We start from the raw sequence: 144,179 nt of genomic DNA, 5'->3' as shown, positions 1-144,179 counted from the left end.
CAAAGATACTGCCTGCCTTCAATCTGAAAATCGATCTTAGACCATAAAACACTAGCTAAAATCTCTAAGCAACTTGAGGCGATGTTGGTTTAACGCAATTTCAATTTTAATTAACTCTATTAATTAATTAATCACTATTAACACGTACCTCGTAATATTTTACTTGAAATCCTTATTTTTGACCTACGTCTCTTCTTTATACTTCCCTTGACTTTAAGATTTAAATATTTGAGAATAGCATCACGTAAATCATAGTACAGTATGGATGCAAGTTTTTTAACGCTACTTAGTGTAGTGAAAACAAAAATAAGTACTTTTTTTTGTGAGGCATCTGTGTAACATCTCTATATAGGTCCCACACACATGGGGTGTTAAGATCGTGCACGTACATTTTCTAGCACTCCCGGTTTTATGTAGGGCATTTATTCTTGGCTCAACCCCCCTCTACCCCATATCCGAAGGAAGGGGGGTGTCACTTGCCTCGCGGGTTTTGTTTACTACCCTATACTTATTGCATCGACGCTATTGAGCCTTAATCGGTCCGTCTGTATACTTCAACGTGATTACAGATTCAAAATTCGTGATTTAACAAATGAAGCCTATCTATTTAGTATATCTTATAAGAAGTCTCATAGTAAAACTTTTTTTCTGGGAAATTAATTCATAATAAATGATTTTAGGACAAATCAAACACGATCATCTGGCCCCGAACTACGATTTGCTGTAATTTGAAAATTTAAATTTACCCAACGTAAGAGTCGAACCAATGGACTTTGAATCAGTAGTCATGCATCATTAATAAAGAAGGTGTAGCCTAAGAACAGCTTAGAGGAATAAGCTTCAAGGTTATGTTATTCAAAGAAATACGTATTTTGCACCAATTCAAGTATAACACGTTTGAAAAATTACATCATAATATAGTAAAATCAAATGCAAAGATTTATCAGATAGCTTAAGTAGCGATATTAGGTCAAAAGGTTAGTTCGCACGGGTAGCCACTATTGTCATCCGCAAAAAACCATCTTGTGTTTCCATTCGAAAAGTAAACCAACTCTTATAAAATCCAATTGAAAATCAAACCTCAAGTCTGTAGGTTGATGGTGGTATTCACGTCATTATATCTACCTGATCCGTAATATGGGCGATCCGTGAACTCATTGACCCGTCTAGTGCAATAGAAACAAAACTAATATCATCCTTCATGTAAGATATAACGAATAACTTATCAAACGCTAGAACCCATATAAAATATGCGAATTCCTCAAAACATACATAAAGGCTCTGGAGATATGGTGTTGGAGAAGAATTCTTGGAGTATCGTGGACAAAGTTTCGTACAAATGTCTCGATACATCAAAAACTCGGCATCGAGCAGCGTATATTTGCTACACTACAGTCTCGAATGTTGGATTTCTTCGGACACGTTTCGCGACGAGATGGCCGGTCCATATAACGCCTCGTTGTACAGGGAAGAGTTGATGGTACAAAACCGCGCGGAGGTCACCAATGCGGTGGACTGACCAAATTAGAACTGCAGTGGGAGGCCCCCTAAATGGGTGCAGTAGAATGGTCTCGAGCAGGGAGAGATGGCGGGACATCGTGAGACGCATCAAGACTGCTCCTTCCAACACTACATGACGATCACGGCCACTCTGGCAAGAGTGACGCGATTGAGAAGAAGAATAAGAAGGTAAAAGACTTGGAAGAGATGTGAATGATTTCATGTTGCAGCTGGTTCTAATGCGTTATAAATGAGCTACAATTCCAGCATGAAGTCTCTTGTAATATAAAATCTGGAAGTCATTAGTCAAACTAAAAGATATTTTAACATAAACTATTCTTTTGTTACCCAGAGAAAAAAAAATACAAACACGACTGTTCTAATCGCCAAGTATGCTTCCACTTGTGGTCACAATTAGTTATGTGATAAGCTAAAAGTCTAATTTCACTTGTTGGTAAAGCATACAAATATATCTGTCCAATCAATGAGATTCAAAGTCGAAATATATCGCATCTCAAAAACCCAATCCTCAAACCTAAAGTGTACATAACACCTCTCATTTAAACTCGGTAAAGTATAAACACAGCACAGTTAATACACATCTAAATATTCAATAAACTTTCTAATATCTAAGACAATAACATTTACATATTTCTAACCCTTACGTTAGGGGTGGAAGGGGGTTGCCCCGTGGTGGCGAGGTGGCGATTTATCAATGTATTTTGCACCTTATAAATTATATTTTAAGGGGCCGCTTGGATTCTGTGGAGAGTACTTTATTGCACAAGAAAACCAGACGAAACATCGCAAATGAGGATACAATATTTGGAGTTTAATGGAAATTAAACAAGACGCTTTATGACAAAGCACTTTTTTGTAGCAAATGACGTACTTCATTCACACCGGTCAGTAGGAGACTATACTGAGACCTTACAACTTATATCTCAAGGGGGGTGGCGCATTTACGTTGTAATGTCTATGGGCTCCAGTAACCACTTAACACCAGGTGGGCTGTGAGCGCGTCCACACATCTAAGCAATAAAAAAAAAAAATTGAGATGCTCAGTTGTAACCGGAATCTATAGATCTCATGACTTGAACAACACCAGTCACCTTGGAATATTAATGCAAAGTGTAATTGTATAAGTAGGGAAGGATTTCAAATTAATGCCACCCCTGGGCACCGGAAAAAAATCCGCCCCAATACTGGAATTTTACCTAAGCTTATAGATTATATATTTTATTTTTCAAAATTAAAATAACAAATTTATTGCAGAAATGTTATCATATGTTATATATTCCAAAAACATACATAAATATTTGTTTTTTTCCTAACAATTATAAATTTTGCACTAAGGGTGACTCATAATTATATTAAATAACAAAAAAAAACAATAAAATTTCTTTAATTCCAGAAAATAGAAAAATAGATTATTATTTAAAATGTCCAAAGAAATAAATTGATTAAATCGTTTGATCATAAATTTTTACCAAAAGTACAAAAATTATAATTCACAAAATTAAATACCTAATGGATGAATTGTATTTGTTGAATTATCAATTAAACAAAAAATTGTTAGTTAATCGAATTAATTAATTATATTGAGCAATCTTGATAAGACTACAAAAAAAAAAATTTCACTTTCACAATTTTGCCGCCGCAAAAATTTTGCCCCCTGGGCACTTGCCTCGACTGCCCCTAGTGTAAATCCACCACTGTGTATAATCTTTAAACCTGAGCAAAGAAATGCTTCGCGACGGACATAAGTAGAATGGTAGTAGTTACTAATAAGAGATCACAATACGCCATCGTAACCACCTTATATCGACCTACCTCAACTTACGGAATTTTTATTGGAAAACCCGACTATGTCAGCATTCAAATAAATCCGAAAGCACTTCAGTTTATTAAGCCTTCGAAGATTTATATATAAAAAATATTTTGCTATTTTTCTGTCAACCCAAAAATATGCAATATTTTGCATATGTAAGGGGTTGATGTGTCTACTTAACTACGACCCATCGATACACAAAATTTACAGCACAAGAAAGGTCATTTAGTTATGGTCTATTGTATTATAACACGGGCAGATATAACCAATTTATAGCAAACTCTGTACTGCCGTTAAATGTTAGTAAGCAAAGACCATGTTATATTTGTGGGTCTTGCAACATCATAAATCTTCGTATTAAGATATTCCTAGGGTATTGCTTTTAAAATAATAATATTTGGTTATTGGAAGTTACTTTGACAAATGGTAGAGTATATTTCGAAGGTATTTTTTAATATTCTCCTAGATAAGTCTGAGGGGGCATGAAGTGAAAATCTATTGGAATCTCTGGATTTACGGAGCAAATTTTATTATTATATTATATATTTTTCTGTACTATAACAATATATGCGGTTTTAAAACGAAATTTGAAGAAAGACCTTAATTAGAGCTTGGTTGAATCACTATTCATCTGTAAGAATAATGTCGATTATTCTCCCATTGCCTTCTAAGGCAATAAAAAAATATACGCTTGTAGCATTCATTTTAAATTTATATTTTTATGAATTTATTGAACTCAAAATATTTAAGCTTAAGTTATGAATTCGTTCAGTAATAAACTGAATTATATGGTTCAGTTTGTTCTAGTCAAGTCATGTCTTGACTAATTTTTCTAACTAATTTTATCAATTAAGTACAAATAATTACATAATAATATGCAATTAAACAAACAAGATTCATCTTAGCTTACAAGTCATTACGCCGAACCGAGACTCCGTAACATGGATCCTTGTTAAAATACGGTAAATCTTTAAAATAGACCTCCTTTGGGAACAAACATGGGGTATTTCAGATCACACCCCAATTTCGGGGCCTTAAAATGACGCTTCACTTAAGATGAAGAAAAGTGAAGTGAAAAAAGTATATATTTGACTTCAGTTGTAAAAAATGTTTTTATGTTCATCATTACAAATTTTTTTTTTTTTAATTATTCTTATTCTTCGCTCCTAGAGGAGATGTTCACGAGAAAAAACGCAGTCTTTTTATTATTTTTTCTATTGCATTCCTATGTTGCTTATGACGTGTTAATTAAACTTGTACTGGTGTTTTGGTAGATTGTGGGGCTGTACGTACTTAAATCACCCTCCTGTTTATGTCTGCCGAAAAATAGTTATGCAATGTAGGAGAGCATTCGTTCTTCAAATAAAATCGAGATTCGAAATTTTAATCTTAACAAGAGCTAAACTAAGCTTGATGTACTTTAAGTCGCTTGCTTGCTTACATACAGGCTTGATTGCCGCGTGTTGGCACTGACTTCAGGACTCCCGATGGCCCGTCTGAGTCAATATCGCTGCCCCTTGCATTTGTTATTTTAATTCTAAGTCTATTTTATCTTTTATATGTTGATTTTATATCTTTTATACGTAATAGCACAGCAGGATTAATAAAATATATAAGACAAACCTTTTTGTAACATTTAACAAAAAAAAAGAAGATAAAAAAGCGTCATTTTATCGCCCCGATTTTCTTCGAGACGATATCTCCCCGCTATTGTTTTCATTGTCGGAAGCCGCCGTTCAATATTTGAACTAATTATACACTTGATTTCACACTTACACTCGATTCAGACGTTTGTCTTTCAAACAAACCGAATTCTTTGAAGCGATGCTAAAATAATTGTTCCCGTTTGCTGAACACGGATTTTGGTTTTGAGGAGTATTAAGTTGGTTCGTGTTTTGGATTTCATAGACGCGAGATTGTGAGTTTCTTTTGTTTACAAGAGCAGTGGTTTGTTAAAGCCATGTTCAAATGTAATTCTGGTCTGAATGGCTGTAATATTATGTTGGAAATTATTACTTCATGATCCCATAAACTTCTTACTGGAACAGTTCGTGGAACAAGACCTTCATAAAAGTTTTTAAGGGGCGGTACAAAATACTTTGATTGGCTTTGTAGAGTCTGATACCTTAAGCCTTACAACCATAGAAAAAAGGGTGTTAATATCCCGATAAGGCTGATATGTACGGATATTAAGAGAAAAAAACTTGGCGACTATCTTTTATTTATTAAAAAAAATATATAATTTTGTTCAAAAATAGATCTAGAATTTTTTTATTTAAAAAAAATTATATTTCAAACTACAGTTGTTTCACTAAAGTATTGTCTTTTCTTTTTCTTCAAAGTAGTGTTGTATCGAAAGCCAAAATCTAAGCATAGCCACTAATATTTTACGCATTTACGTATTAAATTCTCTCTTTTATTTCTATAGTTATTTTTTGCTATGGTTAAAAAAATCTATCACCAATTTTTACTAGAGTTACCACTAGTAGGTAGACAGAAGAAATCGGTAAGCGAACCGGGGAGAAAAGGGTATTGAAGTGTTTTGTTTTTACCAACATATTCAACATAAAAAAATTCCTACTTAAAAGTATTTTACGAGAGCTTGTTGTGTACAAGGTTTTTTTGTTGTTAAAATACCAAAAGATATACGATTGTCAACAGGAAGAATCCTTATAAATTAATTTCGCTTGTTTTTTTTATTGACAATTCATCATCATCATCATCATGTCTGCGGCAGCCCATTGCTGGACATAGGCCTCCCCCAAAGCTCGCCACTGAACCCGATCTTCGGTTCTACTCATCCAGTTACTGCCAGCTGCCTTGCGCAGGTCGTCGCTCCATCTAGCAGGAGGGCGTCCTACACTACGTTTGCCGGTTCGCGGTCTCCACTCCAGAACACGTCTACCCCAACGGTTATCGGTTCTGCGACATATGTGACCAGCCCACTGCCACTTCAGCTTACTGACTCTGCGAGCTATACTGACAATTAGGTATTAACAACTAAAATAAAATTGGCTATTTGCTACCGAGTGAATTTTACTTTAATGTGCCTGCGATATACACTTACCAACGATCTATAACTTATGCATAATACAAGACATTTGGCGGGTCGGAATACGAGAGAGTCCTGAATCACTGCGGGAAAGATTAAACATTTCGCGCGAACACTATTAATCAGATCGGCGATTGCACTGACTAAACATCAGTTTCGAGATGCGACGCAAACTATCGATGTCGATAGACGAATATTCGATTTTTATGTACAACGGACTTATTATTATTATTATTTTTTTATTACCTTTGTAGGCAGACGAGCATATGGCCTACCTGATGGGAAGTGGTCACTGTCGCTCATGGACATCAGCAATGCCAGGGGCAGAGCCAAGCCGCTGCCTACCATTAAGTACTCTCCGCAAGCCTCGTTTGGAGAAGGACATGTCATAGCGCTCGGAAAACACCGTGGAGGGGAGTATTATGACCACGTCCGACAAATGCCACAATTTGAAATGAGTTTAAGGAAAATATTTTGTAGTAGAATGAGGCGTGTTACCAATTCCTGTTAGGGGACTGCATGCTCATCTATTTAATTCTTAGGTACGATAGATAGTCACAGCCCTGATGACACTGCGATACTTTAAGACAAATACTTTTTTTGTATCGAAACTATCGATATCTTGTAGCGGATGCCCTTAAACTTATATGTTGTTAAAGTTAAGGCATTTAATTAGTGTATGACTAAACGCAGATTATAAAAATATAATAAATCATACAAGCCTTTATTTGATATAGACTAACAGATTAAATTTTATCAATTTGTGGTTTCTGAAAATTAACAAAATCTTTCATTAAAAATAAAATATAGGATAGTTAATATGTTACTGCCATCTACAGGAGCAATGAGGAACTAATCGAAGTGAAGCCATCTAGTGGCCGACGCCCGTAAACGTTTTTGTTGAGTGCTAGAGTTGTTTATCTATTACTAATTTATGTGTATTATCTATGATGATAGCTTAGCTGTACTGCTGGTATTGTGTACTGGAATACTCGAGATCTATCGGCCGTCTACACAGTTACATTAATATATCCAACATGATGTAGTTCAATAAAATTTGCAACAAACCGACAGAATTAGGATCCGTTATTCACTTGTGGCTTTACGTACTGTAAGCACGTATGAGGGATATTATCATACTAGCTACTACCACTGAAATGTGTTCGTGCATTCGGTAGGATAGGAGTGGTCAGTACAATATTTTAGAAGTTCAATTTCATGCCTCAAAGCGAGTGGTATCATTCACTTCGGATTTGTAGTCGTCGTGGCCTAACGGATAAGACGTCCGGTGCATTCGTGTTGAAGCGATGCAACCGTGTTCGAATCCCGCAGGCGGGTACCAATTTCTCTAATGAAATACGTACTCAACAAATGTTCACAATTGACTTCCACGATGAAGGAATTACATCGTGTAATAAAAATGAAACCCGCAAAATTATAATTTGCGTAATTACTGGTGGTAGGACCTCTTGTGAGTCCGCGCGGGTGGGTATCACCACCCTGCCTATTTCTGGCGTGAAGCAGTAATGCGTTTCGGTTTGAAGGGTGGGGAAGCCGTTGTAACTATACTTGAGACCTTAGAACTTGTATCTCAACGTGGGTGGCGCATTTACGTTGTGGATGTCTATGGGCTCCAGTAACCACTTAACACCAGGTGGGCTGTAAGCTTGTTCACCCATCTAAGCAATATAAAAAAAAAATCTATAGCCTCTTGGCTTAACAGGAGAGTAACAGTGAGCTCAAGTGCATAAGTTTTTAACGGTATTCACTCACCATCAGATGGGCCGTATGCTCGTCTGCCTACAAGGGCAATAATACAAATAAAAAACTTAACATAATTTGCTGCTTCGAGCTGGGTTAGAGTTGAAAATCTCTAACAAGTCAATTCTTTCGGAGCTCATAATCTATTTTTTTTTTAAATATACAAAAATACTATTTACTATTTACAATATTATGAAAATTAAAAAAATATCGATATAATTCACTGCACTCCAACACTAGCCGAAAACCCAAAGGGACCGAGAGAGGCGCCCGGTTAGTGTGAACTAAATGAATCATTAATAATTCAAAGTTAACACGACGAGAACCGAACATCGATGTCGACACAATGCCCGCACTAACGTCACTGTTCAAAGTAATCGAATTTTAATTATTCACGTAACAATTGATTTGTTTACATGATACTTACTGTGCGAAGAAAACTTTACGCTTTAGCTTCATTTAATGCGAACGAAAACCATTATGTGAATACACTTTTATTAAAGTAATTACGGACGACTAATAATAAGAAAAAAAATTTAGTAGCCAAGAAGGCCTGAGCAAATTCTCAGTGTTATTAGTAATTTCCATATTAGTAATTTTTCCATTTTGAGGGGTGGGACAGGCACTGTAAAATAATACGATTGAGACGTCTACCTCATGTCTCAATAAAGTTGATCCTCCGATGATTTGCAAGCGAAGTAGATTGTCTTTCTTAATAAGGTGACACTCTACAAAACTTGCACACGCCCCGTCATGACCTATGCAAGTGTAGTGTTCGCTCACGCGGCCCTCACTAACTTGAAACCCCTTAAAAATCATTCAATCCTGTTTTTGCAGGTTAACCGTCGAAGCACCGTGGTTCATGAGGAACATGAACCTCCACAACGATCTGGGGCTTGACTTCATCAGTAAGTATATTCAGTCGGCATCAATGCGTCACTTTGAGAAGGCGGCACGACACGAAAACCCTCTTGTCGTGACGCCGGTAACTACATACCCGATCCGGTGGACCAAATTGTAAACAGTCGGCGTCGCCCTCAACACGTCATTTCGGATCCTCCTGATCCACTAACGGTACTTTTAGGTACCTCAAGCCCCGGTCACCGACGTCATCGAACCCGTAGTTTCGGGGTTCGACGGATAAATTAACCCATAGACACATCCCACTGAGTTTCTTATCGGATCTTTTCAGTGGGTCGCATTTCTGCGAAGCACTGTTCTTGCTAGGGCTAGTGTTAGTCCTCAGGTTAGAACCCCGTGAGCTAACCTATTCGCTTAGTTACGCTAGCATAGCCTCTAAACGAAAGAATGATTTAAAGGACCGATACAGATTCATTTCAAGCCATGAACACAGTCAACCAGTTTCTCTTGGTTACAAAATCAACTATAGATGTTCATACGTATTAATATCTTTTCAGTTACAAGTTTGAATTTCCATAATAAAAGATAACCTACTTTTCGTGAAAATCTATACAAAACCACTTGACATTTCGAAAGACACAGCCTATTAGTTTCAAACATATAATTTCAAACAATGACACATGGGCAGTGACCGGTGACTTGACAGGCGGCCATTTTGAAAAGGGCTCGGACATGTCAAAACCTGTAGGGCTGTCACTTAGATCATTCATATTATTTATTGCACTTTTATATTGCGAGCAAAGGGGCCTGTTATTGATGGCTTTTTAAACGTCCACAGTGGTCGTTCTGTGGAGATCAATTTTTTGGTGGTTACATTTGATCAATGCTGGATAATTGAATGAAAATTATGGTAAGGTTTGTTTTTGCTTCATCTGCTATGTTTTTAATATCATTCAGCGCTTACGATAGGGGTAATGCTTTTAAACGATAATTTGCTTAAAAAAAGTTTCCTAAGGTATACTTAAGCCTGATTACATTACATAGCTTACTGTTGCTAGAAGTTTGATAGCGCCCCTAGCAATGAATTCGTCAAAAAGTGAATGAAATGAGTATACATAGAATTAATATCTATCATTCAAAAACAGTAGCTTTTTAAATGGCGGCGTGATTCTATCCTCAATATTAACAGTATTCAGAAACCACGTGACTACTTTTCATTAGATGAACCGCATCCTGGTCTGTAAATTTTTGTAATAAAAATAACAGCGTTTTGATGTGGTATGTACATTACCCACTACGTACTTTTAAAAAAAAAACCTGATATTTTTTTTATTTCCTGCCAACCCTGAAGCACGTTATTCGCAAATGACAATCATTGAAACACCGGACCGGACTGCGGACCGTGACGTCCAATATCCTTCGAGGAGACGTGACATCTTATCACATCACAAACGGATGCCAGATTGATCGTAACAAATTTTCTGTTGTTGTTGTTTTGATCAGAAATCTCCTTAGTTGGAGTCTAGAGCTGAGCAATGAGTAAGGAGCTTATGTGGATATATTTTACTGTTCATATAAATTCAATTAAAATGCTAATATTATGTAACCATTTTGTACTTATGATATTCTAAATAGTAAAAATCTTCTTCCTAAGTTCATACAAACAATCTTCAAAAGTATTTTTTTTATTTATTGCTGAGATGTGTGGACGAACTCACAGCCCACATGATGTCAAGTGGTCACTGGAGCCCATAGACATCTACAACGTAAATGCGCCACCCACCTTGTGATATAAGTTCTAAGGTCACAAGTATAGTTACAACGGCTGCCCCACCCTTCAAACCGAAACGCATTACGGCTTCACGGCAGTAATAGGCAGGGTTGCGCGGACTCACAAGAGATCCTACCACCAGTAAGTATAATGGAGCAACGAAATATGAAATCATCAATTATAAATTACTTTCCGCACTAACAGAAAACATCTAATATAGGTAGTAAGTAACCTATCCTCAAAATTTCCATACACAGCGGCAAAAATACAAAGCGTTATCAATCAAAGGAGCCGCCCGGATTACGCTGAGATGCGTAATACCGTACCCTTCTCGTGTCCATCGCGTGTCATTTGTTATAACGAAATCCGCGCCGTCTCGTTTCGAACGTACCTCTAATATTATGTATGTGTTATGAACGTGTTACCGGTATGCTTTGGAATTCGACCATTTAGCAATTATCTGCTTGGGAACTCTGCTTAAAATAACGCGTTTCTTAGAAGATATTGATTGAAGATAATCGGAAATGATAAGTAGTTGTCTTCTGTAAAACATAACGAAGCCCCGTCCGCGGGTACCTAAAAGCTTAGAGCTTAGAAGACTACCAGTGATTAGATACTGGTGGTAGGACCTCTTGGGAGTCTGCGCGGGTAGGTACCACCGTCCTGCCTATTTCTGCCGTGAAGCAGTAATGCGTTTCGGTTTGAAGGGTGGGGCAGCCGTTGTAACAATACTTGAGACCTTAGAACTTATATCTCAAGGTGGGTGGCGCATTTCGTCGTAGATATCTGTGGGCTCCAGTAACCACTTAACACCAGATGGGCTGTGAGCTCGTCCACCTATCTAGCAATAAAAAAAACAAAGGTAGATAAAAAATGGGAAAAAATAACTAAGAATACTAAAATGTTGCAGCAGCAAATTTATTCAGCAGAGTTGCTGAATAATTTTTGCAGACAAAAATGCCGAAGACGTTTCATCTATTGCCCAATTTAGCCAAGCGCCTGTAGCAACCAGCTTCCTTGGTATCGCCTCTTATTTATTGTCAAAATGCCAACAAGGATAGGGTGAACACTATTTATCATTGACAAAGCTCCGCGGACCCTAAGGGTATCGAAATGAATATGTCCGACGAATATGTAAATGTTTTTTGTTTAGTCTTGTAAGTGGATATATTTTTATTAATAACATTGACGAGTGGACTTGGGGTTAAAGACCGGGAAAATTTACTTGTGGCATTCTTATTGGTGTTATTGAATTGAAGAATCAGTGCTGCTCGTGAGCGGTAAATATTATGCATGTTTCTAACTATCCAAACTATGATGGATACAAGTAGATTTCAAAACTCCATCTATTTAACCCATATTTAAAAGAAATCAAACTGTTTAATTCCGGACAAAACTCAAATAGATCTTCATTTAAACTTGTGACATTTAAAGACTATAAATAGCATACAGGGTATAGTACAATCTTTTTTATTTCTTATTTGATCTTATGTTTGGTGTAGTATAGTTTACAATTTAGTACTTGTTAGTATGGACACTAGTTGCTACATAATTTGTATATAGTAACGGCCGTCTGGTGTAGTGGTAAGTGACATGGTCACTACACAAGGGGGTCGCGGGTTCGAATCCCGCCAAGGGAAGATATTTGTATGACAAATATAAATGTCTTTTCCAGGGTTATGGATGTATATTAAATATATGTACGTGTATAATATAAATCTTACATTTATTTCCGTTATCTGGTACCTGTAACACAAGTTCTTTACGAACTTAGCACGGGACCAGTTAACGTGGCGTGATTGTTATTAAATATTTATTATTTATATTTATATTAAAATTATTTATTTACTATAGTGCGTTGAATACTTTAAAGGTCATATTTACATATGTATATCTTGGCTTAATTATCAACTTTATCTAGATATCTAGCATTTTTTTTAAAAATCTGTTCTGATAAAAATTTTACAGTAAATACCACACCTGCTGAGTTCGAGACTTTTAATTTTTTAGACAGCGCAAAATTGAAAAATGTTACGAGGCAATATCGAGGAAAAAGGTGTAGATATTTGTTATTTACTTATTTGTTAATAATCAAGTTTGACTATTAAAGTATTGTGCAAAGCGTATATAAAAATGAATTGCTATTGGTTTGTCTCGCTAAAACTCGAGAACGGCTGGACCGATTTGGCTAATTTTGGCCTTGAATTATTTGTGGAAGTCCAGAAAAGGCTTAAAAGGTAGATAAGTATGAAAATGCTCGGAATTAACTAAATATTACAATATTGTTTTCCCTTTGATGTGTCCCCCGTCGGACGGATTCCTTTTGTTTGTTTAAGTTTATTTTATATAAAAGTTTAGGTTTTTTATTTATCGATTGAGGCACTACGAAGTCTACCGGGTCAGTTAGTTTAGTTATAGAATAAATTTACATCTTTCCATCAAAATCGAGATTTCGGGTTCTCTCTGTTCAGCATTAAGTAGACTATTTTTTATCCTTGTTCCTATTTGTTTATTCATCTATCTATTCATCCTAAATTGTGGTAAAACGGAATAGCAAGCATAATTTCATCTGCTAAGAGTATAGACATACAATAATCTTGACAACGATCTAAGCAATATATACAAATCACGAACCCCATCATTGTCCCGTCAACTTGTGTTACAACAGAATTGTCAATTTTCCTTAAAATATGGGAGTATTTCCTCTTTCTATTATTCATATGTGACCCATTACTATACAGTATAGGGCGCTAATACTCGGTGACTTATTGACTCGATCCTTCATCCCAACCTTTGGGTTCTTAGCCCTTTCATTTTAAGTGTTTTGCAGGGCACATGAAAATTCGGCCTTCAGTTTTTACATGTTAAGCTTATATAACTGCCATCGGTTGAAGCAGGATCATAGTACCATACCTATACGCGTTCACAATCTGTATAATAATATTCTTTTACCCAATGTTAGTACTTCATTAGTCTTTGTAAATAAGCTTTAGATAGGTACATATTACTTGTATGATTTCATTTTCTTCTAGTTTATATTCGAATAAATCTCATAAATCATCGTTACTCTGTCGACCTCAAGACATGCAAATCCGGCGTGGTATTCGGATATCTACATGCTTATTTATATTCTTTGAGTATATGTGACTTACTTGGTAATGTCAAATTTGATGCCGTCGTATTTCTTTAGTTAAGTAGATTTAACGTATTTTGGATGATATATTTTTATTGCTTATACTTTTTTGGCCAATTCCAATCAGTCTAATATAATTCCGAGTATGTATCGAATGGAATTCGCTAATGCTAAGGTTAGGTTAGCATACTTCTACATATCCAGATCATTTTTTTTCGTTTGTTGCTTAGATGGGTGGACGAGCTCACGGTCCTCCTGATGTTAAGTAGTTACCGCAGCCCATAGACACCTACAACGTAAATTCCGCCACCCACCTTGAAATATGAGTTCTAAGGTCTCAGTATAGTTACAACGGCTGCCTCACCTTTCAAACCGAAACGCATTACTGCTTCACAGCAGAAATAGGCAGAGTGGTGGTACCTACCCGTGCGGGCTCACAAGAGGTCCTACCACCAGTAAATCAAGAATCAAAGAATAAGTAGAAACAACTCTGAGTTTTTAATCAATAAAAATATGATGGATTTTCTCACATAATTCAAAAAGATGAAGTTCGCTCTACACTACCGTGCCCAATCCCCTATGAATGCGAATGGCTAATGGTGTAAATAGGCACACAAGAACACTACTAATACAATACGTCAATCCCTCGCTATCTGCAGCCTGACCCGGTTATCCGGTTTCGAGTCTGATGTCACCCGGTCATTTATCACCGGACAACCCTTGCCGGGTGTACGTCACTGGTCGGGGCTTTGCGAAGAAAAATGAATCACTATCGGCTACTAAGGCTATTTTAGAATTAAATTATAACAACGTCTACCTTTATGTTCGCGGTCGTGGGTTCGATTCCCATACGAGGCAAATGTTCATGTAACGAACAGATTTGTTTATTCTTTTTCTGTGTGTATTTAAATGTATTTATATCAATCTCTGATTCTCATAGTACAATTAATCCTAGTTTACTGTCAGATTTATTTAAATATTTCAGTCTGGTTACAAACTAACAGCTTAACCAAAATATCTGTAAGGTATTAACGGTAGCCACTTTGAGTAGGCGGACGATATGAGAACTCTCTTGGCGTGGCCGCTGAAAGCTACATACCCGATCCTGTAGACCGAATGGTAAACAGTCGACGTCGCCCAAAACACGTCATTACGGATCCTCCCGATTCATTAACGGTGCTTTTAGGTACCACAAGCACCGGTCATCGTCCTCGTCGAACCCGTCACTTGCGACGAAGGGCTCGACGAGCGAATTAACCCAAAGGCACAGCCCACTGAGTTTCTCGCCGGATTTTCTCAGTGGGTCGTGTTTCCGATCCGGTGGTAGACACTGCTCTTGCTAGGGTCAGTGCTAGCATCACTCCGGTTTCAGCCCCGTGAGCTCACCTACTAGGTAACGCTGAAATAGCCTCTGAATGCTATCAGCATAGGTAGGAAAATATATAAATAAAAGGCAGATGCTTTGAGAGAGAGCTTCTTCATCATTCTGTCTATTTATATGAGGTCCAATCGAGCATTTCAAATTGACGAGTAAGTCTGGCGCGCTGTATTAGAGCAGATCTATGGAACTACAGTTCTGCGGAGCTGTTGTGGACCAGCATACGTACTGAAAGCATAGTAAAGATGAGCTCAATCCAAATTTCGATTGAACTTTAAAAAAAATATCAACGTATGTAAAATTTTAGAAAAATACATTTAAACAAATCACATTGGACTGTAGATAGTGTCCGTTGGACGACATCTGCCCGGATCATTACGGATGACCGGTTCAAGTACCCGGCCGGTCCAACTGAGCAGCCGGTCAACCGAAAAGTACTGAATTTAGGCTGAGTACACACTATTCAATAGTTGGTCTATGTTAATAAATTTCGTTGTAAAATACGATAAGAAAACTTCTTACTATAATTTTTTACACAATTTAATTAGACAATTTGAAATATTCACAGTTTTTATGGGCATTGGCTTTTCAAAAAGAGCTATTAATGAACACGGCAGTAAAATTGAAAAACTATGTTGTTAAAATACCCACGAATACTACCACAACAAGCAAACACAATAAGCAGCAATATTCGTAAATTATTTTAATTAATCCCTATTACATATTACTAATCCTTATATGGAAACTGTACAAGACTTCATACTTATAAAAACATTAAGCAAGAACATGTTCCCATTTATCAATAATAATAAGTAAGTTGAGAACTCCATCTTCCCTGATAAGAGAGCTAAGCCACCTCTTCCCTGAAGGGAGTACAAGAAAACGTCAATAAATCTATGCAAATAAATTAAATTAGGGTGTTTGTAATCATAAAATAACCACCTTTTACTAAATGCGTAAGTATGTATACACAGTACATATACGAAGATAACATTTTTATTTTATTTTGTCTGTCTGTCTGTTTGTTCCAGCTAATCTCTGGAACGGCTGGACCTATTTTGACGGGACTTTCACTGATAGGTAGCTGATGATAAGGAGTAACTTTTTAAACTAGCTTCGCCTCGCGGCGTCAGCCACAGTACGACAATAACCGCGGGTAACACCGCGGGACTCAGCTAGTGTAATATAAATCTTGTAATATCTTAGTGGTTTTAATAACTCAATAATCTGGTCTTATTCACATGTTATCATGACAGGAATACACTACTGGAGTCTAATTGTAATCATTTGTATTGTTTATAATATTATAAGGGTTCTGCTCATTACGCTGACTTTTGTAGTGCATATGAGTTTTTATTCTCTAACCTCTTACCTTACTTGCCACAAGTAAACTCAAAGGCCGCGACAAAATGTAATAAAACTATCCCAGAGACCCTACACAAATTATTAGTCCTTCATCAAGTGCATTCGTGATGTGATGCTTTTTAATACGCTTTTATTAGCTTCAGACGTATGTATGTAACGGAATCTTTGAAAATGATTTTGACCCCCTTCAAAACGTCGGATTAACTCGAAATTTGGTATACTTATTAAGGACCGATGACAATTCAATATTTTAAAAAAAATTTAAAATTATTCATAAATAAATTGAAAAACAAATGAAAAATAAATAATAGTTTAAAAAACTAACAAAATACAAAAGAAAAAATAACTTTATTGTAAAAAAAAGCGTGGAGTGCATGGTATCAGTAGTTATAAATATTTTATGAACAGATATGAGTAGAAGGGCTATTTTGATAATATCCTGAAAAGCAACCCAAACTTTTTTACAAAAATTTTTTTTTTTCTTACACTATTTTTAATTCAAATTCATTAAAATTTATTTTCTATTTTTTAGTTGGATTTTCTATAAAAATGCATTTAGTTAATTTTTTTAAACATTTTTTTTTTCAGATATCTCACAAGTGGTGGTCTGAAACATGCCTTATAATACCGATGGTAGCTTCAATTCACAATACAAATAGGAATAATTCAAACAAAATCAAACTTTAAATCTCGGCCAGTTGAGTTTATTTGGTATATTCAATAAATTAACCGATCAAACGAGCCAAGGTATTCAACCGTGTGACGTAGCATATGTCACTTTTAATTTCACATCAAAATACAGAGAAAGCTCAGTATGTATGTGACTGAATCGCGCGATATCATATCACTGTTTTTTTTTTGTTTTCTATCATAAACGTAAAGAATTTGATATAAAACTCAATATTAACGCGACCGATCAATCGACATCCGACTCTATGGCACCGAGTTAACAGATAATACGAGAAGAAGCAAAGATATATCATAACAAGAATAAAGAAGAACAATTAAAGAAACGCGCTCGCTGCGCGGAGTACCCGATACAAAAGATATAAATAACGTTTTTATACTAAATAAGTACAAGGAATTTGGCATTCGCTGTGTCCGGCATCATAGATGTAGGAATAATGGATGTGACCGTACAAAGAAAGAGCCAGGCATCGTTAATATGGGTTTTCTGATGAAATTATTTGAAAAGCTTAATGAGAACTGAAGTATTTTATTGTCGTTCTGTTCTAAGATGTCCACATAATATTAAGACACAAGTGGAACAAAGTTCCTTATGGGACGATGCGGAGGGGTACTCTAACCGGGAAAAAACGTCCGTAACGTAAGATTTTTATTAGTAATGCATACAGTTTACGACTTAGCTTTGTAATAACATACAAAAAATAAAATATTTTTTTATCATTAATTGACCACGATCTCAGAGCGTTCGTTTGCGCAATACACTAACTCTTATGCAAACAACCGTGAATGAAGTGTACTAGACCACAATAAGTTCGCACGTTACCGAATGACCGTGGCTTGTTGCGAAACCTCCAGTTTTATTTTCTTTATACCTCGAATAGAACTTAAAATTAATATTTTTATAATAAGGAACTTCATTCCTGTCCGGTGTCCTAAGATAGGAAACATCTTCTTAGTAAAATTAAGTGACGACCATAGAAGACTAGTAAAGAAAAAGAAACTAATCATCACTTACATTTTATACATAGATCTTTTTTAATTATTTTAAATGTAATCTACAATTAAATACAATTGTTATTTATTAATATATTCAAAGGTATGCCTCGCCTACTTTAATAGATCTAGGCCATTAGATGGTCATACTAGACTGCAACAAACCTTTTTAATATTTTTCACTATATTTCTGTGTGAAAACCTTTGTCTAACATGAAAATACATCCAAATTCTTTACATCAATGTAAAATCCAGTGAGTTAGCACAAAACTAGCACAATAATCGCTAATGGACCGATGCAGTGGTCACAACTCATGTACCGCGTCCACTCGAACATTTATTGTCTACATGTAGCCGTAATGCAAGGCCTTAATGGTGTAATTGGCTGATAATATATGGGAAAAGTTGGCCGCTGGCTTTGTGATCGGGGGACAAATCGTTTTCAAACGCGTTAATAAACGTCATTAGCAAACATGCTTTTTATAAACCAAACTAAACTTCATGGTGGCTTTTTAAACGTATTTTACCTCTAATACAGCTCAATCTATACTATGATAATACAATAAAAGGCCAGTATTGTAATATCATTATATTTTATAAATTTGTTTTTGTTGTTGTAAACTTGCTGCTCTACCCTTGAAACAGAAACGCATTACTGCTTCACGGCAGAAATAGGCAGGGTGGTGGTGCCTACCGTTGCGGAATCACAAGAGGTCCTACCACCAGTAATTACGCAAATTACAATTTTGCGGGTTTGATTTTTATTACACGGTGTTATTCCTTCACCGTGGAAGTCAATCGTGAACATAAATGTGTGGACATTTGCTATGTACGTATTTCATTAGCAAAATTGGTACCTGCCTGCGATATTCGAACACCCTTGAAAGAAAGAAAGAAAGAAAAGAAAGAAAATCTTTATTCGCCAGAAATATAGTTTATAAGATATAGGACATAGCTTCATATATTTCGCCTGTTTAGGCATGCGAAAATTTAATTTATTTTTATATTAATTATAACACAAAATTTACTAAATCTATCTATTTTTACATTCTATCACTTCTTATTCTAATATTTTATTATGTACAACACTTATCATTTAAAAATTCTTGCACACTATAATAAGCCTTATCTATCAGCCATAAATATAATTTTCTTTTAAATTGAGTTAGTGGAAGATCTCTTATGCTGTTTGGTATCTTATTAAATATTCTGATAGTCATAGGATAACAGTTTGTATGGTAGTAACGAGTATTTATACTTGGTAACATTAGTTTAGTAGGGTATCTTGTATTAAATTGACAGTACTCGCCACACGATTTATATAATTGTGGGTGCTTTTTAACAAACAAACAACATTCTTGTATATATATGGATGGTACAGTTAAAATATTATGTTTTTGGAAGAATGGTTTACAAGAAGTCAGAGGATGAATATTGCACATGGCACGAACACATTGCTTTTGTGCAATGAACACTCTATTTATGTGACTAGAATTTCCCCAGAGGGGTATACAGTATCTGATATTTGAGGCGACATATCCATGATAGGCCTGTAATGCAGTTTTTAAATTACATATTTTTGTAAGTCGCCAAAGTGCATATGAGAATCGATTAATTTTACTACAAGTAATATCTATGTGAAGATTCCAGCTACATTGATTATCCACATTTAATCCTAAAAATGTTATGCTATTACATTCATTTAGTGTGTTATTATTATAAGTTATATTTAAGTTATTAATAAATTTGTGTCTATTATAGAATTGTATATATCTCGTTTTGTCTAAATTAGCTTTTAAGTTATTCTTATTCATCCAATCTATGACCTTACTAACAGTAGCATTTATCTCATCATTTAAATCTAGTGTGGCATCTTTGGTGATTACAACGGCTATATCATCAGCAAATAAGCTGCATGGGTAATGTATGTGTTCTGGGAGATCATTTATATAAATGATAAAGAGTAGCGGTCCTAAAATGCTCCCTTGTGGGACACCTACTTTATTATACGCTAATGAAGATTTAAAAGCCACTTCTTCATTGTTATTATCAATATCCCTAATTTCAACATATTGTTGTCTGTTGCTTAGATAACTACTAAGCCATTTTTCAGCTATCCCTCTAATGCCATAATTATTACACTTCCGTAGAAGAATGTTATGGTCAACAAAGTCAAAGGCTTTGGTCATGTCAAAGAAAACTCCAACCGTGGGTATTTTTCTGTCTACATTTTCAGTAATTTTACTAATGAGTTTAAAAGCTGCTAGTGTAGTAGATTTGCCTTTTTGAAAACCGTGTTGTTCAGATTTTATAACTTCAGATTTATTAAGAAAAGTTGTGAGTCTAGAATGCATGATTTTTTCGAATATTTTTGCAAGTATAGGTATTAAAGTAATCGGTCGGTAGTTATTGATGCATTCCTTATGTCCTTTTTTGTATATAGGTTTCACTATTGAGATTTTCAATTTATCAGGAAATGTACCTTCAGTTAATGAAAGATTGATAATATGACAGAGTACAGGTGTAATGGCTATTGCACATTGTTTTAGTATAAAGGTGGGCAGTTCATCATAACCTGTTGAGTTAGTATTATTGAGAGAATGAATTGTTTTATAAATTTCCTCACATGTAGCTGGCATTAAAAATATACTTGAGCTAGATATATTTATGTTTTGTGTATTTATTGCTTGTATATTATTATAGTTTTTGTTTTCATCATTTGTTATTTCAATGTAATAATTGTTAAATATGCTAGCTATCTCTGTAGTGTCAGTGATTACTCTGCCATTATGTAAAATTTGTTTAATATTGCTTTTGTTATTTGAATTAATTTTGTTGTCATTTTGCTTTATAATATTCCACGATGTCCGACATATATTACTAGATTTATTTATATGATGTTCGTTTCTAATTTTTTGAGCTGTAATTATGCATGATTTTAATATTTTATTGTATTTTTTATATTTAATTTTTGAACTAGTAGTTTTATTCTTTATATATGAATATCTGAGTTTCCTTTTACTTACGCATGATTTTTTTATACCTGTAGTAATCCATAGCGTTTTTTGGCTTTTATTGTTATCAATTTTAATTTTTCTGAAAGGAAAGCATAAGTTATAGAGTAGAACAATATGATCATGAAAAGAATTAAATGCTGCATTTAAATCAGTCATCTCACATTCCTCTGTCCAGGACAAGGAAGCTACGTATTCTATAAATTTATTAATATTATATTCATCAAAGTCCCGTTTTCTAATGTAATATATCTTTTGTGGTTTTTTTACATATTTCACAGGAATACAGACTGTTTGTCCAGTTTCATGGTCTGATAATCCCAGGGAATGTATTTTGCCTTCTGCTTCACTAACATTGCTTATTATTTGATCTAAGCACGCATTTTGTCGGGTAGGTTCGTTAATGTGAATATTAAATCTGTGATTTTGTGTTATTCTTTTATATTCATTTAATACATTGGAGCTTTTTAATAAATTTATATTAAAATCACCACAGACAATAATTTTCTTATTTGTTTTATTACGAATTGTGCTTAATACAATTTCGATTTTATCTAAAAATATTTGTACTCTTGAATTTGGTGTTCTATAGATGCATATAATTATACATTTGTATTCCGGAATCTCTATACCACAGCATTCAAAGGAAAACTCTAATGCTAAGTCTCTTAACCACAAGATAGGTTTAGAGCTTATGTAATCTTTACATAGTATTGCTACTCCACCCCTTCTTTGTTTACTCCTTGAATAAAAGTTAGCTATATTATATCCTCTTAATACCAGTTTAGATTCTTCCCCTACTTTGAGGAATGTTTCGCTGAAGCATAGTATATCTATATCAGTATTCTGACTATAAAGCTCATCTAAAGTAATTTTAAGTAAATCTATTTTTCCTAATATCCCAGCTATGTTTTGATGCAATAGTGTTAGTTTACAATCTATATTACGTTCTTTATTATTTACGAAAAAATAAATTATTATTTGTTGGTAATGCTTGTATACTCGTACAATTAGGGGTTTGTATATTTATTTTTTTAAAGTAGTCCAGTATAGTTCTTTGAGTATATCTTGAATTATTTTTAGTTAAATTACCTAAAGTATCATTTTTTATTTCAATTGTGTGTAACGTACTATTTTTATTGTTTTTCAATGACAAGTATTTCGTATCATAATCTATACTATCTATAATGTAGTTTATTTTTTGGCATATTATATACTTATTTTTATTATAACTAGAACCAAAGTAATCTATAAAATAACAATTTGGAAAGTTATTACATACTAATTTTACATTGTTATTAAGCATGCTCACATTTAAAGATTTATTATAATTTATTCTTAAAACTATCACAGCATCGCTAGATACGAGTGCACCTGACGTCTTATCCTTTAGGCCACGACGACTTAATTCGAAACAAAAAAGAAAATGGGTTGATAATAACAGACCAAAGAATGATGCTTAATTATATTTCTATATATATTTTTGTGTCTATTTATATACAGATAGTGTACCAATAAATAAAATTATAACACAATACCGCTATACGGAACAAGTCCAAGAACATTTACTCGAAAGTTGGCAGAGGCGCGCAATAATTTTCCGAGATTTTCCCGGAAATCTTTGGAACATCACCTCAACAAAAGCTATTAAGTTAAGAACAATAATCGTATGCATCTTGCTTAGTGTAATGCAGTTTAACTCATGCTCAGATTTATAAGTTTGGTGCTCGGGTAAAGCACCTTTGATACGATCGCGTACATAGTGCGCTACCTGTTACTTGGTTGCGTTGGCAGACCAGACTCCTGGATGAGCCTTCGAGCCCACTAGCCTTGACGAAGCCGAAAGGCTATTGGAGCACCTCCTATTCTTCCATACTGAACAAAAGGCAGAAGAGCTGACAGGTTCTTGGTGGTGAAGTCAGAGGATTAAATGGCTAACAAAAGCACTCCCGTCAACGATTCCAAATTAAGATTTTCTTCTATGGTATTGGTAACGAATGAACCCGAAAAAATATCAAATGCATACAGATCTATATTGATTTTTATCGTCCCAGGTGAATTAGGAAAACAGCCTTTATCTAGTCGTGAAGCGGTATTCAAGTCACAGTATCTTACATCGTTAAGTTTGTTTTGAAATAGCCAATAAGGAGCACTTGCTAGCTTTTAAATCCATCGAAATAATTATGATTTAACAGCGTATCCCTTTTTTATTTTTTTATTGGTGTAGAGCGAGTTGAGGAGTCAAGAAATCCAATAGTTAACTTCTAATGTTCAATTAATTTTTTTTGCCTAATTTTTTTATCGCTCTAATTTTTTCCAGAAAGACCAGTAATATGAACGCACATTGCTTTAAGGGTACGTGCATACAGGCGACGCAATCGCCGCGGTAACGCCACCTCAGACACCGTACTTTATCCGCACTCACAATTAGTTGCCTAGAGATGCCAGGTGAAACTAAAGGATAGGAAAATGTAAGGAGCATCCTATTTTCTGGATCGAAGGCTCTCGCCAATCATAAAATAAACAAAACACACTCTTTTTCAGATACACGTTAAGTAATTGTACTACAACTAACTTAGCGCTACAACTACAGAGAAAAACGCAATAAATACCTGAATAAAATTATTAACGCTTTTTTTTATTGCTCTTGTAGGCAGACGAGCGTACGGCCCACCTGGTGGTGAGTGGTTACCGTCGCCCATGGACTTCGGCAATTCCAGAGGCAGAGCCAAGCGGCTGCCTAACGTTAAGTACTCTCCACAAACCTCGTATGAAGAAGAATATGTCATAGCACTCGGGAAACACCGTGGAAGGGAGCTCATTCTAAAGCCGAATGGTATGTGGCAAAAAAGATCTCTGGAAACGCACTGTGGATGAACGCAGTGGCTCTAGGTAGTATGGATGAAGTCTACTCCGGTAGCAGGCGGTGCGATGGTAAAAACGACATGATGGTATCATCTCAACCATTCCTCAGAGCAGAACCCATTAGAAATTACAACAGAAATAAGGTGTGCGTAATGAAAATTATAATTTTCCATTATATTTTAAGTAGACGAGATAGCAATCACAGAAATATGTGGGAATAGATGCAGGGTCAGGGATATGTTGAAGTTTGTTGAATTAGCATTAGAAGTTTAGCAATGCTGAAGTCCATGGGCAACGGTAACCACTCACCATCAGTTGGGTCGTATGCTCGTCTGCCTACAGGGGGTATAAATTTTTTTACGGCAGAATTAACAATTACCTCTCAACAAAGATGAGTGGTACCATCTCTTTCGAGCTTTTACCACATCACATTTAAAAATATTTAATTATTATAAATAATGCGTGTACAATAAACAATTTTAACAAAACACCGTCTCCATCGTTTTCTGTCCAACATCACCGGCTTCTCGGCCAAGAAGTCGTTAGTAACAAACTCCACACATTTATGTCACCGGATACATAGCCATTATAATTTTAAATTTTCCTTTGCCTCCGTTTTCTTAAATTTTTGCGCGAAGCCCAACAACAAGCTTGGCCATCTTTGATGACTTTTAAATTTATCAAGTTTTTTTTTCCCTTAGAAATGTTGACGAATATTTTCGACAGGTGTAGCTGAGTTAATAATAATTCGTTCTATGTTTTGAAATCCGATGAAAGAGAGATTTATACTCATCATCGGACATGTCAGGACATCGAGTAGAAAGTGGTTCCGACATTTTATCAGTCATCATGACTTGATTTATCTATACGTGAAGGAAAAACTTTGTATCCCTTTTTACGAAAATTGCGCGGTCGGAGGAGTATGAAATTTCCCACACTTATAGAGATTAAAGAGAAGGAGTGCTGAGTGCTCATTTTTTTTTTTAGTATGCATCAAAAATGCATTAAATCAATAAAAAAAACATTATACACATTACCATGTATTTGACGCACACACGCATGCATACCTCCTATTTATTTATTGTCAAACTTTTGTTCTTGACGTCTGTGGTCAAATTGAGAATAGATTAAATATTGTTTGTCTTTATTAATATTTGTCTAAAGTGTAGTCTTGGCGAAATTTGTGATTAGAGAAGTATAATAAATAGTCTTTGAAAATACAATCAATAGTGTACAAACTTACAATTTGAATTAATTATAGTCGAATTTCGACTTCTGCGGGACCACTATTTCGAATAAAAATGTGGTTCAAACATAATTTTTTATTGTATTATTTATTTATTTACGGTGTCACGGTGTTGTGTTTCAAGATGAATTTCATGAATGCTTAGTAGAGCAGTAGATACTGCATGGTGAAACTTACTAGCAAGGTCAGCAAGTGAAATTATGTATAGGATTCGTGGAAATCCATATTCAGTTTTAAAGCTTTTAAGCTTCAAATAAGCCTCTTTTTAAGCATAATTTATGACTTTATAACGATCTCCTTTTTTGGCATTTCCCCAGTATTCCTATGATGTGTCATTCTTCGACCGATGTCTGAGGCGATAAGCTGGGAGCTCGTCTGCTCATAACAACTAATTAAAATACTCCGAAAAACTTTAAAAGCCACATTAACACAAGGAAAAGTGCGCGAACGTGCTTTTATATATAATAAGCACGAAAAAGAATATAAAAATGATTAGAGTTCCTCTTTCGTTAAATTATAAAATAATATACGGAGCGCAGGTGTGACCTGCGCGTTATTCCGTTTTGTTTTTCCTTACCCCTTTTTGCGCTGCTTTAAAAAAAACTTAGGGTTCTGAAATCTGAAAACTTTCAGTTAACCCTTGTCGCTCTTATGGTTTGTGACCCTGTCAACTCCACTGGCAGATACGGGTTCGAAATTAGGTATGCGTTAACTTCTGTATCTTTTGTAATTATTTTTTACTCCACCGCAATCTTCAAGTTTTGATATCTTAAATCCTTTTTAATACGCTTTTATTAGCTTCAGACATATGTATGTATGTACGTTTGTAACGGAATCTTTGAACATGATTTTGACCCCCTTCAAAACGTCGGATTAACTCGAAATTGAGGATACTTATTAAGGACCGATGACCAACAAATATTTAAAAAAAAATAGAATTTTTTTTTGAAGAAATTGAAATTCAACTAAAAAATTAAAAATAAATAATAGTAAAAAAAAAACTAACAAAATACACTTTTATTGAAAATCCAACTAAGAAACTTTTTTTTTTATTGCTTAGATGGACGGACGAGCTCACAGTCCACCTAGTGTTAGGCGGTTACTGGAGCCCATAGACATCTACAACGTAAATGCGCCACCCACCTTGAGATATAAGTTCTAAGGTATCAAGTATAGTTACAACGGCTGCTCCACCCTTCAAACCGAAACGCATTACTGCTTCACGGCAGAAATAGGCGGGCAGGCTTGATATCTTAAATCCTTTTTTTTTTATTAGAGTAAGTTCGATGTTTCCATGAGGTCAACCGACTTTGTCACTTCACTAATGTCAAAATTTGATTGGTTTATTATACTCCGTTGACCTCTTGTGAGTCCGCACGGGTAGGTACCACCACCCAGCCTATTTCTGAGGTGAAGCAGTAACGCATTTCGGTTTGAAGGGTGGGATAGCCGTTGTAACTATACTTGAAACCTTAGAACTTATATCTCAAGGTGGGTGGCGCATTTACGTGGTAGATGTCTATGGGCTCCAGACTTAACACCAGGTGGGCTGTGAGCTCGTCCACCCATTGAAGGGAATCAGTTATTATTAATTATCAGTTAGTATTTAGCTCACGATGTCTAGGGCCGCAGTAACAGCTACGATAAAACTGTCCCGTGAACTCATACGGTCACACACACCCAAAAATAAATTATACTGAACCACTTGGTGTGTAATGAAATCTCGCTTGCTACATTCGTGTTCATTTGCAAATTTGCTCACATTGTTCTACATTTTATATAAAGTCCGATTTCGTTGCTCCCCACTGGACGTATAACAAAATTTGCTTTTAAAATAATAAGTGAAATACGCGCCATTTTAGATTCCCTAAAAAACACCATTGTAGTTTTAATTTGAAAATATTTTGTTTACTAAATATTTTTCGAGAAAATAAAACCGACCCCTACTTATCTAGTAGCTTTTCGAATTTAACGATTCTAGTTTCATCGTGACTCATGGGTGAGCTTACGAAGCTCATCCTGAAAGAACTTGCTTTGCTGAATCTAACACCGGATCGGAATCGCGATGCACTGAAAAAACCCGGCGAGGAAATCAGTGGGCCAACCCTGGTTTTATATTTAAGCTAAGAGAGTCTATAGTGTTTTTTTATTGCCCTTTAAGCAACGAGCATACGACCCACCTGATGTTGAGTGGTCACAGTCGCCCATGAACTTCAGCAATGCCAGAGGCAGAGCCAAGCCGCTGCCTACAGCCTAATACTCTCCACAAGCCTCTTTTAAAGAAAGACATGTCTTAGCGCTCGGGAAACACCGTGGAGGGGAGCTCATTCCATAGCCGGATGGTACGAAACATATTATTGCGTCTTTCCGTTTCAAAACTGAACTAATTAAATTATATTGAAAACTTGCTGACCCGGCAGACTTCGTAGTGCCTCAATCGATAAATAAAAGACCTAAACTTTTGTATAAAATAAACTTAAAACAAACAAAAGAATTCCGTCCGACGGGGGACACATCAAAGGGAAAACAAAATTGTTATTTTTATTTAATTCCGAGCATTTTCACATTTATTTACCTTTTAAATATTCTCTGGACTTCCACGAATAATTTAAGACCAAAATTAGCCAAATCGATCCAGCCGTTCTCGAGTTTTAGCGAGACTAACGAACAGCAATTCATTTTTATATATATAGATACTTAACTATTTTTTTTTATGTCAAACAATGCACCGCTTTTAGTACATTTAGGACGAATGGCGTACGCCCCCTAATTAAATATATCTGGTAATATTTTAATGAGTTTACGAGCACAACTGGGTACCTAGGAGCCCGTCGACTCGACTGAACGTTGAATTTTAATTACATTAAGTTTTGTATGTTATTTTTTAATTTAATCAAAACAGATGTCTCCTTGTGTACACGGGCTTTATTGGCTTTGTTTTACTTAAACGGGAGGAGATTGAGTTTTTATTTTTACGAGAACGTGGCATAAACACAGAAGAACTAGTTGTTTAAATAATAATAGCGCTTATTTTATTAATTTTCCTGGTGGTAGGACCTCTTGTGAGTCCGCACGGGTAGGTACCACCACCCTGCCTCTTTCTGCCGTGAAGCAGTAATGCGTTTCGGTTTGAAGGGTGGGACGGGCAGCCGTTGTAACTATACTTGAGACCTTAGAACTTAAATCTCAACGCATTTACGTTGTGGATGTCTATGGGCTCTAATAATCACTTAATATCAGGTGGGCTGTGAGCTGGTCCACTCATCAATGCTACAAAAAAAAAATTGGATACCGCTACCCGTATCTATATAAAAGGCAATTGAGACTTTTTTTTTTCCCTGCCTAAGAGGCTGTTCTAGCTACGCTGTGACTGATAAGTGAGCTCATGGGGCTCAACCTGAGAGAATGTGCTTGCAACCAGTCCTAGCAAGAGCAGTGCTTCGCAGAATCTGCCACTGGATTGGAATCACGACCCACTGAAACGATCAGGCGAGAAACTCAGTGGGTTGTATCTATGGGTTAGTTCACTCTTCGAACTCTTGGCCGTAATTGACGTGCTCGACAAGTATGGTAAGCGGTGCCTAAAGAGCCTAAAAGCACCAAGAATGGACCCAGGGGATCCGACAAGAAATGTTTCAGGTGACGGTGGCTTTTCATTGCCCTGTCGTCTGGATTCAATATGGACTTCCACCTCTTGTCTGAAAGTGAGTGCGGAGATCAGCTCGTCCACCAATATAAAGCACCAAACACTGAAATTAAGTTTTCTTTTTAACAAATCCACAATAACTCGAATCGACAAGTTATAAAATTAGCAATTTTTCCCAATAACGTCGTAATTGCTTCAACCGTATAACCATTTCTCACTCAATCAACTCTTACAGACTACTTTATGACTTCCGTTTTTAGAGTGTGTGCACACTGAAAATTCTATCTCGTATTATCAATATATATAGATGCATACTATACTAATATGGTATTATATACTTATACATAGCATCTAATACGTTTTTTCTGTAATAGAAATATATTTAAAAATAGGGTACACCATATTAAAATAGGGCATGAAAAATGTTCTAATTCCTAATCTAAACGTAAAAGGCCGTGTACTGGTAATCATACGACGTCGTGGCTCGGTTCTGAGGCAGTACTATTTATCCGCATTCTAAGCTTCTAAAATAACTCATCTATTGATAGGCAATAGTTACTGAGCTAGCTAAATAAGCTGTGCAACCAGCAAAATGAGATCTCCGTACGCGAGACCTACCAATATTTCCATGTAGTATGATCGACAGATGAGCTGAATTAGTAAGTGATGGCGGGAACCCAAAAATGATCGAAGACACAATTCTCTGGTTACTGTCTTACGGGACGGGAAATATAAATTCTTCCACCAGTAATAAGCATAAGTAGGTATTGTTGACCGTGAGATCCCGCAACCAACCCTTTTTTTTTTTTTTTTTTTTCTCGGGCCGGGGGCCGAACCTCCTACGACGTCCCCGCGCCTAGGGGGCGCGCGGGGTATGTGAGACTCAACGATCTGCAGGTGTTGAGAGCAGATCGCGGGCCCAAGGATTTTAGGGCCCACCCACTAAACGACTCCCCTGCACTCTTACACCCGACGTCCGATCTCCGTCTGGGGTCAGAACCCGTTCAGAGTAGGGGGGTTCCTGCGGTCAACACTACAACCAGACACGCGGCGCCACCCCGAGGACGCCCGACCGACGGGTCGTCGAGGCGATAGCCGACGACCAACGACGTCAGTCTCCGCGGTACGGCGGCCCTACCAGGCCGCCCGGGCGGTGCCGCTGGTGTTCCGGGATACCCCGCTGGGCCAGAACCAGCCTGCCGGGTCGGAACGCGATACACCGCCGACCGGGTTGCTCTTCAACAGTATGTTCGGCAGCGACAGCGACGACGAAAATGCGGACCGCATCGCAGTCCGCAGCCGCCGACGCGCCGTCCCGTCCTCCTGGTGCCAGCGCGCTAGAGTGACGGTAGCGTGCGGCGCAGCCTCAACCCCCTTAGGTCGCCCCGTGACCATCACCGGGAGGAGACTGCCTCCTCATAGGGGCTGGAGCTGGACAAACGCCCTCCTCCGACCCCCGGCCCGACGGCGGCGGCACGGCGCCGAGAAGGAAGAAGAGCTCTCCCTCTCCCGTTCCGCCGCCTCCTTCTGCGAGATGGTGGACTCGCAGAAGTCGAGCATCGCCTGCCAGGACTCGTCGCTGCCGAGCATCGTAGCCACGACGGTCGGAAGCGACAAGTCCGGTCCTATTTTTGCAACGAGGACGCGGCGCTGCTCCGCGAAAGCGGGGCAGTATGCGAGCGTGTGCTCCGCCGTGTCCTCGTTGCAGCCACTGCAGTGGTGGCACTTCGGCGTCGGCTCCCTCCGGGCGACGAGGTGCAGGTAGCGACCGAAACAGCCGTGTCCCGTGAGCACCTGCGTCGCTCGGAAGGTGAGACGTCCTCGGTCGCGATTCACCCAGTCCGAGAGGACCGGGCGGATCGCCTCGACGGTCCGTCGCCCGTAGGCGGGGTCCGCCAGGCGGCGAGACCACGCCTCGAGCACGGCACGCCGAGATTGAAGCTTCCGCGCTCGAACTTCCACCGCGCCAGGACGCGGCTCCCCCCTGGAGCGGAGATCGCATCGTCACGCGTAATCCGCAGCGAGTGCCTCCGCTTCCAGGTCCCAGGGAGGCGTCCCAGCTAGCACGCACGCCGCCTCGAACGAGACGGTGCGGTATCCACGAACCGCCCTGACCGCAATCGCGCGCTGCGGACGTCGCAACGCCGCAATGTTGTCGCGGGTCAGGGCGTGGCACCACACGGGAGCCCCGTACAGTGCCATCGACCGCACCACCCCCGTGTAGAGGCGGCGCACCACCACGTCAGGCCCCCCGACGTTCGGCAACAGCCGACTCAGCGAGCCGGCGGCCGCCATCAATCGGGGACCTAATCTCTCAAAGTGAGTGCGGAAGCTCCAACGACCGTCCAGTACGAGACCGAGGTACCGTAATCCGGTCGCCTCGATCTCGACGCGAACGCCTCCGATCACAAGGTGGGCCCCCTGAAGCGGCGCTCTCCGGGCCCCGTGAAACAACAGGGCCTGGGATTTATCGAGCGCCACCTGCAGACCCAGCCTTCGGATCCTGCCGATGACGAAGGCCACCCCCGCGCAGGAAAGACGGGCAGACTCTCGCAAGTCCCTCCCCCGGGCCACGACCAAAGTGTCGTCCGCGTAACAAACTACGCTCAGACCCGGAAGAGGAGCACTTAGGGCGCTACGCAGGACCCAGTCGTAGCCGATGTTCCACAAGAGAGGGCCAAGGACCGACCCCTGTGGAACACCGCGCTGGACGGGGAAGCGGAGCACCGCCCCACCGTGCCCGGTGCACACGACCGACCTGTCCTCGAGGTAGGACCCAATCAGCCGACGGAGATACGTAGGGACGCCGTGATACTCCAGCGCCCCTGCCCGCAACCAACCCTGACCCAAGTCTCGTCTCGGGAGGGATCAGACTTCAGGAGAGAGGGATCAATCGGGTTTAGCCAGTATTCCTCTTAGAGTCCAACGTAACCTGGCCTGATTCACAAAGACTGGGTATCTGTAAACAAGAATCCTCCAACCTTAAAAAAAGGCTGATAGTAGATACTAACTTTTGCTGGCTCAAAATAGTTGGACTGATCAGGTGTGTGCGCCGGGCTTCGGTTCGCAAACTATGGAAAACATCTGTCTAGGCTTTATTATACAAGAATTCCACATGACCACGACTGCTCTGCCAAGAGCAACCGATTATGATGAATGCATTGCGATTAAGACCACTGCTAATATCCTAGTAACACTGCATAGATATCGGGCACTAATTTGTCAACAGTGTGCGCAAACCCAAAGGACCTTTCGTTAGAAACGAATTTATTCGTATGCCATCTAACTTTATTAAAAAGGGGGATATTGCTGCACTCAGTCACGGCGGCACCACTGAAGACGGGAATCAAAAATTTAAATAGCCCTCATTCTTCACTGGTCGGAGACTGCTTTATCGAAATGGAAATGTCATCGAAGCCGAGCCTCGTAACGTGACCTTTTAAGCGGAGAAGCATTTCGGTTTTAATAGACTTTAGACTAACGTTCTTTGATTTGTGATTTATCGAGTGAACGCCGCAATATTTTGAGAACGGAAGGATTTTTTTCTCGCTTCTGCTACTCCCACTTGTGAAAGTCTTGATAGTTTGAAAACTTGAACATTGTTCGTAAGTATTACGTACGTATAGTATTTTAATGATAGGCAGTGGTTTGGCTCTGCCACTGACATTGCTGACGTCCATGAACTAATTTTTTTTTATATTACCGTAGCTTTTACTGGTGGTAGGGCCTCTTGTGAGTCCGCGCGGGTGGGCGCCACCACCCTGCCTATTTCTGTCGTGAAGCAGTAATGCGTTTCGGTTTGAAAGGCGGGGCAGCCGTTGTAACTATACTTGAGACATTAGAACTTATATCTCAAGGTGGGTGGCGCATTTACGTCGTAGATGTCTATGGACTCCAGTAACCACTTAACACGAGGTGGGATGTGAGCTAGTTAACCAACCTAAGCAATAAAAAAAAAATCATGTCTCAATAGTAATGTACAGGCTTACCACTTAACAGCAAGTGTACCGTGAGCTCGTTCACCCTTCTAAGCAACAAGAAAATAAATAAAAAATACTTTCTTTAAGAAAAATCTTTAAGAACGTTGCACTATCTATCATATTTACGACGAGCCATTCTTTCTCCATTTTATTGTTGCGATTTTACAACAATCACAAGATCTCCAATAAAGATATTTGAACACTGCAGTGTGTACCCGAGCCTCAGGGCCTGAATCTGTTCTGAGCTATAGGGAAACGGACATTTAACCCACTCCACCCTATGACCCTACGAGCAGTAGATAAATGTATTTTAAGTCCGACACGAGAAAAAAATTCTTCGGACCATTTGGTGTTTATAAATTGAAAAGTTTTGTAAAGGGAGAAAAGAATTGTGTAAACTTTTAATGTTGTAATATAAGCATTTATCGTTCGTTTTATGGACAATTTATTAATAATTGCTTACTTGTCTACAATTGATTTATAATCATATTACATTGTGATATTTATTTTTGTATTTTATTAATATGTACTGCAAATCTAGATTAATGAAAACGCCTTAATTTTTTATTAACTCAAATTGTTACTTTAAGATAAATTTGTGATGGTATTTTAATAAACAGCTACACGGATTAAAGTCCTCAAGACTTACGGCCTGGCCACGGGGATCGGCGGTGCGAACAGCGAAGAGGTGGACGAGGCGACCATTCGCGCAGCACCGTTTGCAGGCCACGGGTACTCACGTTCGCCGCCGCGACTAGTAAGGAAGTCCGACAGCGAAATGTCTATATCGAAATTATCTCGATATTGCTTACAAATTAATAGTTTTTTGGTTCAGGACCTATTATTTGGAAAAGATTGTGAAGTACATGATTTGAATAAGAATCGGAGTATACCTAAAGATGGAGAATTCCACAAGAAGTACGAGAAATACTTTGGGTGGCTAGACTTCCAAATAGCTGGTCTAGCTAGTATTTCAGCTATTTTTTTTTATTGCTTAGATGGGTGGACGAGCTCACAGCCCACCTTGTGTTAAGTGGTTACTGGAGCCCATAGACATCCACAACGTAAATGCGCCACCCACCTTGAGATATAAGTTCTAAGGTCTCAAGTATAGTTATAATGGCTGCCTCACCCTTCAAACCGAAACGCATTACTACTTCACGGCAGAAATAGGCAGGGTGGTAGTACCCACCCGTGTGGACTCACAAGAGGTCCTACCACCAGTAATTACGCAAATTATAATTTTGAGGATTTCATTTTTATTACACGATGTTATTCCTTCACCGTGGAAATCAATCGTGAACATTTGTTGAGTACGTATTTCATTACAAAAATTGGTACCCGCCTGATATTCGAACACCGGTGCATCGCTCAACACGATTGCACCGGACGTCCGTTAGGCCACGACGACTTTAAAAATATAAAATAAAAAGTAAATAAAAAATATAAAAATTTCGGCGTTAATTTTTCGCGGCGAAAACAACTAAACTCATTTAATCACTGTACTATTCGCCGCGACTATCGCTCGACTCCGTGGCTCGCGCCGCACAGTGGGTCGATTCTATGATTTTAGTGACTTAGGGACCAACTTTGTTTTTTTATAAATTTTTTTAAGTAGATAGATAGAGCTCGTTAATCTCAATAATAATTGTTTTGGGCAAAAATTACAAAAACTTTATAGTTTGGTCAGAAAAATGTGTTTTGTGATTTTTTTGTATGGAGCGGGTCACATTAAATTAAATTCCTGCTAAGTACCGCGAGGTCCCGCTTTGAAACTTTATTTTCCTTATACCTTGTCTAGTCTACTATCATTTGATGCTATAAGCATGTGCATAAAGTTGCAACTCTGCCAAATAAATGAATCGAAAAAATCAATAAATACATAGAATAAAAACCTTTATATTTTTTTTCGTAAGTGCTTTTAAGTTAAATTTGATATGGATTAGTAAGTAAAAGCACGTAATGATACCCATAATTACATAATACCTAACAACAATACATTTAGTAGGTCTCTAATTATGCAATCTCTCTAAATATTATATATTTTGTTTCACCTTTCGATCTTTGGGTCAGAAGACGAAAGAAGATTGTGTAAAATATCCTCATTAGTCGACGTTCTACTTCTCATTCTTGAATAACAACTCTCGGTATATTTCCGAAAATCTTTATTGCGAGCTTCCACTGCCTCTTCGGACAGTTTACCTATACGAATGGCACCAAAGTTCTTCATTATTGTATATCACTGCCATATGCCAACAATTTATGGATACTGGAAAGCATATATTATAATACCAGGGATATAAATTAACATACAATTCTGCAGTATATTTAAAAAATTCCGAAAAATTGGAAACGCGCTCTCCAGATGCAACAAAGTGAAGAATCACGTGAAACCTCTCTATTAAATCTTTACGTATTCCTGTTATGCGGGCTGTTTCTTCTGCATCCCTGAAAAATCTTCTGGCAGTATTGCCATTATTGGTTGTTCCTACTCCTTGCTTGACAGCATCTATAAGTAAACCGCATTCCTTTTTAAGCGATTGCTGTATAGCACTTTTTCTGGTTGTTATTTTTTCTTTGTCATCGCCCCTTGCAACTCCATTTCTTGAAGTCCAAACGATAAGACGTAAACAAAAGTGTCATTTAAAAAATTATCTCACAGGAAACTACATACGATGAAAAAATTGTGAAGTAATAAAATTATATTTACCGATATGAAGTAAGCACTCCATGCATCTTATCCAGGCATGTAAAGATGGCATTCCATACTGGAATATTTCTTCATTATTTTCTCTTTGATAAGCAAGTCACTCCAAAAAGCTCTGACGGTTTTGCTTTGCAAATATCACAGACAGCAGAAAATGTTTCTGACAAATATGAGGTTATTTGTCCGTCTATCATCATCATGTGCAATTGATGCTTAACTTCAACTTGTTTGATTTTTGATGGCTGAAGTCTTTCTATTTCTTCTGTTATGCTAGCTTTTATAATTGTCACTGTTGACTGCGTTTCTTTTGTAAATTTAAACATTATTGGACGGCAATAAAAAGTTGATGAGGGTAGGTCGTTTTCCCAAACAATTGTTCCATCAAATTTCTGAAGCCTTATAGGAACTAGACTGACCATGAAAATAGATGAATCATCAAACTCTGTTTCAGTTTTTTGTTTATAATTACTTTGACCTGGGGCTCTATCAAAGCCTATTTGCTTATAAGCAGTAGCTCTCTTGCAGAGTCCAAATCCGAAGTAATCACATCTAAAAGCCTATATAGCGCCAAGTTTAGTAATGCTTGCATTTTAATAGCAGCTCCTTCTTCAGTAATAATTACCTCGTCTTTCCCTGGATAACATTTGGTCTTTTCTTGCTTAATTTTATATTAAGAAGGGTATAAATCAGACCCATTTTCACTTGCTGCTTCTCTTAGGTTTATATACTGCCACTTAATTTAAGTGAAACTAATATTGCCTTATCGGGAGAATATGTACTACTTTTCACTTTACTTGTAATTAAATACTCCTTAACTTTTTCTAGATCTTCGGGGTGATTTGACAAGTGGTTCATTATTTCTCCTACATCTTCATTTCTAGTGTTTCTCAAACTAGCAATTGTAGTAGCTTTCATTTCATCCGGGGATAACGAAAGCGATTGGTAAATTTGTTCAATGCGTCTTCGTTTTTGCCTGGATCCCAATTCTTCAAAAGGTTTTCGAGGTGCAAAAATAGATGTCGAGGCTTCTGTAGTACAATTTGAGGGTGGTACATTTTCAACATCTTCAGTATTAGAAATCTCGAGCCTTTCATGTGCAGTGTTGATAGCTTCAGGTATCATTCCTTCGGGCCAGTTTATTGCACATTCTAACCAATCACATTTTTTTCTTATAAACTGTGCTAACATGCGACTACTTCGTTTCCATATTGCACTTATATTTGAACAAAATTGCGTACAGAATTTTTGGAGCCCAACTTTTTTCTCTTCGGTCACGTTTATTTGATTTTGTAGGAATTGAAAGAGTTTTTTTATTATCAGACAGCGACAGTAGTTGCTCTCTTAAAATCATAAATAATTCTAAATTGTTAACAAAATTATCAATTATAACGGAAACAGTAAGATCACAACGACAATCACGAGATGTTAGTAGTAGTACGAATAAACGAACACTAGTTAGTATATAATAAACATGGTCACTTTATACTTCCAGAGACAAACAAATGTTTACTATATTTTCTACTACCCAGTCATGGCTGCTTAACTAATTATCCTCATTAAATAATGTTAACTATCCTAATAATTAGAGAGATTGCTTAATTAGAGACCTACTAAATGTATTGTTGTTAGGTATTATGTAATTATGGGTATCATTACGTGCTTTTACTTACTAATCCATACCAAATTTAACTTAAAAGCACTTACGAAAAAAAATATAAAGGTTTTTATTCTATGTATTTATTAATTTTTTTCGATCGATTTATTTGGCAGAGTTGCAACTTTATGCACATGTTCATAGCATCAAATGATAGTAGACTAGACAAGGTATAAGGAAAATAAAGTTTCAAAGCGGGACCTCGCGGTACTTAGCAGGAATTTAATTTAATGTGACCCGCTCCATACAAAAAAATCACAAAACACATTTTTCTGACCAAACTATAAAGTTTTTGTAATTTTTGCCCAAAACAATTATTATTGAGATTAACGAGCTCTATCTATCTACATAATTTTTTTTATAAAAAACTAAGTTGGTCCCTAAGTCACTAAAATCACAGTATCGACCCACTGTGCGCCGTCCATATTCATGCATTTGTTTTGCTCGCCCGCCGCATCGCGCGATTCGCTCGGTACATTTCGCCGGTCGCTTCGCCGGTCGCCGGTGCGCGTGGCTTGTTAGGTACATTTCTATGCGCTTATTTTAGTCGCTAGACGCTTCGCCGTTCGCACCGCGCGAATATTCGTATCGGCGAATGTCCCGTGGCCAGGCTGTTAGAGGATAAGACGACCGATGCACTAGTATCAAGCGATGCGACTGTCAGTGTTCGAATCCCGCAGGCATTTTTTTAATGATATCCCTAAAACTTACGCCGTAAAAAATATAATTTGTGTAACTATCTGCGTCTTATGAGCCCGCACGGGTGGGCACCAACAACCTGCCTATTTCGACCACGATGCATTAATGCATTTTGGCTTAGTGTATGGGCAACTTTTGTACTACAAAACTGAGACTAACAACTTATGTCTCAAGGTAGTTGACGGTGTTGTTGATGTCTAGGAGCTCTGGTGACTTAACGCCAGTTGGGACGTGAGCACGTCCACCGATCTAAGCAAAAAAATCTTCTCTTTGTATTTTGAAATCGTTATAAAATCATGAAAAGCTTTAGATCCTAAAAAGTGTTATTGATCTAAATAATCAATATACCTAATACTCTTGTTTCATTTATGTTTTGTAAATTTATAATGGAGTTATTATATTGTCCTTTGCAAAACCCGGGGTTAAAACGTATTACTATTATATTTTTATTTCAAATAAATAAAATATAATACCGATGTCAAACCCAATAAGACTCAATGTTGCCTAACAACGGATACAATGAAACACTAGAAGCATTTATCCTCAATATTTTAATTCCCCTCTGCTACGCTTTTATCATAAATTCAAACGCAAACTTCCTTATAGACAGTTAGACGCCCTCCATCGATACACTATATCCGAAAAAATAAAGTGGACGTCGAGGAAATATCCGAAAGTATCCGACCGCTAACAGACCGAGTTCCGAAGTCGGATATTTATGGTCAGAAGGGGTGTTTTATTGCTAGATGTTCCATTTTAACCCATTTGCCCCCGGCTATCCGCACTTCATAGTTTGAATTTACACCGTTGTGAAATGTTTTAAGTTTATTTCTGTGGAGAAATTATATTTTTTTATAATAGAAACATAATTATGGTACTTTACAATTAAATCTACATGTTATTTATATTTGTTAAGTCTTTGGTTTCACGATGGATATATCTATATCTAAATCATCACTTTGTATGCAATTGTTATAAATGAAAGTTGCAACAAACAACAAATCCCATAAAACCATTCGTTCACTGACAAACAGCACACTATGTAGAAACCCCTTTACACCCACCTAAGAATCCTTTATTACATGCTGCTAATTTTAACACTTTCCCCAATTATATAGATCACATTAGCAATCTGAAGCTTACTTTAAAGTTGTCTCTCTAGACCAGCGGTCGGGGAGCTTTTTTTATTATTACCCCAAAATATTTTTGTGTAAGTTGATATTACCCCATGGCGAAGAACAAAAAAAAAAACGAAATCGCTTTTTTTTAGCATCTTTCATATTATAGCCCCATGATAATTTTGAAAAAAAAAAAATTTTTTTCGCTTCGTTTCATTTCGTTTCATGGAGTTTGAAATCACAACGATCCTAAAGAAGTTTCACTTCAATATATACTTTTTACTCACAAAATTTTCATTTTTACCCCCCAAAATGTCATTTTAGCCCATTTGGGGTAATTTACCCCGGTTCCCCGACCGCTGCTCTAGACTTTCATTCCTCACTTCTTCGATTCTTGAATGCTATGTCTCAAAAATATTGTTAAATCGGATTAGTATAAGGGGCCGCATACGAAAACTATCCAACAGCAAGAACAGAAGAAGCAATGAGATCTATTATTGTACAGCATTTGTGCATGCATCACGCGGAAAACGTATCAAAATCTTACACTACCATGTGATATTCGGCCATTTTCGATGTTTGAGAAAAAAATAACTTTATTTTATCTGTATATTTATTCGACGCACTTTCCCTGCGCCCTGATAAGGTGATTTTCATACAAGAACCTTATTGTTTCTGCAGGAAGCTGCTTGTGGCAGGTCATTCGTTTTTATGACGCGTCCTCTGATTTGTAGTGTCAATATTTTATATAAATGTCCCTTATTTGCCTCTATTGTTTGGGATGTAAAATATTTGTTTGTAGTTTCTTTTTTTTTTTGGGGATTGAAGATCGGATTGATAAGGCTTCTTTTTGTTTTCATTTTTTTTTACTGGAAACAAGATAGTCGAAAGCAAAGAGAGGTGGTTTTTAGTAGAAGCGTAGTAATAACAAACCTTAAGTGGCGTATGGGAGCGTATGGGAAATGTTTGTATCGTGATTTTTCATTGACCATTTTCAATAAGTATATATCGAAATAACAAAATAAGTCATGGCAAAAACTAATTATTAAATTAATTTTTAAAGTATTTACTTACTGGAAAGAACAGATATTGAGTTTTTCTATTCAATTCAGTGGTAAAAATACATTGCAAAGTGGTAAGGTTATGGTAAAAGCACATTTAAGACCTAATGGAATCTAATTTTCAATTACCTACATTTTTTTTTCAATACCATATTTCAATATTCTTGGTGTTTTAAAGTAACTGGACATGTAAAGAAACACTACAATGTGATAACATTTTAAGTATAAGGTATGTTGTGTTGCGTGGTTATCTTGCGATAAGTGGTTACTGGAGATCATTGGCATCTCAAACCTACCACCCATTATGAGATTAGAGGTTAAAGTCTCAAGGGTATTGTATAAATAAAATTAATAACAAACCATTTTTAGCAACTATAGACAAAATGCCCTTAAAGTAACTCAACATGAGATCCAGGCATTGAAATATCGCACGGGAGAAAATCACTAAGGCAATTTATAGAAGAATTTCACCCTTGGGATACCCGTGGTCAGACTAACAATATTAGGAGAGCAGAAAAACTTACAAGTGATGGGTTGGGCTGTGTTTTGTTGAGAAAATTGATTGAGGGTCGACCTTAGTGATTTTTTCTCGGCCCATCGGAGATAGGGTATATTGATGGCTTTATTTTCGTGTAATGGTTTAAGGTGATCTCGTGAGAAACGATGTTTTGAAGGTCCGGACGAAATTGTTACTGGTTGTGGTAAGTGGATCTGTATTTTTAACAGACTTCAAAAAAGGAGGAGATTCTCAATTCGACAGTTTTTTTTTTTTTTTTTAAATTTATTGCTTAGATGGGTGGACGAGCTCACAGCCCACCTGGTATTAAGTGGTTACTGGAGCCCATAGACATCTACAACGTAGACGCGACACCCACCTTGAGATACAAGTTCTAAAGTCTCAGTATAGTTACAACGGCTGCCCCACCCTTCAAACCGAACCGCATTACTGCTTCACGGCAGAAATAGGCAGAGCGGTGGTACCTACCCGCGCGGACCCACAAGTGGTCCTGCCACCAGTAAAACAGTTTTTATGTTTGTTACCTCATAACTTTTGACTGAGTGATCGATTTTGATGATTCTTTTCTTATTAGAAAGCTGACGCTTCCCGTGTGCTCTCATTTTAGTCCAATTCTGATAATGGTATCCATGAGAAAACCATATAAGTCTTAAATTCGCATTAAGTACTTGCGCGACAAATAGATCATAGACTCAATAACTCAAAATCACGCCAACCGATTTCGATGATTATTATTTTTAGTGTATATTAATTTGTTTTGGAATATCTTTTTTTCTATTTGAAGTCGGTTTTTGTTTTAACTATTTACAATTACTTATTTTAGTCATGTGAGTGACCCGAGCTCATAGCCAACCAGAACTAATTGAGACAGAAGATTGTATCTTCCCTGACTGAAATGCCTGTTTCGCGACAAAAATGATCAGAATGAAATTATAATTATCAGTCTGTCGCTTCAATATGAACTACGGATTTATAAGCTTTTTAGGCTAAGAAAATTAAATATACTTTTTTATTCTTTAATTTTCTTGAATTAATATTTGAATGATAATACGCTTACAGTTTTATTTTTTAAATAGAATACAATTATCTCTAAAAGAGATGAGAGTTGAATCCGATGTCTTGGAGCTCATGAAACTTACGTTAAAAAATCCGTTACATATTAGTGAGGGAGCTGAAAGACTGGATGGCCCGACCCTGGGTAGGTTCATCAAGTTGCATGTTCTACATGCTACTTGATGGACGGAGTTGATAGATTTATTTAAATACTAACATAGTTCTTAAGTTATTTGTAATACCAACACAATATTATGAGACTTTGATGTCTTGAAATAAAAGTTTTTTTTATTTTATTTTATTTATTTATTATTTATTAGTTAGATCATCAGTGCTCTTACTGAAATCTGTTGACGATTTTGAATTCAATAAACCGACCAGGAAAAATCCAGTCACAAGTTGACCTAAATAGTAACGGGAAGAAACCCGATAGCTGTCACAACCTATTGTATACTTCAATGGGAGTTCGCGTGAATGGGGTCGCCGGTGTGTGACCGATTCGGAGGCTGACTTCTTCTTGTTTTATTGAATAGATGCTTAGATTGCTCTAATATTTTATATACGGCTGTTCCAGAATATTCTAAAATAATTTGTGATAGTTTTTGGCATAGATTTCGATCTGATCTAAACACTTACATACGAAACTTATACGCGATTGCCTAATGTCTATATCTAATGGTAGGCAGCGGCTTGGCTCTGCCCCTAGCATTGCTGAAGTCCATGGGCGACGTTAACGACTCACCATCAGGTGGGCCGTATGCTCATCTGCCTACAAGGGCAATAAAAAGAAGAAGAAAAAGCTTCTTGCTAAAATGAGCGGACAGACCCGTATAGTGTTTAATTGTTACCAGAGCCCGTATTATAACAACGTAAATACCGTCACTTTTTATTTATTAATTGCATAGATGGGTGGACGAGCTCACAGCCCACCTGGTGTTAAGTGGTTATCGGAGCCTATAGACATATACAACGTAAATGCCGCCTTGAGATATAAATTCTAAGGTCTCAATATAGTTACAACGGCTACCACACCCTTCAAACCGAAACGCATTACTGCTACACGGCAGAAATAGGCGGGGCGGTGGTACCTACCCGTGCGGACTCACAAGACGACCTACCACAAGTCCACAAGAGGTCCTTTACCACCACCTCACCTTGGGACATGAATTCTAAATAGTACGAGTTTTATATGACAACGGTTCCCGCTGCTCCAAACCGGAACGCATTACTGGTTCGCGGCAGAAATGGGAGGAGTGGTCTAACCTATTTGCACGGGCTCAATTGCATAACAATATGTTGTTACTTCGTAAAAGTCGACTCTGAATACTTGTTAAGCACTAAAATCTAGTTCTTTACTAGAATGGTCTGGTATCTGCGGGCTATAATGGTAAAATTACACAAGCATGTTAAGATAAAAATCAATATCAATAAAATTCAGATAACAATAACAGCAGCAGTTGGCGGCGGATTGGTTTTGCTCCTTATATTGCAATATTCACCAACGTTGTGACAACGTACCATCAAGCTTACCGTGTGTATGAAATCATCCACATACAATGTCAATAAAATAAAATAAAAATCGGTTTCATAAAATCCATTACCAGAAGATTGTTGTGAGTCGGCAGGGGTAGGTAGCACCACCCTTTCTATTCCTGCCGTGAAGCAGTAATGCGTTTCGGTTTGAAGGGTGGGGTAGCCGTAGTAACTATACTGAGACCTTAGAACTCATATCTCAAGGTAGGTGGCGGCATTTATTTAGTAAATGTCCATGAGCTCCTGTATTCAATTAACACCAGGAGGGCTGTGAGCTCGTCCACCCATCTAAGCAATAAAAAAATATATAAAAAATTTAGAGAAAAAATCTATGTTCTTTATTAAAGCACCCTGTGTTTGACATAGCTCACGACACGCGACACGTTGCTATTGTCCTCTGTCCCATTGTGACCGCAACGCATCGTCGCCCGGACACGGAGCTTTGTCTAAAAAACCACTTGTTCCGAACATCCGATATTTCTTACAATTTGAACTGGTATTGTTTAAAGCCTGCTGATGATCGTGATTCTAAGCGGACTGCTATATTTTCCAATGCTCACGATGGCAGGCTCCATCTAGTGCTCAAGAGACGACACTAGAGCTCAAAGACCGGAGTAGAGTTCATCCATACTACCTGGAGCCACTGCGGTCATCCACAGTGCGTTTCCAGAGGTCTTTTTTGCCACGTACCATCCGGCTATGGAATGAGCTCCCCTCCACGGTGTTTCCCGAGCGCTATGACATGTCCTTCTTCAAACGAGGCTTGTGGAGAGTATTAAACGGCAGGCAGCGGCTTGACTCTGCCCCTGGCATTGCTGAAGTCCATGGGCGACGGTAACCACTCACCATCAGGTGGGCCGTATGCTCGTCTGCCTACAAGGGAAATAAAAAAATTAAAAAAAAGATTGCTTGTATCATTAGGCCGGATAAAACAGCACCATCACATCTCTAACCATGAGTGTCGTGGAAGGTGACTAATTACTTCACCAGAGAACCAGTAGCATCCTCTAAGTATAAACTGATCAAATTGCAATCTCATTTACTGATGAAATTTACTGGTGATGTTTTAAGCACACACGGATAGATACCACCATCACGCCTATTTCTGCCACGAAGTAAGAATGCGCTCGAAGCGAATTTTAAGCTCAAATCTCAAGGTAAAGCCGTATTCATACTGTGATCGCTATTGGCTCCTGTGACCGGGTTTACCAATTAACCGAACTACCAAACCAACCCTTACAGGCGGATGGTAGTACCACGAGTATCATTGTTAGTTTCAATCAGTACACTGTAAATGAAGGCTTAGATTTAAAAAAAAATATATATATAAAACGACAAAGCCTAATTAAAAATATAACATCAAAGACAAACAGATCTTCCGAACGGCAAAGGATCATCAATAATTAAACAGCCATCTCGTCTACGAATTAGCCACCGTTTGAGGGTTAAACAGAATCTTGTGTAAAAATTAAAAAAAAAAAAAAAAAAACGTTCTTTCGTTTGAGTTCCTAAGGGAAATTTTATGTAGAAACTGAGTATTGACTGGGGAATGGATTTAAAAATACTAGAAATGCTTGTTTGGATTATACGGTGTTAGCAGATTAAAAAAATACAATGATCAATTATAAATCAAAAGAACCCTTGTAGGCAGCGGCTTGGCTCTGCCCCTGGAATTGCTGAAGTTCATGGGCGACGGTAACCACTGACCATCAGGTGGGCCGTATGCTCGTCTGCCTACAGGTGAATAAAAAAAAACATATCGACGGGCTATTTGTGTTAAGAGACATTTCTTCGCTAAGCGACATTCATCTTTGTAATTAAAGTTCCGTTTTATTTGGTATTAGTATCAACAATCCGATGTTTTTATTTGAACATTAATTAAATTTACTTAATTCAAATAGCTAAGGTTTTTGTTACGAATCTTTTTGCAAATTTTGTACTTTATAAATGGCTCTCATATTGTAATGTTGCAAAAATGCCGCTTAAACCAAATAGCCATTTATGCCACGATATGTACTTACGTACAAACATATCTAGAGAACTCGGACTTGTTGCATTTTAACGGACAAATATGGATTAGATACGATATGGATTAGATAGGGACAGATAAGATAGCCTGTTTTTTTTTTAAAAGTCTCAAATTATGTCCCTATCCACAGATGGACTCGCGATATTTCTGAAAGTACTTGGGAGTCTATAGACGTCACAGCACGTATACTGCTTTGAGATTTGAGGTCGTAGTAACAGTTATAATATAAATAAAAACTTCCCCACAGAAGAATATGTTTTAAGAAATTAATTTCTATCACTCTATGTAGTCCCATATTGGCAAGCTATTGAACTTTTGTAATTTAAAATCTTGCGTTGGAGAGGCTCATAACTATATTGCTCATAGAAAGAAGTAATGAGCCATAAAAACACTTGTTGAAGCTAAACGCCATTCCAGTAACTCTAATTCCGTGTAGTCGACCCCAGACGATGAATTAATGAAAAATGAAATCGACTTGGCAAATTTAATAATTTTTTTATACGCAGTAACAAGGCTCATTGGAACATCTATTTAATAATCATTCAATCATAATTTGAATTGTCATTTTGCTAAGTTTGGGCGGACCTTATTTAATTTAGATGCATCAAATGAGGATAGGTTTTTAAGGGAATGCCTAAAGAGGTTCTTACATGATCCTCCTCCTTCCGTCGTCCTCCTCATTACTGAAGGCGTGACTCTTTCGGTCCCTCTTGTAGGATTGTTCTCCATCTGCTGCGATCCTTGGTCTCGTGGCTTCTTCTTACATGACAGCAATTGGTAACTAACTTCCCTGTAAATTCTTATTTGGAATACTAAGCGCTAGGATGGGCTATGAAGCTATATAGGTGTTACCTATTTCCAACGGACAAAAATCGCGTTTTTACAGAAAGAAAAAAAGACGTAAGTCCATTAATAAAAAACTATGACTTTATTTTTTATACCATGGCCAGCTGTCTGGTGATTATAAAAGCAAACTCCACAAAAACGACAATCATTGACAACTTTGACAAACATTCCGTAGCCTTTCGGTTTGAAGGGTGGGGCAGCCGTTGTAACTAGACTGAGACCTTAGAACTTATATCTCAAGGTGGTTGGCGCATTTACGTTGTAGATGTCTATAGGCTCCAGTAACCACTTAACATCAGGTGGGCTGTGAGCTCGTCCACCCATATAAGCAAAAAAAAAGCTTAAGAAGTTCACCGTGACAAACACTTCAACTCAAGAGGTATATTAACAATCAAATTGTGGATGGTATTTTTTTCCTACCTATTTACTGGTAGCCTAAGGGGCTATTGCAGCTACGCGCAGACGGGTAGGTGAGCTCACAGGTTCAACCTGAGAGAATTTGCTAACACCAGGCCTAGCAAGAGTAGTCATGCGTTCCGAGTAGAACGGTGGAATATTATTATTATTATTTTTTATGGCTTAGGCATGTGGACGATCTCACAGTCCACCTGGCGTTAAGTGGTTACTGGCCCATGGACATCTACAACGTAAATGCGCCACCCACCTTGAGATATAATAAGTTCTAAGATCTCAGTATAGTTACAACGGCTGCCCCGCCCTTCAAACCGAAACGCATTACTGCTTCACCGCAGAAATAGGTAGGGTGGCAGTACCCACCCGCGCGGACTCACAAGAGGTCCTACCATCAGTAAAAACTAAATCTATAACGTAAATGAGCCACCCACCTTAAGATATAAGTTCTAAGATCTCAGTATAGTTACAACGGCTGCCCCGCCCTATAAACCGAAACGCATTACTGCTTCACGGCAGAAATAGGCAGGGTGGTGGTACCTACCCGCGCGGACTGACAAGAGGTCCTACCACCAGTAAACTCACAAGAGGTCCTACCACCAGTAAGTGGTCTTAGTGGTGGTATTAGTCGAGATTTCGACCTCATGTCACCGTGGGTAAGTAGTATGTGATGTCCATGAACTTTATACGTTGAACACCGAACACTCCCAGAGCTGTATTCAGAAAAATAATAATTTACCATAATAAAGTTTAAGCAATCTGTAAAACGCCCCAAGCAGAATAAAACAATGGACGCAGTCTGGTAATCTCCGTGCCCTTAAAACTAAAAAAAAAAACCCCCAATTTGTTGATTAGCAGCTTTTTTCGGGGCGACATTAAACACGGATTAATCGCACCCCCTCCCCCGATCCCACAGCATCGATGGGGGTGGAAATTATACTTGGGATTAATGACAGTTTAAATAATTTCCGCCCTAAGGGCAAAGACGCGTGGAAAATGCACCAGGTTTGATAGAACTTCCGATTTTTTCGAGGCTATATGTACTTATATATAAATGTAAGTGATCGTTAAGAATCTACTTTAATTTTAGGATACTTCTGGTTCGCTTTATTTCTTGGTTACGGTAAGACGTGATTTTGGGAACCAGGAATTCGGGATCAAAAGACCTTTAATGTTTTGTCGGTAACCTCTAACAATGACAATGACTACGAGTAACAAGATCTATTCTTAACCAGGCAAATCAGGCATAAAAAACTAAACTTTTTTGAAATTGGAAATAAAACATTAAGTAAATTAAAAATAAAACTTTTACTAAGTTTGTATCAGTGAAAAGAAACGAAGTCTACGACCGCCTTTTTTAGGGGCAGCCGTTGTGACTATACTGAGACCTTAGAACTATATATCAAGGTGTGTGGCGCATTTACGTTGTAGATGTCTATGGGCTCCAGTAACCACTTTACACCAGGTGGGCTGTGAGCTCGTCCACACATTTAAGTGACAAAAAAAAAAATTTTTTTATTCAAGGTATTTCAACTTTAAATTCGTCTACTGTAAAGTTCACGCATTGTCGCTTAGTCACGTTTGCCTTTCAAGCGTCGAAATATTTTGTTAAATCCACTAGATGGATGAACTTGCTCACCGGAGTCCGTCGATAGCGATAAATAATGTTACCATGAGACATTTTGTTCAACTCGATTTTTTTTTGTTTTTTTTTTATTGCCCTTGTAGGCAAACGATACGACTCAACTGCTGGTGAGTGGTTACTGTCGCTCACGGTTATCATCAACAGATTTTCAGGCAACGTAATATGATTTACAGAATTATCAATGTTTCATCTTAATTATGATGAAGTCATAGACTAAAAAAGGCAGTTGTAGACTTCGTTTGTTTTCACTGATACAAACTTCCTCCTCCTTGCGTCGTATTCCTCATTGCTGAGGGTCGTGATACAATTTTTTTTTTTTTATTGCCTTTATATGCAGTCCTGCATACGGCCCACCTGATGGTGAGTGGTTACCGCCGCCCATGGACTTCAGCAATGCCAGGGGCAGAGCCAAGCCGCTGCCTACCGCCTAATACTCTCCACAAGCCTCGTTTGAAGAAGGACATGTCATAGCGCTCGGGAAACACCGTGGAGGGGAACTCATTCCATAGCCGGATGGTACGTGGCAAAAAAGATCTCTGGAAACGCACTGTGGATGACCGCAGCGGCTCCAGGTAGTATGGATGAACTCTACTCCGGTGGCGGGCGGTGCGATGGTAAAAACGAGATGCTGGTATCATCTCGAACAATTCCTCAGAGCACTCCCCATGGAACATACGGTATAAAATACAGAGGGAACCGAACTTAAATGTTTTATTTTTAATTTATTTGTAACTACTATTGTCTGTGGAATTAATAAGTCCCTACCAAGTGTCTGAGTGCGCTGGTCGCATCACTATCGAAAATTGGCCGAAGCGTTTTCGTCTCGGAATAAAGAATTCGAAGCGCGCTCGTGGTCCCTTGTGCGCCGCTGCGTTTTTTCGCGACGATTAATTCGCGCGTATTTTTTATTTTAATTCGACAGATGGATGTTTCAGGGGGCCGCCGGTTTTGTTGCGAGCTGTGCGATTTTCCGATGCTCTTTTCTACGCTTACTATATCTTATACCTGTAAACGAGTAATTCTTGTATATTAATATGTGTATATAATCTGAATCTCGGAAATGGCTCCAACGATTTTCATAAAATTTAGTGTGCAGGGGATTTCGGGGGCGATAAATCGATCTAGCTACGATTTCGCCCGTGGACTTCAGCAATGCCAGGGGCAGAGCCAAGCCACTTCCTACTGTAGCCAAGCCGCTGCCTATATGTTACGAAGAAATGTCATTAGCTTAAGACTACTCTTGGTTTGTGTATCACAAAATGATGGACACTATGTGTGAGTAAATGTAAATATAAACGAATCATAGTTCATTTCAACTTCAAGATTATAGAGGCTAGGGAAAGCAACACACAGAAAGTCTCAGATATTAATCCGCACAATTCTCGAGCTTTTAAGGCGATTAAAAAAAAGCACATGAAACGAACAAAACTTAATCAAGGCCCTTCGGACTTTAACTAATTAAATGAAGAGGCTTCCGAGATGAGTGTAGGACATCCGGCCCTTGATATTAGGGACTGAACGGAATAAATCGACCGTGAAGACGAACATAAAAATTAAAAAAAAAAAACAATGAGATTTACATAGAAAACATCTGTGCTCGAAGTGGCTATCGTTTAGCCCTATCAGTTGTTCTCGAATGAATTTCGTTTCTGTCATAATTATTATCAATAGACATTATTATTAGCATTTTTTGTTCTTCTTCTTCTTCGTCGCTTCCTCATTACTGAGGGTCGTGACCACCTTGATCTAGTTTTTGCACCAGCTTCCTCTAATGTTGCCTGCATTCGGCCTGCTTAATGGCGCCCGGGACACTGGTGTTTGTGGCCTCCTTGACAATGTCCATCCACCTGGTTGGCAATCTTCCTCGACCTATCTTTCCTTCCACGTGACCTACAACTATTAGTTTTTCCAAGTTGTCAGGATTTCGTCGGACCACGTGTCCGAAGTACTTGAGGAGACGCTGCATACAGATTTTTTGTTAAATACTACGAAAACACAAGCACAGAAAAAGCATTTATGAAAGTTTTGAAACCGATCAAACGATAGGTCTATTCAGTCAGTATCGATAAACATTTCGATAACTACAAGAAAAACCAAACTTATAGAACAATTGCTAAAAGTCTCATTTGAAGAGAAACAGAAAGTCATCGAGCAATTTCTGAGTTCAATTACAATAGTAGGGACCCTTACTAAGACACATCAACCGCATTGATTCCTCGCTTTCACTCCCTAAGGGACATTATCCCTTAAAAACGTCATAAACATTAAAAACAAAATGGCGTAACCACCCTCTTGATCGTCTCACCCTGCTATTAATGGAAGGCTTTAGAAATCGCTTCCCGAAATGTTCAAATGTACTTTAAGCTTAGTGCTGGAGCTTTTAGTAATCATCATAGGATTGACCAAGGTTTTTCGAATGCCTTCAGTCGAGCGCTGACAAGTTCGTGATCAGAGTATTGTCTTTATTGTATGCTGGACATTACTTGGGTATATGCCCGAACTATGCTTTGCTTGGGGAAAGTTATGGGTGCTTTTCAGGATATTATCAAAATAACCCTTCTACTCATATATCTGTTCATAAAATATTTATAACTACTGATACCATGCACCCCACGCTTTTTTACAGTAAAATCATTAATTTTTCTTACACTATTTTTAATTTAAATTTATTAAAATTTATTTTCTATTTTTTAGCTGGATTTTCTATAAAAGCGTATTTTGTTAGTTTTTTTTTAACTATAATTTATTTTTAATTTTTTAGGTGACTTTCAACTTTTTCAATTTGTTTTTTCAAATTGTATTTTCAACTTTTTTTAAAAATATTGTGTTGTCATCGGTCCTAAATAAGTATACCAAATTTCGAGTTAATCCGACGTTTTGAAGGGGGTCCAAATCATGTTCAAAGATTCCGCTTGTGGATGTCTATAGGTTCTAGTAACCACTTAACACCAGGTGGGCTGGGAGCTCGTTCGCACATCTAAGCAATAAAAAAATAAAAATAAACTGCGCCACCTACCTTGAGGTATAAGTTCTAAGGTCTCAAGTACAGTTACAACGGCTGCCTCACCTTTCAAACCGAAACGCATTACTGCTTCACGGTAGAAATAGGCAGGTTGTTTGCAAAAATTTTATTTGTGCGTACCTACCCGTGCGGACTCACTCTTTAAACCAACTTCGAAAAGACATAGAAGTTTATCAAAACGGAGCCTTATTGCGGTTTATGAAAGTCGGTTTGTCTGCCTTCGATAGCACTCAAATAATAAAGCAAGAAAGAAAATGTTCAGCTCTTACTCCAGTACTATCTGCAGTCGATCAAAGTTTGAAAAACTGTACTGCATTCTAATTAAGTTTCATAAACAAACAAAATAATGGACAAAAAGTCAGATTTTATTATTATATATTTTTTTTAATTACTATTAAGGCTAAAGCGTTTTTCTTTTCTTCTATAAAGCCGGTATCTTAATCAAATTAGTTGCTACGGGCGTACGATAATTAATCAATACTAAATAGAAAGTATTAGAAAGTAGAAAAAAATTAATTATTTTATCTTAAATACATATTATATCTTATAATGGCTAGTGGTATTATCCACACATGTGTGCCCTCCCATGGGGGTTCGATTGCGATATTTCCCAATAACACACCATAATCGCGGTAGCTATCATTACTGTCGCATGCTAACATAAATTAATATGAGTTTCCTTGCTTTTCGACGTCGTTTATGGGGTTTTATGACACAGTGTATTCATAAACGAAAGAATACATTATATTGAAAGGTTATAAAATATTGGTAGTTTTTTTAGTCTCGCTAAAACTCGAGAACGGCTGGACCGATTTGGCTAATTCTGGTCTTGAATTGTTTGTGGAAGTTCAGAGAAGGTTTAAAAGGAAGTTAAATATGAAAATGCTCGGAATTAAATAAAAATAACAATTTTGTTTTCCCTTTGATGTCCCCTGTCGGACGTTTATTTTATACAAAAGTTTAGATCTTTTATTTATCGATTGCGGCACTATGAAGTCTGCCGGGTCAGCTAGTTTCTACTAAATATACTATATATACTACTATTCTAATAAATATACTAGTGGTGTCTGGGAGTTTTTACTGCATCCATCATCAGTAGTCGTAGCAAGAGCAGTAGTGGAATTCTCATGTTTATTTTCAATATACATCTTCCTTCGTCAAATACTATTCTACTAAATTACTTGGATATGTATTTAATTTGGGAATACTAATATTACCGACAGATGAGAAAGAAGCAGTAGCTTTAGATGGAAGCTTAGACTATAACACGGTCGCTGCTAAGAGAAACCATTTGATACTTGTTTACTGGTGGTAGGACCGCTTGTGAGTCGGCGCGGGTAGGTACCACCGTCCTGCCTATTTCTGCCGTGAAGCAGTGATGCGTTTCGGTTTGAAGGCGGGGCAGCCGTTGTAACTATACTGAGATCTTAGAACTTATATCTCAAGGTGGGTGACGCATTTACATTGTAGATGTCCATGGGCTCCAGTAACCACTTAACATCAGGTGGGCTGTGAGCTCGTCCACCCATCTAAGCTATAAAAAAAAAACTTTCTGTGGGTGTCTGTTGCGATGACACTTCACCTATGACTCAGGTCAGGCATCCATATTTACATCGTGGTCTCTATCCACTAACAGCCTTAAATATAGTAAGTACTCTTTGGTATGGTACCATAGGAATGAATTTGATTGTTCTTAAAATAAATCTTGCACTTCTGCTTTTCATTTCGACTGTGTCTAAGGGGAGAAGGTTAATAAGAGAGCACGGCGTCGTAACTATTGATGTTCTTTGTCTGTTTGTCTTGATTATTGGTACGGAATTCGATTCCCGGGATGATTCGCGCCGTCTGCGTTCAACTGTTTACTGCCTCAAGATTAAACGTTAATTTCGATATGTTTTTGTCGAGAGACGCCAATAGGTGAGATTCACGCTAATTCTGGAGTGAGTGCATTTCTTAATTAAACACAATGTTTTTATTTATTTATCGCATTTATTGGTAAACCGGCCTATAGCCACCTTTTTTTTTTTTGCTTAGATGGGTGAACAAGCTCACAGCCCACCTGATGTTAAGTGGTTACTGGAGACCATAGACATCTACAACGTAAATGCGGTACCCACCTTGAGATATAAGTTCTAAGGTCTCAGTATAGTTACAACGGCTGCCCCACCCTTCAAACCGAAACGCATTACTGCTTCACGGCAGAAATAGGCAGGGCGGTGGTACCTACCCGTCCGGACTAACAAGAAGTCCTACCACCAGTAATTACGCAAATTATAATTTTGTGGGTTTACCTGACATTAAGTGGCTATTAAAGTCCATAAACATGGACAACGTTAATGCGGTTACCCATCTTGAGACATGAGATCTGAGCCTCAGTATTTTAGTACAACGGCTGTCCCACTCTTCAAAGTGAAACGCATTACTGCTTCACGACAGTAACAGTGGTACTTACCAGTGCGGGCTAGTAGACACTCTACCACCGGTCCTTGATCCTTGACCCCAAAACACCATCGTAAGAAAAAATTGCTATAAATTTATACTTCAAAACAAACATTTCTAGTTTTAAATAAGGCTATTGCGTCAATCCCCTTTAATAATAACGTAATAATCGCGGAACTTCAAAAGTTTGTAGTACAAAGCATTTACAAGCCATTTTCCCTTAATAAAACATTTATTTATGAAATTAAGTGCCATTCGCAGCGCGTGTGTATCAGCAGATAAACTAAATAATATCCGAAGAAGGAACTAAACGCGAATAACCCTGATATAAAGTATAGCGTACTGGAAGCGACTTTTAATTAACTAGTACGAAAAAGTTAAATGTATACCTTGTATAGAGGCCGTTCTTAAAGTCGAAACGAAGCGAACGGAGAACAATATTCATTTACTAAAGACATAATTGTAGTTATCGTTCTAGTGTCTTTACATTTGGTTAACCGTTAATATGTCATTAACATTTTTTTGTAACATAGCATTTTATACAGATTAGTGGATAGTCTCTAATCTTTTTTGGATTCTGTATTTATAATACAATATATTTAAGATTGGTTGAATGAAATGTATTTTTAAAAAGATAACACAGATCCTTAGCAATCCTCCTCCTCCGTGCGTCGTATTCCTCAGTTCTTAGGGTCGTGACCTTTACTGAGCACTTTTGTTAGGACTATGTTCCTCCATTCACTTTTGTTCTCCGCGCAGTGGATAGCGACATTGATGCTGGATTCCAAATTCGTCTTAATCTGATCAGACCAGAGCATGGGATTACACCCCCTAGGCTTCTTTCCTTCCACTTTTCCGGTGATGAGAAGTCTTTCGAGATTGTCACCCTTTTTCCTGGCAACGTGACTGAAAAACTCTAAAATCCTACGTAGGCAAATAGTGGAGAGTCTTAAGGAGACGCCTAGCTCTTCCAGGTTTGAAGCGTTTGTCCGATGCAATAGATAGAAACCGTTAATTATTACAATATTAATTTAGAAAGGCGAAAATTACGGTTTTGTGTTCTTAATGTCGAGAATTGTGGGTAGATTAATAAGATATTTTTAGTATAGTGTTAAGTGTATATTCATTGTTTTTTAATTTCAAATGGATAAAAGTTTATTTGTGCGACCTTTGTTTTACATATACGCTACTAGCGACCCGCCCTCGTTTCGCTTCGGAAACTGTAATTTATTATTGATTTCTCCACTACTTAATGGATGTTATTATACATATAAACCTTCCTCTTCAATCACTCTATCTATTAAAAAAAAATCCGTTGCGTAGTTTTAAAGATTTAAGCATACATAGGGATATAGGGACAGAGAAAACGACTTTGTTTTATACTATGTAGTGAAAAGATATTTCCAGAAAATTTAATTCGAGAAGCATCCCGATACAAGCAATAACAAAAGCGTGCAACGTAAACTTCTTATTCTTGTTCAACTGCACAGGAATATCGACCCTAAAACCCGGATGCCGTGTACATATAACATTGAAAATTGCCTGCGCGAAACTCCAGTAATTTCTAATAACATAATAAGTATGTTTTCCAATAGTGGGGAGCTAATGACGTGTACAGATGAGAAATAATGGGGACTGAGGACTGCTTCTTTTCTGTAGATTTTTTTCGCTTCTGATATTTCTCGGGTATTCTCGCCCTCTGTCACTTGAGACAGCTAGCCTAAATAAAGTTATTATTTAACTACTATAAGAATTAAGTTCTCATTGCTTCAAAAAAAAATTGCCGCCCTTTCCCAAACATCATAAGACAGAAAAATTAATTTAAAAAATTGCTAAGCGTAAGTTCTAGAAAGATGACAGAGAATCAAAGTTATAGACATAGCTCAGCGAATTAGTAAGCTGAAGTGGCCATGGGCTGGACATATTAGCTGGACAACCGATATTAATGCTTAGATGGGTGGACGAGCTCACAGCCCACCTGGTGTTAAGTGGTTACCGAAACCCATAAACATATATGTAAATGCTGCCACCCACCTTGAGATATGAGTTCTAAGGTCTCAGTATGTTATAACGGCTGCTCTATCCTTCAAACCGAAACACATTACTGCTTCACGCTTGAAATAGGCAGGGTGGTAGTACCTACCCGTGAGGACTCACAAGAGGTTCTACTACCAGCAACCACCAGTTGAATTAAATGGCTTTATTATTATATTAATACTAGCTGACCCGGCAGACTTCGTAGTGCCTCAATCGATAAATAAAAGACCTAAACTTTTGTATAAAATAAACTTAAAACAAACAAAAGGAATCCGTCCGACGGGGGACACAACAATGGAAAAGCAAAAAATATTATTTTTATTGAATTCCGAGCATTTTCATATTTATTTACCTTGTAAAACTTCTCTGGACTTCCACAAATAATTCAAGACCAAAATTAATCAAATCGGTCCAGCCGTTCTCGAGTTTTAGCGAGACTAACGAACAGCAATTCATTTTTATATATCGACGCTTGAAAGACAAACGTCACTAAGCGACAATAACTGCTCTGTACAAAAATGATAGGAAATGACCATATTCGATGCGCAAAAAAATATATTTCTGGGTCTATTAAAATAATTTCAATCCTACAGCTAGATTCGTTAACATAGAATTTTTTTCAAGTATTTCAACTATAAATTAGTCTACTGTAAAGTTCACGCATTGTTGCTTAGTCATATTTGCCTTTCAAGCATCGATATATAGATTATATGCAACCTCTTCGAGCCATTATGATTGATTGCTTCATGCCTTAACAGAATGATTTCTTCGTAATATTAACAGGTAAAATCTGGAAACGCCTTCAGCTCCTGGACAATATCATCTCATGCTTCACGCGGCTGGTGACAAGTGTACTGTAGCATCAACGCTGTCCACGCTACTTCATACTGTTATATCTTTCTTATCTAAGCTGAATAAACAAACAATTGAAATTCGATAATCGAATGTTACACATTTTTTAAAAGAAAAACCTCATAGGTGCCATTTGAAAAAAGTTTCACTCATAAACCTCAAACCATGTAGGTTCTATATCAATTTGAAGCACCTATTACAATAAAACCGCAATTTCATACTTAAATCCCTACTAGTGGTCCCGCAGAAGTCGAAATTCGACTATAATTAATTGAAATTATAAGTTTGAACATTATTATGATTATTTAATCACAGACTTCGCCAAGACTATTTATTAAGACTTAGACAAATATTAATAACTAGCGACCCGCCCTCGCTTCGCTTCGGAAACATTAAAACACAAATGAAATCAAAAAAAAAAATTAAAAAAAAAAAAATTTAGCCTATGTTCATCAGGGACAATGTCGGCTTCTAATGGAAAAAGAATTTTTCAAATCGGTCCAGTAGTTTCGGAGCCTATTCGAAACAAACAAACAAACAAATCTTTCCTCTTTATAATATTAGTATAGAAGACAAACAATATTTAATCTATTCTCAATTTGACCATAGACTATAAGCAATAAGAAAAGTTTGACGATAAACAAATAGTATGTATGCGTGTGTGTGTGTTAAATACTTGTGTAAATTTTTATTTATTGATTTAATGTATTTTTTATGCTTTTTATTTTTATTGCGTAGATAGGTGGACGAGCTCACAGCCCACCTGGTGTTAAGTGGTTGCTGGAGCCCATGTCTATGCTGGATGTCTATCCACAACGTAACTGCGCCACCCACCTTGAGATATAAGTTCTAAGGTCTCAAGTATAGTTACAACGGCTGTCCCACCCTTCAAAACGAAACGCAAAACTGCTTCACGGCAGAAATAGGCAGGGCGGTGGTACCCACCCGTGCGGACTCACAAGAGGTCCTACCACCAGTAATCACAAGAGGTCCTACCACCAGTAAAAACCACCAGCAAAATTAAAAGAAATATTCTGCACTCCTTCTCTATATTCTCCATGAGTGTGGGAAATTTCATACTCCTTCGTCCGCGCAATTTTCGTAAAAACGGGTACAAATTTTTTGCTTCACGTATTAATAAATAGATTATAATTTTTGATTTGCGACGAAACTAAGTGACCTCTCAAACAAAATCAAACCTGATTCAAAGCATTCTAGCCAGTACCATAATTATGTATGTGCACTCAAAGAAAAATAATCAAAATCATTCATAAACACGTATCTACATAATTAATAATAATCGTACATTCAATTACAAATGTATACTCAAAGGGAAAATGGTATAAAACGACATTCGCATGGAGCGAATCTGGATTGCGCTCTAGATCCGCTAATGTGTATAGAAGGATTAGTCTCCGGTTTTAGTAAGGCTGGGTCTACAATATTGAGAAAATCCAAAAAAGTTATTTAAGGATTTTCTGGGGTTGTAAAAATCAAAGGTACAGAGGAAGATCTCGTAAAACCCAGAGAAATAATGTGAGGTTAACATGCTCACTCTGTGGATGTTGACTATGTAGTCTATTTTTAATGACTCACTTCACTACAGACTACAGATGTTGAGGAACTTAAGAAACCAAGATGGCAGAAGTCAAGAATTATCATCCCATGCAAAAGAGGTACACTATGATCGAGGCACACTATTTTAGTGGTGGTAGTACGTCTTGTGAGTCCGCACGGGTGGGTACCAACACCCTGCCTATTTCTGTCGTGAAGCAGTAATGCATTTCGGCTTGAAGGGGGGGGGGGGCAGCCGTTGTACTGTTAAAAGTGAAACCTTACAACTCAAGTCTCAAGGTGGGTGGCGGCATTTACATTGTAGATGTCTATGGGCTCCGGTAACTACTTAAAATCAAGCGGTGAGCTCTTCACCCAGCTTAGCAATAAAAAATAAAAGATTTGTGGAGTTCAGACTGTCATTCAAAAAGTATGGAATTAGACATTGCATAATTTGCTTTGTAATTTTTAAAAGGAATGCTTAATTAAATACCGGGGTAAATAAATTAATACCGTGTCCTTGTCAACAAGTCCTTGTGTTATGGTAACCAGGGGCTGATGTACATACTTATATACGTTTACATATATACATACTCCTATATAGATAATACCCACACAAATGGGCAAGCAAACCTGCTCATCACACGAATGTTTGCTCGATGCGAGAATCGAATCCACGACCCTTGGCGCAGCAGTAAGGGTCGCTAGCTACTGCACCACCAAGTCAGTCGATGGTTTGCAGTATTTAGTGTGCGTAGGTGGTTACTTAATTAATCTAACACGGTCACGCTGCGCTATGACTTTATTTATTGTATAACTAGCTTTTGCCCGCGACTTTGTCCGCGTGGAATAGTTCACAAATAATGCTTTATTTTAGAACAAATTTGGTTAGCATAAAAACGTTATAGTGAGCCAGCATATAGACATGCTGACGCGGACTTTTTTTTAGATCTTTTAAAGGGGAACAATTCTGTCATACATTATTTTAGCGAAACTTTAATCGTTTCCGCAGCGCACGCAGTGAAAGTTCTCAAAAGGGAAAAAAACTCCGATTTTGAAACATTATTTATTGGTGCTCCGCTTGCATTGGTCTTAGCGTGATGTTACATAGCCTATAGCCTTCCTCGATAAATGGGCTATCTAGCACTGAAAAATACAAATCGGACCAATAGTTCCTGAGATTAGCGCGTTCAAACAAACAAACTCTTCAGCTTTATAATATTAAAAATAATAATTGTATAGATTATCGTTGATTTCTTCAAATTACTTGCGCGCCATCTATCGTCTGTCGATGTTACACTCACAGAAAGATTCTCTGGAGTGCCAAGCTGCACCATGTTTCTTTACAACTGAACGGACTTAGGAAAGAATAGGGGACAAACATAAAAATCGAGTGGACTTTTATTCGCATAGAAGTATTAAATAAATTTTAGAAGCTTTCGTGAGTGTAGACCAAGCTTAGTTCGAGTCCGAAACGCGAGTACATTTTTCGTCTAAAGCTTATAGCTTTTAGATTATTCGCTCGTTATTTGGGAAGCTTCCGTTCCCGAAATAGTACTGAGCTTTAACTTGTTTTTCATTAAACAACCACATAAGTTTACGTACAGATTTAGCTGTTGTTATATAAGTATAACTTTCTATCTTTGTTATTTTTTGTGGCTCTAAATAAGCAGATAAGCTCATTGCCTATCTGGTGTTAAGTGGTAACCGGAAACGCTACCCACCTTGAGATAAGAAGTTGAAGTTGCTCTTATATTGCATAACAACCAAACCAGCCTTGAAAACCTTACTGCTTTGCAGAGGAAAGATTGTGGTACCTGTCCATGCAAGCTTACAATACAGCCAACGATCAGTGAGTATAAAATTTAGATAATGCAATATTAGTAGCATTATCAACTAAATTTAAGCTCGATACTTTTTGAAATTAAATGTTTTTTATTGCATAGTGAACGAGCTTATGGTCCACCTGGTGGTGACATCGCTACGTCTTTTTTAATAATATTTATACATAGAACCTATTTATGTGTGTGGTAATCGATTAACACATAATGTGCTGTGAGCTTGTCTAAATCTCTCGCCTGTTGGATTGTTCAGGTTTTGGTAAGAAAAGGCTTTAGTATAAAATTAATGACAATGTCAACAATACAAAAAAAATTAATGACAAGGAGTCCAATATTACTTCATTAATTTATTTGCCCAAGTGATGTGATCAATGCCAAATGTAGTCCGCGGTCCGGACAACAGGTTCGCTGTCGGTTTTCAGGATTTTTGATTTGTCTCCTTTGTATTTCTGTGGTCCATAATACAGGAGACATTCCTATTCGCCGAACTAACACTATAACCTGGTCACCATTTTCGCCAAACCCGTCGCTTACGACGAAGGGCTCGACGAGTAAATTAACCCATAGACACAGCCCACTGAGTTTCTCGCCGGATCTTCTCAGTGGATCGCGTTTCCGATCCGGTGGTAGATTCTGCGAAGCACTGCTCTTGTTAGACCCAGTGTTAGCAACACTCCCGGTTTGAGCCCCGTGCGCACACCTACACGTCAAGGAGAAGCTAAAATAGACTCAAGGCTATCAGCATAGGTAGGAAAAAAACACTATAAAGTTATCTCGACACAAATATGCCAATGAACCTTCGTAATGACATTACGACCCACAAAAAAAAACACATTTGATAAGCCCAACCCAAAACATTGCACTTTGAAATTACATGCCTCATAGAATATATCTAATTTGTATAATATAATACACGGTGTTGCTATGTGGAAAAATATACGCGAACATTAAGAAGATGGTCAAGAAATAATGCGAACCGAACATAATCTTATTTATCGCGAGGGGATGTCCGATGTGGATGTCATTCGATAAGCGGTGGCAACACTTAACGCTTTGATGTCCGTCCCGACCCCCACCCTGGTTAATGGGCTCAGGGTACAGTGCGTTAGATGAAGCGGGAGAATGAAAATTCTAGCGAAAATTAGCTGTGTATGGCCCGTACTTTTTCTTCTTTTTATTATGCTAAGTAGGCAGCGGCTTGGCTCTGCCCCTGGCATTGCTGAAGTCCATGGGCGACGGTAACCACTCACCATTAGGTGGGCCGTATGTTCGTCTGCCTAACACGGCAAAAAAAAAAAAAAAGGTATGAAGCTAGGCGTCCAGGTTTGAATGGTAAGCCGTACCAAGGCAATAGGGACTGCAGTGGTTTTAATGGTGTAGCGTCTATGGGATTGGGAACTTACATGCAGCATTGGTGCTCATCCATATCAGCCAAATTTTTATAGCATTGGTATTTTTTTTATTGCCCTTGTAGGTGGACGAGTAAATTGGAAGGAAATTGCCAAAAATGTCTCTAATGTCATTCGTCATATTCAACTGTTACAAAATTTTCAAAAGCCCCGATCACAGTATTATTCTTGGCCACAAAACGCCGATCCAACGCACCCTGCGCTCAAGGATCGTGCGTCTGAAAATATATTCCTTTGATTTTGGCCATTAGATGTTTTTCCGCAACTATATGATTTACAGAGCCTGTTTGGATCTTGTTAGGGATTATGCCGATTATATTTGTGGGACCGCTAATGATCTTTGATCTGTAAATAGATAAGTCGTCAGTCGCTGCGCCCTAATGTTTTCACATAGAATACTGTGACTACTCCGTGGTTCAAATCCTGCAAACTGTGAACCTATTTTTATAAATTAAATGACGATATAATGACAAAATGCTTGTATTGCCTATGATATGCTATTTAATACCTCGGGTGCGAAGGGTTGGACAAGCGTAATAACATACAATAGGGACTTCGGAATTAGGTCTCAAAGTCAGTGAAGGTAATGCGGTGTTTCAAGGAAAAGTCAACACCAAGTTTGCCTTAAGAATCAGATATTCTATTTGTAACAATCTATTTCTATCTATCAATCTAGTAGCGTCTATTTGTAACAATAATATCTGCCGTTTAGCGACTTAATAATTATAATGATTTCACATCGGTGCTGTCAGTATATTGCTTAGCGGGCGACATTCCAGTAAGACCCTAACAGCATCGAATGTAAATCGAACACAAGGTGTCAGCAGTAACACGAGACAGATTGAAGGGAAAATTCGCGATGCAAATTGAACTATTGGTATACAACACGGAGCTGTTACAACATGTAAATGTGATAATTTAAAAGCAAGCATAAACTTGGATCTATGTGTGAACGGACGAATGCTTCGGAATATCTGTGGACTTAATTAGCCGCTTAATATCAGGTAGGATGATGTAGTTTCTTCAACTAGAGACACAAAAACAACTAACGACTTCAATAGCTTTATAGACAATTTGTAAGGAAGTATGAAATTTATGATAAAAAAAAATGTGAGCCGTCACGGGACGCCTGGCAGATGTGAAACATCGACATTATTTAGTAAAAGTAATATACAGAAAAGAACAGATTGTGATAGGAACGAAATATGTCATAATGATAAAATAAAATATTACGAAAAAATAATTTGTTTTCAAGTAAAACACAGGTTATGTGTACTGTAGTAAACAACACTGTATACACTACGGAGTATACACTATAAGTATTCGAGCTCAGTGTAGCGACAGAGATGGCTTAACGCCGGATCGAGTGGGAGAGAATCACACAGTTGATTGCGCATGGCGACGCGTCGCCACGGCATGCGTCGCCACGCCAGAAATCAGTTTTACGTGCGGCTATAGATGTTTCACATCAATAAGTGTGTCAAACATGCAGACTCTTTACGACCTGCGTAATGGAAAAGTTCCAAAACATTTGCTTGTATCAGCTCTCTAAATATCCATCTTGGAATCAAAGACGGTGCTCTTAGATAATTTGATTTGAATTTAATTAAAGCATCGATGATGGAGGCGCCCCCAGGAATTTGTGATCGGGGATCTGTTTGTTTGTTTATTGGATTCTAACTTGAAGGTCAGTTTGGGATTGTTTATTACCTTGTAGGAGACGGAATCTACACGGATCCGCAGAGCCCTTGAATGATATATTAAAATAATTGAAAAAATATTAGGCGTCCCCTGTATTTGTTTTACTTTTTATTTTTTTATTATAATGATTTTGATTCGGTTTCATTTGATTTGATTTAATTTTTGTTTATTTTTATTTTTAATAATTCTAATAAATTGTATTTTTATGTTTATTGTATTTTATTTTGATTTCAATATTATGTAACTGTATATGAAATTTTATGGGCTTAATTTGCCTGAAATAAATGCATTTCATTTCATTGCGTATTCATAAATTACTAGTGGCGTTTACTGTTTATATTTTAGAGGAGCAGTGGTTAAGCATATTGGTATAATGGATGGATGAGCTCGCTGCCTACCTGGTCTACCCTACCACCTACCACAAACCCCAAAGATTTATCAATGTGATAACGTCACATGGTGATACCCACACTGCCACCACTAGGAATTATCTGTTTCGAATCTGAGAACACTTTTATACTTATATGTTTATTATGTTGACTGAGACGTGCTCCTTTTTGTGTCGATAATCCTCAATGCTGAGGATCGTGACTTCTCTGAATTATTTTATCTTGGATTACCTTGTGCTAACTCAGTCTAATCTCGGCTGCGTGAATGGCATCGAGGTTTTGAGGGTAGACTGATCTGACCAGCGCATTGGACTGAGGAATTATTTAAGATGATTCCATCATCTCGTTTTTACCATCGCACCGCCCGCTACTGGAGTAGAGTTCATCCATACTACCTGGAGCCACTGCGGTCATCCAAAGTGCGTTTCCAGAGATCTTTTCTGCCACGTACCATCCGGCTTTGGAATGAACTCCCCTCCACGGTGTTTCCCGAGCGCTATGACTTGTCCTTCTTCAAACGAGGCTTGTGGAGAGTATTCAACGGTAGGCAGCGGCTTGGCTCTGCCCCTGGCATTGCTGAAGTCCATGGGCGACGGTAACCACTCACCATCAGGTGGGCCGAATGCTCGTCTGCCTACAAGGGCAATAAAAAAAATCTGACTGCAAAGGTAAACAGTTTTTAAAACCATTTTTTGTTTATATTACGAAAATTCATTAAAGTAACCTCATTAGAAAATTGAATTACCTCACAACAAGGCACAGTCGAAGCGAGCTTCGTTCTCCACAGCTTCCGAACTTAGAAATAAATTTTGGTGTTCGCTAACTTATAATAAACTTGAATGCGCCTGCAACTATTAGGGTTGAATATTGAAAACGTGGGAATGGGAGACCAAATTGTGTGTAGCAAAGAATTTGAATGAGAGCTTTATAAGCTGTTCCAAAAAAGTTTCTTCGATTTCGTTTGTATATTCTAAAATAGATGCATGTTTTTTTTATTTCTTTTTTTTTATTGCTTTTATGGGTGGACGAGCTCACAGCCCACCTGGTGCTAAGTGGTTACCGGAGCACATAGACATCTACAACGTACATGCGCCACCCACCTTGAAATATAAGTTCTAAGATCTCAGTATAGTTACAACGGCTGCCTTACCCTTCAAACCGAAACGCATTACTGCTTCACGGCAGAAATAGGCAGGGCGGTGGTACCTACCAGCGCGGACTCACAAGAGGTCCTGCAGCCAGTAATTACGCAAATTATAATTTTGCGGGTATCATTTACTTAAATTTATTTTTTGATTTGATTAGAGATAGTTCCCTATACCTTTAAGCAATAGACGAAAAGTTTCTTGATGGCTCTTCAAAGATTCTCAAGGCGATCATCTACGTTCTGTACCCTTACTATCAGCATAGCATAGCGGTAATCGTCCACAATCCTATGTTGTGATTTGTATTAGATTAGATTCACGACATGTTTAACATTGTCATTGTTTTTTTTTATTTACGTTGAATAAGCTCACAGCCCACCTGGAGTTAGATGGTTATCGGAGCCCATATAGATCCATAACGGTAAATGCCGCCACCTATTTTGAGACATGGGATCTAAATCTTAGCTTCAAGCCCAAACAACGCACTACTCTTTCAAGGCACAAATAGGCAGAGTGGTGGTATCTACCCATACAAGCTCACAAGACGCCTTACCACAAGTAAACCACCACCACCGATGGCCGAAACTTGTGGACATCAGAACTTATAAGACGTAAGAACGAAGTCCCAATTATTTTCAAGACTAGCTGATCCGGCAGACTTCGTAGTGCCTCAATCGATAAATAAAAAACCTAAACTTTTGTATAAAATAAAATTAGAACAAACAAAAGGAATCCGTCGACGGAGGACACATCAAAGAGAAAACATAATTGTTATTTTTATTTAATTCCTTTTAAACCTTCTCTGGACTTCCACAAATAATTCAAGACCAAAATTAGCCAAATCGGTCCAGCCGCTCTCGAGTTTTAGCGAGACTAACGAACAGCAATTCATTTTTATATATATAGATAGATGAAAAATTGTTGGGCAACACTAATATTCCATCTAGATTGAAACATTAATCTTCTGTTATATATCAGGAATATTATAAAGCAGGGATGCTCTCATCAGAAATAATGTCTACAGAGGTCCTCTTCATAGATATGAAACCACAATATTTATACATCGATAAACGAGACGGAAAATACACGAGAGGTACATTTGTAATGTACCACATTAAGGAGTTAGCCTCGGGCGAAGCTTCTTTTTAAATGAAGAGGAAAATTTTAATTTCCTATCGCGTTCTTAGGGTTGGGACACTGCGCGAGCGAGTCACATCGATGGTTACGGATTGTGGTCTCGGAATTAATTTAATTTAGTTAGTTACCTACGGAAATACAATGTTTTTTTTTATTGCGTAGATGGGTAAATGAGCTCACAGCCCACCTGGTGATAAGTGATTACCGGAACCCATAGATATCTACAACGTAAAGGCGCCATCTTGAGATATAAGTTCTAAGGTTTCAAGTATAGTTCCAACGGTTGCCCACACTTCAAACCGGAACGCATTACTGCTTCACGACAGAAATAGACAGGGTGGTGGTACCTACCCGCGCGGACTCACAAGAGATCCTTCCACCAGCAATTACGCAAATTATAATTTTGCGGGTTTGGTTTTTATTACACGGTGTTATTCCTTCACCGTAGAGGTCAATCGTGAACATATGTTAAGTACGTATTTCATTAGACAAATTGGTACCCGCATGCAGGATTCGAACACCGGTGCATCGCTTAAGACGAATGCACCGGACGTCTTATCCTTTAGGCCAGGACGACTTCAACAAAATGATGAATATTATAACGATAACTATAAACAACATGTCACTACTCTCACTACTCCCCTCTGTGAAATGAATATATAAGATCGAAGTTGTGAACACCTATCTTTATCGTCACATAGCGCCTGCCTTTTTTGGAGGAGGGGAACCAACCTGGCCCTAACCAACTAAACGACTCTCCTTGCACTCTCTCACTCGACGTCCGATCTCCGCTTGGATTCAGAACCCGGGCAGAGTAGGGGGTTTCTAGGTTGTGGGTCAATACCAGAGTCGTGGCTTCAACCTTAGGACGCCCAACCGACGGGTTGTCGATACGATCTTCGACGACCAAGGACGCCGGTCTCCGCAGTAGGACAGGCAGTCCAGGCGCTGCCGCTGATATTCCAAAACACCCCGCTCAGTCAAAACCAGCCTGCCGGCTCGAAACGCCGATCAGAATGCTGGTCTACAACAGCTCCGCAGAACTGTAGTTCCGTAGATCTGCTGTAATACAGCACGCCAGACTTATTCGTCAAACTGAAATGCTCGATTGGACCTCATATAAATACACAGAATGATGAAGAAACTCTCTCTCCAAGCATCTGCTTTTTTTTTCTTTTTCTTACCTATGCTGATAGCCTTGAGAGACTATTTCAGCTTCTTGACGTGTAGGTGAGCTGAGGCTCAAACCGGGTGTGTTGCTACCACTGGCCCTAGCAAGAGCAGTGCTTCGCAGTATCTACCACTGGATCGGAAATGCGACCTACTGAGAAGATCCGGCGGGAAACTCAGTGGGCTGTGTCTATGGGTTAATTTACTCATCGAGCCCTTCGTCGCAAGCGACGGGTTCGACAAGGACGGTGACTGGTGCTTGAGGTACCTACAAGCACCGCTAATGGATCGGGAGGATCCGTAATGACGTGCTGCCTCTTAAAAACTTTTCGCCTACATTATACAGAAACGGCATCCAAAAAAATATCCAAGTAATGCAAAACGCTATGTGCCAAATACAACCAATCGTTAATTATATGAAAAAAGAAAATTACAAGTCAATAAATACTATTAAGAATACATAACATAAAAACCTATTACCGGAGCTTGCTTCAGCGACACTTGACCTGTGGCCAGTAAATTTCACAACACACTATGTTCTATGAGCACCAATAAAATTTGACATCACCGTGAAATAATCGAATAATGACAATCTAGAACAAGTTCGTGTCAATCGAGCGATGATGTCATGTGAATCGCTCGTTCGAATCATTCGTTTGTATTGGTGACGATTGACTTACGCGCTTCTAATAACCAATTGTACATTTATTGAAGTTATACTTCTTTAGGCGCGTTATGAAAAATTGATGAGAGTGAAATTTTACGATGCGCGTGCACCGTGACACAAAATTAACAGAATGAAGTAAATAAAAGAAAATAAATAAATTTATAGCTCTACTAGCTGACCCGGCAAACATCGTTTTGCCTTATATAAGATTTCTAGGGAATTTCTGGTGTAGAAAAAAAACTAACTTATTGTAAGTATGTAAGGATGTGGTAAATGAGTGAAAGAGGTATGTAGTGCTGTGAACGATGAGGGAATATATAATAAAAATAACAAAACCTCATTCAACCACATAATACCTCATTATAACAAAAAAAAATGTCCAAATAAAAAAAATATGTTATAGGTGGACAACCCTAATCACTTAGGGGTATGAAAAATAGATAGTAGCCGATTCTCAGGCTTACTGAATATGCATAAAAAATTTCATGAGAATCGGTCAAGCGGTTTCGGAGGAGTATGGGAACGAACATTGTGACACGAGAATTTTATATATTAGATAATATGTGATTAAGCTTGTCTAAATGTTTTTTTTGTGCTATTATTTAAAGTGCTAGTATTTTTAAATGCACCTACTTTGTGACTAGGTGCAAGGTTCATGCAACCGGCTTGTAAGACGCCTGGCGTCGACGTTATATTTTATTAAACATCACCCGAGCACGCGAACGCTCGTCGCAAGTCAGTCGACAACAATAGACGTCGAACTGATTGAACTGTATTGAACGCATCAATTTGTGCATAACACATTACTACTCGATAGTGTCATCGCCACATCCATACTGTTCGTTCATTACTTTTTAATTGTTTTTTACTAGCCAATGAAAACGGACAGCGAACGGTCATTGATTAATACGTGATCTGTGCCAATTGCCTATAATGAATGTGGCTGTCAAGTAATCATTGTATTATTTATGTTATTTTGTAATAAATTTATTAAGAATAATATGTAGTTGTAACATTTTCGCCATAGATCTAAAATACTTTCAAATGTTTAATGTGTAATTTTGTTCGCTTAGTAAAGTGTCAAGTGAATAGTTAGCTCTAGTCTACTTGATTATACTTGTATAGTTTGTTCTCGTTGTAAATAACCCAGGTATCATGAGCCTGTCGATTTTTGGAACGAAGTTCCTTATTGGTCGATGCGGAGGGGTACCATAAACGGGAAAAAAACGTCCGTAACGTAAGATTTTTATTAGTAATGCACACAGTGTACGACTTAACTTTGTGTACAAAAAATAACATATTTTTTTATCATTCATTGACTACGATCTCAGAGCGTTCGTTTGCGCAATACCTACACTAACTCTTATGCAAACAACCGTGAATGAAGTGTACCACAATAAGTTCGCACGTTACCGAATGACCGTGGGTTGTTGCGAAACCTTCAGTTTTATTTTCTTATACCTCGAATAGAACTTAAAATTCATATTTTTCTAATAAGGACTTTCGTTCCTATCCGGTGTCCCACGACACCACACATATTTTTATTACAAAATAATTTAGCGTATTGGTTTCAGATTGAACTACTCTGATACAAAACAATTGAGAGTTCGACTTCATACCTCAAGGAGGGTACACACTGTGTACTAGGTAGTTGGTATACTCAGGTTTGACCTCATGTCTCAAGGGTATAGAACACACTGTCTAGGCAGGTGACAAACTCAGCCGTCCTTGAAACGCAACAATAAACCATTTACTTGTAAATATCTGATTGTTATATAAGCTATCTATGTATTTAATTGCAAAATCTGACAAAAAAGCTAAATACATAATGTAAATCTACAAAATATCGATAAAATAACATCCCATCACTAGGACTAACCTTCGCCGTTAAAAATATTGCTGTTTGAACGCCGAGTTCGCTTAGCGTTTTAATAAATTTGGAAAATTAAAGATTCATATCTGATTCCCTTCACTAGTTTGGCTGGCGGCTCTCCCTGCTTCAGGGGAGACGCAGTTTGGGAAATTGCAACATTCGAATGATATATTCGTGTGTATATATATAATAAACATAACCACATTACATACTATAGCCGTATTATTTCAACATTAAAGCCTTATTCGATATTAGCAACGAGAAGCAATTATTTTTCGGCATATATTGCGACTTCACTGACATGACCTGACTGACTCCGTGTTGAGCGATGCACCGGTGTTCGAATCCCAGGCGGGTACCAATGAAATACGTACTCAACAAATGTTCACGATTGACTTCCAAGGTGAAGGATCATCGTGCAATAAAAATCTATTTTTTTTGCGTACTTACTGGTGGTAGGACCTCTTGTAAGTCCGCGCGGGTAGGTATCACCACCCTGCCTATTTCTACCGTGAAGCAGTAATGCGTTTCGGTTTGAAGGGTGGGGCAGCCGTAGTAACTATACTGAGACCTTAGAACTCATATCTCAAGGTGGTTGGCGTAATTTACGTTGTAGATGTCTATGGGCTCCAGTAACCACTTAACACCTGGTGGGCTGTGAGCTCGTCCACCCATATAAGTGGCAAAAAAAATATTAAGAGTAACTCCTCCGCCTTGCGTTGATAATCCTCAATGCTGAGGATCGTGGCCTCATGAGGCTTTCTTGGGAAAATACACGTGGTTGGTTCCTGCGTCCTTCACAGCAGAGATTTTGGAAGATATTTAGTTCTTCGAGACCGCTGAAGTCTTATTTGGGCCCGTCTAATTAACCGCAGCCCGACATCCGGCATTGACTATTTTACGGTAGAAAGGTCAAACTCCAACTCAACCCCCTCTTTTCTCATCCGGGCTTGGGACCGGCATTGGCGGAGTTAAGAGTAGTATTAGTCATATTATATTTCAAAATAGTATTCCTCCTCTTCACTGAATAGAACAAGAGGGTCCGAAATGGTATCGGCTATAGTCCGAAATAGATAACCACGAGGAGCATCAGATCATTAGCTCGTCGAAATCATTCAAAAGATTCAGCTCATTAATTAACTCATGTCATTATCACGTCATCCACGCTACAAAACTCCAAACAAAAAGTAAATTCTTGGCAAACAAAAGAGACAAAAATCAAATGATTTATTAATTAATTAATCAAGGAAACACCCGGGGCTGTCTTTTACTGAAAAAAAAAATTGAATAAAAAAAACCCACCCGATTCCCTTAAAGTGGGGTGGTTTGAATAAATCATCCCTTAGATAAGCTTTGAAATAATTAGCCGAGGCGTCTCTTAGACTGCTTTTTTCCTAATTAAAAATAAATATCAAATGGAACTCCGCGATCGTGATTAAACATCGATTTGAAGTGGAAATATATTTCATTCATTTTCATATGAATTAATATCACACAACACATCTTAGCCGTACTTATAGTGAGTACAAATTGAGTACTTATATACCATTCAGTTGACACAATGTCTTTACTTAAAATCGTATGTATGTTTACTTGTACTAGAGGTCCCGCAGTAGTCGAAATTCGAATATAATTAATTGAAATTATAAGTTTCAACATTATTATGGTCCTATTGTTACAGATTTCGCCAAGACTACGCTATAGACAAATACTCGTTATGTTAAATATAAACAATGCTAATACTAACCTATTCTCAATTTGACTACAGACTTTAAGCAATAACAAAAGTTTAACAATAAACAAAGAGTATGTGTGTGTGTGTCAAATACATGCTAGTGTGTGTAATGTTTTCTTTATTGATTTAATGTATCTTTTATGCATTATTTAAAAAAAAATATTAGCGTTGTACACTTCTTCTCTATATTCTCTATAAGTGTGGAAAATTTCATACTCCTCCGTCCGCGCAATTTTCGTAAAAAGGTATACAAAGTTTTTGCTTCACGTATTAATATGTAAATGACCATTCCTACGTAACTCTATTTTTATTAGATGTTAGAGCATTCTCATAAACTGTGAAAAACATATTTAAATATAGCAATAGGTGAAAAATAAAACTCATCGAAACACGAAGCTTATTATTAAGCGCGCCTCAATTTTAAACTGAGATGTCATTTATGACTGTAGTTTATGGATTTCATAATGTTTTTTATGTTATACCTCATAGCATAATAATTTTACCACAACTTTATTAGTTTGTTTGATTGAAAAATCTTTTGGAGACTGTATGATTAGAGAAAACCAATCTTTAATTAATCAATTTTTAGCTACCAATGCTTTTTGATCAATTGTGTTGGACTCAATCAAATAATTTTGATTCGATCACACAATTTCAACTCAAAGGGTAAAGATGATCGTAACTAGATAATAATATTGTCTTGTTTAACAAGGCAAATGTGTTTTCAATAATATTCTAAGTAGAAGATGTTATTTTGTATCTTATATCCTTAAACGAGCAATTCTTGTATATAAATATATACATATAATCTGCTTTCGGGAACGGCTCCAACGATTTTCATAAAATTTAGTATACAGGGGTTTTCGGGGGCGATAAATCGATCTAGCTACGATTTATTTTCAGAAAATCTTGTTTTATTCGTATTTTCAATAATCAATTTTATCGATAATTTTGATTTTTTCTTTAAATAACCAGTTCATATTTTATTATTATTCTGTCGGTAAGATCAAGCAATATTATTCATATTTCATCATTTTATCGATATGTAATTCGTATTTAAATATAATTTCTAAAACAACACAACTTGACAAAAAGAAAAAAACCTCGTCTAGTAAATAAAAATTCAAACATCATCGTCTCATCAATTTTGTTGTGAAATAACTAAAATTTTATATCTAATCGTTTGTTAGGTCCACAACAAAACGTCAATATACTCGTAAACAATGATAATTAGGCTCGCCGCACACAAATAATGATTCGTATAGTCGCACTATCGGCGCTGGGACGGGCGTTAATTAAAACGACAACAAAATAACGGTAACATCATTTGCAGTCAGAATTCGCACTGCGCGCCGATGCCTGAAATAATTAAACCAAGGATCGGTACATGCACATCGGGTAACTGGAAACGATTTTACCGAAGAATAAATAACTTCACCGATGATAGATGATAATAGAAAATTATTAAGAACATGTCTTAATGTCTCAATATAGTGTAGAGCATGGGTGGCCAACTTGATTAGTACCAAGATGTACTGTCTACTGACGAAAAACATTTGTTTTTCCTACTTAAGTTGATACCCTTGAGAGGCTATTTCAGCGTAACCTTAACTAGTAGGTGAGCTCACGGGGCTCAAACTGAAGTGATGCTAACACTGACCCTAGCAAGAGCAGTGCTTCGCAGAATCTACCGCCGGATCGGAAACACGACCCACTGAGAAGATCCGGCGAGAAACTCAGTGGGCTGTGTCTATGGGTTAATTCGCTCGTCGAGCCCTTCGTCGCAAGCGACGGGTTCGACGAGGACGGTGACCGGTGCTTGAGGTACCTAAAAGCACTGTTAATGGATCGGAAGGATCCGTAATGACGTGTTTTGGGCGACGTCGACTGTTTACCATTCGGTCTACAGGATCAGGTATGTGACGAAATACTGCGATCTAAAAATGACATTTCTTGAAAGTTAATGAAGCAATTTAGTTCAGTATACAAATAAGTAGAATATTTTCTTTTATTAAAAATATTAAAATTAACCTAAAATTATAAAATAAAAGAGAACTATTGTGTGGAATAGAGGAATTTTTTTTATTGCTTTGATGGGAGGACGGGCTCACAGCCCACCTGGTGTTAAGTGGTTACTGTAGCTATAGACATCTACAACGTAAATGCGCCACCCACCTTGAGATATAAGTTCTAAGGTCTCAAGTAAAGTTACGATAATATGCAGACTAAGCTTGCTCTGTGCCCAGTAGTTTTATACATCACTCTCACGCGAAATGTAACAAACTCGACACAGAATACGGACGTCTAATCTTCTTAAGTTATTTTAGATTTCCTTAGATGCAAATAACTCTGTGCACGTAACCAGAAATCAGGTCAGGAGTGATCATGTTTGTTTGGTTTTTTTTCCTGTTCGTAAATTAAACCACTATGTTCGAAACCAATCCGTTAGTTTTTGAATTCTTACCACGGCAACACGGGTCGCGATTTGACGGTGCCGTCGCGATTTGACATCTGTCACTTTGTCTTGCTGCTCGAACGGGACGGTACCTGTATATTGACGGTCTACGCTAAAGTTGTGTATCATCGCTAATCCTTATCCATTCCTGCCCCATACCCTTCTCCCTAAGTGATACGGCGTGAGAAGACGAAGGCATCGGTTCCGGTGAGTGATTGCATGATATTTTGTTAAAATAGTACACACGGCGCCGCGAATCGCGGCACATGTTCGACGCGCACCTCGTGCTGGTTTCCGTAGCCCTAGGCTGCCACGAGGTCGCTGGGTTCGAATCGAACAATTTCTGGTAGCAGAGCGTGGTTAGATTTGTGAAATCTATATAAATTACCACGAAGTAAAAATTTTTACGTCTAACCTCACTTAATTTTGTTACTAGTCAGCAGAAGTAGTGTAGGCATAGGGTTCGGTTCTGTTTAAACTATCATTCTGCTGACCTAGGTCAGGTCGTTTAGTGTGTTTCTATCCACCTGGTTAAGAAAATTAGTGAGTAGTAATAGTTAGTAATAGTAAGACTGATTTATTAGCTTCCACTGCGCATAGCTGACTAATTGTACGTGAGTTGGACAGCTGTGCTGGCTGAGTTTATGACCTAGCACACAGCTGCTACAGTGGTCAGCTATTTTCATACTATTACTACAGATTTATGTTAATTCTGCTCATCATAGCAGTAGATTACCACATCTATTTAAGCATAGTTGTGTGTAACAATCTGAATGTTATTACAGTTTGGGTTTATAATTTATTATTAATTTGTGTATGATTGTAGCTCACTTCCTACTTATATTTTAGTATAATTGAGCTGCAACACATTTGTAATTGAATATAACTGGAGTACTTGTTGAACTTGTAGTAGTAGATTGCTGGTTGGGCCCTGTTTGGAGACTAGCTTAGTTATAGTCCAGAGGCCAACGGTGTATGAGTGTCATTTCAAAACTTATACCAGCAATTTGCTATTATATATATTTTTTGTTATTTGTTTTAATTTGTTCTAAATTTAAATTACTTGTTTGAATTTGTGGTAGTGGATTGCTGACTGTGGGCCCTGCTTGGTGACTGGCTTTGGTATAGTCCTGAGGCCATCAGTGTTTGAAAATTAATTCACAAATTTTTATCAGCAATTTGCTATCATATAATTAATTTTTAATTTTAATTTTGTTATTTGACTTACCCGTTGAACAGTGTGAATACTTTGTGATAGTAAATTGTTGATTGGGTCCTGCTTGGTGACTAGCTTCTAGTTATAGTCTAGAGGCCAGGTGCGCTTGAGTTTAGTTGCAACTCAAAACCTGGTATCAGCAATTTTCTATCTTATAACTTTTAATTTTAAGTTTGTTCTTATTTGTTGGGGTGTCCTTGGTACAGTGGTGAGGTCTAGGTTACCTAAATACTTAGGAGTAGGAATATTTTGGTGGGCTCACTCGTACACTCCTTTAAATAATTCCTTTGATTTTTTTTAAATTTTGATTTTGAATTTTTTTTTTATTTTTTTTTATTTTTTTGACATTTTTTTGAATTTTTTTTGAAATTTTTTTTGATTTTTTTTTGTTCTGGTTGTAAACTGCAAGTAACATGTCGGTGTCCTACATTCGCGGGAAGGTGACTAGTGAGCTCCGATGGTTCGCATCAGCTCATGCTTTGGTTGACAGAACGGATAGGGATGCAGCATTGCTCGATAGGGCGTCTCAGGTGCACGAACGGTTGGAGGTAGTGTACGATCGGTTGTCTGACCTCGTTGCTTTGGGGTCCGAAGTGGAGAAGGAGGTGATCCATGCCATCGGTCTTGACGTGGACCAGTGTCAGGAGTACGCTGATGCCATTCTGCAACGGGTGGCCGATATTAAGAAGCAGTCGTCTTCCGGTGGTAATGGAGGTTCGGGAACTTCGTCAGGCGTCATATCACGCCTCCCCTCCATTGACCTGCCGATCTTCCACGGTGATCTGAACGAGTGGGTCGGCTTTATAAATTTGTTTGACAGCCTGGTCCATGGTCGGTCGGACTTGACTGCCTCTTATAAGATGGCTCAGCTTCGGGGTGCTCTGCGAGGTGAACCTGGTGAATTGGTGGCACACTTGCCTATCACCAACGACAATTATGCGGTCGCACGCCAGATCCTGTTCGACCGATATCAAAATCAACGACGGTTGGTGGACGCTCAGCTGGCCAGGCTGTTTGCGATACCCAAACTTTCTCGGGCTTCCGATATCAGAGCCGAGGTACTGAATCCAGTTACGGTGGCCACTAAGGCCTTGGGCAATTTGGGTCTACCAGTAGACCAATGGTCATATCTGCTCTTTTATATTGTTGCAGGTAGGCTGCCGGTTGAGGTGCTCACTCGATTCGAGCAGCAGGACAACGCAGGTAGGGACGAACTGCCTACCCTGGCCAATCTGCTGGCATTTTTAGAAGGCGAAAGTCGCAGACACGAGATTATGCCACCACCCTCCTCCTCTGGGTCGCGTGTACCGGCTTCCGGCCACGCCGTTTCGGTTGCTCAGAGGGGAGGGGGAGGGGATAAGAGGGGGCCGTCTCAACGACTGACTGCGCTCATGGCAGCGGTGGGAGGCCCACGGTGTGCCTTCTGTCATGAGAGCGGGCACGACGTAGCCGCCTGTCCGAGGTTCCGGTCGACGCGCATCAGGGGTAGACGCAACATCGTTGCCCAGCGGCGATGGTGCTTTTTTTGTTTTGGGCCGCACACGGCGAGCGTCTGTCCACAGCCACAATTGTGCCCTAATTGCGACGGTCGGCACCATGCCCTCCTGTGTCTGGAGTCTGCCGCCACTCCGAGGTCATCCGGACGCAGTCATCCAGCCTCGCCGACCGGTGAGCGCACCGGTCGTAGCCCTCGCCAATTCGGCGGCGTGGACCCTCGGGAAGAGGCTTCGCAGGGAGGCGCCGGGTTAGGTACTGCGGGCGGGTGCCAGCGGATGCCCACTAGCTACGCCGGGGTGGCCACGTTGTCCCCCCGTGCGGGGCCGTGTTCGCCGGCTGGATCGAGTAGCCCTGCTCACTCGTCTCCCCTTCCCTCAGAAGTACGGTTTTCCCCTCCGCTGAGGGAGCGGCCGACGCTGGAGCGACTCCCTCCAGTGTTTGGCCCGTTTGGCCATCGTACACGGAGGTATATGAGGCGGGACGGGAAACGAGGGCCTTATGTGGGAGCGTGGGATCCGCTGGCACGCTACGACCTTCCGTCGCGCGCCGACCGGGATAGCGGGGACCCGGGCCCCCGCTAGGAAATTGCCGCTCACTGCAGTGTTGCCCCAGCCCCAGAAGCTGTTTTACTTCCTACCGCTTCTGTTCGGGTGTTGGATTCGGATGGCAACACTGTGGTTGCTCGAGCTCTGTTGGATTCCGGCGCACAGGGCAGTATTATGTCGAGCAACCTTGCAGTACGGTTGGGCAATCCTATTTACAAGTCTTCTTATTCTATTCGTGGAGTGGGCAATGTTAGAATTTCGGACGTGATCGGTCACACTTCATTTATTTTCTCATCGAATCCCAACCCTCGCTTACAGTTTAGAGTCTCAGCTTTGGTGATGCCTGAGGTGATAGGTCGTCACCCTCCGGTGAAGGTAAATAGTTACATACGGTCATTGACTTCAGACTTACGGCTAGCGGACCCCAAGTTTGACACACCGGGGCCAGTAGACGTACTACTTGGAGCGGATGTACTAGGGAAGCTGCTCCTAACTGGGAAGCGCGTTCTTCATGCGGAGGGTTTGGTTGCAATGGACACAAAATTAGGGCATGTATTGTTGGGTCCTGCGTTCCGGCCGGTCGCTGCGAGGAAATCGGACAATTTTCTGGTCGGGTCTACACTTTCGGAAGTAGTCCAACGGTTTTGGGAACTAGAAGAACCTCCTACAGCTTATCGAGTTAACCCGGATGAGGAGGAATGTGAGCTGTTTTACCAGAATAATACGGGTCGTCTCTATTCGGGCCGGTTCTTGTTAAGACTTCCTTTTCGGGCGAATCGCCCACTGCTAGGCAGTTCGAGGAAGGCAGCAGAGACTAGACTTTTGTCAATGGAGAGACGCATGAGGCGCGACGCGGTGTTCCGTCAGAAATATGTAGAGTTTATGCGGGAGTATGAATCCTTAGGTCACATGTCGGTTTCCAAGGTAGATTGGAGTGCTACGGAGCACTGTTTCCTGCCTCATCATGCGGTTTTGAAAACTCCTAACGGGAAAATTAGGGTTGTGTTTGACGGTTCGGTCACGACCTCCTCCGGCGTCTCGTTAAATCAGTGTCTCCATTCGGGTCCAAAGCTGAACCGGGACATTTCAGATATACTGACGAGCTTCCGCCGGCACCAGATCGTTTTCGTGGCAGACATCCGTATGATGTTCAGGCAAACGGTGATTCATCCGGAGGATAGGCGGTATCAACTCATTCTCTGGCGTGAAAGCTCAGATGAGCCCATAAAAATTTATGAACTGAACACGAACACTTACGGGTTGCGGTCGAGTCCATATTTGGCGGTTCGTTCTTTGCGGGAGCTGGCAGTGAGGGAACGGTTGCACTACCCTCGTGCTGCGGACATTTTGGAACGGGACCTATATGTCGATGACGTATGTACGGGCGCCGACAGTGTCGAAGAGGCCTTATCACGCAAGGATGAACTGATCCGCCTTTTGAACAGGGGCGGGTACGAGTTGAGAAAATGGCTGTCTAACTGTCCTGAGTTGTTGACTGGTTTGCCAACGGAGTATCAACAGGATCCCCATCTTTTCGAGAATGTCGATAACCCTAACATGCTGTCGGTCCTAGGGATTCAATATCGTCCGATTCAAGACGAATTTACCTATCGGGTGGAGTTGGAAAATCCAAAGGTATGGTCTAAGCGAACGGTGCTTTCCACAATTGCTCGAACCTTCGATCCAAACGGTTGGATCGCTCCTGTCACTTTTCTCTTAAAGTGCTTCATGCAGCGACTGTGGTCTGCTAACCTGTCATGGGACGAGGGGATTGCTGGTGACCTATTGAAGGATTGGTTGAACTTTTTCTCGTCTCTTCCTGATATTAACCACGTGTCAATACCTCGGAAGCTGGTTCCTGCGGGCAAATACAAGGCGTCTCTCCACGGGTTTTCGGATGCCTCGGAACGCGGATTCGCAGCTGCGGTATACTTGCGAACGGTTTCTTCAACTGGAAGGGTTGATATACGGTTGGTGTTAGCTAAGAGTAAGGTCGCTCCGCTTCGGACACGCATGACGATTCCGAAGCTCGAGTTGTCTGGTGCCGCTCTACTGACTAGGTTGTTAAACCATACAGCTACTAGTTTACGGTCGGTTATTGATTTAGAAAACACTGTGTATGCTTGGACAGACAGCCAGATAGTGTTGTGCTGGTTGAAGGCTTCGGTTCATACACTTGAAGTTTTCGTGGCCAACCGTGTCTCCCAGATTCAAGGATCTGAGGTCCCTCTAACATGGAGACACGTGCCTGGTGAGCTCAATCCGGCGGACTGCGCTTCTCGGGGATGCTTAGCATCGGAAATAGTTGATCATCAGTTATGGTGGGGTCCCCAGTGGCTCACAATGAAGGCTTCTCAGTGGCCACCCTCTCGCATAGGAGTTCCTCCAGGTCTCGTGGCTGCACCGGCGCAGTTCGAGGATCGAGGAGTGATTCAGGGGTTGGATTTGGATCTGCTCATCAACCGTTATAGCTCCTTGGACAAGCTGGTTAAGGTTACCGCCTGGATTTTGAGGTTTATTCGGAATTGTCGTTTGTCGGTGTCTCAACGCAATATGACACCTGTTGTGTGTCCCATCGAGCGGAAGAAGGCACTGCTGAAATTAATTGAAGTTGTGCAAGCCACCAGCTTTCATTCAGAATTGAAGGCGCTAAGGACTGAGCGCCCTAAGCTTCGTGGAGCTATCGCTCGTCTTAGCCCCTTTGTAGACGGCCAGGGGTTGATTCGAGTGGGAGGTAGATTAAGTAACTCCAATTTACCTTATTCGGCGCGCCATCCTCTTTTACTTCCCAAGAAGAGCCAGTTAGTTGACCTGTTGGTGATGGATCGCCACATCGCAAATTCGCATTCCGGTTGCAATGCGCTGCTGGCATCCCTCCAGAGGGAATTTTGGATTCTGTCAGGGCGTCGTACGGTTCGGAGCGTCCTTTTCCGGTGTTTACCCTGTTATCGGCTTAAGGCGTCTACGATGCAGCCTCAGATGGGAGATCTGCCTCCAGACAGAGTGAAGAAGATGAGGCCGTTTTCTGGAGTTGGTACGGACTTCGCTGGGCCCTTCATGATCAAGGCTTCACGTTTGCGGAATGTTAGGTTAATTAAGGCTTATCTGTGCGTCTTTGTCTGCCTTTCAACCAAAGCTGTACATCTTGAAGTTGTTGCCGACCTTACAACTGAAGCCTTTATTGCGAGCTTGGATAGATTTGTGTCCCGTCGAGGCTTACCCGAATTGATACGCTCCGATAACGGAACGAATTTTGTAGGTGCGGACCGTTACTTGCGGGATGTAGTAAATTTCTTGAACAATAACCAGGTGGATATTGAAACGGCCCTCTCTCGTCGCGGTATTCGGTGGACCTTCAGTCCTCCAGGATGCCCCCACTGGGGTGGAATTTTCGAGGCAGTAGTAAAATCGGCTAAGACTCACTTGATGCGCGTGATAGGGCAAACCTCGCTCACCTTTGAGGAGTTAACCACGGTATTTTGTAAAATTGAAGCGGTACTTAATTCGCGGCCGTTGTGCCCGCTCAGTTCAGACCCGAATGACTTGGAATCGTTAACTCCAGGCCATTTCTTGATAGGACAGCCACTCAATGCGTTGCCGGAGTATCCCCTCTCGGATATCAAGCCTGGACGGTTGAGGCGATACCAGATGTTGCAGCAGATGTCCCAAGATTTTTGGAAACGTTGGTCCCTTGAGTATTTACATCTGCTCCAGCAGCGCTTTAAGTGGACGGATAGAACCAGTCCCCCTCACGTCGGTGACCTTGTGTTGGTTAAGGATGCTAACCTGCCGCCACTGCGTTGGCGTAGGGGGCGCATTGTTAATCTGTTTCCCGGTAAGGATGGGACCCCACGGTCTGCAGAGGTTCTGGTCGGGGACTCGGTTCTCAAACGAGCGGTCACAACGTTGTCCCGGCTGCCAGTTGATTAGGGACAGGTAGGGGACCTGTCCGGGCGGGTGACTGTTCGAAACCAATCCGTTAGTTTTTGAATTCTTACCACGGCAACACGGGTCGCGATTTGACGGTGCCGTCGCGATTTGACATCTGTCACTTTGTCTTGCTGCTCGAACGGGACGGTACCTGTATATTGACGGTCTACGCTAAAGTTGTGTATCATCGCTAATCCTTATCCATTCCTGCCCCATACCCTTCTCCCTAAGTGATACGGCGTGAGAAGACGAAGGCATCGGTTCCGGTGAGTGATTGCATGATATTTTGTTAAAATAGTACACACGGCGCCGCGAATCGCGGCACATGTTCGACGCGCACCTCGTGCTGGTTTCCGTAGCCCTAGGCTGCCACGAGGTCGCTGGGTTCGAATCGAACACACTATATAAAATATGTTGGAGGAAGTCTGAAAGTAGCACCTGTGACAGAGAAGCTGAGGAGTGCGCGTTTGGGATGGTATGGACATGTGATGAGACGAAATGAAAATGAGGTTGGTAAGAGAGTGTTAGCTATGAATGTGGAAGGATATAGAGGAAGAGGTAGACCTAAGAAGAAATGGATAGATTGTGTGAAAGACGATATGGGTAAGAGGGGAGTGAGCGAAGAAATGATATATGATAGAAGAGTATGGAAAGAGAAAACATGTTGCGCCGACCCCAGGTGACTGGGAGTAGGGCAGGATAATGATGATATGAGATTAAACCACTATTAGGTTGATCACACATAAAACATTTAAGATCGTTGAGGTTTCTAAAATCTATAATGCTTTATTTAATGCAGATATTTCCTATTCAATCAGTTAAGCTTAACGTAAAATCTAGAAATACTGGCAGAGACATTTATCGTATACACGAAAATATAATTAAAATTGTGTCTATTTATTAGTTTAAAAATTGTCGGAAAAGATGAATACGAGCTTATTTAAAATCTAATCATTTTAATTTGTACGTAAAATTCAATGCAAATACAAAAGTGTTTAATTTTCCAAAGGTCCCCGTCTGTTATTATTACGTCTCTGGCCGCGACAGTGTTATGTAGAAGTAACGATTATATGTATTATACATTATACATCCATGCGTAGTGAATTTTTCTATTGTTCAATGTGTGTGTGATTTGTTTGTTTTTGGATGGCTGTATGCAAAATATGAATAATAATTAAACTTCATTTATCAGCTGCAGCTGTCTTGTACATCTGATGGTTGCCTGGAAGAGATCGCTCTTGACGATAAGATCGCCTATTGTATTTTGTATTTGTGTTAATTTTGTACTGGTGCACAATAAAGCATATTTATACACTTACTAGCTGTACCCGTCCGCTTCGCTGGACATTTAAAATTAACATTATTATTTCTCACCCCCGTAAAGATTCTCATCATTAACGCCCCCGCAACTGGTGTAGGGAGTCCAACGCTCATATAAATATTAGTCTATCCATTAAGTACATGTATTTTCTACATGGACACCAAATTTCAAGTCAATCGGTTGCATGGTTCAGTAGTTATAACGGAACATCCGTAAAAACCACTGTAGATTTTTATATTAGTACAGATAAACAATATTTACGGGTAATGAAAAATATAACGTTTCCAATTAATGTTGAGAGCTCGGTCGGAAGGTATTGTTACTCAACAGATCAGAAAAAAAAAACTGTAACAAAATCACATCTATTTAACGTAATAGCATTGAAACAAAAGCTAGACAGTGTGGCCCATAAATTGAGCGTGGCTGTCAATTGCACGCGCCGACCAATAGTTGCGGTCTACGGTCGCGCGACAGTCGGCGTGTGTGCGACCGCCCTTATGTTTTCGAAAATTTAAAATTCATTTCTCGAATTGTGTAACGTTATTTTAAACTAGCTTTCGCCCGCGACTTCACCCGCGTGGAATAGTTCACAAAGAATGCTTTATTTTAGAACAAATTTGTTTAACATAAAAAAACGTTATAGTGAGCCAACCTTAATATATAGACATATGCTGACGCGGACTCTTTTTTAGATCTTTTAAAGGGGAACAGTTCTCTCATACATTACTTTAGCGAAACTTTAATCGTTTCCTCAGCGCACGCAGTGGAAGCTCTCAAAAGGGATTAAAAACCCCGATTTTGAAACATTCTTTATTGGTGCTCCGCTTGCATTGGTATTAGCGTGATGTTATATAGCCTATAGCCTTCCTCGATAAATGGTCTATCTAACACTGAAAGAATTTTTCAAATCGGACCAGTAGTTCCTGAGATTAGCGCCTTTAAACAAACAAACTCTTCAGCTTTATAATATTAATATAGATAACGGTATTCGATACTCGAATGATAATTTTATTTATTGCTGGAGAAAATTAATCGTTAAGAGCCGTGGCAGAACGTATTCTATTATGGGCAGTTTTTTTTACAAAACATCCCTATCCTGTAAATGTTAAAGGGTCAAGCTTTTGTTTTCATTTCAATTTTAATTGTCCTTGCATTCATAGTAAAATAAAGCATAACTTATATTAAAAGTAATATCAACATTTAAGTATATTAAATAGAAAAAGAACATGTATTATTATCACAATGTAAAAAATACAGGCTAATTATTATTCAGTCTAAATATTATCGAATGTAACAAGTTTGACCTTGACAATTAATCATTTATTTGTATATAATACAGTATTTCAAGCCGATTTCCTAAGCCTCGGTAGCGCAGTAGGCAGCGCGTAAGTCTCATAATCTTAAGGTCGTGAGTTCGATCCTCACCCGGGGCAATATTTTTTGGCCATTATTATATTTACTGAAGTTTTTAAATCAATGAATGAAACACTGTTTTTATGTATAATATTATGTTTGTAGTAATACCATTAAATGTATTTTTCTTTGTCTCCGCCTTATCCCACTAATTGGGGTGGCACAGCGGATTTTTCTATTCCATTATTACCTATGAGCCGTCATTTCAACGCTCACTCATTTCTCGCTCTCTCTCATATCATCATTCACACACTCCATCCATGTCTTCCTCGGTCAACCTCTTCCCCCTCTACCTTGCACTGCCATTTCCATACATCTCCTAGTCACATGCATCACCATTAAATTTATATAGGGTATAATAATATAATTATATTTAAATACAATCACCATACATCTAGATACTGATAAACAAAACCTACTCATAGTTTTTGGTACGAAGAATATTTGAGTCGTCTATTATCAAAGGTGGCAATCTGTGCATTTGGACAAAAAAAATGTTATTGATATGTCAATACAGATTGATTTGAATATAATCGTCTCCTTCAAAGAATACGGTTCAAAACCCGCATTAAATAAAGGTTAATAGTTAACCTGTTATTTATCTAAGATGTCGTTCCGAAGAGTTTTGTGACTGCCAATGGAATACAAAGTCAATAATTCGTTTTTCTGATTTACCAATCATTGTCCAAAAGTCAGATTGTCGGCTTTGATAATAGTCGACTCATTTCATCGATTTATTATTTATTGCTTAGATGTGTGGACGAGCTCACATCGCACCTGATGTAAAGGAGTTACTGGAGCCCATAGACATCTACAAGGTAAATGACGCCACCCACCTTGAGATATGAGTTCTAAGGTCTCAATATAGTTACTACGGCTGCCCCACCCTTCAAACCGAAACGCATTACTACTTCGCGGCAGAAACAGGCAGGGTGGTGGTACCTACCCGTGCGGACTCACAAGAGGTCCTACCACCAGTAAAAATATGTTATTATCATATTATACATTTTTTAAGTTAATCCCTAAGCAATTGAAATTGAGATTTATAAAATTCCTGACAAAATTGCCGAAGCAAAGTTACGTGAAATACATTAAGCCACATAAGTTGTATAAGTATGATTCTGATCAACTTACTTTTGAAAAAATTGCCTTCATTCTAGAATCATGTAGTATTTAATATCTCAATTTAAAATATCAATATCTGTTAAATTTCATTTTTAACAGAAACCTTCTCTGGACTTCCACAAATAATTCAAGACCAAAATTAGCCAAATCGGTCCAGCCGTTCTCGAGTTTTAGCGAGACTAACGAACAGCAATTCATTTTTATATATAAAGATTACAAATACCAAAACACATATAAGCGTAAATAACTATTTAAATAGATAAATAGACAAATACATATACATATCTATATATTAATACGTGAAGCAAAAACTTTGTATCCCTTTTCACGAAAATTGCGCGGACGGAGTAGTATGAAATTTTCCACACTTATACAGAATATAGAGAAGAAGTGCACAATGCTAATTTTTTTTAAAATAATGCTTATAAGATACATTAAATCAATAAAGAAAACATTACACACACTACCATGTATTTGACACAACACATATATATATAAATATACTCTTTGTTTATTGTCAATTGTCAAACTTTTGTTAGTGTTTAAAGTCTGTGGTCAAATTGAGAATATATGAGAATATTGTTTGTCTTTATTATTATTTACGTACAGTGTAGTTTTGGAAAAATCTGTGATTATATTATATAAGTACAATAGTATTTCACAATAGAAGCATAATAATGTTTAAACATAAAATTTCAATTGATTAAAGTCGATTTTCGACTTCCGCAGGACCACTAGTATACATAAATATAATAGTTTATACAGTATTCAAAGGAATATATTAAACTTATCAAATATCTATAACTTTATAAATTCATGATGATTCCGCTAACCTATCCATTCCATTCCAGAGTTCCACCAATCAATCGGATTATCTTTGCGCATAGCTTTAGTGGTTTCGGTTTTTAAGAAAAAAGTACCCACATCTTTTTTTTTTTTATTGCTACCGATATGTCAATATCCTCGACAGACCGTAGTGGCTTTAAAGTGACTGCCAGGGCCTTGAATGTGCTATATTTTAAGACATAGTACATTGTGCACCAAGGGAGAAAAGTTGGACATTTCCTCCCACGTGTAAAATTGCGACCCGATCCGAAGGCGAGGGTGGCAAACACGCAGGAGGAAATGTCCAACTTTTGTCCTGCGGTGCACATACTATTTTTTGTCCTACCAGGCCGAAAGTTCGTGGAGTACCGAGCCGGAGTCGAAGCCCCGATGGGGTCCAGGGGCGAAGCCCTGGCCGGAGTTAGGGGGCCCGTACTCATTAATAAAACAATTTAACTGTTTTTTTATTTTTAAATAAACTACTACTAATTGAATAAGAACTGTCTGATGAACTCATCTTTGTTTAATACTTGACTTTTAAATTTTATTGCCTTTTGTTTATTTCACTTTTAACTAAACACAATATTGCAAATTACCCGAGCAGAACAATGGCGGAGAATTTTAGGTGCGTGAGAGCAGACGTAGACACTAACGCGCATGCGCACTTCTACCCAGGGAGAAAAGTTACGCTTTCTTCCCTGTACAGCGGGAGGAAATGTTACACTTTCTTCCCTGTAGAGGGAGAGGAAAACCGAACTTTCGGCGTAGGTAAGAGATTTTTTTTTTTTTTTTATGAAAACTAGCGACATCTTGTAGCGGATGCCTCTAAACTTATACGTTGTTAAAATCATACAAGTATTTATTTGTTATAGACAAATTGATTGAATTTAATCAATTTGTGGTACCTGAAAATTTACAAAATCCTTCATTAAAAATAAAATATAGGATAAGTAATATTTTACTGCCATCTACTGGTGCAATGCGAAACGAATCCAAGCGAAGCCATCTAGTGGCCGACGCCCGTAAACATTTTTGTTGAGTGTTTGAGTTGTTTATCTATAACTAATTTATGTGTATTATCTATGATGACTGCTGGGCAGCTCGCGGTGCTCAACCAGAAAAACAATTACCAGCAAGAGCAGCGTTTTGCCGAATACCACCTGAATCGCGAGCTACTAAGAGAATCTGATGAGAAACTCAGTGGGTTGTATGTATGGGTTAAGTTGCACGTCGAAGTCTATCGACAAAAACAATGACCGGTACTTTGAATTCCTTTCTTATTGCAAAATTATTGAAACTTTCCCTCATGATGGAAGACGGCATTCATGAGGTACTTAAAGTCTATGAGTTCGTGTGGCCATTTCACGTCACAGAAGGTCACAGAAGCCGTCACTTACCTTAGAATACCACTCCTCATCTTAACAGCACTAAATTCGCACCAATTGTGCCCCAAGCCTTTTCCGGACAGTCACGAGTCGATCCCATGATTGTATGATGCATTCTATTATTAGAACATACCGGCCCAATTAATTGTGTAGTTATAAATAGCGATGATTGCTTTTACAATGCGATCGATTCGGTCAATTGATATCATGCACAGGCGCCATGATCGACGTTGGACGGTGCCGTGGCTTCTGATTAAGATGTGCTGATTGGCTTAACTAGGCAGTGTCTGAATGCTTTGTTGACTTAGCGCGTGGTCTGTAAGTAGACCCTGCTATCCCTTTACTTATTTATTTTTTATTGCCCTTGTAGGCAAACGAGCATACGGCCCACCTGATGGTGAGTGGTTACCGTCGCCCATGGACTTCAGCAATGCCAGGGGCAGAGCTATAAAAATGAAGTGCTATTTGTTTGTTTCGCTAAAACTCGAGAACGGCTGGACTGATTTGACTAATTTTGGTCTTGAATTATTTGTGGAAGTCCAGAGAAGGTTTAAAAGGTAGATAAATATGAAAATCCTCGGAATTAAATAAAAATAACTATTTTGTTTTCCTTTGATGTGTCCTCCATCGGACGGATTCCTTTTGTTTGTTTTAAGTTTATTTTATACAAAAGTTTAGGTCTTTTATTTCTCGATTGAGGCAATACGAAGTGTGCCGGGTCAGCTAGTTAGTCAATAAAATCTCACATTACTCAAGATGATAGATCGGACAGCTAAAAAACTTTCAAATGGGAACACAATTTGGTTCGTTGCAAAAACTGGGAAATGGGTTTTATTTCTAAATAGTATCCCGCAGAGAGATGTTCCTCACACTTGTAACTAGGTACTCAATAAAAGCTCCTATTTACAAAATGGTATCTGAATACTGCCAACGCCTTCCTTGTATTATTTAAAAATTAAAATTTCCTATTTTCTCGAAGCGTCCCATTGCTCTAACAAATTTATGAGGAGCTAATTAAAACGACATCACTAATTAACAGTAATAGATAAAGGCGTTTGTAATTGCCACAAATGGGTCGAGTGTATCCAAAATTCGTTCCCACAGCAATCTAACGGCTATTGGAATGTTTTTTTTATTTTTTTTTTTTTATTACTTAGATGGATGGACGAGCTCACAGCCCACCTGGTGTTAAGTGGTTACTGGAGCCCATAGACATCTACAACGTAAATGCGCCACCCACCTCGAGATATAAGTTCTAAGATCTCAGTATAGTTACAACGGCTACCCCACCCTTCGAACCGAAACGCATTACTGCTTCACGGCGGAAATAGGCGGGGTGGTGGTACCTACCCGTGCGGATTCCCAAGAGGTCCTACCACCAGTGATGTTACAAATAGTTTGCATCTTCGATTATTGACGCCGGGAACTGTATCATCATTATATCCACGCTAAGTCATCGTTGCCTAAAGGATAAGACGCGCGCTGTTTACATATCAAGCGATACGATCACTTTTGTAATTTTTTTGTGCCTTTAAAGGCTGGCATTGGGCCCATCTGATGATGAATAGTGACCATCGTTCAGACACATTTTGCGTTATAATAAACTAGCTGACCTAGCGAACTTCGTACCGCCATATTTTCTGAATTCCTAAATTCCTACGTGTTTTTTTAGTAGGTTTGGGTATTAATGCGCCCTTGTCACCGACAGCTTAATTAAAAAAAAACCTTAGTGAACTAATCTATTTTCACATATATTTTTTTTGTATACAAACTTTGCCATGGCAATAACAAACACAAAAAAAAAAACAGAATTATCTAGTTTGTTGCCGGCGTTCTGAAGTTATGCGCGTTTAAGTACATTACGTAGATTCAAGTTTATATAATATATATATTCATATATTGCTTAGATAGGTGGACGAGCTCACAGCCCACCTGGTGTAAGTGGTTACTGGAGCCCATAGACATCTACAACGTAAATGCGTCACCCACCTTGAGATATAATCGTGTTACTGTTGAATACATCGTGGCCTGTAAAACTGAGACTTCGAACTGATGTCTCAAGGTGGATGGAGGACGGCCTTTACGTTATTGATACCTGTGGGCTCCGTAACCACTTAACACAAGGTGGGCTGTGAGGTCGTCTAAACATGGAAGCATTAAAAAAAATCTTAAGCATGTACGAAAATCTGCGTATCTGCTCTGCTATGTATTAACTAATGACAGGGAAGTAGGAATATATTTCTCCAATAAAACCGAGATTGCATACATTTTTCTTCTAATAACCGAACTTCTAGTGTACATGTATGATCAATGAGCATTAGATCCTATACCCTTCAAAGGTGCCCTTCAAGACACGCGCGACTAAATAGTAGACTGATGAGAACACAACAAGGCGACTTAATAACAAAATGTGGTCTGCATGCATCGCTGAACGAAATATAAACACGTTTGAAATATCATCATCACATTACAGTTTTAATTTCTCTGAACTCCGATTAGCTAACGGAAGACGAAAGCGTTCGCGTTGAAAGATAAAAATTGGAACCGTACTCAGACCTCGGTCACGGAGCCCCAACTCATAAATTACAAACAAAAAATGGGTAAGCTTGTGGGACCTTCTGAAGCATTCAGATTCATTCGCGCTTCGAGAAAGATTACAGTCCTTACAGAAGCAAGGGCGTCTTGTGAAGCCATGCTACCCCTCCGACGTGACATCGATAAACAAATGTAAGAAATACACTAATTTGTGATCTATTCCCTCTGTATTTTGTATCGTATGTTCCATGGGGAGTGCTCTGAGGAATTGTTTGAGATAATACCACCATCTCGTATTTACCATCGCACCGCCAGCCACCGGAGTAGAGTTCATCCATGCTACCTGGAGCCACTGCGTTCATCCACAGTGCGCTTCCAGAGATCTTTTTTGCCACGTACCATTCGGCTTTGGAACGAGCTCCTCTCCACTGTGTTTCTCGAGCGCTATGACTTGTCATTCTTCCAACGAGGCTTGTGGAGAGTACTTAACGGTAGGCAGCGGCTTGGCTCTGCTCCTGGTATTGCTGAAGTCCATGGGCGACGGTAACCACTTACCATCAGGTGGGCCGTATGTTCGTCTGTCTACAAGGGCAATAAAAAAAAAAAAATCGAGCACCACTTATCCTATCTTTGTACTATGACCATAACCTTCTCTGACAGGAAAAAGCACACAGCACGACCAAACAAACATACCAATAGGTTGCTATTTATAAATATTTTTTATACGAAGATATTGAGAACAATAATGGATTTGAAAGTAGGGTATATGGGCACAAACGCCACTATTGCCAATAATTAATATTATATATGTCGGCGCAAATATGACTATTTACCTACTGATCATCAACTAATTACTCTGTGATAAGAAATTGATGTTAAACAGTCCCTTTTATCGTAATTTCAATACTTTAAAATCTTGTTTTTTTTTTTTTTTTTTAATCCTACCTATGCTGATAGCCTTGAGAGGCTATTTCAGCTTACCCTAGCTTGTGTAGGTGAGCTCGCGGGGCTCAAACCGGAGAATTGCTAACACCGCCCTAGCAAGAGCAGTGCTTCGCAGAATCTACCACCGGATCGGAAGCGCGACCCACTGAGAAGATCCGGCGAGAAACTCAGTGGGCTGTGTCTGTGGGTTAATTCGCTCGTCGAGCCCTTCGTCGCAAGCGACGGGTTCGGCGAGGACGGTGACCGGTGCTTGTATTGCCTAAAAGCACCGTTAGTGGATCAGGAGGATCCGTGATGACGTGCTTTGGGCGACGTCGACGGTTTACCAAACGGTCTACAGGATCGGGTATGTAGTTTCCGGCGGCCACGACAAGAGGGTTCTCATGTCGTGCCGCCTTCTCAAAGTGGCGCAGCGATGCCGACTGTAGATACTTACTGACGGGGTCGAGCTCCAGGTCATCGTGGAGGTCCACGTTCCTCTGGAACCATGGTGCTCCGACGGCTATCCTGCAGAATCGGGATTGTATTACCTGAAGGGGTTTCAAGTTGGTGCGGGCCGCGTGAGCGAACACTACGCTTGCATACGTCATGACGGGGCGTATGCAAGTTTTGTAGAGGGTTACCTTGTTACGGAGGGACAGTTTGCTTCGTCTACAAAGCATTGGGTAGAGTCGTCCTAGTATAAACGCGGCGCGATCGCGTACCGTTTTTACGTGGGGACGGAATGTCATCCCTCTGTCGAGGGTGACGCCTAGGTATTTGACCTTCGGGGCCCACGGTATGGGCTGGTCAAAGAGAGTGATGGGGCTAACGGCGGAGGTGTTTACGCGCCTACTGGGGAGTGGGGTGCTCGAAGTGGTATTCGGAGGGCGACCCCTTTTGAATAGCACCGCTGTGCTTTTCGTGGGGTTAATGTCTATTCGCCACTTCCGGAACCACTGTCCCATGGTGGTTACTGCGGTCTGGAGTCGCCGATGAAGCAACGACATCTTCCTACACGAGTAGTAGATAGCCGTGTCATCGGCGAAGAGCGCTAGATGGGTCTCCGGAGACCGGGGTATATCGTTGATATACAAACTAAATAGTAACGGGGAGAGTGCGGAGCCTTGCGGGACTCCGGCAGTCAGATGACGGGGACGAGAACGAGTTCCCTCTACTCGATATCGAAACGAACGGTTCGACAAGAAGTCTCGTATGATGAGCACGAGTCTGTCTGGCACTCCCATGTTGTACAGTTTGTAGATCAAACCGTTGTGCCAGACTTTGTCGAACGCCTTCGCTACATCGAAGAAGAGGGCGCCGGTCGGGATTTGTTTACGCCTATTTAGCCCTATTAAGATGTGCTCCGTGAGGCGGTGCACTTGTTGTACGCACGAGTGTTTGGCGCGGAATCCAAACTGCTCGTCTATTAGAATTTTATTCGCGGTAACGAAGTCCCAGAGGCGTTTCCGAAGGAGCCGTTCGTAAATTTTGCCTATCGCTGGGAGGAGACTAATCGGTCGGTAAAATCTTGTAAACACGCTCACGTGTTTAATACTTGTAAACACGCTGACGTGTACGAAGTCCTATAAATACGGCCGTGCTGTCTAGCGTTTATTAGCCCACTGAGTTTCTCGCCGGATCTTCTCAGTGGGTCGCGTTTCCGATCCGGTGGTAGATTCTGCGAAGCACGACTCTTGCTAGGGTTCGTGTTAGCAACATCGTCAGGTTTGAGCCCCGTGAGCTCACCTACTAAAGTTAAGGCTACGCTGAAATAGCCGCTAGGGCTATCAGCTTAGGTAGGAAAAAAAAAAAAAAAAAAAAAAAAAGCGTTTATTCATTCGTGTCCGAGCCGTAGTACAGTACGGATCTCTCTGTAACGTTGTTATGCTTCTCGTGCAATATACGCAGTTCTCGTGAAGTTTTGTTTTGGAAGCCCAAACATGAGTCATCATCGAGAACTTAATGACCGTGACGTCAACAATGCTGACGTCACACTTTTTAAAAACATTCCTTCAGCGTTTCTCCTCCGTCATATAATATATTTATTATTAGCAAGATGAAACTGTTATTCTACCATATTTAATATTTAGTAGACACTGTCTTGATGTGAAAATGTTCCGAATATGTTTAATGATTATATTATTATTTAAAAACACAAATGAGTAATGACTAATCAAATATTAATCCTCCTCCTTGCGTCGTATTCCTCATTGCTGAGGGTCGTGACCACCCTTTTGTATCACCTTCGCAAGCACGATCTTTCTCCATCCGTTCTTGTCTCTGGCGGTGTGGAGGACGTTGTGAAACGTGGAATCAAGAGCGGTGCGGATCTGGTCGGACCAACGTATTGGGCTGCGCCCCTGAGGTCTTTTCCCATCTACCTTACCAGTCACGGTGAGCCTCTCGAGATTGCTACCATCCTTCCGTGCGATGTGACCAAAGTACTCAAGGACTCTGCGACGACACTCGGATGACAAATATTAATAAAGCATAAATATTAATAAATTATTTTATAATTAACATTAAAAATTTGATTAGTATTGTAATTGTTATGCAAATCATGTTGTTGACGCCATCTATTATTAGACGGGATAATAATAATGTTAGTATATATTAGTTAAAAGTAATTTATGTAAAATAAATTAATGTTAGAGTTATGTAAAAATCACTAAAATATTTATTGTGAATATTAAGCTATATTTTATGAATTATTTCGCATTAATTCCATTTGTTTGTATAAAATAAGTTGTAGTTGCTATAACCAACACAAAATGGCTAATTGCTTAAAAACTAAGACGTGGCTTTTTGTAATAAACAAGTAATGTTAATGTTAGAATTGTACGTACTATGGGAGTTTTTTAGATAGATTTGACCATGTAGATATCACCACGTGGATATCCTCTAGCAACGTGAAATGTGAGATCGCAGTCTCGTACATTCCGTTTTGAAGGATGAGACAGAGTTGAGCAAACCGAATCCTGATCATGCAGGAGCCAGTCACCGTCGACGCCCTAGACACGTCCTTACGGATCCATCAGATCCAATAACCTTTGCATTAGATGCCTTCAGCTCTAATACTAGGGGCAGGCTTAGGGACCCCGGTAACCGTACTCGTCGAACTCGACAAAGAGGTCGACGTGCAACCTAACCCATGCATCAGCTCGCTGAGTTTCTCGCCGGATCTTCTCAGCGGGTCGCGATTCCGATCCGGTAGTAGATTCATTCGTGAAACAATTGCTCTTGAGTTGTTAGGTCTCCTTCGGAGGCGCTCGGGCAGTTGTTAGCAAATCCCACCCCTCTTGGCTGAGCCTTTGCTCGCCCACCTGTCCTGGTGAAACTGGAAAGGCCTTCGGGCCACCAGTAAACTTTCAATCATAAAAAAAAAAAAAAAAAAAAAAAGTTGAGCAAAACTTGTGTTACAGGTATCAGATAACGGAAATAAATGTAAGAATTTTATTATAGGTACACATACATATATTTAACTAGCGACCCGCCCTCGCTTCGCTTCGGAAACATTAAAACACACATGAAACCAAAAAAATAAAAAATAAAAAAAAAGTAACCTATGTTCATCAGGGACAATGTCGGCTTCTAATGGAAAAAACATTTTTCAAATCGGTCCAGTAGTTTCGGAGCCTATTCGAAACAAACAAACAAACAAATCTTTCCTCTTTATAATATTAGTATAGATAATATTAGTATAGTTATACATCCATAACCCTGGAAAATATATTTTATATTTATCATACAAATATCTTCCCTTGGCGGGATTCGAACCCGCGACCTCCTTGAGTAGTGACCATGTCACTTACCACTACACCAGACAGCCGTTAAATACGGTATGTACGGGAAGTGAGTCGTCTATTATCAAAGGCGGCAATCTGTACATTTGGACAAAAAAATTTTATTGATATGTCAATACAGATTTATTTGAATATAATCGTCTCCTTCAAAGAATACGGTTCAAAACCTGCATTAAATAAAGGTTAATAGTTAACCTGTTATTTATCTAAGATGTCGTTCCGAAGAGTTTTGTGACTGCCAATGGAATACAAAGTCAATAATTCGTTTTTCTGATTTACCAATCATTGTCCAAAAGTCAGATTGCCGCCTTTGATAATAGTCGACTCAAGTATGGATGGTAAGTATGAGCATGCGTGAACACATGTCACTTTAAATAACGCCAATATTAAGGTCAGTAAGCAAAGACAGTAAGCTTAAGCGATTGTTACGCTAAAAAAGCTCCCTTGAACTTCAGTAAGATTCTTTTTTTTAAATTACCATCCGATTAATTTTTCAAAGTTTCATAATTAAATTTCTCCCGAGAAACTCGGCCGATACAGTTTTTCATTACCGATCGTATCTTCCGCGGGGCGGCCATTTCATTTCGAATATCTTGTAAACTTATAGATTTACGACCTTCCGAGACTTTTAATTACCGAGTTTCTATGTTTTTAAACGATGTTTTATGACAATATTGGTTCAATATTCTTTGTTTTTTTTTTTCAACAGCGGCAAAGGAGGGCTATATAGCCAAAGGCAAGTTAATTCCACGCATGGCACGCGAGCATATTGAAAAGAAAACGTATATTGATATAATTAAATATATTTTTACAATTGAATGTCGCGTTTGTCGTTGTCTTTTTTTCTTACTTATTCAATAGTAGCTTAAGGGATATTCCAGCTACACCCGGGCTGGTAGGTGAGTTCACGGACTTAACCTAAGAGAATGTGCTAACACTAGTCCTGGCAAGAGCAGTGTTTCCCAGAATTTCGCCCACTTAGTTTCTCGCCGGATCTTCTCAGTGGGTCGCGTTTCCGATCCGGTGGTAGATTCTGCGAAGCACTGCTCTTGCTAGGGCCAGTGTTAGCAGCACTCCGGTTTGAGCCCCGTGAGCTCACCTACACGTTAGGGCAAAGCTGATATAGCCTCTCAAGGCTATCAGCATAGGTAGGAAAAAAAAGAGCAGAATTTTGCTACCCGATCGGAATTGCAACCCACTGAAAAGATCCGGCGAGAAACTCAGTGGTATATTGTTAATCTATTGGCTTTGATTTGAACTAATACCACGAAAGCTATCAAGTATTGGAAACTAAAATCTAATACATATAAATTTATAGTATAGTTGTACCCGCCCGCTTCGCTGGGCATTTAAAATTAACATTATCATTCCTCACCCCCACAAAGATTCTCATCATTAACGCCCCCGCAACTGGTGTAGGGAGTCCAACGCTCATATAAATATTAGCCTATCCATTAAGTACATGTATTTTCTACGTGGATACCAAGTTTCAAGTCAATCGGATGCATGGTTCAGTAGTTATAACGGAGCATCCGTAAAAACCACTGTAACTTTATATATTACTAGCGACCCGCCCTCGCTTCGCTTCGGAAACATTAAAACACACATGAATTAAAAAAAAATATCAAAAAAAAATTAAAAAAGTAGCCTATGTTCATCAGGGACAATGTCGGCTTCTAATGGAAAAATAATTTTTCAAATCGGTCCAGTAGTTTCGGAGCCTATTCGAAACAAACAAACAAACAAATCTTTCCTCTTTATAATATTAGTATAGATATAGATTATAGATTAAGGTCTAAGGCTTTCGGATTTCATATTCACAATAATAAAATCAGGTTTTAGACCAGGGTCAACGACATCCGTTGTTAAAGTTTGAATACACTATTTTATTCGATTTTCATTAATCGTAGACGAAATCTAAACCGCTTATTAATAATTATTTTCATTTTAATATTTCCGACATAACGAATAATTTACATTGGTCGTGATCACGGACGACTGTAAAAAAATTAACTATAAAAGTCGTATTATTTAAGTCGATAATTATTACGATTTCGTGTAAGTCAGTGTACACTACATATTTCGAAAAAAAATAAAAAAAAAATTATTGCTTAGATGGGTGGACGAGCTCACAGCCCACCTGGTGTTAAGTGGTTACTGGAGCCCATAGACATCTACAACGATAAATGCACCACCCACCTTGAGATATAAGTTCTAAGGTCTCAGTATAGTTACAACGGCTGCCCCACCCTTCAAACCGAAATTGCTGCTTTACGACAGAAATGGGCAGGGTGGTGGTTTCTACCCGTGCGGACTTACAAGACGTCATGCCACCCGTAATTACGCAAATTATAATTTTGCGAGTTTGATTTTTATTACACGATGTTATTATTCCTTCACCGCGGAATGGGCCGTGAGCTCAACTACCCGTCTAAGCAATAAAATAAAAAATAAAAACTTGAAGCTACGTATATTTCTTTCAATCATACGTATTTTCAATTTCAAGTTCAACAGATGTTAGTTTATCTGGTATTTTAAAAGATCTACCTTATATCAGGTGGCTTGTTCATACATGTTGGTCAAAGGTACCTAAAACAATTCACCGTCAAACTACAATTACGTATTAGTACCAATGAAGTAGGAAACCTATGGAAATGAAACGTCAACCAAAATTTCGTGCCACTGTGACGTCATCTGGCCACAAAACATGGCGGCTTTAGTGGTGTACAAAAGATTTCAATGTTATCAGGTTTTATCGATAAACGTTCTTGGCTCATTTTATTTTAAATATTGTTGAGTATTATTTATTTGTAGAATTTATACTTTAATGGGAAGTAAGTAGGTATATTGTTATGTGCAAATATGATATGATTTAGATGGGTGAAATCTAAGACAAGTTCGTCCTTCGAATTTGCCAAGTAAACGATATGATGATTTTTAAAAGTTGCTACACTGATTTTATAAAGTTGTCGTTTGTCGCAAAACATAAAGATATGGCGTAGTTCAAAGCCATCAGCCCATTTCTAGCATGCTAAATGTTGTCGTATTTTGAGTACGTGTTTTTCTTAGACTATTACAATCTATTTTAATTGTTTTGCTGACTTTAAAGTCCGTAACATACTACCGCAGCGCACCCCAAGGAAGGTGCGCCGCACCATTTGAATCACTTTCGCTTGAGAGTGATTCAAATTTTAAACTTATCAAGGGACCGCGTGAAAAAAAAAACACCTACAGAACATTTATTCATTAATTACAAACGTCATTCCTTGTGACTTCCTCTCTAAAATCACTTAATTATTAATATTTAACAAATTTACAATAGTGTTTTACTCACTGCGGAATATTTTATTTAAATAGTTCCGAAGAGATTTTGTCGGTAGCCTTTTTCCCGAAATATCTAAACAGAATGTCTAAATATGTTTTGATGACATATTTTAAAGTGGTATTTATGATTAGTGTCATGATCAATAGATTCCGACCGAAAAATGGATTTCTCGGATGAGGGCTCCATAATGAATTTAAATACATATAGATAATAGTTTTAGGGCATCGAATTTCTTGAGATCCTATAAAATACGTTTTAATTATTATTTTTGTATGTTTTAAGCATGATAAATTATGAAATTTTATATAATCAATCATATTAAATCGATATCAAAGTCAATAAATAATGTACAACCCAAAACAGACGGCCGAACTGACGTGACAATGACATTTGGCGCGCTAAACATGGCGGATTTTCGGCCTCATTAGACGGAGACGAAGATATTTACGTATATTCATGTTTCATTTTATGTACGCACTGAAATACTGTTATATTGTTTTCCTGCGAGTTAAAGTGCTGAGTAAGAACGAGATAGATATATGTTTATGTATGTGCCTTCAAAATGGGTGCTATTTTTATAAGCAATTGTACGTATAGAACAATATGTCGTGTCCCTACTATATAGGTCTATGATTAGTACCTAATAACTATTAATAGTTAATAACGTAATCTGTATGAACGTCACAGAGGCGTGACAGCGATAAACTTTATTATTGAAGAATACTTAATAGTCGGAGAACTATAATATTTTCTATGACCGTCGACTGTGACTGATTGAACATACCTTTATAGTACTGGACCACCGTTTCTCACACCCTGGTCATATTCCTACAGAAATAATTCTTCATACAATTACAAATATACAAGGTTTCAATAGATTACAATAACATGTATTTCTAAAAATAAAGAATTATTACTGGGCTCGCTGGAAGAGAAATCTTAACAAATTAAGCAATTGAGCTTAGTTCTTCTGTAAGCATATATCGTTTAGTTTTTTTATTGTATAAATAAATGATAAATTGAACACAATCTCAATAGATTTGTCATACTATAATAAGAGAATAAAGTCTGAAGAATGTTTTAATTATCAACATGGACGGCAACGATGATGACAGATTTTTGTGGAAATACTTTTTAAGGCAGGTTAGTTTCAAAACTTGAATTTAAAAAGAATAGAAAAATAACTGTTTCCGCCCGGGATCGAACCGGGGACCTTGTGCGTGTGAAGCACACGTGATAACCGCTACACTACGGAAACGCCTGATGGGAGGTTCAAAATTTGCTATAATAATCAGCATTGTCAGTTAATTTGTATGTAATAGTGTAATTATACCTCAAACACGATTTCAATCCGGTGGTAGATTCAGCGAAGCACTACTCTTACTAGAGCCAGTCTTAGCACATTCTCTCAGGTTGAGCACCGTGAGCTCACTTACCAATCAAAGCATTGCTGAATTAACCCCTCAGGCTAACAGCGAATAGTAAAAAAAAAACAACCTTCAATAGATTCAACAAGTTTTATTTATTCACTATTACCGTACTAATCACTATTGGTTACAATAAATGAATGGTTATGACTTTTTTTTTTATATGGTCGATCGGTGGACTATCTCACAGCCCACCTGGTGTTAAGTGGTTACTAGAGCCCATAGACATCTACTACGTAACCACCCACCTTTTTTTTTTTTTTTTCCACCCTGGGATATAAGTTCAATAGTTACAACGGCTGCCCCGCCCTTCGAACCGAAACGCATTACTGCTTCACGGCAGAAATAGGCGGGGTGGTGGTACCTACCCGTGCGGACTCACAAGAGATCCTACCACCAGTAAATCAGTGAATTAGTCGATTCACTGGAGTTTCATGTGAAGACTAAAACAGAGATTATTCAAAATCTGGGCGTCAATCGTTGAGCCTCAATTTCAACCAATTCAATTGCCGTAACAGCACACACCAACAGCTAAATCAGGCAGAGGTGGTAAGGCTGTTTAAGGGCATCAGATAATCTGGAATTGGTAAAACTGTAAAAGAACATTTCTCTTCTCCAGCTGATAATCTGCAGTGGAGCTTGGACATGCTATTTCATCATTGGCTTGTTCTCCGGAGCCCCAGCTGTCTTCATACCCCAGATGAGGAATGAGACCAATAACATGGAGATCATTGATGAAGAAATGGCGTCCTGGATACGTAAGTCAGAGGTTGAGATTCGTTACCCCGTAGAACCACGTATTTTCTTTCCAGGCTTTATTTTTTATTTATTTGAATCCATTTTTCTATCGATTAAGAGTAGCTGAAGGTTAATGCCTCAATGTGCATTGTAGTTTATTGAGGTTTAAGTATTTAATATATATGATCACTGATTAAGGTGGAATCACTCTTTCTAATCTGTATTTATACTAGTAACAGTTAATAAACTTAAATAAAATGTAAAATTATGTCTACTATTATAAATATAAATCCAGATTTCAATATTGATGATTTTATTTATTTATACAGCATCCATCACATGTTACGTCGGTGTACCCTGGGTAGTGATACTCCCAATCATCATACGAGTCTACGGCAGAAGAATCCCTTTCATCATAGTCTCCGTAAATGCTTTCATTGGGTCCCTGGTCTTCTACTTCAGCGAAACTGTTATCCACATCATCACCAGCGAAGTCATCCAAGGCGTGGTTGCCGCAGCCTATCTGACCCTCACAATAGTTATAATCACAGAGTACGCCTCGCCCAAATATCGGGGTGTCTTTCTGACCATGAAACTGGCGTCATATTATTGGGGAGTTTGGATGGCTAATGCTATTGGAACATTTTTCCACTGGAAATATATTGCTCTCTGTGGTGTTGTCTGTTCAATTTACAATATCATAACGTTAGCAGCGTGGACTGAATCTCCTTATTGGTTAGCCAGTAGGGGCTTCAAAGAACGATGCATCAAATCCCATCGATGGTTGAAAGGCACAAGTGCAGAAGAAGAAAAAGAATTGAGCAGGCTAATTCGATATGAGACAATAGATCCTGAAATTAAAGATCATTGGTGGGAAGCTGTTAAAAGGATGAAAGAAAAAAAATTTTACAAGCCTATGGTTATATGCCTAACTTTGATGCTAATTAATGTTTTCGCCGGGAAAACGGTATGCACAGTGTATCCGTTAGTGATTTTCATGAAAATAACCAGTAGTAAATCTATGGCATACACTGGAATGCTAATACTAGACGGAGTTACCGTAATAAGCGTCTATTTGACTTGTTTTCTAACAAAAGTCATGAGAAGACGCGCAATGATTTTAATATTCACTTCATTTTCAAATTGCATTTTATTCGCAATGTCCTTTCATCTTTACTTAATTAAGAAAGGAATTTTACCGGAAAACAATACCCTGAGTATATTTCTTTTATCAATATTTTCTTTGGCGGTCAGCTGTGGACCTGCTATAATGACTGGGGTGTTGTTTGGAGAAATAGTTCCTGTTAAAAATAGAAGCTTATACTTAGGCACTGTGGGGATTTTACATAAAATTGTCAGTGGAACTTTACTGAAGTTGGCGCCGGCGAGCTTCGAAAAATTCGGGTTACATGGAGCTTTTCTGTTTTTCGGCTTGACCACCTCTGTTTTGTTGATAGTCATATATAAATATATGCCTGAAACTAAAGGTAAAAGCTTGCTGGAAATAGATGATTGCTTCCAAGAAGTAAAAAAGACAGAACAAACCAACAAAACAGATAATATAACCGATGAGACAACCGAAGAACTTTTAAAATAATTATAAGATAGTTAAAGTAGTAGTCTAGTTAAATTTTCACAGCTTGTTTCAATGTTGAATGAGTTGGATATTTTTACTTGTAGGTTAGTTACGTTTAGAAAAATGTTCAAGGGCATCCTCCACGTTATTAATAGGTAGGTTAATGTAATTGTTTAATGTATTATATTGTGAATATTTTTCCTTACATTATACGTTAGATTAGTTTTCGTTATCGTGTTGTTTTGTCGTAATTGTCAGGAATATTGTTGTACAAATTCAGCACTATATGTCTTGTTTTGTCGTGCGCACATAACTCATATTGCAAGCCAGATTTTGTTTCTTTTTACTTGTGTTTTTTTATGTATCTTTTTAGCTTGTGATGTGTATTGTGAGCCAAATAAAAAAATAAAAATGTGTTTCATTATTTTGCTGAGTTGGTGTCTATTAACTGTCAGCATTCAGATTATGCGTATATTTTTCTGGTATGTAAATATTTCTGGCATCTAGCGCCTTCATCTAAATGAATTCTAGGGATTGTGATTCCTGAAAACTTATAACGTATCAAAGTTATTATCTTATATAGTCTATATTATACTTTTCTATATGTTATTTGAAGTTTAGCGGTTTTTAATATTCATACCCTACCAGTTTTCTTTTGACTCTCACAGAAAAAAAGTGATAAGAATGATGTGACCAAAATACATTTATTGATACTGCAAACAGAATTGTTGGGAAAAAGAAAAATTTGAAATGATTTAGAACTTCAAAAATCTTCATAATACTTGTATTTCAGGACTCTTAACTACACAACACCATTGGAGCTTACTATTAAACTACACAATGTGAAATAAAATTTAATTTAATTTAATTTTTAAAAATGTCCACTACGTAATTATTTTTTCATCATTAAGTACATTAGTAATCATTTTTGTCTCTTCGGCTACATTTCGTTTTTTTTCATTCATCGAATCGGCTATTTCTTGCAGCGATCTGTCCTTAGTTTCTGGTAGATATAGGTACAATAAAAATAAGAAAGTTAACGAGAATGAGCCGTAAATAAAGAACACGCCGTGCAGTCCAAAATAACGAAACGTAAACGGTGAAAATTTCATAACTGTACCATTCAACGATTTGAATATTAAAACTGTAACGCACAGTGAAAAGCTACGAAATCTTAACGAAATCAATTCTCCCGAAATCGCTAGAGACAATATCATAGGGCCAGATGAAATGGCCATCGTAAATCCAGTTAACAATGTAATAGATATATAAACGCTATCTAATATAAATTTTAATTTGATTAAATATAAATATAATGAAATAGAAAACAAAAACATTACTGCCACACTAGAAGTGGCTAATAATACGGAACGTCTTTTAAATAATTTCGTTATAAAACAGCCAACGTAGACACTTAGAACGGTTACAGTATCCAATATCAGCATTCCTTTGTAAGCTACGATTTCGTTATTTGTGATTCTCTTTAATATCTCTAACGAGTAAACTGTACATATTAATTTACCTGAGAATATGTATAAACCGATTAACAAAATCGTAAATAAAACCGGTTTGTAGAACTCTCGATCATTTAACATTTTAAAGAAATCTAGAAAGTTCTTTTTCACATTTATCTTGCCTTTATCTTGTTTAATTTCCGAACATAAGCTTGTCAGTCTTTTGAGTTCTTTCTCTGAAATAAGGTCGCTACCCTTCAACCATCTGTGTGCTGATATACAGTCGTGGCATCTTCCTTTATCAGCTAACCAAAGAGGAGATTCTGGCCATACTACAACGGTGAATAAATTGTATGCTGAACAGATTATTCCAAGCACCGCTATGTTTCGCCAATGGAAAAAAGTTCCTATTGCATTAGCTACTAGAATACCCCAAAAGAAAGAAGCAGATTTCAGTGTTAAGAACACCCCTCTGTATCTCGGAGATGTGTACTCAGTTACTATGACTACGGACACTGTGAAATGTGAAGCTGTAAGTACTCCTTTTAACACTTCGCTTATGATTACGTGAATGATAGTTTTACTACAGTAGTGTGTGAGGAAGCCGATGCAGGCGAAGATGCAAACTAAGATGTAGGACTTCTTGCGGCCGGAGATCCTGATCAACGATGGCAATATGAAAACCCACGGGAGAGCGCTGTAGCTGTGGATGGCCGCTGAAAATCAAATTTTAAATGACAATATAAATAGGGATGATTTTTAGATATCCAGAGCGGGTAAAAATAAAAAGGAAAGCCAGTTAAAAGATAAATAAATGATATCAGGACAATTGCTCATGCAACCTGAATAACACAACAAGTCAGTACCGTAAGTAATACAGTACCACCGGCCACACTGACCACCTAAAATTATCTGATGATTTTGAATTTCAGTTAATATGGTGTGCTAATATTATATTTTGTTTGGGTCAGATATTGAACGGTCGAAGGATCATTTAAACGGTCAGTTAGTTCTTTTGTCGTCAGTTTTATGTACTTAGAAGAACGGTCAATACGTTCTTTGTCGTCTGGTTCGTGTCGGTCTTTTAGGAAGTCAAAAAAGTACTGCCTGCCGCTAGTCACGTACGCCCTCGTTCCATTTCTCTCTTTATTTTCGAATTATTGTCAACTGTCTGTCTTAGTCTGTGTCTAGTCATTGTAGGTCTTATGTCCTGTTAGAGAGGTTGCACGCCACGACAGATATTATAAAAACTTAATAATAATAATCAGGCTCTGGAATAATATCCTGGCTGTTGCCTGGTCGCTGAGACTTTTATCGCTTCAAATGAAATTTGACGGCCTGTGCCCGTCGCATTGCTAATATCCATTAGGAATGGTGATCGCATACCGTCAGAGCATAATGTGCCACTGACATCGAAAGAACAACATAGTAGGTGCAACAAAAGAACAATAAAGATGCCTGGGTGCTGCTATGAATTACGAATTTTTTAAAGAATCCATCGTGGTAATCGAATTAGTTATAACGGTAGCTTTTTTTTTCCGCCGTCCACTGGGGATGGAGGGCGTCCACTGGGGATGGAGGGCGGGGCATGTCGAACTGACTAAAACCTCCTGTCGCTCAACAACCAACGTCCAAACCTCGCATGAGACAGAACTCATGAAAAGGCAAAGGGGGAAAGTGAAGCGTTTAGTGCGGAGCACATCTCTCCCATCACCCTCCCTCTCGGGACGCCGGACTGGCGGTCGTCGGCGCCACGACCACCAGCCCTCTCGGTCGGCAGGCTATCCGAAGCCCGCCTAGATGGCGCCGGTTAGAGTGACCATAACGGTAGCTATAACAGAATGGCAGAATTCTAGCAAAAACCTGACTTCGCTAATGTTTCAAAAAAAATCTTGCAACACCTTCAAAACAGCATTTATTTAAGGCACACCGCAGAAGATCTTCTCTTTGACCGTTCCAAAGAATATTTCTTCAAACTTCGCTTATTGTGTTTTCTGCATCGGGATAATTTACTAAAGTAATATTTGTGGGTTCCCAACGAAATTGTAATACTCAAAATAACAGACTTACGTATCCACGAAGCCATATCCTCATTAATGACAATAGTGGAATTGATGTCTTTTCGTATCTGCGGAATCATCACGGTCGGTGATCCAACGCAGAGGCCGAACATAAAATAGCAGTTCCATGGTCCAGTACTGATGAGGAGCTACAAATTAAATACCATAAAAAAAACTTTTTTTTTTATGTATTTTTTATTGCCCTTGTAGGCAGACGAACATACGGCCCACCTGATGGTGAGTGGTTACCGTCGCCCATGGACTTCAGCAATGCCAGGGGCAGAGCCAAGCCGCTGCCTACCAATTATGAGTTTAGTTTTTCTTCTTCTTCTCAATCGTGTCACTTTTGTCAGAGTGGTCGTGATCGTCACGTTGGAGGGGGCAGACTTGGTGCGTCTCACGATGTCCCACCATCTCTCCCTCCCAAGTTTTTCTAGCAGACTTTAATAACAATGCATTAGCTAATGTAAAAAAGACGTGGTTTTTATGTGATATGCGATTTTTTATTGTCTTGTAAAGTAAACATGTTCCGATTAATTACAGAATAAAATATCCAGGAAATAGTCACCACAACTCTGATAAAAGGTCCTCGCTAAGAAGCTCTGACGTTTTCGATAGTTTTTTCACAAAGATTCGACGCGTTGGTTTTTGGTTGCTCAGCCTTGAGCTCAAGAATTGTTTCTTGCTTACTCACGTAAATGAGAGATTTCACAATATTCTCTTTCATTTCAGCTTTGATATCAGGCTACCAGTAACCCGTTCAGTCGTTTGAAAGGGGTCATACAATATAATGAAGACTTCAACGTCAAGTCTTACGGTGGGTTCATTTGGGTTTATATGGTACCAGCACACGGTGTAGATTCTTATATTAATATCATATTACCTGTCTTAGCAGCGGCTTTCGTGTATAAGTGTTAGTTTCATCACTCAAATCAGCCATTACCCAGCACCACAAAATAAAAGCAGTTTAATATGTTTGGTCCTTCGATGCGCTCACGTGTCTTATCCGATTCAGGTAATATTTATAGATAGTGCTTCAAGCAACTATTACTGTATATACATATGGCAGATCGCTTACGATTACTTGTAAGAATAGGGTTATAACCAAGAATATTAATGATTGAAAAAACTAACTATTAATTATAAAAGTAATCGTTGCTTAGACGTTTAAAATACTTTTTACTAAATTGGTTAACATTTATGAAGTGAGGAACCGACCATATTCGACTCAACTGCAAACTGTTTTTGCTGTGTGTTCTGTTGTTCAAATACATTCATATAATAATTATAAATACAAGATAAAGTAAAATAAATGGAACACGCGTTGACAAAGGTATTAATAAAAAATTTGGTTCAGTATATTTATTAAAATCCTTCTTAAATACTACAGAAGATTATTAATTATTGTAAATCCAGATTTGCAGTCATTGCATCGATGACTGCCATTCAGACTTCTTGTGAGCATTAGGAGAGACACAGGTCAGAGCTACGGAAACCTTTTGGTCTCTCCGCCTCCTTCCTCGATGGCACACGATACTTGGCTGTCAAACCTGTGGTGGAGCTATAAAAATTATTACCTGCCTGGAGGATTTGAATTTTTTTTTTGCTTATATGTGTGGACGAGCTCATAGCCCACCTTGTGTTAAGTGGTTACTGGAGCCCATAGAAATCTACAACGTAAATGCGCCACCCACCTTGAGATATAAGTTCTAAGGTCTCAGAGTTACAACGGTTGCCCCACCCGCTTTCAAGCCGAAACGCATTACTGCTTCGAGACAGAAATAGGCGGGGTGGTGGTACCTACCCGTGGGGACTCACAAGAGGTCCTAACACGATTACGCAAATTATAAATGCTAAGGTCTTGTCTAGTTCTACCCTGGTATAGCAATGCGTCCCATGTGGATATTACAATAAAATTGAGCCTGCGTTCTTCCTATCCTGACAAATTGACCCTTGGGGATACTTCGTGCCATAGTTGAGTTCATCAGTCTTCAAATAGACTACTAGCAGGCCTTGCTCATCATCATTCTCCTGCCCTTCTCCCAGCACTTGGGGTCGGCGCAACATATTTTCTTCTTCATCCTCTATCATCATATACAATTTCTTCGCTCACTCCCCTCTTAAACATATAATCTTTCACGTAATCCCTGCTCTAGATAGCATGAGTAAATAAATGATCCATGATGCGCCATCGTTTAGCGGCTAATAAAATACATCCCACCAATACCAAATTTATCGCCAATGAAATGATAGTGACAATGAACAGAGCGAGCGTTACATTTTTAAATTTCCTTATCATTAGTTAAGTAAGTACAAATACGAATTGAAATGCAAGCTATTATTTATTCGTAGAATGCAAGAGACAATTCTAGTGAGACAATGATAATAATATTATTCATTTAAACTTTGGATAATGTAGTGATGTTTTGGGTACAGCAGTCGTTGCTTCCCGCTTCCGTAGGCTTAACCCAAGCTCCAGGCTGGTTTGAAACCTGGGCCTTAAACACAACCGGTGATAGAACCTTGTCCTAGTAGATAGTAATCACCCTCCAATACTAAATTTCGCCGTCCGATAGCCAAGCTGTGTTGCAGCGTGGAGGTTAGAAATCCACTTCTATTTCTTCCCTTTTCTCTTCTACTCTGGAAGTAAGCCTTGATTTTTTTTTTGCTTAATTTGATGCACGAGCTCACGGCCCATCTGATGTTAAGTGGTTACCGGAGCCCATAGACATCTACAACATAAATGCTGCCACCCACCTTGAGATATAAGGTGTAAGGTCTCAGTATAGTTACAACGGCTGCTCCACCCTTCAAACCGAAACGAATTACTGCTTCTCGGCAGAAATAGACAGGGTGGTGGTAGGTACCTACCCGTGCGGACTTACAAGACGTTCTACCACCAGTAATAAATGATTCTTGGAACACGCGGCGTTTACGTGTGTTCGAACCCGCGTCGTGGGACGAGATTTGTTGACGGGGACATTGACAGACCCAGTGGTTTCCGGTTTCCGCCGCCACCCGCTGATCCTCAGGTACCCTGAACTTGGGACCCACTACTAAACTCTCTCTCTCTCGCATGGATGGACGAGCTCACAGCCCACCTGGTGTTAAGTGTTTACTGGGGCCCATAGACATCTACAACGTAAATGCGCCACCCACCTTGAGATATAAGTTTTAAGGTCATTTCTAGGTAACATTTCTAAGTTGTTTTTTGTATTTTTAGGTTTATGTCAATAAGAATTATACTTAATACGACTTTCATTGAAACGGTTCATGCTATAAATACGAGTATGTAAATAAAAACCTTTTTTGTATAATTTTTATATGAAACATTTTTTTTAAAAGAGATTTTTCTTATGAGTCGTCTATTATCAAAGGTGGCAATCTGTGCATTTGGACAAAAAAATGTTATTGATATGTCAATACAGATTGATTTGAATATAATTGTCTCCTTCAAAGAATACGGTTCAAAACCTGCATTAAATAAAGGTTAATACTTAACCTGTTATTTATCTAAGATGTCGTTCAGAAGAGTTTTGTGACTGCCAATGGAATACAAAGTCAATAATTCGTTTTTCTGATTTACCAGTAATTGTTCAAAAGTCACATTGCCGGCTTTGATAATAGTCGACTCTTATATTGATTGACTGAACTCTCTGTTATTGAGAAAAAAGACGAATTCAGTTTTATTTAATTCAAGGATACCGTGTAAAATACAATAATTTATGGAAAATAAAGGCTTTAAATGTTGTTTTCTTAATATTGTACCGAAAACGCAGTTAAGTCCTTTATTATTGTTTAACCACTTTTAGAATATTCCATATCGTTATAAATATTCATCAAATTAGATACATAATGTAGTAATGGTAATTGTTAAAAAATGTGTGCGTGTACTAGTGTACACACGTAAGAAGTGAAACTTGTTTATGGCCTTATTTTTCGAAAAATGATCTACATGCAACTTTCTAGAAATTGGTTAAATAAAGTTAAATTAGATAAAGTTTAAACAAAAGGATTTTATTATCATAGACATGAATACAAATAATACAATTATTTCACTTTACCTTTTTGCTACTAAGATTATTACAGCATTTCATTAATTGTAATAGAATTATTACTATCATTGTCATTGTCATTATATATTTTTGTAATTAATGGCTTATGGTAACTGAAATATGAAATATATGGTTTACATTCCACGAAATTTAGTGACCGAGTAAAAACTCCATCAATTGTAGTGCCAGATCTTGTTGTTGACGTTTGAGGACTGTTTTTCATGGATAAATTCAATTTATCTTTCAGAAATTCAACTAGCTTCAAAGAATTTTCCGATGCAAAATTTACATTAAAATCTCCACTTAAAATCATCGGTATTTTATAATTATTGTTACCGAGTAAAGAGGCACCTTCACTTGTGTACGGCAATGAATGGTGAAGAAAAAGATGGCGCGTAACGGAAAAATGTGACGCGTAACCGAAAAATGTGACGGTAAATTTTTTTCCAACGCCGATAAAGAAGTTTCACTTCAATTAATGTTACTGAAAACAATAAATGTTGAACAATAATCCAGTTTCATTTATTTGACTATTTTTTCCTACCAATGCTGATAGCCTTGAGAGACTATCCAAGCGTTACCCTAGCGTGTAGTAATACGATAGTATCCACATTTACAATATAACTAGACGATGACTGAGCTTTACTCGTTTTTGTTTTTGATAAATTGTGTTTTTTAGAAATTGTTTTTAAATATGAATTACATATTGATAAAATACTAGTGGTCCCGTAGGAGTCGAAATTTGACTATAATCAATTGAAATTATAAGTTTGAACATTATTATGGTTTTATTGTTAAATACTATTTATTATACTTGAGTCGACTATTATCAAAGCCGGCAATCTGACTTTTGGACAATGATTGGTAAATCAGAAAAACGAATTATTCACTTTGTATTCCATTGGCAGTCACAAAACTCTTCGGAACGACATCTTAGATAAATAACAGGTTAAGTATTAACCTTTATTTAATGCAGGTTTTGAACCGTATTCTTTGAAGGAGACGATTATATTCAAATCAATCTGTATTGACATATCAATAAAAAAATTTTGTCCAAATGCACAGATTGCCACCTTTGATAATAGACGACTCACTTCTATAATCACAAATTTCGCCAAAACTACACTTTAGACAAATATTAACAACGACTAACAATATTTAATCTATTCTCAATTTGACTATAGACTTTATGCATTATGAAAAGTCTGATAATAAACAAATAGTATGCATGCATGTGTGTGTCAAATAAATGGTAGTGTGTGTAATGTTTTCTTTAATGATTTAATGTATCTTTTATGTATTATTTAAAAAAATATTAGCATTGCGCACTCCTTCTCTATATTCTCTATATAACTGTGGGAAACTTCGTACTCTTCCGTCCGCGCAATTTTCGTAAAAAGGGTACAAAGTTTTTGCTTCACGTATTAATAATATTATTATATAGATTCCAAGATCGTTTAGGCATTTTTAAGTGAACACGTGAGTTAAAAAGACACAAAATAATATAAATAAGCAATTCATTTTCTTGGTCTAACCTTAAACCAAACACTCATTGGCTTCGTGCCATTGGAAAATAGTATTATTATTCGCCAATAGATGTCGTGAAGAGTCAAAAAGTTGATCTATACTATCTATACTAATATTATAAAGAGGAAAGATTTGTTTGTTTGTTTGTTTCGAATAGGCTCCGAAACTACTGGACCGATTTGAAAAATTCTTTTTCCATTAGAAGCCGACATTGTTCCTGATGAACATAGGCTACTTTTTTATTTATTTTTTTTGGTTTCATGTGTGTTTTAATGTTTCCGAAGCGAAGCGAGGGCGGGTCGCTAGTAATAATATTATAAAGAGGAAAGATTTGTTTGTTTGTTTGTTTCGAATAGGCTCCAAAACTACTGGACCGATTTGAAAAATTCTTTTGCCATTAGAAGCCGACATTGTCCCTGATGAACATAGGCTACTTTTTTAATTTTTTTTGTTTTGTTTCATGTGTGTTTTAATGTTTCCGAAGCGAAGCGAGGGCGGGTCGCTAGTTATCGATAAAGTTGATTATTGAAAACACGAATAAAACAACATTTTCTGAAAATAAATCGTAGCTAGATCGATTTATCGCCCCCGAAATCCCCTGTATACTAAATTTTATGAAAATCGTTGGAGCCGTTTCCGAGATTCAGATTGTATATATATATATATATATATATATATACAAGAATTGCTCGTCTAAAGTTATATGTAATAAGATATAAGATAAGATAACATGTTTCAAATACCAGATACGATATTTATCTTGTATGTGCAAGAATTACACTGGTTACATACTAACTTGGTGACTTAAAAATATAAATATAAAATGGGGGAAAAATAATTATTATTATTTTTAGTTATTTTCTTTGGTTTCCGCGATTCGCAGACATAATTAAAACTTTTACGGCTTAATCACGCGCTTTTATTGTATTCGAGACATCGGAAATAATAATTATGATGCTTTTTATTGCCTAAAAACGCATGATCAAACTTGAATTTAATTACGTAAAATAATAAATGGTGATAGCGACATCTTTTGGCAATGTAACGAACTACAAACTATAAAAGCGATAAAGTTTAATGCCATCTAGCGACGTTTATTAAAACATTCTAATAAAATATTGAACGTATGAAATCTTTGGTCGTAGTACAAGATTGCCTTCAGAGATGTCGCTTATGACAGTTACATCTTTTTATTTTCAATATTACTTTGAGTTGAATTTGTTTTTAATTTTCAATATTACTTTTTAATTATGACATTCCTCTGGTGGTCGGGTATGTTGTGAGCTAGCACAGGTATGCTGCCTATTTCTGCCACGAAGTAGAAATACGTTTCGCTTCGAAGGGTGGGGCGGCCGTTGTAACTATACTGAGACTTAAGCAAGAAAAACGGTTTGATTGAAAACAATCTCGTCATTAAGTTTTTTTTTTTTTTTTTCTACTTAAGCTGAGAGCCTTGCGAGGCTATATCAGCGTAACCTTAACTAGTGGGTGAGCTCACGGGGCGGCTCAAGCCTGACGACGCTGCTAACACGAATCCTAGCAACAGCCGTGCTTCGCAGAATCTACCACCGGATCGGAAACGCGACCCACTGAGAAGATCCGGCGAGAAACTCAGTGGGCTGTGTCTGAGGGTTAATTTACTACCGGACGAGAACAATAACCGGTGTTTGAGGTACCTAAAAGCACCGTTAGTGGATCGGGAGGATCCGAAATGATGTGTTTGGGGCGACGTCGACTGCTTTCCATTTTGTCCGCAGGATCGGGAATGTGTACTAAGGAAAAAGGTAAATCAGTTTACGAACACATCAGACAAACTTACTAAATTTAGTTTGTGCCTGATATTATGCCACATATAGATATGACATTAAAATTATAGCAAAGGTTTTAAGAAAACAAAACATACTTTAAATTCATTGTTTTATTTAACTTAAATAATTTAACTTAATGTGATTATTTACACGCACAAGCAGGTACAGTAAGTACATATTTCTTAACCAGATCACTGTTTCATAAGTTAACATTAACTTATTTATACTAATATATACTATTTATACTAATATATACTATTTATACAGGGTGTTGTACTTTAAAATATGCGAAATATGTGGATACTTTAGAAAACGGTTATTATCCGAATCCGATACCGTTATTAAATCAGTCGCGTTGGTGACCATTTAATAAAACCTGCTTCAGACTTGCCTTTCTGCCTTTTATCGGTCATTAGTTAGGGCTTGAAGGATGAGACAACCATTAAAAAATAGCACTATTAAAACTTCAATCTCACGTGTTAAGGTGAGTAGTGACAATCGTGCCAGTATCTACGTCTATGTGTTGTGATAAACGCTTAGTATCTGGTGAGCCGTGAACTAATAAAAACAGAAAGACGCTTAGATATTCGTACAGTATTCACTTAGTTAAGGCCAAACTGTGCTTTTGAAGATGTAACATTAATATTCCACAAATGAGCTTAGTCTGGTCTGGTGATGAACGTGGAATTGTAAGATCACAAGAGATCGACAGCCTACTGAGTTCCTCGCCGGATCTTCTCAGTGGGTCGCGATTCCGATCTAGTGGTAGATTCTGCGAAGCACTGCTCTTGCTAGGGCTAGTATTAGCCAATTCTTTCAGGTTGAGCCCGTGAGCTCAACGGCGGATCCAGGGGGGGGGGTCATGGGGGTCATGACCCCCCCCGAGCTAGTTCCAGGACTTGAACTAACTTGGACTAATTGAAGAACATCATGATTTTTTTATTATCTATTGTTATCAAAATTAAATTATAAGTTCTTAACATGCCCACGACTATGTGACCCCCTCCTGGCGCCAAAGCTGGATCCGCCCTTGCGTGAGATCAACTACCCATCCAGGCGTAGCTTAAAAAAAAGCTACCAGCAAATAGGTAGGAAAAAAGATCGATTTGCATGTGTGCAACAACACACACTGAAACTAGGTTTGTATGTTTTGTTTACTAAATCGTTATCTTATCGTAAATATAGCGCGATTTTGAAAACATCGTTATTTTTATATACAGGGTGATGAGTTTGTCAATTTCTTAAAATATAACGTGTACATATTGAGAAACACTTTTTAAGCTATTGCATAGCTTTTATCGCGGGCCTTGAGCGCGGCGACCGAATCATGAAATTCCGTAACGGAAAAACCTAACACCACTCACTCCGCCTACCATGTAGCTCGCGTTCGACACATTCACACGTTGCGCTTGTGTAGTGTTTGTGAATAAGCGCGCGGCGTGACGTCACACTGCATGCGCATCATGAAAAGTCTGCCCATTTCACTCTCTCGCGCGCGCTAGCTTATGAGTGTGAAGGTTTTGGTTTTATTAATGTTAAATATAGCGTGGTCTTGTTTTATGTTTTAATATTAAATTATCATTGTCTAATTATAATTGCATAAGTTGATAAAAAATGCTATGCAATAGCTTTACCGCGGCAGTTCCCGAGTGCCACACGTTAGGTTGGTAGACGATCTCACGGCTTACATGATGTTTTTTTATTTTTTTGTTGCCTAAATGGGTGGACGAGCTCACAGCCCTCCTGGTGCCAAGTGGCCACTGGAGCCCATAGACATACACAACGTAAATGCGCCACCCACCTTGAGATATAAGTTCTAAGGTCTCAAGTATAGTTACAACGGCTGCCCCACCCTTCTAACCGAAACGCATTACTGCTTCACGGCAGAAGTAGGCAGGTTGGTGGTACCTACGCGTGCGGACTCACAAGAGGTCCTACCACCAGTAATAAAGCAAGACAAGCTGACGCGACGGCCCACATAGTGTAGCTACAGACCGTTATGGATGTCGCTGGAACCAAGAGATAGACTGATGCGTGTTTTCATTACAAACAGAATGATGCCTCTTTCAAGTTTTTAAGCCGCGCCGATTAATTAGCATAATGGAGCTTCTGCTTTATTTCGGAGACAATGGACATCATGATATGAACACTGTTTATCTTAAAAGATGAGACCGAATACTCAATAATTCATTGCATTGGTTGTAAAATTCTTCAAACCGAAATCTACCCAACACCAGTCATTACGCAATTACTCATACATATATGTGTATACATACGGGCTATATTTTCTAAAGCATCGTATATTCCTGTAAGATCTTCTGAATAAACAAGAGTAAAACGGAATGTATCTAGTAGCTTTTTAAGTTCGATATTAGAACATGTCGTAGCATAATAGTCCTTATCATCAAACCGCATAACATAAAATGCTGATAACCTTATCATATAAAAGAAGGCAATAATATAACTGATAACTTCCTTAGTTTATCCTTGAAATAACGCATCTCGCTCACTCTCCTCGACTATCTGAAGTGTGCGAACAGGACCTACAATGTCTAGTTGGCGATGGTCACTATCGTTCATTTTTAGTTGCCATTATTTTGTTTTTAAGATTCATTTTGCAAATAAATTTTTTAAATTTTTTTATTGCGTTTTTCTTCGTTGACAGATGTGAAGGTGGCTTCAATGCACGCAATGCTAGCTTATTGTAGACTAGGCTTTTTTTCCTACCTACACTGGAACCAAGTTATCGAGTGAGTAAGAGAGCTCACGGAGCCCCAACCTGAGGACGTTGCTAACACTAGTCCTACCAAGAGCAGTGCTTCGCAGAGTCTACCACCGGATCGGAAACCACTGAGAAGATTCGGCGAGAAGCTCAATGTGGTGTCTGTCTGTTCAACGGCCGTCTGATGTAGTGGTAAATGACATGGTCACTACACAAGTGGGTCGCGGGTTCGAATCCCACCAACGGAAGATATTTGTATGATAAATATAAAATGTCTTTTCCAGGGTTATGGATGTATATTATATAAATGTATGTGTATAATAAAAATCTTACATTCATTTCCGTTATCTGGTACCTGTAACACAAGTTCTTTACGAACTTAGCACGGGACCAGTTAACGTGGCGCTTCTGTTTCTGTGGGCTAATTTACTTGAGGTACCTAAAAGCACCGTTAGTTGATCGTGAAACCGAAATGACGGGTTTAGGGTAGACCAGGCCATGATCCAGCTGATGTACGTGGATTGTCGACAACGTAAATGTTGCCCTGCTGAAGTTTCCAGTTTTCTGAACTGGTACCTCTCTAGTACCAAGTGATGCGCACAAGTTCTTTGCCACAAGATTAGACATATATGACTTCAGTATAATGTAATAGAAAAGGCAGTGAAAGGTTCTTAAACTTGAGTCCCTGGCCTTATAATAAGGTTTGAGGAGCAAATGCGGAAACCTAATTAGGCGATTACGAACAGATTTCACAATCATATTAATCCAACGCAAACATAGTTTTTGCATGAATAAAACATTCAATTGTTTCACATTATTATTATTCAGTCATCACAGTATACATGGATAGTCCATGATCAGTTATTTTTAACAATAATAACAACATCATTTTGTTATCTTAATTATTAATACATAATATTAGATAGTGCATATTATTGTTATTTATAAACTTACAAAAAAATATTGTAATGTACCTAAACAATTTTATGGCGGCTTAAAATAAATTGAGAGAAATTTAAAGCCTTTGCGTCATCTCATGACGATCTACCATCTTATAAGGGTGACGGTCACCATTTACCATTGACTTGCAATAGTAAGTCAATGGTAAATGGTGTGTAAACTTATTAGTTAAAAGTATCAGAACGACTATAAATGTTCCTCAAAATGGTCACCTAGACTATCTATTTTCGTATGGACCGAACCATGCAAATTTTCATCGCAAGGATTTTAATGCAGATTGAAAGGCATATTCATTGCAGGACAATGGTTCCTGTGAGCGCCTGTTCCAAACATCCACCCCTAAATATATCTACGTCCTTTCTCGTAATCATTATCCTTGCTTATACACTAAGTCCTTCAAAGCGCTCATGGTAAACGCGCTCTAGTTTTTCCTCTGATGTCCAACGTAGCTAGTATTCCTCTGTATCGCTGTCAAGAGTTTTTCGTACTGTTCTGCCGGCTCCAACTCCCAGAGAAAGAGGTAGGTCTCGAGGAGAAGCTTGGGGCCATGCCCGTTGGCAGCGCTGGTGGGGTTAACGGAACTAGATTTGTTGCTGGGTGGTAGACTCTTGCTGCTAACGCCTTGTCGTCTAGGAAAAAACAGAATCCTCTATAGCTTAAAACTGGTTTTCGGGGTTTTATTTTAAGATTCCCTATGGAATTATATCCAGATAGTATCCAATGACTTCCAGATTCCCCTTTTAAAACTAATTTCAAGTAATAGCATTGCTATTATTCTTTTTATGTCTATGGGCTCCAGTAACCACTTAACACCAGGTGGGCTGTGAGCCAGTCCAACCATGTAAGCAATAAAAAAAAATTAAAAAATTACTAATCAGATGTCCATAGCTTATTGACATCGTTTGTTGTATGACAGAGATCTATAGTATCACGGTGATATTGGTTCCATAGTTGAACGTGTTATGGGACTTGTTAGGGGAGCAACTGTGTACTTTTGACTGCAAGACAGTGAAACCGCTGACTGTAAAACAGTTAAGACTAGAAATTAACTTACTGTTCGAACCACTATAGGACCATCCATTAGCGTGCACGGTGTTTTTACCTGGAGGCATTTTGGTTCTGAAACAAATAAAAAGGAGCAATTTCAACAATTTGTTTTGTTGTCACAAAAAATAATTCGGTTAGAAGATAATGTATCTTGCTATTACTCAGAATAGGGATCCATTTCGTATTCCCTGTCCGTCATCGTAATATCCCCACCGATATTGATCTATTATATTTATGTAACGGAATCTTTAAAAGTTGTTTTCATTGATATCATAGATGTCTGATTCAAATTCAATTAATTATATTTTCTAGAACTGATGACAATACAGTAAATATTACTCTATAACTAAGATCAACCAAGATTAGCAGGATGTAGCAGTTTTAAACTGTTTGGTTCCTTTTGGTATAAAAGTGGTTTTTTTTTTCAATTTTAAAATGTTTTTAGTTTTTAATTTTCTTCTTGATATTACCTAACTGAATTATCTTTCGCAGACACTGATCCCAACCAAATTTAAGTGGTATCTCGTCATCTGGTTTTCTAATCATTAAGCTACCAAGGCGATCAGTGATGAACATGAGAATTTACTCGTAAAAACTGCCAATTTATCAAGAATCAGAGATTTAGGAAGAAATTTAATGAATACAATGTTCGCATCAAGAAGCATTGTTTGGCTAACAAAGCTCTGAGATTTTTAAGCGGTAGGCAGCGGCTAAGCGGTAGGCAGTGGCTTGGCTCTGCCCCTGGCATTGCTGAAGTCCATGGGCGACGGTAACCACTCACCATCAGGTGGGCCGTATGCTCGTCTGCCTACAAGGGCAATAAAAAAAATATATAAAATATGTTGACTTCTCACAAAAAGTCATTGAGTGCCCTACCTATAAACATATTTTACGTAGCGTGTAGTGTACTGATAATTGAACTAATCGGTTACCGCTAAAGTACGCCTTATCAATGCTATTAACTGATTCGAATTTGACATTCATTGCTTCTATACAGTCGAAGACACACTCGTCTGTTTTAATACAAAGCACTTGCACTGCATACATTACTATACATTACCACCTTCCTTTCCTTGTTCGGAAAGAATGTCATTCAGCACGTGGATTGAACAGCTTCAGCGTAAATATAAAGCTTTTAGATGCGATGAAATCCCGTGCAAACCATGTAACCCGCAAGCTGAATAACAAAGCTACAGCTTGAAGCATGTTTAGCTTGATTAACAAAATGTCAATAGAAGATATAATACAGAGAAAACGGAAGATTTATGTTGTACATGTTAGCATCCCAAGAGGCTGTTTTATTGATTGCATTACTGATCTCTCTGGGCTTGCTCAACTGTCTTTCCTAGTGCAAGGCTTCATGATTATTTTTTATATCTCTCACATTATTATTATTCGAAGCCCATTCGAATTCGAACGATAAAATGGCTGTAGTCCACTTCTGCCACCAATCCATCTCTTCCCGTGAGTGTCGTAAAAGGCGACTAAGAGAAGAGAAGGGACGGTATAATGGACAGCAGCAATTTTGGATTAATATAGCAGAGTATTGCAATCGCCAAATGAAGTTGACTGGAGATAGAGCTATAGCGCGGGTAGGTACCACCATTCTGCCTACGTCTGCCTCCGGATTGAAGGTTGTTATAACCGTACTATATTTGAAGGCGTTTCTGTAACCACTTAACATAAAATTGGAAGGCAGCTTGTCTGCTTTAAAAAAAAGGAAGCCTTACTAAACGTGGTCTTATCATCCACCTTTTTTTTTTTTCGGGTAGAGGGCCGAACCTCCTACGAGGTCCCCGCGCCTAGGGGGCGCGCGGGGTATGTGAGACTCAACGATCTGCAGGTGTTGAGAGCAGATCGCGGGCCCAAGGATTTTAGGGCCCACCCACTAAACGACTCCCCTGCACTCTTACACCCGACGTCCGATCTCCGTCCGGGGTCAGAACCCGTTTAGAGTAGGGGGGTTCCCGCGGTCAACACTACAACCAGACACGCGGCGCCACCCCGAGGACGCCCGACCGACGGGTCGTCGAGGCGATAGTCGACGACCAACGACGTCGGTCTCCGCGGTACGGCGGCCCTACCAGGCCGCCCGGGCGGTGCCGCTGGTGTTCCGGGATACCCCGCTGGGCCAGAACCAGCCTGCCGGGTCGGAACGCGATACACCGCCGACCGGGTTGCTCTTCAACAGTATGTTCGGCGACGACAGCGACGACGAAAATGCGGACCGCATCGCAGTCCGCAGCCGCCGACGCGCCGTCCCGTCCTCCTGGTGCCAGCGCGCTAGAGTGACGGTAGCGTGCGGCGCAGCCTCAACCCCCTTAGGTCGCCCCGTGACCATCACCGGGAGGAGACTGCCTCCTCATAGGGGCTGGAGCTGGACAAACGCCCTCCTCCGAACCCCGGCTCGACGGCGGCGGCACGGCGCCGAGAAGGAAGAAGAGCTCTCCCTCTCCCGTTCCGCCGCCTCCTTCTGCGAGATGGTGGACTCGCAGAAGTCGAGCATCGCCTGCCAGGACTCGTCGCTGCCGAGCATCGTAGCCACGACGGTCGGAAGCGACAAGTCCGGTCCTATTTTTGCAACGAGGACTCGGCGCTGCTCCGCGAAAGCGGTGCAGTACGCGAGCGTGTGCTCCGCCGTGTCCTCGTTGCAGCCACTGCAGTGGTGGCACTTCGGCGTCGGCTCCCTCCGGGCGACGAGGTGCAGGTAGCGACCGAAACAGCCGTGTCCCGTGAGCACCTGCGTCGCTCGGAAGGTGAGACGTCCTCGGTCGCGATTCACCCAGTCCGAGAGGACCGGGCGGATCGCCTCGACAGTCCGTCGCCCGTAGGCGGGGTCCGCCAGGCGGCGAGACCACGCCTCGAGCACGGCACGCCGAGATTGAAGTTTCCGCGCTCGAACTTCCGCCGCGCCGGGACGCGGCTCCCCCCTGGAGCGGAGATCGCATCGCCACGCGTAATCCGCAGCGAGCGCCTCCGCTTCTAGGTCCCAGGGAGGCGTCCCAGCTAGCACGCACGCCGCCTCAAACGAGACGGTGCGGTATCCACGAACCGCCCTGACCGCAATCGCGCGCTGCGGACGTCGCAACGCCGCAACGTTGTCACGGGTCAGGGCGTGGCACCACACGGGAGCCCCGTACAGTGCCATCGACCGCACCACCCCCGTGTAGAGGCGGCGCACTACCACGTCAGGCCCCCCGATGTTCGGCAACAGCCGACTCAGCGAGCCGGCAGCCGCCATCAGTCGGGGACCTAATCTTTCAAAGTGAGCGCGGAAGCTCCAACGACCGTCCAGTACGAGACCGAGGTACCGCAACCCGGTTGCCTCGATCTCGACGCGAACGCCTCCGATCACGAGGTGGGCCCCCTGAGGCGGCGCTCTCCGGGCCCCGTGAAACAACAGGGCCTGGGATTTATCAAGCGCCACCTCCAGACCCAACCGTCGGATCCTGCCGATGACGAAGGCCACCCCCGCGCAGGAAAGACGAGCAGACTCGCGCAAATCCTTCCCCCGGGCCACGACCAAAGTGTCGTCCGCGTAGCAAACTATGCTTAGACCCGGGAGAGGAGCGCTAAGGGCGCTCCGCAGGACCCAATCATAGCCGATGTTCCACAAGAGAGGGCCAAGGACCGACCCCTGTGGAACACCGCGCTCAACGGGGAAGCGGAGCACCGTCCCACCGTGCCCGGTGCACACGACCGACCTATCCTCGAGGTAGGACCCGATCAGCCGACGGAGATACGCAGGGACGCCATGATACTGCAGCGCCCCCGCGATTACCGACCAGGGCAGGGTGTTGAACGCATTGGCGATGTCCAGGGACACCGCCAGTGCAACCCCACCCCGGCCGACAGCCTCATCAGAGAGGGCGCGCACGCGCATCACCGCGTCGATGGTCGAGCGGCCCTCCCTGAATCCGAACTGCTCCGCTGACAGATCAGGACCCACTCCCGTCAGGTGCTGGACGATGCGGGCGGCCACCACCCGCTCGAGCAGTTTTCCCGCTTCGTCCAGCAACACGATGGGACGATACCCCGCAGGTGAGTCCGCAGGGCGTCCCTCCTTCCTTAGCAGAACAAGTCTGCCCGTCTTCCACTGCTTTGGAAACCGCCCCGACTCGAGGCAGGCTTCAAAGAGCCGCACGAGCCGGTCCCCAAGGGCACCGAAGGCCAAATCCCAAACCCGACCGTGAACACCGTCAGGGCCGGGGGCCGCGTCTTTCCTCCGCATCCTCGACACGGCCGCACGAATCTCCTGCTCCGATATGCTCGGAGGAACCACCTCAGCAGGGGCATCACCGCTCACGTCAAGGCGTGGCGGCACGCCCATGAAGGGGGGCTCAAAGTCCCTCTCCATCCGCGGGAATAGCCCGGAGACAATATCCCGCAGCTGCTGAGGCTGGAGACGCTCCGTCACCGGGAGCGCCCACGGTCGCAATTTCTTGCGTACCGTCTGGTACGGGCGCCCCCAGGGATCCTGATCGAGCGTCTCCAGGAGCGTCTTCATGCTCTGAGACTTGGCCTCGCCGATGGCCCGCCGCAGAACCTCCTGCTTTTCACGGCAGTCGGCATGTAAGCGGGCCGCCACCTCCGCGAAATCCATACCGCGAAGACGGCGACGGCGGTGGCGGGCGCTTCGGCGGCGTGCCCGCACGCACTCCTCTCTGAGGAGTGCGATCTCGGGCGTCCACCAATACGCACCGCCACGTGGAGCGCGGCCGCTGACCCGGGGCATCGCAGCATCGCAGACGCGACGCATCGTACCCCGGAACCAATCGGCCTCCGACTCCACGTCCACTAGACGCGCGGGCATCGGCGCCCACGCGGCCACTGTGGCCGCCTCCACCGCGAGCACCTTATTCAGGCGCTTCAGTGCCCATCGTGGGAATGATCGGGGAGCGCTACGCGGGAGCTCCTCCTCGCCGCGGGCGTCTTCGGCCGGCGTATTCAACGAAGTGGAAACGGAGAGCTCAAATCGGACAAATCGATGGTCCGAGAGCGTCTCCGCCCCCTCGAGAACACGCCAGCCACGGACACGGCGTGCGGCGGACGGAGACGCGAACGACACGTCCACGTGTGATTCCCCGTTCCACCGCACGCAGGTCGCGACCGAACCTCTGTTCAGAAGACAGAGACCGGTCGCGAAAGCCCACTCCGACAGGAACTCGCCGCGCGAGTCCGTGCGGGGGGAGCCCCACGCTGTACATTTAGCGTTGAGGTCCCCCGCCAGTATCACCGGGCGAGACTCGAAGCGATGAACCAACGCCTCGAGCCCACCCAGGAACCGTTCGAACTCAGCGAGACTCCTGTTCGGAGAGAAGTACACCCCGATCACGACGGTTTCGTTGACCCTAACTACGACGTACCCGGATCCCCTGGCCACCATTCCAAGGGGGGGTAACGCCGCTGACTGTCGCATCACGATCGCCACGGAGCCATCAACATCTCCGGCCCAGGAATCCTCCCGGTCGGGAGGTACGAAGTATGGCTCCGCAACGATCGCGATGTCGATGAACCACTCCGCCATGGTGTGGACGAGGAGATCCTGCGCCCTGGCGGAGTGGTTCACGTTCGCTTGGAGGAAGCGATGGACGTGATCCATTATTGAGGTGTCACGTCCATCGCTCCCTCGTCTTCCGTCCCACCTTGCGGCCCGACGGCCGCGGTGGGAACTGACTGGCCGGCTGCTTTACACGCAGCCGGCTCTTCCTCTGTTATTTTCTTCTTTTTCCCGCCACGCCTCCTCTTTGTGGAGGAGGGGGCGGAAAGACAGGCCGGGCCCCCAGCCCGATGATCGGCCCGCCGCTTCGCCGCGTCGCATAGCACGCAGTGTGGCGCGGCGGCTGTGCAGGAGACCGCTTTGTGTCCGGGCTGGCCGCAGCGGAAACAAAGCCCGCTGCGGTCCACGGCCGATGGGCACCTGGCGAGGCCGTGCCCGGTGCCGAAGCACCGGAGGCATCGCCAGGGGCGGGCCTTCTGTAACTGCACGTGGGCCATCACCCAGCCCACGCGCAGCCTCCCTGGTGAGTCGGCGGGCCGACCTTGTGGAGGCGTAGCCAGGAGCGTGGCCGCCTGCATAGGGCAACGCGCCCACGCAGTGAAGGCTCCAGAGTAAGAGCTTCGCAGCTCTCCCACTCTGACCTGCGTGAGGGCGCAATTGCCCTGCGATGCAATGGCGGCGGCCACTTCCTCCTTTGTGGCGCATTCATCCAGGCCCGTCACTTTGACTTCTGCCATTTTGACGGGCCTGTCTATACGTACCACTTCTGGGTCCGGCAGGATTTCACGGAGCCGGGTTGCTAGCTTGTCCGCGGCCGCACTGGTGTTGGCACCAGGACACTCCAGCAACCGGGCCCCGCTGGCGGTGTGCCGGACTCGGAGGCCACCCTCCACGCCCATGGCATCCACGTCGACGCTAGCGCGCGCCCGGGCCATCACCTCCCCATAGGTGAGGCCCTTTTCCTTGGCAGCTGGCAGCAGCTCCAATACGACAGCCGCCGACCGCGGGGCGCGCGGTTTTCTTGCCTTGCGCCCTCCCTTTCTTTTCCCTTCAGTTGCTGCTCGACCCACTACCTGGGGAGCATTGACTGTCGGAACGGGACGGGGGTTAGGTACGTCTTGCGCCCTCCTTCGACCCCGCTTCACTACCGTCGTCCAGGCTGCGTCCATGTTGGACGGGGCGGGAGGCAATGGACGGGGCTGGGGGTGTTGCGCTGGCTGGGCGGCATTCACACACCCCTTTGGATTGTTGCGGCTTCTGCCAGGCCCCGCCTTCGCAGGCTGGGGCGGGGCAGAAGCAGCAGCCTGAGGCCTCTCAGGTTGGGCGGGTGTTCGTCGCCCAGCAGTCTTGGACCGTGTAGTCAGTTTGGCCGCAGTGGCGTTCGCGGGCGCCGGTGCAGCCGCGGTCTTAGGCGTTAGTGATGCTTGCGCTGGCCGCTCGTGTGCCAGCGGTGGCCTCGCGCGCACTACTGTAGAGGTGCGAGCCTCAAGAATGGCTAGGCGTCTCTTGAGGTCTTCGATCTCCTTATCTTTTTCCGCCACTATGGCCTCTTGCACTTGGGATGGTGGTGGTGGGGAAACTGAACTGCCCCGCTGTCTCCTTACACCATCAATGGCCACACGCATGGCGGCCATCTCCTCCCGCAACTTTACACTTTCCGCCCGAAGCTCTGCATTCTCACTCTGAACGCAGGCGTACAAAGCCTGTAGACTCTCCAGCTGCGACCGCAGGCCAGCTGTTTCCTCCGTGGCAGTGCGCTGGAGAAATGCCTCTAAGAGTCTACCCATGGCAGTGACCACGCAATTCAGGGCATGCACGTACGTGCCCTTTAAGGAGCCTGATTTGCTCGCCACCTTGGAGACAATATCCAGAGAGGTTTCGAAAGTTTTGTGGAGGTCAGTGGGTTCAGTCTCCATAAGGGAGCGGCACAACCGCTCAACCTCTCCCTCCCTGATTCGTTCGGCCTTCCCACAACGGGTTCTCCCGCCTCGCAGCGAGCCGGCTGCCAATCCGCCGCAGGTTATCCGAACATCCTGTTCTTTGGCAGACGACGCCGCAATAGTCGCCGTTCTTTCCTCGACCGCTAAAAACTTGGCGGGCGCGGGTTCAATTTCCGAGGAGTCGGAGGGAGCGGAAGTCACCGGTCTCTTGACCGTCTTCCGCTTCCTCCGAGTTTTCGCATCAGCGTTGGCTCTGCTGGCGAACCGTCCGGTAGTATTCCGAAGCAAAAGCGGCGACTCTCGACCACTCGACGCGTAGCCCCTCGCAGAGCTTCGCGTCGAGCGCAGTGAGAGTGCACTGTCGCAACGCTCAGGATGCACGAATAGATCTTTTTCGCGGCTCGTGCTGCCGCCTCCTTCCTCTAGGCAATTGTTGCCCCCCCCAGAATACGAGGGGCAGCGTGCCTCCGATTGCTCGGAGGCACGGAGGGATTCTCCTCCCGCTGAGCGGGAGGTACCCTCCTGGGGTAATACTGTTTCACAATTGTCCATATTCATTTTTTTTCCTTTCTTATTTAACCAGGGGTGAGGTCCCCTGGGATCAGGTGATGCCCTCGGGACTGGACTCCCTCCAGCCATTCATCCCTTCACCGGGCATCGGAGCTTGGGATTGGGGTATTTTTTATAGAGGTTTACGTCCTCGCGACCCCGTGCCTTGCGGCAGCGGCCACCGCCCCCCACTCAGTGAGGATTACGGGTTGGTCGGCAGCCCACCGGGTGCACAGGGCAACTCGGCAGACCACCGCCCCACGCTCGAAACGAGCAACCACGAAGCCACGCCGGCGAACCGGTACCCCCCATATCTGGGGGGCGTTCCCCTGTAGCCGAAGCCGGGGACATAGCAACCAGCGGTCAGCAGCTGCGAAAATGCAGCGCTGACTCACTTCCACGACTACGGGGCACAGGGTGCCACCGCTCACGGCAGGCCGGCGAACCAGTGCCGTCGGAAGCTGCGATCTCCAGAAGGAGCACTCTTCACTTAGTGAAGAGTGTGGAGAGCGCAGTCCTTCCGCTCCTCCTAGTGCTGATTTTGGTCCGCGTCATCCGATCTCTTTCGTTGCAAAGCCTATCTAAGCTATCCTAAGCCTAACCCTAAACCTAGGACCTTAACCTACATCTAAACCTAACCCTATACCTAGGACCTTAACCTACATCTAACCTAACCCTATACCTAGGACCTTAATCTACATCTAAACCTAACCCTAAACCTAGGACCTAAACCTAAGAATCCTTGCAACGAAAAAGATCGGACGATACCTCTGGGAATGTCGCCCAGAGGATCCCGTTATCCGCCACCTACGGACGCGCCACGGTGGAAGTCCAGCCAAACTCCCCCACAGACGGAGCCCCCGGCCACGCAGAGTGCGCACCGGGGGGCCCGCCCAGGTCCCGGGGTCTTATCATCCACCTACTTCAACTTCAATGCGAACAAGCGCTATGAGGCTATAACTAAAATATATATATATATATTTATTTATAATTTCTATACATTTCTGTCTCTAACTTGGTTTAGAAATCACGGGTGTACCCGGGACGTGTACTAGAGTGTAGAGAAATAGATACGGGAACGGCATTGTACGTAATGCGGTGATGACGACAGGACTAGCATGGATGTCTAGTTATTCCATTACCATTAAAAAAAATTTCCCGCGAATTACTTTAGTTACTAATAGTCGAGAGAAAATACACAACGCGTATAATTTAATGTAGTTTTATGTTTATATATAAACATACGTCTGTGTATGTTCATTAAAAGTCATTAAAAACTCTAACACAGATTCCAAGAAGAGCCTTAGAATCTTAGAAGAATCAGCGAAACAAGCTTTTGTAGACCTTTCACAAAAAAAAAACTCGTAATATTTTCTGTAATAACATTTTTTTTTATCGCTTAGATGGATGGACGAGCTCAAAGTGTTAAGTGATTACTGGAGCCCATAGACATCTACAACGTAAATGCGCCACCCACCTCAAGTTCTAAGGTCTCAGTACAGTTACAACGGCTACCCCACCCTTCGAATCGAAACGCATTACTGCTTCACGGCGAAAATAGGCGGGGGGCTGGTACCTACCCGTGCGGACTCCCAAGAGGTCCTACCACCAGTGATAACATAAACTTACATAAATTAAAATAAAACATGCAGCGTATTATCCATACTAAGCTTGCCTAAACAACACTGCAACTATGAACTTTCCGCACGGCGGTGTGAAAGCTCTGTTCCGATACAGTTGCTATCTTACACAGATATACAACTGAACACAACGTCTCGTGTTTTTAGTAAACTGTGTCAGATTTTGTGCGAAAACGTGTTAGAGAGAATAATGTATGGAGCTGACGTTAGGTATTTTTATTCGGTAATCTATATAAAAATGAATTGCTATTCGTTAGTCTCGCTAAAACTCGAGAACGGCTGGACCGATTTGGCTGTTTTTGGTCTAATATAAATAACAATTTTGTTTTTCCTTTGATGTGTCCTCCGTCGGACGGATTCCTTTTGTTTGTTTTATGTTTATTTTATACAAATGTTTAGATCTTTTGTTTATTGACTGAGGCACTACAAAGTCTACCGGGTTAGCTAGCTTAATAACAAAGTATGGGTAGTAGCAACAATGCCGTGTCATCATAAAGACAGGGACAGATGATATTACAAATAACTAGTATTTAACTTTATAGTTGCTTCGTTGAGTTTTTTTTTGCTTAGGTGTGTGGACGAGCTCACGGCCTAGCTGATGTGAAGTGAACTTCAATATCGCCACCTACTTTTAAACATGAGTTTTAAGGTCTCAGTTTTAACAGTACAACGGCTGCAAAACTTTTTAAACTAAAACGCATTACTGCTTAATGCGGACTCACAAGACGTCCTATCACCAGTAAGATTGACTGTGAATACCGACGAGTACACGTCGCACCTGATGTTAAGTAGTACCGGAACCTTAGTGTATAGCTATGCTGCCTCAAATGAGATACGATCACTGTAAGTCGATCCAAACGGGATTGTAGAACCCAATTTTCCGATTTTTATTATTGCTTAGACGAGCTCACGGTCCACCTGGTGTTAAGTGGCTACCGGAGCCTATAGACATCTACAACGTAAATGCCGCCACCCACCTTGAGATATGAGTTTTACCCTTCAAACCGAAACGCATTACTGCTACACGGCAGAAATAGGCAGGGTTGTGGTACCTTCCCGTGCGGACTCACAAGAGGTCCTACCGCTAGTAATTACGCAAATAAAAATTTTGCGGGTTTGATTTTTATTACACGATGTTATTTCTTCACCATGGAAGTCAATCGTGAGCATTTGTTAAGTAAGTATTTCATTAGAAAAATTTGTACCAGTCTGGGATTCGAACACCTATGCATCGCTTTAACACGAATGCACCGGACGTCTTATCTTTTAGGCCACGACGACTATCAAAACCAAACAAATTATTACAAGACTCAGTTTAAATTGTATTTTTTTCACAGGTATACATTGAATTTCTCAGCCCACGTACATACATGAGACACTACTAAATACTAAATCAAATTTTAAACATAATTTCTCAAGCGTGGCTTCCTAATTACCTCTCGACATTCCAAAAATCCTTTAAGACGTCTCGAACATCTGAAGGATATCGGAGTACCCTTTGTGTATCGAAACTGGCTAATCGTTCGTAAGCCTATCCCTTCGAGATTCAATTAAAATGAATAGCTTTCGCGTTTTTCAGCCGAGCTCTTTCACAGAAAGTCATCAAAGGAACGGAATAATCAATTTCACAAATATCCCTTCCCTTTTTTCATCGTCAAATAAATCTGTTCAAACATCTCCGGAATCGCTCGTTCATTCCGTTTAGTCGGATATGCAAGGCGGGTTTGATCTTGAATACATTTTATTGGCTTAGGAATAAAGGTTATAATTCCCTGTTCCTTTATAGCGAGTTATGTTGAATTTGAAAAAATATCGGAATATGATAGCCGAGTGTGGAAATATCGAACTTAACTTTATTAGAAGTCTTAGTAAGGTACTATGAGATGTATTCCTGAAGGATAAGACATATTTTTATACGAACCTTTCGTTTATTATGTGATGTTTTGGTTTTGTTATTACATCATCAATAATGTATCTTGTGACGTTAGGATGTGGCATTAAGACATGATCGTTCAAGGGAAAAATTGGTTAATAAAATGATGTCGGAGTGAGCACACACAGGGATAAAAGATGAAAGGATCTTTTGGTACTTACAGGCAGCTTCATAGCGAACTTGAAAGGATAGTAATAGTGAAAATTAGTATTAGTAATAAGATCGAGCATAAGTTTGTTTTTTAACACAAGAAATCATCTTATTTTGGACGACAAAAAGATGAGATTCTTTTTGACATACGCTCTTAATTTACCCTGCAATCTTCTTAGGTGGGACTTATTTATTGATAGGGAGGCTGATAGGGAAAACCGTGATACCTTTACTTTGGTTTAAAGTCAGATGAACCGGGAACTAATCTGATGCATTCTAGTGGAATATAAGTAGTCTGGCCATAAATACTGTTTGTTACATGAAAACTTTTCTTTTTTTAACTTTTTAATTATTTTGAATTTGGAACACACATTATATTATTTTAAGAAACTTCTTTCGATTTTGCGCCATTTTTTTGCTGGGAATATTACATTACTTGATGAAAAATAAATGCATTGTCATTTGTAACAGAACTTATGGCTGGTGTCTAGATATATATATTCGTTTTTGCATCAGTGCTTAATAAGTTACACTTCATACAAGAGGCCTGTAACACAGATATATCAAATACAGCATTATCGTACTAAAATTATATCTATCTACTGAGTATCGTAAAAGAGTATTGTTTTTCTAAGCGCACCAATTAAATTATTTTTCTATACGTATAGTTACAAAGGAAATTGGACTTTATTTATGAACTTTTATGGCCCAAAACAAAACAATAGTGGTTAATAAACATTCACCCTTACGTTTTTGGATTCCGTTCACACAATATTAATGTTGTCTTAGATACGATATACATTAATCATTATAGTTGCATTCGATATCGAAGGGATAACTTACCCTCGATGAGGAAAATATGGACGTATACGGTATCTTTTATGTCTGATATCGATCTGAATAACCATGATTGTTGTGCGGCTGCAACAGGGAGGCCTTAGGTTTGACACGAGGCTTCAACTACTGATCTTTTGTTACTGTTAGGGATTTTAGATCAGTTAGCCTTGGTAGATTGAGTAGAGCTAGTTAATAATTAAACAACTTTTTCTAATTGGTTGGAGGAATATAATAGCCGCTATTTTTTTTATTTTTTTTTTATTGGTCTTGTAGGCAGACGAGCATACGGCCCACCTGATGGTGAGTGGTTAACGTCGCCCATGGACTTCAGCAATGCCAGGGGCAGAGCCAAGCCGCTGCCTACCCCTTAATACTCTCTCCAATAGCTCTCTCTCCTTAAATAGCATTAAGGCCTAAATCAAACCTATCAGAACCAAGTTTAGTTGTATGATTTCGCATTTAAAGATATTTAGAGCCCACACCAGTAAGGACCGCTATCCTGCCTATTTCGGCGTGACAGTTGTGAATATTAGTATAAATTTAATTTTTTATAACTTAGTTGGGTGGACGAGCTCACAGCCCACCTGGTATTAAGTGGTTACTGGAGCCCATAGACATCTACAACGTAAATGCGCCACCCACCTTGAGATATAAGTTCTAAGGTCTCAGTATAGTTACAACGGCTGCCCCGCCCTTCAAACCGAAACGCATTACTGCTTCACGGCAGAAATAGGCAGGGTGGTGGTCCTAACTACCCGTGCGGACTCAACAGGTCTTACCAGCAGTAATTACGCAAATTATAATTTTGCGGGTCTGATTTTTAATACACGGTGTTATTGGACCGTGGAAGTCAATCGTGAACATTTGTTGAGTAAGTATTTCATTAGAAAAATTGGTACCCGCCAGCGGGATTCGAACACCGGTGCATCGCTAGATACGAATGCACCGAACGTCTTATCCTTTAGGCCACGACGACTTCAAACATTCATAATAATCAAGTTCAATGTTAGTATAATGAAGTGTATACATTTTGTTACTAAATCCAATACTTGATTCCGTTCATTTGAGTTAAATAATCTATATATTAATACGTGAAGCAAAAACTTTGTATCCCTTTTTACGAAAATTGCGCGGACGGAGGAGTATGAAATTTTCCACACTTATAGAGAATACAGAGAAGAAGTGCACAATGCTAATATTTTTTTTAAATAATGCATAAAAGATATATTAAATCAATAAAGAAAACATTACACACACTACATACCATGTATTTGACGCACACACGCATGCATACTATTTATTGTCAAACTTTTGTTCTTGACGTCTGTTGTCAAATTGAGATTAAATATTGTTTGTCTTTGTTAATATTTTTTATATAGCGTAGTCTTGGCGAAATTTGTGATTATAGAAGTATAAAATACAATCATAATAGGGTACAAACTTACAATTCCAATTAATTATAGTTGAATTTCGACTACTGCGGGACCTCTAGTAATATTTAAGCATGAAGTATAACGAATGAATATATTTTAAAATGTATTTTCTACAGGAAAAGAATAAACAATATTTACAGTCAAATGAGGTGTGTTTGTGTACACTAATTCAATCTGTGAAACGAATAAAAAATCGCCAGGATTAGTCGCAAGGCGAAAAAGTCGCATTCACGAAAATAGGTTAAGAGGGAATAGGCAATTAGGAATGGGGTTCCGTATATGTTTAGTTTTTTACGATCTAGTAACATTTCCAATGTCAGACATTAGGCTCAGTCTGGATGAGTATTGGATGCTGTATTCCAGAATATCAGGCTAGAGTCACAAGAAGTTAGTGCAATCCAGAGATTTCTTAAGTTTCAAAATATTTAATCTGTGAGACTGCGAATCACCACGGAGCGTTTTTATCACTTGGAGTGTGGTCTTCTGAGGCGGTACGGGTAGTTACCAAGGTCTGTGCATTAAACAACCGCTTATCTGTAAAGCTGGTCTATTCGTTAGACGGAAAAAAGAAAAAAGTCTGCTAATTCAAAGCTTCCCATCTTATTTCTTTTTAACGTGAGCACAACAAGGATGTCAAGGATCCGTCAAGTTTCTGACAGTCAACTGGATCTACTACAAAACAGAACTTAGTGAACAGCCTATCGTATTCATGTCAACTTTTCAACTGACACTAACTCAAGCTTCTTTCATACGAAAGCGGAACCCTAAAAACTTCGAAACCGGGAGAAGCCGTGAAATATCTTTATTAAATCCCTCTTGAGCTAAATAAGTTCATTTGGCGGACGTAAAAAAAAAACGTACACCTTTTTGTAAATTAGAAAACATTTACGCCGATTTGTATGGCTTAGTGGGGGGTAATTAGTGATTGTCAGATACTGGGGAGGGGTGCTTGTGTAATGCCAAAAAAATACATAGAGTATGCAGAACGATAAATCATAAAAAAAATGTAATATACGATTGAATCGGTGGTGCAGGAGTTAGCACACCTGACTGTTGCGCCGATGGTCATAGGTTCGATTCCCACATTCGTAAGATGAACAAGTTTGTTTGCTCTTTGTAAAAAAAAATTATATAACTATTTAAGTCACTGGTGGTAAGTCACTGGTGGATGGAACTCTTGTGAGTCCGCACGGGTAGGTACCACCGCCCTGCCTATTTCTGACGTGAGGCAGTAATGCATTTCGGTTTGAAGGGTGGGGCAGCCGTTGTAACTATACTGAGACCTTAGAACTTATATATTTCAAGGTGGGTGGCGCATTTACGCTGTATGTGTCTCTTCACTGCACCGACGTAACAAAGAATTTAACACGTTGACTGCCATATAGGTCACCGGTGCCCTACACGGCGCAATGAACTAATTATATCGATTTCTCTCATCGATCATCTAACTAATGCGCGGAATATCTAGTAGACTGGAAAAAAGAACTGTGGATACTTACAATGAATATATTTCTAAGAGATTTAAAAGACTAAAATATACATTAACAAACAATTACCTAATAGAACTTAGTAACAGAATTCGATATAATTACTTCAGTGCGCCGCGTAGGGCACCAGTGACCTAAATGGCAGTCAACATGTTAAAAGAATCGTTTTCCACCTTCAGCATTAAGCATCCAAAGCAAGAACAAGAACAACCTGACTCCGTTTAGGACATTAGTTAGGACAACTAACCACTAGATTATAAGAAATAAGTTATTAAATCTGTAGAGGATCGGCGCGATGTTAAGCTGTTATAACTATACAGTCTTGATATACAAAAGCAAAGTGATTAGTAGAGAGAGCTCAAGATTTCTAATTTTTGATACAGTCAGAGGTAGTAGTGGCTCTGAAAGGTTTTTTCTACGAACCAATTAAATAAATTAACGACGCGTCACCGTTCATTACTGCTGTCCAATAACCATGTTTTCTCGACAGTACAAAAGTCATAAAAACTCCCAAAAACAAAATATTACGAGGAAATTCTTAATTCTAAACACGGCGAGCCAAATCAACTCTAAAAATATAATTTAATGACAATTCTGAATAAAGCCAATTTACCAAGACAGTCGGCCGAGGGGCCCACCTTCGTGTAGCCAATGGCCCTAAATTAACGCAAAAAAGGGGCCTAATCGACCATTTTTTTCCCGCCTGATTACGAAGGAGGCTATATCGGACCCCCCATTCGACTCAAACAAATGTTAACCCTTTATTCGCGCTTACCCCTTTCGAAAAAAACCCATAAAATATATCTAATTAAAAAATATCCCCGCCTTAGGACTGACGCCCATAAAGAATGTCAATTAACTACGCGACGTTTTTTTTTTCTTTTGGTTATATTTTTTTCTTCAAGCCGGCGAAGGGTTAAGATAGCAAAATTAGTATCGCTATGAAATATTGAATCATATTAAATTCGGTAGCCGGGTTTTGTTTGATGACTTTTTTTTTATCTGGATTATAATAATTTACCAAATTGCTTAGGGTTAGTAAAATTAGATTATATCTATGGGATATTTATTATATGAGCAGACTGTGTGTTTGGCCAACAAAAAAAAACTATGAATTAAAAATTGTTTTAGTTTGAGTACATATTAGTGATACTATGATTAATATGTCTTTCATTTTGGCCCCAAATGACGTCAAAATTAATGAAGCTACGTTCTGAAAACTTGGCGCGGTAATTTTGAATAGTAAGGGCGGTTTTATTCTCTAGAAACTCTACATATTTGGGACGATTCATGATATAAAATGTTATCAAATAGATTATAACCAAACCGAATATAAAAGTGAATATTGAATTACTAAGATAGCTGTAATTTTTTTTCGGTAATGATATAATATTTTTATCTTGTAAACAACGAGTAAGGTGTACATGATTATATAGTTTGAGTCTGCAATATATAAGAATATTCCTAACTACCCATCCAAGCTAATTAATTAATGATTAAGATCGATAACATTGAGGCTGTGGTTTGGCTATTGGCTCCGGCGGCTTAATATCCAGTAGCTAGTAGTATTCAGACTTCTAAGATCCTTCAAGATCCGTCTCTTCTTAAAAAAAAATGAATTTTAGCTAAGCATTGTAAATAAAATCGAAATAACTATGTTTTCATTACGATTTTTTTGAGTTTTTATCGTGGTTAAGCAAAACGCAGACCATATATGTATAACCAATATATTTTACTAACTAGAACGAAAGTGTATCTATTTTTTTGGTATGTATGAAAGAGTTTCTATTGTCCCGGATGCTTTGCCGCTTATCCAGGGCAAACTTCAAGATCCTGCCGAGAAGGACAGTCAGCTAAAACTAGCACCCTAGGAGAAGACTTAACAGCTAAAAGATACCACCATCGGTAGGTGTCTACCATCGCGTCGGCAACCCACTGATGGGATCCGGCGAGAAACTTAGCGGGCTGATGCTATGACTTAAGTTACTGTATCACGCCAAACTTCTCCGAGTCTGACATGTAGCATGTATTTTATGAAAACACCAAAATGGTGTGTATTTAAAAAGAATTCAGAGGACTTTAGGTCGATTTTAAAAAAAAACTTTTCTAGTGACGTGTTCTTGAATTGAAAAAAGCCATTTTCATTGATTCAACCCTTAGTCGTAATTCGGGTAAAATAAAAAAGGAATGTTTAAACAACAGACAACAATGTACTCTTGAGGTCGCGTGATGCTAACATTCGTGGAAATTAATCCCGGCTCGGATACTCGTCTCATGAGTCACGGGTCAGTGTGTTCGCTAAACAATGAAATTGCTTAGTTCTTCTGGTATCAGTACACCTTTCGATTCCGCACTAATAGTAATTATGCCAATTTGAAGAACAAGAAGATCAAGATAGTTAGGAGAGTGTTGCGATAGGATAGGATAGGATAGGATATGAAAAGATATTCTATGAGCTACATGTCACAAGAGGCGCTACCATACATATTGATGCAAGCAGATAATTTGTTGATAAACTGTGAAATGCTTGATATTGCATCGAGGGGCGAAACGAAATATTTGCAATTTTACAGGAGAGACATTTAAAGTTTAAAATTTTGAAACAATATCATAACAAAAATGTTCTTCGGCTATTTCAATGGTTTCATTGAATTTGAATTAAAAACATCGAACTGTTGATACTAATCTTTAAATATAAAAATGAATTGCTGTTCGTTAGTCTCGCTATAACTCGAGAACGGCTGGACCGATTTGGCTAATTTTGGTCTTCAATTATTTGCGGAGGTCCAGAGAAGGTTTAAAAGTTAAATAAATATGAAAATGCTCGGAATTAATTAACAATAAAAATTTTGTTTTTCCTTTGATGTGTCCCCCGTCGGACGGATTCCTTTTGTTTGTTTTAAGTTTATTTTATACAAACGTTTAGGTCTTTTATTTATCGATTGAGGCACTACCAAGTCTACCGGGTCAGCTTGTACCCACACTTCATTACAAAGATAAATTTCGCTTAAGCCAAATACCCCTTCAGCCCTCCACATGTATTTTATGATTAAACCACAAATTTCATGTTACTCAATCACTGAATTATGATTATAGAAAGAAAAAATGCTATCAAAATAATTTAATGTCGTTAAAACAAAAGCGATTGCTTAACCACACAAGCATTGAACTTATTCTCACATTCATGACCTCGTTTATAGATTTGTTTAGGTATTTATAAATTTAACTGTATTGAAATAATTTGAATTAAATAAATAATAGATAATGTACGTTTATCGTTAGCGCCATCTTGGTTGTTCTTTTTTTATTTTTTTTTTATTGCCTTGATGAATGGACGAGCTAACGGCCCACCTGGTGTTAAGTGGTTACCGGAGCCCATAGACATCTACAGCGGCTGCCCCGCCCTTCAAACCGAAACGCATTACTGCTTCACGGCAGAAATAGGCGGGGTGGTGGTACCCACCCGTGCGGACTCACAAGAGGCCCTACCAACCAGCCTACACCAAACTACACCAAAGCCGTTGATACATCGACCTCATCAAAGATACATCGCTCACGCTATACCTAGCACCATTCTTCTCACTGTGAATAATAATCCATTACATCCGTAAATTCTACCACACGATCAACAGTTTCGCAAGACGAGCGAATAAAATTACATGAAATTAACGTGAATCACACACCTAAATTATTAATTGTATATAAAACACGATTATAACTCGTGACCTCTGTGGCACAGAGATCAAAATTGTCTAAAGGTATAGTTTGACACAATGACACTAAAACCACCAAAATCTAACTGTATCTCAATAACGGTAGTTTTGTTAGCGGCTAAGTGTATAGGAGCAATGTCTTGTCAATGTCAACGGTCTTTATATTAAATGTAAGCTCATACTTCATTGACCTAAAACGTCAATTGACAGCTTGATTATTGAAGGTAGGAAAAAATGCCGTGAGCCCGCATTAGTTGCTACCGCCAAACTGATCATTTCTGCTCCCAAGGTATCTTAAGTTCTATTTGTACTAGTAAAACGGATAATTTTTGTATACGATACGGCTTAAATGTTGGGATATCCATTGTGTATACATCTGCGAATTCCACCTCATTTCTTCACGTCTTCATGTTGCGTAATATCCAAGTTCTCCGATAGCCACTTAATCTAAATAAGCAGTGAGTACGTTCCCTTAAGTACCTAATTAAAAAATATACAGTTGTAACCCGATGAAGGAAGACCTTGCAACCATGAAAGTCAAAGATATCGATATCGTCTCTTTACCAACCACCAGAACACCAATCAAACAGGAAACTCCACAGCATTCTGTAACTACAAGACACGTCAGCGGACCCGATCCGTTGCGAAAGTGAAAGTAATGTGTCATTGGTTTTACCAGAACTTTGAAATTAATGCTCGCGTCTTCCTAAGGCATTCCATAGAATCCGTGTTTAGCACTCTGAATAGAGACTTAACTTGTGCAATCCTTGCTGCTGAACTAGACGAGTCTGACAGAAGGTTTGACAGATTAATGGGCTTATTGGAGTCAGTAGAAGCTGTAATGTCAATTGCAACTTATGATACAATGTCGAAGACTAATTATAACTATCCCGTCCATGACATGCATGCTACCTATGATAATAATATGCTATATGATATGCATACGCATGGTAGCTTTATAGCAGAAATGGGCAGACTGGCGATAGTCATATTTTAGTCATATTTGTAAAGTCCACCCAGGGTAATGGTGACACCTCGGGTGTCAAATTGATATTACGGCTATTGTAAGCCCAGAATATAGGTCGGTGCCAATACTCTGCCTATATCTGTCGCAAAGCATAGGTGTCAAATTGAAAACTGATATACACGTTATTTCTCGTTACCCATTAACTCTGCCATTGCCAGTCCCAAGCCCGGATGAGAAAAGAGGAGGGTTGGCGTCGGTATTCCACCTACCCAGCCGTAAAAATATAACGCCGAGCAACGGGCAGCGGTCAACTAACCCGAACTAGGGCTTCAGTATCCCAGAGGAACTAAATCGCCTCTAAAATTCTGCTGTGGAAGGACGCGGGAGCCCACCATCAGCAATTTTCCCAAAAAAGTTTTTACGTATGTATTCCGTAAAGTTCACGATTCTCAGCACTGAGGAACATGACGCACGGAGAAGAATACCCGTTATACTATACAAGTAAGACTTACACATAGTGCCTGTGCTCCAGTAACCACTTAACATCAGGTCGGTCAAGAAATGGTACGAGCTGTCCACTCGAAGCCAAGCAGGCCAACTAATCGAGCCACGACTGCAGCTAAATTATCGCAAAGGTTTCAATTAATTTGCTAATGTGCATACGTAAGTGTCCAATCCGTGCTCCTAAGAACAAAACACAAGCACGAGAACGCAAGAATGCTGTGTAGGTACGTGACGAGAATTTGCTTGATTCGCAGAATAAATATCAGCATGTGCACGTAGATTTTGATGCGGGTTTTTTTTTTTTATTGCCTTTGTAGGCAAACGAGCATTCGGCCCACCTGATGGTGAGTGGTTACCGTCGCCCATGGACTTCAGCAATGCCAAGGGCAGAGCCAAGCCGCTGCCTACCGATTGTCGTGAACAATGAAAGATGTAGACGTTAGAACGTCTTAGTTTTGATTTTTAAGATGACCAGGCAAATAGCTTTGTGAACATTGGTCGGACTTCACAAAACCCATCAGTACTTCGCGGCAGAAATAGGCAGGATCCACTCAGGATTCGTATTACAGTATGTATTTATTTGCGACTAGCTGACCCGGCAGACTTCGTAGTGCCTCAATCGATAAATAAAAGACCTAAACTTTTGTATAAAATTTTAAAAAAAACAAAAGAAATCCGTCCGGCGGGGGAGATATCAAAGGAAAAACAAAATTGTTATTTTTAATAAACTTCGAGGATTTTCATATTTATCTACCTTTTAAAGCTTCTCTGAACTTCCACAAATAATTCAAGACCAAAATTAGCTAAATCGGTCCAGCCGTTCTCGAGTTTTAGCGAGACTAACGAACAGCAATTCATTTATATATATATATATATATAGAAGATAGAAGAACCCGTCTCATCATCATCATCATCATTTCAGCCTATCGCCGTCCACTGCTGAACATAGGCCTCTCCAATAGATTTCCAGTGCGACCGGTCCATTGCCACCTGCATCCAACGAGACCCAGCGCTTTTTACTAGGTCGTCGGTCCATCTAGTAGGTGGCCGTCCCACACTGCGCTTGCCAGTACGTGGTCGCCACTCCAGGATCTTTCTCCCCCATCGACCGTCCTCTCTTCGTGCTATGTGGCCGGCCCATTGCCACTTCAGTTCACTAATTCTACGGGCTATGTCAGCAACCTTCGTTCTTCTACGGATCTCCTCATTTCGGATTCGATCACGTAGAGAAATGCCGAGCATAGCCCTCTCCATAGCTCGCTGCGCGACTTTGAGCCTTCTAAAAAGATCCCTAGTGAAGCACCACGTCTCCGAGCCGTAAGTCATCACTGGTAACACACATTGGTTGTACACCTTTGTCTTAAGGCACTGAGGTATTTTGGACGAGAAGACGTTGTGCAGTTTACCGAACGCTGCCCAGCCGAGTTGGATCCGTCTACTGACCGTCTAACCCGTCTAAAGTACATTAAGTATTACATTAGAAAATTTAGTTGTTATTTGCTTGCGGAATTTGAATTCTGGTAGACTCGTCTCGTTCGATACCAACAATATGAGTTGTTTCTCTGATGACACATACGACTTCGATAGCGGTCTCGTTGTGGTATTTGGGCTTCCGTTAAGGGCCGCCTGACTACTCCGACCTCAGAAAAAAAAACAATAAATGGCGCTATTGCGTACGAAATGATAAGCATCTTTGAAACATCGGTTACGCCGCCAAAATACCTTAGATGTTTCAATACTTTAGACCTTAAAATTTTGAGGCTGATCTTTCACGCGGCGGGAAAAAACAATTTCATTAATTCATTTATTTTGTTCTATATATTAAATACTAGCGGCCCGCTCCGACTCCGCTCGGGTATTCAACAAAAGTTTCAACAATATTTGACGTTGTTTTATTTTTTTAAATAAAAAAAAAAACACTTATTGGCGCTTAACTACAATAGTTTTACATATGTAACGACACTTTTTGTAAATAATAATGTTTTCTACAAAGTCGTAGTACATTATTTTATTCTAACATCAATAGTTTTCGCAGGGCACACGATGTAAAGAATATTTTAGGTAATTTTTTGGAATTTCAATAAGGATCTCTAACTTAAAAAAAAAAAAAAATAGCCTTATCGGGAGTAGTGTAGCTTCCAAACAGTGAAATAATTTTTCAAATCGATTCAGTAGTTTCGGAGCCTATTCAATACAAACAAACAAATATTTCCTCTTTATAATTATATATATACTAATAATATTAGTATAATAGTACAGATAGTTAATTTATAATTCAATTGCATTGTTTTTTTTTTTTATTGTAGATAAATCTCAATAACAGATTTCATTGTAGAAGGACTTAGAGCTCTAATATTGATTGTGTTATTGGCAACCGTATTCTTTGGCGTTACAATGTGAACATAATTTATGAAGATGATGTCGATATCTCAAATGCATTAAACAAGTGCATAAGTTACACTTCAAGCTGGAAGATATCGTTGCTAACGACGTGAGTATTGTTTGGAGTGGCCAGTTGTTTTTAGTAGCTAATGGCACGTGTATGTCTGCGCACACATGCTCAAAATTCTTATTGTATGCACCACGAATGCACTGCCCTTCGATTTAGGATGCAGCAGTGCTTCGTAGCAAAAAGCCCATACATATTACCTTGAGGGTTCATTCAGAGTTCAAATGCTCTATCTATCTATCTATATGTTTTTCGGTTTACAAACAAGCGGCTCTCTTAATTTGTTGTTGGTAAATTACAATAAATTATTATTTAATTTAAAATTGCATGCACGCAGACATTGACAGTGGACTCGCTAAGCCACTGGTCGTAGTACTGGTAGGACCTCTTGTGAGTCCGCACGGGTAGGTAGCACCGCCCTGCCTATTTCTGCCGCGAAGCAGTAATGCGTTTCGGTTCGAAAGGTGGGGCAGCTGTTGTAATTGAGACCTTAGAACTTATATCTCCAGGTGGGTGGCGCACTTACGTTGCAGATGTCTATGGGCTCCAGTAACAATTTAACACCAGGTGGGCTGTGAGCTCGTCCACCAATCTTGCTTAGATAAAAAAAACCTTAACGTCGGGCATAGCAACAAATAAGCCAACAAATCGTCTGCTCTAAATTATCTTTTGTTAATTAAACTGCTGTCTGGAAGAGATCGCTTTTAGCGATAAGACCGCCTATTGTACATATATATATTATGCTGTTGACTGTTTTTTAATGTTAATTGTCTTTTGGTGTGCAAAAAAGTGTATTCTCTATCCCTCTCTATATATATCTCTATAATTTGACAAGAAAGGACCTATTTAAATATGTACAACAATTACATTCATCAAAAGCCTAAAAACAGAGAGCAGATAAAACTGCATCTCTTTTAGTACACACTAGAAGGTAAAGTACCCTTTTCTTAATGTTTTTGCAGATATAATAAACACGAGATTACACAGTAAAAGCATTGATAAGGTCTTAACATTGATTACATTCTATTCTTGATCGATTAAGCCCGTTATTTAAAAGTAAAAGTGGTAATAAGACTCCGGCATGGAGCCGAAAATAATGTCTTACCTGCTGTGAGTAAATAAGGCAATCCTAATGAACTTCAATAGTTAAACAACGCACGCAAACAAACAAACAAAAAACTTTTGATAAAAACAACATTAAAATATTTAAATAAATTTCGGATTTCAGTTTTCGCAATGCTACCAACACACCGAGCAGTTAGCGACTGATTTCAATTCAATCAATTAAATACTTTGAAGTTTTGTACAGTTATCTCGTTAATTCAATTATAGACTTTATCTACATGTATTTACAGAACAAAATCGCCTCAACGTATCGAACGTCCAAGAATTGAGGTCAGTGACGTCTTTTTTGTGTGGCCAGATAAGTTCTTTAGAAAGAGATGGCGTGATAAATTTTAGTCCATCAAACAGGGACAGCGGTATAGAGAGAAGTTTTTGTTCATAACTTTACATTTAGTAACAAGCAAAACGTAACAGTATTATTTTACGGAAAATTAATCAAATAAACCTACGCTTTGTGAAATTTATATTTATTACTTACTGAATTCTTATTATTATTAGTATTTATTACACGCATTCTCAACGCCAAAAAATTGCTATCTTCTACATTATGCTTTCCCGCTCCTTGCCACAATAGCCTTGTCTTGGGAGAGGGGAGATATATAGTTTGTGTTTGTCCGTACCATTTATTGCCCTAAACACGTCATTACGGATCCTCCAGATCCATTAACGGTGCTTTTAGGTACCTCAAGCAACGGTTACCGTCCTCGTCGAACCCGTCGCTTGTGACGAAGGGCTCGATGAGTAAATTAACCCATAGACATAGCCGACTGAGTTTCTCGCCGAATCTTCTCAGTGGCTCGCGTTTCCGATCCGGTGGTAGATTCTGCGAAGCACTGCCCTTGCTAGGGCCAGTGTTAGCCACACTTCCGGTTTGAGCCCCGTGAGCTCACCTACACGTCAAGGAGAAGCTGATATATCCTCCGAAGGCTATCAGCATAGGTAGGAAAAAAAACAATTTATGTACCTGCAAGCTTTAATTGCACTACATGGTGAGACGAACTCACTACCTGGTTTTAAATGCCGATGCCCATAGACATCATCCCTTCAAACCTGAACGCATGGCTGCTACAATACGCCTCACCGTGGTAATCGAGCAAATTTTATTTATTCCCGTATTTTTTGTTTGCTAGATGGTCACCTACCTTGTCACTTCGTCACCTACCTCGAGACATGAGTTCTAAGACTGCCCCACCTTTCAAACCGAAACGCATTACTGTTTCACGGCAGAAATAGGCAGGGTGGTGGTATCTACTCGTGCGGACTCACAAGACGTCCTACCACCAGTCAATTTTTTGTAATGAATTTATATTGCATGATGTTTCTTGTTTATACAAGCCTGACTCATTAGCGAGAAATGCTTTGACAAAACAACAAAGGGAAAATCTGTAGCTACGAAGGCGAATTCGCTGAAGATGCCGTTCGCGCAATCCAGCTGTTTTGCTACTCTATTCTATGATAGTTACTCCTAAAATTAATATGCAATATTAATGTAAAATCGCACAGGAATTACGACCTCACGGTCTGATATGACATTGAGATAACAAAGCTTAAAAAAAAAATAGTGACCTTAACCCGGGACGCGTCGCGTTCTATTAATGTTTTTGAGGCAAAGACCAAATGTTAAATCAAATCAAAATCGAGTGGGCCTTTATGATATCTTAACCGTGAATCTGACTACAAAACTCAACATGTAGCACGAAACACAAGCCTAGTTTTAGCACGCTTATTAAATCGACTTGCTATACAAGGATGTTCTTTTTAAACAATTTTTTTTTTCGTTACAACAGACTGTTTGATGTCTCGTCACACAGATAACGGAAGCTGCACTTCTCAAAGTCACGACCGACTTTCGAGGGAACCGAAAAGAGGTAAAAGTCGGCAGCGGTATTAGACCGCCGATCTAATTATACACGTATGAATCAACGCACATTCAGCACATTATTAGCTCTTTTGAGTCATCGACCACGAGACCACGATAACTGCGGTGTTACAAAAGGATATTCGTTTTGTTTACAATTAGAAGGATGGTGACTGGTCCAGAGAACTTGCCTTTTAAAAAGGACGTAAGGTTTTGTGCTCGCTGCGTCCGATAATACCGCGAATGGGCAGGATTCGTGAGGATGTCTCTACGGCGTCATTGGTATATGGCTGCTGCGTGAGCCGGATCGATGTTGTAGTTGTCTGCGGCCACGATGAATTTAAACATGGTGTCCCGTCAAAGACGTGACGTAAGCGACGCGTTTATAAATCTAAGGATGGTATGCCATAGAACATCTTCTACTTGAATGAAAACAAAGCATTAAAAAAAGCCTTGTAAAGACAGTAGAAATAAATCAGTTAAGCCCTGTAGCACCACAATTTCACATAAAACTGTGGTAACACTTAGGGGGTAAGATGGTTTTTTAAGTCTGCGTACTTTCACTAACGGATACAAACTTTTCGATTCATCGCCTTTAAGAAGTCATTAAATCGAAGTAATTGTGATTTTAGAACTATTCAAGTAACTGCCCATTACTGTAAACTTTGATTAGGAGAAAGTTAACGTCTTTTAACAAACTCTTGGTATTGTCATACAAACTTTGCTACGCAGTAGAGATTGATTACAGATAGTCAATTCGGAATATTGATGTTTTTTCGCAAGATCAAAAATATATCTGTTCTCTTTACTACAGTCAGGTTGAGTATTGAGGTACATACATTTGCTCGATTCTTGCGATTTTCTGTGTGTTTTTAACGATAGTCACCGTGTTTCATATGGGAACCCTAATTTAAACCTTAAATCCAATCGTATACAATAAAATCAGCAACGATAATCACTTATGGTTAGGTGAATAATAGCCTCTTGTCTTCAAAAGTTGACAAAACCTTGCCTTGTTTCCATACTCCTCAATGCTATGTAAATTAGCAATAATTTCAATTGTATTCTAACCTTAACTTTTGAGTTAAAGC

At 39.7% G+C, this 144,179-nt stretch overlaps 2 protein-coding genes, 1 long non-coding RNA gene and 3 other non-coding genes across 6 annotated transcripts; 1 reads left to right on the top strand and 5 right to left on the bottom strand.

The window, feature by feature from the left end:
* Positions 1 to 30,576: 30,576 nt before the first annotated feature.
* On the bottom strand, positions 30,577 to 32,558 carry LOC134200378 (uncharacterized; the record flags this gene model as incomplete). Its single annotated transcript, XM_062673176.1, has 2 exons — positions 32,480 to 32,558; positions 30,577 to 31,082 (listed from the first exon to the last, which is right to left on the bottom strand). Coding segments are annotated over exons 1-2 (585 nt in total), but the record flags the coding sequence as incomplete, so codon positions are not given.
* Positions 32,559 to 83,651: 51,093 nt separating this feature from the next.
* On the top strand, positions 83,652 to 83,724 carry TRNAM-CAU (transfer RNA methionine (anticodon CAU)). Its single transcript has one exon. It is a non-coding gene; the product is annotated as a tRNA-Met (tRNA).
* Positions 83,725 to 98,814: 15,090 nt separating this feature from the next.
* Positions 98,815 to 98,887, bottom strand: TRNAV-CAC (transfer RNA valine (anticodon CAC)). Its single transcript has one exon. It is a non-coding gene; the product is annotated as a tRNA-Val (tRNA).
* A 240-nt stretch (positions 98,888 to 99,127) lies between these two features.
* LOC101740764 (facilitated trehalose transporter Tret1-like) lies at positions 99,128 to 106,144 on the bottom strand. Its single transcript, XM_004922667.4, has 3 exons — positions 105,768 to 106,144; positions 104,895 to 105,033; positions 99,128 to 103,540 (listed from the first exon to the last, which is right to left on the bottom strand). Exons 1-3 carry the CDS (start codon positions 105,822 to 105,824, stop codon positions 102,255 to 102,257), a joined length of 1,482 nt encoding a protein of 493 aa, XP_004922724.1. The 5' UTR covers positions 105,825 to 106,144; the 3' UTR covers positions 99,128 to 102,254.
* A 9,656-nt stretch (positions 106,145 to 115,800) lies between these two features.
* On the bottom strand, positions 115,801 to 141,372 carry LOC134200368 (uncharacterized). The gene is made up of 2 exons (XR_009975252.1): positions 141,211 to 141,372; positions 115,801 to 117,075 (listed from the first exon to the last, which is right to left on the bottom strand). It is a non-coding gene; the product is annotated as an uncharacterized LOC134200368 (long non-coding RNA).
* Positions 123,264 to 123,388, bottom strand: Mir3319 (microRNA mir-3319). The gene is given in 1 exon segment (NR_107600.1): positions 123,264 to 123,388. It is a non-coding gene; the product is annotated as a microRNA mir-3319 (primary transcript).
* Positions 141,373 to 144,179: the final 2,807 nt, after the last annotated feature.

The sequence above is a fragment of the Bombyx mori genome, chromosome 16 (assembly GCF_030269925.1).
Source record: "Bombyx mori chromosome 16, ASM3026992v2".
NCBI classification, from domain to species: Eukaryota; Metazoa; Arthropoda; class Insecta; order Lepidoptera; family Bombycidae; genus Bombyx; species Bombyx mori.
The sequence above is the reverse complement of the archived record's forward strand: the minus strand, read 5'-3'. Positions and strand labels throughout refer to the sequence as shown.

Coding starts and splice junctions, on each gene's coding strand:
- LOC101740764 (XM_004922667.4), bottom strand. CDS start 105,824: ATGGCTGATTTGAGTGATGAAACTAACACTTATACACGAAAGCCGCTG. Junction 105,034..105,767: donor GAAAGCCGCTGCTAAGACAG/GTAATATGATAT, acceptor TTTAATTTGTAG/CTCCTCATCAGTACTGGACC. Junction 103,541..104,894: donor GGATATGGCTTCGTGGATAC/GTAAGTCTGTTA, acceptor TTTGATTTTCAG/CGGCCATCCACAGCTACAGC.